This window comes from Lepus europaeus, chromosome 12 (assembly GCF_033115175.1).
Source record: "Lepus europaeus isolate LE1 chromosome 12, mLepTim1.pri, whole genome shotgun sequence".
Taxonomy (NCBI): Eukaryota; Metazoa; Chordata; class Mammalia; order Lagomorpha; family Leporidae; genus Lepus; species Lepus europaeus.
The window spans coordinates 53,203,441-53,347,619 of NC_084838.1; the positions used below are offsets into that span (position 1 = coordinate 53,203,441).

The following is a 144,179-nucleotide window of genomic DNA, read 5'->3' on the forward strand; positions in this document are numbered from 1 at the left end:
AGCCTGTATCTGAAGTCATCAAACAAGCCAGGCTCTACCCAGTGCCACAGAAGGTATCAGGCAATTGTCAAATCCTCCTTCCTCATTTGTAATAGTGCCCTTGGAGAGAAGATGAGAGAGTCCCCTTTTAGAGATATTTGTGCATCTAGTTGGGTTACTCTTCTCCACAATAGCTTTTTTTTTAGATTTATTTATTTATTTCAAAGGAAGAGTTAGAGGGAGAAAGAGAGAGGAGAGAGAGAGAGAGAGAGTGAGAGAGAGTCTTCCATCCACTAGTTCACTTCCCAAATGGCTGCAACTGCCGGAGCTGGACCACTCTGAAGCCGGGAGTTAAGAGCTTCTTTGGGTTCTCCCATGTGGGTGCAGGGGACCAAGTACTTGGGCCATCTTCTGCTGCTTTCCCAGGTGCATTAGCAGAGGGCTAAATCAGAAATGGACTTGAACGGGTGCCTGTATGGGATGCTGAGGTGGGGGGGGCTTTACCCACTATGCTACAGCACCAGCCCCACATAATAGCTTTTTGTAATTTTTTCAAGTCACCCTTTCAATTCATCTACATATCTGCTTTTGTTTGGAAATGTATGTATTTGTGCCCCTACCCTATTCATTTGTTTATTTGAATGGTAAAATCAGCTTTATTAAGAGATCTGAGAGGCAATAAAAAGGATTTACTATTTTACCCATTCCTCCATGCACTTTGGCTTCTTTGAATATTCTTGTGTCAAATTAAATCAATGCAAGAAAGTTGCATGTTTGGATATATTAATATCCTGTACTAGAAGTAGTAAATAAGTACAGAACTATAAACACATTATTGAACTGAGAATAGTTAGATCAGAAAGTCAATATGGGCACGAATAGCAATTTGCAGTCTTAGTTTTTGCACCTGCCAGGACTGACTTCATGGATCATACAACAAACTTAGAAGTGAATGGTGTATAGTTATTGGTATATGTTTTGGCTACTCAGCAGTATAACCATTTTTTTTTATGTTTGGGGAATTCCTCATCTTATAAATGTTCGGTTTGTATGGTAGGGTGGATGATACACTACAGCAGCTAAAAACGACAGATACTTACTTCCTCTTCCTCTTTTGCTGATAGGGCACAGACATGTGGCCTTGGCTATACCAGTTAGAAACTGCCAGATAGGATTTGACTTTAAGCTGTATGAAATGAGGGTTTGAGAGAACACTAGCTCTGCAGGCAAGAGTATCAGTTTCTGTGGCACTGGCGTGAGGAGTTTCAACTACAGACCAATTCCAAAACATGCTTCAGTGCATTTTCCCTGGTGGCTTAGCTGTGAGTCTGCTTTTCTATCCTACGTGGTAGATTCTGTGAACTATTCAAATATCTATTTAGCTGATTTTTTAAATTAACTTGATAGAGACAGCCTCTGTTTTTGCATGCAAAAATTCATAGCTTTTTTTTTTTACACACTTTACCAATGGATTTAATGTGGATTACCCTATTGCCTGATTTCTAATAATGATTTCTAAAATATTTGTCAATTTTTTTTCCATTTCTCTTGGGAGATAGAAAGCTCAGAATCAAATGTGGACTTTGTGCATAAAAGAGAGTAACTTCTACAATTAGCGAAATCAGTTTACTTACCTCCGGGTATTTTTCCCTTGTTTTTAATTTATTTGATTTGTATGATGATGTCATTGGTTGTAGGCAACCTATAAGAAAACTCCACAGATCTTTTCAGATACCTGTGGGCTCCTCATATTCTCATTCCTTCCTGTGGCAAGCCCCTGGGACTCAGTCTTCTTCCCTTGCCCTAGTAATTGCCATCAGCTTTATTTTTTTTTTCCTCCAGACATGTGACAAACTAGGGTGATGGATCCACCCCAGCTCTTCATTTTCTTTTTCTTGACTCCTAATAAAGCTCATTTAAGGGTTTTATAATTAACAACAATAGGAAAAATGATAGCAAAACACAAATAGCCAAGATTCTAAACTGTGTAATATCTTGGGCCTGATACCAATTTTTTTCTGAGTCAAAGTGCTATTAGCATTCTGTGTCCCTTTTGATTTTCAGGCCTCAGTAAACTCCTTCCTATTTTTTAGGCTTAAAATTGTTTAAGTTAGGAAATAGTACAGTTTTTAAAGAAAGCTCAATTCTGTTCAGATTTTTTTAATTGAAATTGCCATTGGGAGGTTTACTTTAAGAACTGTCATCTTGGGGCCGGCGACATGGCTCACTTGGTTAATCCTCCGCCTGTGGCGCTGGCATCCAATATGGGCACCGGGTTCTAGTCCCGGTTCCTCCTCTTCCAGTCTAGCTCTCTGCTGTGGCCTGGGAAGGCAGTGGAGGATGGCCCAAGTGCTTGGTTCCTGCACCCACATGGGAGACCAGGAGGAAGCAGCTGGCTCCTGGCTTCGGATGGGTGCTGCATGACGGCCGTAGTGGCCATTTGGGGGGTGAACCAATGGAAGGAAGACCTTTCTCTCTGTATCTCTCACTGTCTAACTCTGCCTGTCTGAAAAAAAAAAAAAAAAAAGGTCAGTGTGTGTGTGTGTGTTTATTAAAAAAAAAAAAAAAAGAACTGGCATCTTTGTAACACTGAATCTTTTTTTAAAAAACTTTTATCTAGTAGATATAAATTTCCAAAGTACAGTTTATGGATTACAATGGCTTCCCCCCCCATAACTTTCCTCCCACCCGCAACCCTCCTATCTCCCGACTCCTCTCCCATTCCATTCACATCAAGATTCATTTTCAGTTATCTTTATATACAGAAGATCAGTTTAGTATATATTAAGTAAAGATTTCATCAGTTTGCCCCCACACAGAACACAAAGTGTAAAATACTGTTTGAGCACTAGTCATATCATTAATTCACAGTGAACTACACATTAAGGACAGAGATCCTACATGAGGAGTAGGTGCACAGTGACTCCTGTTGTTGACTTAACAAATTGACACTCTTGTTTAAGGCATCAGCAATCTCCCCAGGCTCTAGTCATGAGTTGCCAAGGCCATGGAAGCCTCCTGAGCTTGCCGACTTTGATCATATTTCGACAAGGCCATAGTCAAAGTGGAAGTTCTCTCCTCCCTTCAGAGAAAGGTACCTCCTTCTTTGATGGCCCATTCTTTCCACTGGGATCTCACTCGCAGAGATCTTTCATTTAGGTCATTTTTTTTTTTTCCAGAGTGTCTTGGCTTTCCATGCCTAAAATACTCTCATGGGCTCTCCAGCCAGATCTGAATGCCTTAAGGGCTGATTCTGAGGCCAGAGTGCTGTTTAGGACATCTGCCAACCTATGAGTCTGCTGTGTACCCAGCTTCCCATGTTGGATCATTCTCTCCCTTTTTTATTCTATCAGTTAGTATTAGCAGACACTAGTCTTGTTTGTGAGATCCCTTTGACTCTTAGACCTATCAGTATGATCAGTTGTGAACAGAAATTTATCACTTATACTAGGTAACACTGAATCTTTAAGTCCATGGAGATCACTAGGCTAAATGCCTGCCTAGAAATGCAAATTTTTTATCTTTTATTTAATGAATATAAATTTCCAAAGTATAGCTTATGGATTACAATGGCTTCCCCCCCCCCCATAACTTCCCTCCCACCCGCAACCCTCCCCTTTCCCGCTCGCTCTCCCCTTCCATTCACATCAAGATTCATTTTCAATTCTCTTTATATACAGAAAATCAGTTTAGTATATATAAAGATTTCAACAGTTTGCCCTCACATAGCAACACAAAGTGAAAAAATACTGTTGGAGTACTAGTTATAGCATTGAATAACAGTGTACAGCACATTAATTACAGAGATCCTACATGATATTTCTTTAAAAAATTGATTAATTTTCTATGTAATTTCCAATTTAACACTAAGTTTTTTTTTCATTTTCAATTATCTTTATATACAGAAGATCAATTCAGTGTATACTAAGTAAAGATTTCATCAGTTTGCATCCATCCACACGTAAACACAAAGTGTAAAAATACTGTTTCAGTACTAGCTATATCATTACTTCACATTGGACAACCCATTAAGGACAGATCCCACATGGGATGTAAGTACACAGTGACTCTTGATGTTGATTTAACAATTTAACACTCTTGTTTATGGCATCAGTAATCTCCCTAGGCTCTAGTCATGGGTTGCCGAGGCTATGGAAGTCTTTAGGGTTCGCTGACTTCGATCTTATTCCAACAGGGTCATAGTCAAAGTGGAAGTTCTCTCCTCCCTTCAGAGAAAGGTACCTCCTACCTTGATGGCCCCGTTCTTTCCACTGGGATCACACTCGCTGAGATCCTTCATTTAGGTCTTCTTTTTTTTTTTTTTTTCCCAGAGTGTCTTGGCTTTCCATGGCTACAATACTCTCATGGGCTCTTGAGCCAGATCCGAATGCCTTAAGGGCTGATTCTGAGGCCAGAGTGCTGAAATGCAAATTTTTTAAACTTTTATTTAATGAATATAAATTTCCAAAGTACATCTTATGGATTACAATGGCTCCCCCCCCCCATAACTTCCCTCCCACCATAACCCTCCTCTCTCCCATTCCATTCACATCAAGATTCATTTTCAGTTATCTTTATATACAGAAGATCAATTTAGCATATATAAAATATTAATCTTGTATTCCATTAAACCTGTTGAACTTTCATAATAGCTTTAACAATCAGTTTTCAGAGATAGTTTAAGATTTTCTATTTTTATAGTCATTTTGTCTGTTAACAATGGCTTTGCTTCTTGTTTTTAATCCTCACTATATTGACTGGTTCATTTATTGTGTTTGTTAAGCTCTCGAGGATAATGTTGCATAAAAGAGCTGTCATCAGCCATCATTATTTCATTCCTGACTTTCAGTTGTCTTCTGATATTTATGATAGTGATGGTGTTTACTATTAATGCAAAACAACTTTTATCAAACCAAGAAGTTTTCACTCATTTTTATTTATTATTAGTTTTTAAATTTTTGCTTCCACAAAAAAAGGGAGAACATGCAGTATTTATCTGTGTCTGGCTTAAAAATCACTCAACATGATATTCTTCCAGTGCCACCATTTAGATGCAGATGGTAGAATTTCATTCTTCTTTTAATAGCTAAATAATATTCCAGCATGGCCGGCGCCACGGCTCAATAGGCTAATCCTCCACCTGCGGCGCCAGCACACCGGGTTCTAGTCCCGGTCAGGGTGCCGGATTCTGTCCCAGTTGCTCCTCTTCCAGTCCAGCTCTCTGCTGTGGCCCGGGAGTGCAGTGGAGGATGGCCCAAGTCCTTGGGCCCTGCACCCACATGGGAGACCAGGAGAAGCACCTGGCTCCTGGCTTTGGATCAGCGTGGTGCGCCGGCCACAGTAGCCACTGGGGGTTGAACCAACGGAAAAGGATTATCTTTCTCTCTGTCTCTCTCACTGTCCACTCTGTCAAAAAAAAAAATAATAATATTCCAGCATGTGTGTGTGTATGTGTGTTTGTGTATTACATTTTATGTATACATTCATCTGATTATGGACACATTAGTTGATTCCATATTTTGGCTATTGTGAACAGTGCCGCTCTAAGCTTGATGGTGCAGCTATGTCTTTAATATATTGTGTTTATGTCTTTGGGGTTTAAGTTTAGCAGTGGGATTGCTAGATCATACAGCAAGCCTATTTCTAGCTTTTAAAGAAACAGTCATATTGTTTTCCACAGTGACTGCACTAATTTACATTCCCACCAACATTGGTGTCACCACTTTGTCTACATCTTCACCAGCATCTGTTACTCTGTCTTTAGGATAATGGCCATTCTGACACAGGTGAAGTGATGTATCATTGTGGTTTTAATTCACATTTACCTGATGGCTAGTGATGTTGAGCATTTTTCCATATATTTGTTAACAGTTTGTATTACAATTTGTATTTTTTCTTTTGTGAATTATCTGTTGAAGTTCTTTGCCCATTTTTTAACTGATTGATTTTTTTGTTGTTGAGTTTTTTGAGTTGCTGATATATTCTGGATATTAATACTTCATCATATAGGTAGCTTGCAAATATTTTTTGCCCATTCTATCAGCTGTCTCTTCACTCTATTGATTCTGTCCTTTTCTGTGCAACAACTTCTGAATTTGATACAATCTCATTTGCCTAGTTTTGCTTCTGTTGCCTATGTTGTGGGGGTCCTATCTAAGAAGTCATCACCTATTCCAATGTCTTGAAGTAATTCCTCCACATTTCTTCCAGCAGCTTCACTGTCTTGGGTCTTAAATTTCATTAAGTCTTTGATCTATCTTGTGTTGATTTTTGTATATGGTGATAGGTAGGGATTTACTTTTTTTCTTCTACATAATGCATCCAGTTTTGCCAGCACCATTTATTGAAGATTGTTCTTTCTCCAATGTATATTTTGGGCACTTTTGTCAAAAATCAGTTGACTGTATGTATGTGGATTGATTTCTGGGCTCTGTTCTATTCCATTGATCTCTGTGTTGTTTTTTATACCATTACTATGCCGTTTTAATTACTGCAGCTTTGTAGTACACTTTGATGTCAGGTATTGTGATGCCTCTAACTCGATTTCTTTTACTCAGAACTTCTTTGGCTATTATGGCTCTTTTGTGATTTCTTGTGTATGTTAGGATTACTTTTTCTAATTCTGTAAAGAATTTAACTGGTGTTTTGATAGTGATTGTAGCGATATCTATAGGTAGTTCAGACATTTTAATTTAATTAATTCTTCAATCCATGAACAAGGAATATCTTTTCATTTTCTTGTGTGTTCTTGAGGATTTCTTTTATCAATGTTTTACAATTTTCATTGTAGAGATCTTTAATTTCTTTAGTTAAGTTTATTTCTAAATATTTGATTCTTTTAAAAAATGATTTATTTATATTTATTTATTTGAAAAGTAGAATTAGAGAGAAAAAGAGACAGAGAAGGAGAGAGATTTTTCATTCACTGGTTCACTTTCCAAATGGCTGCAATGGCCAGGTCGAAACCAGGAGCCAGGAGCTTTATCCATGTCTCCCATGTGGTGTAGAGGCTCAACTACTTGTGCCATCTTCCACTGATTTTCCAGGCACATTAGCAGCGCATTGGATTGGAAGTGAAGCATCTGGGATAAGAACTAATGGCTTAACCTACTACACCTCAATGCCAGCCCTAAATATTTGATTTTTTTTTTGGCTTTTGAGATTGGGATTTCTGTTTTGATTTCTCTTTTTGCAAGTTCATCATTAGCATATATAAAAGCTACTTTTTTAATGTTGACATTGCAACCTTCAACTTTAATGAATTGGTTTAGTGAGTCCTTACAGCTTTTTTTCCATGTACAATATCATATTATGTGCAAACATGAATATTTTGGCTTCTTCCTTTCTAGTTGTGATGCCTGATATTTCTTTCTCCTCCCTAATTGCTCTTGTTAATACTTACAATACAATATTGAATAAGAGTAGTGAAAGTGGACATCTTTGCCTTGTTCCAGATCTGAGGGGAAAGTGCTTTCAGCTTTTCCCTGTTCAATGTGATATTGGCTGTTGGTATGTCACCTATAGCCTTTATAGCTTTGAGATATGTTCCTTCTATATCTAGTTTGTGGATGGTTTTTATCATGAAGTGGTGTTGAATCTTATCAAATGCTTTCTCTGCATCTACTGGGATGACTATATGGGTTTTGTTCATCATTCTGTTGATGTAATTTATGGCATTTATTGATTTGGAGATGTTCAATCATGCTTGCATCTCTGGGATAAATCCCACTTGGTTGAGATGTATGATCTTTTTGATATGGCATCAGATTCAGTTTCCTAGTATTTTATGGAAAGTATATGTGCCGGTGTTTTTCAGGATCATCTGTAGTTTTCTTTTCATGTTGTATTTTGTTCTGTTTTAGAATCAGGGTGATACTGGCCTTATAAAATGTGTTTGGCAGAATTCAATCTTGTTCAATATTTTGGAATAGTTTGAATAATATTGAAGTTAGTTCCTCTTTAAATGTTTTGTAGAATTCAGTTGTAAAGCCATCAGGTCCTGGATTTTTCCTTAATGGGAGACTTTTAATTACTGCTTCAATCTGGTTTCTTATGAGTCTGTTTAGATTTTCTGTATCTTCTTGATTTAATCTTTGTAAATTATATGTATCCAGGAATTTATCCATTTCTGCAAGGTTTCCCAATTTGATAGCATATAGTTATTCATAGTAGTTTTTTTATTTTTGTATTTTTTTCTTTGTATTTAAGTGTTGTCAGTTGTAATCTCAGAAGTTTTCCTTTTGTTACTATCTTATCAATAGTTTTTTGTTTAATTTCCTCAAATATATCAATATTTTTCATATTTATTGAGATTGCCATATGAACTTTCCACTTGATCCATAAAAGAAATCTCTTTCAATTTAATCCCCAGGATTGAGCTATTTTTGCATTCCTGCAGTAATGTCTGCTTGCAAAATTCACCTTCCCATAATATCCATGATTACTTTTTCTTTCCCCAAGGCTATATCAGATGATTGGTTCTCAATGTATGATCCCTGGACAATAAGCATCAGAATCACCAGGAAATGTGTTAGAGGTGCAAATTTTTGGGTCCCACCACAGACCTATTGAATTAGAAACTTTTAGGGAGGTGCTTAGGACCTCCAGTTGAGACTGATGCCTGCTCAACCTTGAGAACCATGTATAGGGTAACAATGATATAGAGAACTTTTTCTTGTATATTCTTTGGAACGAATTCACAAAATTGAGAATATGTCTTCCATGAATGTATGGTACAATTTGTTTATAAGCTTCCTGCCTGAATCATGGCAGAGTTTGTTTTGTTTTTGTCTCTTTTTTTTTTTTAAAGATTTGTTTATTTGTTTGAAAGTCAGAGCCAGAGAGGTCTTCTGTCTGCTGGTTCACTCTCCAAATGGCCAAAACAGCTGCAGCTAGGCCAGGCTGAAGTCAGGAGGAGTAAAGAACTTCTTCCTGGTCTCCCATGAAGGTGGCAGGGCCCCAAGAACTTGGGCCATCCTCCACTGCCTTTCCCAGGCCACCAGCAGGGAACTGGATCTGAAGTGGAGCAGCCAGGACTCGAACTGGTCCCCATATGTGATGCCATCCTTGCAGGCAGTGGCGTTATCCATTACATCACAATGCCAGCCCCTGTTTTTGTCTTTTTAAAAGGTGTGAAATAAATACACCAAAGAGAACATAAAATTTATATGTAAGGTATGAATTATAAATATTTATTTATTTATTTTTAAAGATGTATTTTATTTATTTGAAGGGCAAAGTTGCAGAGAGAAGGACAGACAGAGAGAGAGAGAGAGAGAGTGATCCTCCATCTGTTGGCCCACTCTTCAGACAAAATGACCAGGGCAGTGCCAGCTGAAGCCAAGAGCCTGCAACTCTATCTGGATCTTCCACGTGGGTACAGGTGCCCAAGAACTTGGGACATCCTTTGCTGCCTTCCCAAGAGCAACAGTAAGGAGCTGGATCTTAAACAGAGTAGCCAGGAATTCCACTGGTGCCCATTTGAGATGCCGGTATTGCAGGCTGCAGCTCAACCCACTGTGCCACAATAACAGCACCAGAAATAAATGTTTATAAAAGCAAACATCAGTCCAACCATCACTAGACTGAGAGAGAAAGGGTGGGGGGAGAGAGAGAATAACTCTGGTACCCTTAAAAGTTCATAATGAATTCATTTTCTGTCATAACCTCCTCCTTCCTAAACGTTGATGTGATCCTGAATTTTAGATGGTAGTGGTTTTCTTGCTTCTTTATAGTTTCACTGTTTGTAGGTGCATCCCTGAATAATATGTTTTAGTTTTGCCTGTTTGGGGACTTGATATAAAGAGATTCATAGAATGTTTGGGACTGTATGCTTGTGTTTCTTCAAGATTCATAACCCCAATGTGATGGTATTAGGAGGCTGGGATTTTGGGTGTGATTAGGTTTAGATAACATCACGAAGGTGGAGACCTGAGGAGGCAATTCTTGTCCCTATAAGAAGAGAAAGAGTAGAGTAGAGGTCACTGTCTTGGGCATGTGAGGATACAGTGAGAAGTCTATAAACCAATCAGCAGACACCAGTTCTGCAGCGGCCTTATCTTGGACTGCCCAGCATCCAGCACTGTGAGAAAGAAATGTTTACTGTTCAAGCCATCTATTCAATAATATTCTTGTGGTAGCCAGAAGTGACTAAGATATGCAATATGTGCCGTAGTCTCAGCATTGTTTGTAAGGTCCAGTGATATTACTGCATGTAGCTAGCTCTATTCTGTTCATTTTAATAGATGTTATTATTCTGTTATACAAGTATAACCACAGTTTTTTACCCATTCTGAGCATTGTGTTGTGCCCCATTTGAAGTAATTGTAAACAAGGTTTCCATGCATATTCTTATGCATGTATCTGGTGTACTCATAGGGTAAGTATGCCAGTTATCAATTTATTGCTTCTTAGCTTTGAGTGTACCTTTCAATATAGGGTCTACAATGAACTATGAAATTTGTTTTTTAGAAAGCTTTTATTTAATAAATATAAATTTCATAGATACAGCTATAGGGATATAGCAGTTCTTCCTCCCATACCCACCCTCCCAACCCCACTCCTGTCCCACCTCCTACTTCCTCTCCCATCCCATTCTTCATTAAGATTCATTTTTAATTATCTTTATATACAGAAGACCAACTCTATACTAAGTAAAGATTTCAACAATTTGCACTCACACAGGCACACAAAGTATAAAGTACTATTTGAGGATAAGTTTTACTGTTAGTTCTCCTAGTACAACTCATTAAGGACAGAGATCCTACATGGGGACCAAGTGCACAGTGACTCCTGTTGTTGATTTAACAATTGACACTCTTATTTATGACGTCAGTGCTCATCTGAGGCTCTTGTCATGAGCTGCCATGGCTAGAAGCCTTTTGAATCCACAAACTCCGTCATTATTTAGATAGGGCCATGAGCAAAGTGGATGTTCTTTCCACCCTTCAGAGAAAGGTACCTCCTTCTTTGATGGCCCCTTCTTTCCACTGGTGTTTCACTCACAGAGATCCTTCATGTACTTCATTTTTTTTTGCCACAGTGTCATGACTTTCCATGCCTGAAATGCTCTCATGGGCTTTTCAGCCAAATCCGAATGCCTTAAGGGCTGATTCTGAGGCCAGAGTGTTGTTTAGGGCATTTGTTATTCTATGAGTTTGCTGTGTAGCCTGCTTCCCCTGTTGGATCATTCTCTTGTTTTTAATTCTATCTGTTATTAGCAGACACTTGGTCTTATTTATGTGATTCCTTTGACACTTATTCCTATATATATGATCAGTTACACACTTAAAATGATCACTTTAACTAGTAAAATGGCATTAGAATCACCCAGCTTAATGGGATTTGGAGTTCCATGGCAAGTTTTTAGCTTACCCTTAGGGGTAAGTTGTGGGAACATGTACCGAACTGTACACCTCCTCCCTCTCTTATTCCCACTTTTATTTTTTACTGGAATCAATTTTCAATTGGATTTAAACACCTACTAATAATTCTGTGTTAAGTAAAGAGCTCAACCAATGTTATTAAGTAGAAAAAGAAAATAAAAAAATAGAATAATAAGTTGTTCCTTGACAGTCAGGAGAAGGGCTGATTGTCATTGCTTCTCGTAGTGTCAGTTTAACTTCTGCAAGTTTCCTTTTAGGTGCTCAGTTGTCACGGATCAGGAAGAACATATGATATTTGTCCCTTTGGGACTGGATTATTTCACTAAGTATAATGTCTACCAGATTCCTCCATTTTGTGGCAAATGACTGGATTTCATTTTTTTTTTTTACCACTGTGTAGTATTCCATAGGGTACATAGCCCATAATTTCTTTATCCAGTCTTCTGTTGATGGGCATTTAGGTTGATTCCATGTCTTAGCTATTGTGAATTGAGCTGCAATAAACATGGAGGTGCAGACAGCTCTTTTATATGTGATTTAATTTCCCTTGGGTAAATTCCGAGGAATGGGATGGCAGGGTCATATGGTAGGACTATATTCAAATTTCTTAGGTATCTCCAAACTGTCTTCCATAGTGACTTCACCAGTTTGCATTCCCACCAACAGTGGATTAGGGTATCTTTTTTCCCACGTCCTCACCAGCATTTGTTGTTTGTTGATTTCTGTATGAAAGCCATTCTAACTGGGCTGAGGTGAAACCTCATTGTGGTTTTGATTTGCATTTCCCTAAGGCTAGTGATCCTGAACATCTTTTCATGTGTCTGTTGGTCATTGGATTTCTTCTTTTGAAAAATGTCTGTTAAGTCCTTGGCCCTGGTGCATAGGCTCTCAGCTGCTGGAGTCTCGAGCGTGGGCGCCCACGTCCTCCACGTAGGTCCACCATGTCCCTCTAATTTCGGTTGAGTTTCCTCTGCAGTTTTCTCCCTAACTCTTCCTTGAGACGACACTCCCTCCACTTTTTTTAAACTCTCTTCTCCTGGGCTAGAGCAGTAAGCTCCCTCCCTACTGTGCCACCTGGGAACTCACCCACCCTAAAATAATTCTTTGAAGTGATTCACCTTTAAAGTGATCACTATGTTAACTTTTCTCCAGTAAAGGATGTTAGAGGGGCAGGATGAAACTTCCTACAGTTTCTTCAGAGGTGTGGCTATAAGAACACCCAAGTAGGGCCTTCTCCAGCCTGGATCACTCTGCAATATCACAGACTCAGCTTGGTGATAATCTTTCCACAAGTCTCTGGGAGCACGGAAACCAAAGCTCCTGTTTGGCCTACACAGAGCCACCCGTGTGGGTGGCTCCTTCTGTAGGCCTCAGTGTGTGGGTGTGCTCTGGTTTTCTGCCCTGTCTCCAGATTGGCCTTGCACATCCACACCAATGATTGCTGATTGCTGTTTCCCCACCTACACTCTGGAGAGTATTCTATTGTTTGCCTAGCAACTCCAGATCATCTCTGGCCTGGCTAAGTCAGCAAATTTTTCTTTCCAGTGGCTGAACCAACATTTTCTCTAATGAGGTCTAATCTCTTTCAAGTTTGTCTTTACTTGGGTATTCTTTTCTTATATTTTATACTTACTCTTGTATCATAGATAGGAGGTTTCTATTTCCTGCAGTAAACATGTCTTCAACTCTGCTGGGTAATGCCATGTTCTAACATTTTGTGCTCTCACTGGCACTGTATGAGAATTCCTGAGGCTCTACATCATTGTCAAAGCTTGGAGTTGTCAGATTTTTAATTTTTTGTTCCTCTGATGGGATGTAGAGGCATCTCATGGTGGTTTTTGAAATTTTCATTTTATTCATATAGAAACTGCCCCTTTCAGATTTCCTCTTTCGTTGAAATGACTAAGATGTTTGCTCCCTTTTTATTTGGTTGCCTGCTTTTATGTCATTGATTTGTAAAGTTTCTTTGTATATTCTGAATACTAGTCCAGCCTCAGTTATAAGTGTTGCATGTATCTTTTGCTGTCCTATGACTTTTTTTTTTTACCATATTTTCCTTGTTTTCTATTTTGCTAATTTTAATGATATAATGAAAAACTATAATTACATGTGCTTATGGGGTAGAAAGTGGTGTTGTTTTTAAATGCAACATGGAAAGGTTATACCCTTTATTAATTTAATTAATTTTAAAATCAATTCTTGAAATACTAGTTTCATTTTTCTTCTTTTCTAGCAAACACGTTTTAAAATTAAATGCTATAAATGTACCTCTAAATATATTTGCTTGCATCTCACAAATAGTAATCACATTTTCCAATTTCATATTATTTTTTCACACATTTTCAAAGAAGTATATTTTAAAATTTCGCTTTGGCCAGTGCTGTGGCTCACTTGGCTAATCCTCTGCCTGCGGTGCCGGCACCCTGGGTTCTAGTCCCGGTTGGGGCACCAGATTCTGTCCTGTTTGCTCCTCTTCCAGTCCAGTTCTCTGCTGTGGCCTGGGAAGGCAGTAGGCAGTGGAGGATGGCTCAGGTCCTTGGGCCCTGAACCCGCATGGGAGACCGGGAGGAGGCACGTGGCTCCTGGCTTCAGATCGCTAAGGCACAGCGCGCCGGCTGCAGCGCACTGGCCTTAGCGGCCATTTGGGGAGTGAACCAACGGAAAAAGGAAGACCTTTCTCTCTGTCTCTCTCTTTCTCTCTCTCACTATCTAATTCTGCCAGTCAAAAAAAAATTTTTCACTATAAGATTTTTTGTGATTTTTAAGGTTAAATTTTACTTTTCATTATGGTTAAAGGATAAAGTCTCTGATACTTTAACATTTGTTGTGGGGTAGACATTTGGCACAGCAGTTACAATGTTTGGGATGCCTACATTCATATTGGAAAGCATGCATTAAAGTTTTGGCTTCACTTCTGATTCCAGTTTTCTTCTCTAATGTGCACACTAAAATGCAGTAGGTGATAGAACACGTAATTTACTCCTTGCCACCCATGTTGGGAAACCTGGATTGAGTTTTATCCTCTTGAGTTTGACCTGGCCCAGTCCTGACTGTTGAGGGCATTTTAAGAAGTAACACAAGAAAACACGATCACTTTTTGTACATGTACCATGCATTTTTGAAAAGGATGTATATTTTCTAGGTGCTGCATAAAGAATGTCTTTATTTAATAAAATTTGATAATTTTGTTGTTCAAATCTATATCTAAATGTGTTTGCCATATCAGTTACTAAGAAAGAAAATTGAGAAGCTTATTCTGATTGTGGTGTTGAATCTGTAGACCAATTTGAGCAGTATTGCCATCTTCACAAGATCAAGTCTTTCGATCCACAATCCTGAGATGGTTTCCCACTTATTTAGATCTCCTGTAACCCCTTTCAACAATTTACTGTAGTTTTGGCTTTACAGATTTTTAAAAGTTGTTGCAAAAAGCATGATATAAAAGTTATTATCTTAACCATTTTGAGTATGCAGTTTAGAAGTGTTAAGTATATTCACATTGTTGTGCTACGGATTTACAGAGCATCATACAAAATTAAACCTTCATGCTCATTAAACCACTCCCCATTTCCTCTGTTGCAAGCCCCAGCAACCAACATTATACTATCTGTTTACATGAGTTTGATTTCTTTAGATATTTTACATAGGTGTAATCATATAGTATTTTTCTTTTTGTGCCTTTCTTCACTTGGTACATTGTCTTTAAATTTCATGCATGTAGTCTTTCCTTTTTAAGGTTAAATAATATTTCATTGTATGTGTGTACTACATTTGTTGTACAGTGGGTTAAACTGCCACCTGCAATGCCAGCATCCCATATGAGCATCAGTTCAAGTCCTGGCCACTCTGCTTTCTAATTTCCCTCCCTGGTAACATGCCTGGGAAAGCAGCTGAAGCTGACCCAAGTGCTTGGGACCCTGCCATGTACATGATAGATCCAGAGTAAGTTCCAGGCTCCTGGCTTTGGCCTGGCCCACTGCCAGCCCCAGCCATTGCAGCCATTTGAGGAGTGAACCAGCAGGTGGAAGACCCCTCTCTCTGTGTATATGTATGTATATGTGTGTGTCTTCTCTCTGAAACTCTGCCTTTCAAATAAATAAATAAATCTTTAACAGAATTTTGGATTGTTCATTGCAAATGTATACAAATATCATTGATTTTTATATTGTTATTGTATCCTACAACTTTGTTGAACTTTTTTTATTTGTTCTTACTGATATTTTGTGGATTTTATAGGGTTTCCTGTATATACGATTATGCTGTTTGGCAATAGAAACAGTTTTGTTTATTTTTTTCCTGACCTAATTGCCATATCTGAAACATTCAATATAATGTTGAGGAAAAGTGGTAAGAGTGGATACCTTTGCTTTTTCTGTGATTGTAGAGGGAAAGCACCCAGTCTTTCACTATTAAATATGATGCTAGCCATGGGTTTCTAACAGTTAGCATTTATCAGATTGAGGAATTTCCCTGTTTCTAGTTTGTTGAGTTGCTTTACCATGAAAGTGCTTGGTTTTATCAAATGCTTTTTCTTTGTCTGCTGACAAATTCACATAATTTTTGGGTCTCTTTTTATTCTGCTTATTGTTTTTGTTGTTGGTGTTTTTATTTTTTCTGATACTTTATTTTTTCATGTTAATGTCAAATTAATACAAAGAGAACAGATTCAATGTCATTCATAGATGCAATTAATATTCCCTTCCATCCTTTCTCTCCCTCCCACTTCTTCCCTCCCTCCCTCCCTCCCTCCTTCCCTCCCTCCCTCCCATCCTTCCTTCCTTTTTTAATTTTTGAGATAACTTGTCTATAATTAACATTACAGCCAAGTGCTCAATGTTCCATAAGTGCTTTATGTTCCATAAAGAGACCAAGAAATAACAGGAAGACCCTAGTTCAGCAGTAATACAGGCAAGGGCTATACACAATAATCAAATGGAAAGATGACTACTTCACCCTTATACAGTAAATTTTAGAGTAATAAGATAATTAAAACTATAGTAATATAACATTCTTAACCATTAGTTTGACAAGATATAAAACAGTTTGACAAAAATATATTTGCAGCAGTACTGATACAGTCTTACCTTTTTTTAATTTTCTTTTTGTTTCCTGATTTTTTTTTTAGGGAGAACATACAGTACTTGTCATTTTATGTCCAGCTTATTTCACTCAATATGATGTCTTCTAGTTGCATCCATTTTGGTACAAATGGTAGATTCACTTTTTTATAGCTGAATAGTATTTCATTGTATACATATACCACATTTCCTTTATCCATTCATCCAACGATGGACACCTTGATTGATTCAGTATTTCAGCTGTTGTGAAGAGTGCCGCTGTAAACATAGTGGTGCAGGTATCTCTTTGATAAAACGTGTTCATGTCTTGTGGTTATATACCCCATAGTGGGATTGCTGGATCATATGGCAAGTCTATTTCCAGTTTTTTAGGAGATATATTAATTTATTTGAAAGGCAGAGTTACACTGGAGGGAGGGAGGGAGGGAGGGATAGATCTTTCATCCACTGGTTCACTCCACAAATGGCCACAACACTGGAGCTGTGCTAGGCTGAAACCAAGAGCCAGAAATTCTTCTGGGTCTCCCATGTGGGTGGCAGGGGTCCAAGTACTTGGACCATCTTTCACTGCTTTCCCAGGTGCATTAGCAGGGAGCTGTATTGGAAATTGAGCAGTTGGGACCTGAATTGGCACACACATGGAATGCCAACATTGCAGACAATGGCTTAACCCAGTATGATACAATGCAGACCCCTACTTTTAGTTTTTTTTTTTTTTTGACAGGCAGAGTTAGTCACAGAGAGAGAGACAGAGAGAGAGAGACAGAGAGAGACAGAGAGAAAGGTCTTCCTTTTCCGTTGGTTCACCTCCCAAATGGCTGCTACGGCCTGTGCGCTGTGGCCGGTGTGCTTCGCCAATCCAAAGCCAGGAGCCAGGTGCCTCCTCCCGGTCTCCCATGCGGGTTCAGGGCCCAAGGACCTGGGCCATTCTCCACTGCATTCCTGGGCCACAGCAGTTAGCTGGACTGGAAGAGGGGCAACCGGGACAGAATCTGGTGCCCCAACCGGGACTAGAACCCAGGGTGCCGGCGCCGCAGGCAGAGGATTAGCCAAGTGAGCTGTGGCGCCGGCCTATTTTTAGTTTTTTAAGAAGTCTCCATACTGTCTTCCACAGTGGCTGCACTAATTTATGTTCCCATGAATAGTGTGTAAGAGTTTCTCTTTCTTCACATCCTTGCCAGCGTTGTTAGCTTTCTGACTTTCGGATAATAGCCATTTTAACAGGGGCGAGGTGATACCTCATTGTGGTTTTGATTTCTATTTCCCTGATAGCTAGTGATATTCAGCATTTTTTTTTTAGTATATTTGTTGACCATTTGTGTTTTCTTCTTTTGAGAACACTCTGTTGAGGGCATTTGCTCATTTTTTTTTAAACTGGAATTTTTGTTGAGTTTTTTGAGTTGCTGATATATTCTGGTTATTATCCTTTGTTGGATAGATATTTGCAAATATTTTTCCCATTTGGTTGGATGTCATCATTCTATCAATCATTTACTTTGCTATGCAGAAGCTCCTGACTTTGATATAATTTCATTTATTTAGTTTTGCTTTTATTGCCTATGCTTTGGGGGTTTTATCCAAGAAGTCATCCCCTGTACCAGTGTCTTGGAGTGTTTCCCCTGTTTTATCTTCCAGCAATTTGATAGTCTCAGGCCTTAAATTTGGGTGTTTGACCAATCCTGAGTTGATTTTTGTATATGATTAGAGAGGTAGGGAATCTATTTTCATTCTTCTACATATAGACATCCAGTTTTGCCAGCACCACTTATTGAAGAGATTATCCTCACTCCAGTGTACAGTCTGGGCACTTTTGTAAAAAATTAGCTGGTATGTGTATGTGGATTAATTTCTGGGCTCTGTATTCTGTTCCATTGATCCATGTATAGGTTTTTGTCAGTATCATGCTGTTTTAATTAGTGCAACTTTGTAGTGTGCTTTGAAGTCAGGTATTGTGATTCCTCCAGCTTGATTTTTTCCCCCTCAGGGTCCCTTTGGCTACTCATGGTCTTTTGTGATTCTATGTGAATTTTAGGATTGTTTTTTTCTAATTCTATAATGAATATCATTGATATTTTGATAGGAATTGCATTGAATTTGAGATTTGCTTTAGGTAGTATAGACCTTTTTTAAAAATTTTACAATGATATACTCTCAGTTTATTTTATAATCATAAACTTAAGCCTACACTAAGTAAAGTTCAATAAATAGTAAGAAAAAAACACACTGTTCCTCAACAGTAGACAAGGGCTGCAAATTTTGATCAGATCTCCAATTGTCAATTTTACTCATATACATTAGACTTTTTGTACTCTAGTATAGACGTTTTAATGATGTTGATGCTTTGCATCCATAAGCAAGGATTGTCTTTCCATTTTCTTTGTGTCCTTGATTGCTTTCATAAATGTTTTATAATTTTCATTGTAGAGATCTTTCACTTCTTTATTTAAACTTATTCCTAAATATTTGGTTATATTTGTGGCTATTGTAAATGGGATTTCTTTCTTATTTTCATCATTAGTATACTAAAAGCTGATTTTTTAATGTTTATTTTGTAAACAGCAACTTTACTCAGTTGGTTTACCAGTTATAACAGCTTTTTGCAGTGTATTTAGGTTTTTCCAAGTACAACATCATGTCTTCTGCAAACATAACTATTTTGACTTACTTTTTTTTTCCAATTTTGGTGCTCTTTATTTTTTTCTCTTCCCTAATTGCTGTTGCTAATACTTCCAGTAGCATATGGAATAAGAATGATGAAAGTAGATATCCTTGTCTTGCTTCAGATCTGAGGTGAAACAGTTTCAGCTTTTCCCCATTCAGTATGATACTGGCTTTTGGTTTGTCATATATTGCCTTTCAATTTTGATGAATGTTCCTTCTAAATCTAATTTATGGAGAGTTTTTTTTAATCATAAAGTGGGTTGAATCTTATCAAAATTCTTCCTTTGCATCTTTTGAGATGACCATATGTTTCTGTTCTTCATTCTGTTGATGTTACCTATGACATTTATTAATTTGTGAATGTTGAACCACCCTTGCATCTCTGGGGTAAATCCCACTTATCATGATGTATGATCTTTTTGATATGGTTTTGTTATCAGTTTCTAGTATTTTATTGGTAATCCTTGTATGTATGTTCATCTAAGGTATAGGTCTGTAGTTTTTTTTTTTTTTCGTGTTGTGTCTTTATTTGTTTAAGTATCAGAGTGATACTGATCTCATAAAAAGAGTTTTGTAGAGTTCTATCCTATTCAACATTTTGGAATACTTTGGGAAATATTGGAGTTAGTTACTTTTTAATTGTTTTGTAGAATTCTGTAGTAAAATCATCAGGATTTTTCCTTGCTGAAATATTTTTATTACTGCTTCAATCCCATTGTTGTTTTGGGTCTATTTAGATTGCATATATCCTCTTGATTTATTCTTGGTAGATTGTATTTATCCAGTAATTCATCCTTCTCTTCAAGGTTTTTTCAGTCTATTAGTTTATTGTTTCTCATATTAGTTTCTTATGATCCTTTGTATTTCAGTGGTGTTTGTTGTTATGTGTCTTTTTTCATCTCTATTTTTATTATTACTTGAGTTTTTTCTTTTTAGTCTGGCTAAAGGTTTCTCTGTTTTGTTTATCATCTCCAAAAAAAAAAAAAAAAACCACCAACTTTTTGTTTTGTTTATCTCTTGTACTGTTTTCTTAGTTTCAATTTCATTTATTTCAACTCTGATCTTCAATTCTTCTTTCCTCCTGCTGATTTGGGGTTTAGTTTGTTCTTGTTTTTCTGTCTTTGAGATGTACCATTATATCATTTATTTGAAACATTTCCCCTTTTTAATGTAAGCATTTAATACTATAAATTCCTCTCAATACTGCTTTTGCCATATTCCACAGGTTTTCATTTTCAATTTATTTCAAGAAAGTTATTGATTTCCTTTTTAATTTCATTGGAAATTAAAGATTTCAAGGAAATTCATTAATTTGCTTTTTAACCCATTGATCATTCAGTGTCATGTTGTTTAATTTCATGTATTTATGAGTGTCCTTTTGTTCTTATTGTTGACATAGTTTATTCTTTTGTGGTCTGATACATGGTAGGATTTCAATCTTTTTAAATGTACTAAGACTTGATTTGTGGCTTACTATGTGGTCTATCCTAGAAAATGTTCCATGTGCTGATGAGAAGAATATGTGTTCCATAGCCTTTGGGTGGAATATCCTGTAAATGACTATTAGTTCCATTTGGGCAATAGTATGTTTCAACTCTGATGTATCTTTATTGATTTTCTGTCAGATTTGACCATTGATGAAATGGGTGTATTGAAGTCACCTACTATTATTATATTGGAGTCTATCTCTCCCTTTAGATTTAATAATATTTGTTGTATGTATCAGGGAATTCCTGTGTCAGGTACATATATATTTATGATTGTTACATCTTCTTGATGAATTGAATCTTTTATTAAAATATAATGTACTTTTCCTCTTTTTACAGTTTTTGAGTTAAAGTCTGTTTTACTTCCTGTTTTATCTACTTCTTATTGTTTTTGGTTTCCATTTGCTTGGTATATCTTTTTCCAGCTCTTCACTTTCAGTCTATGTATATATTCATGAAGTAAGTTTCTTGTAGGCAGCACATAGTGGGGTGTTGGTTTTGTATCCATTCAGCCAACCCAAGTCTTTTGGCTGGAGAATTTAATCCATTTACATTCAAGGTTAGTATTGACAGATAAGAACTAATGCCTGACTAATCCTTGTCATTTTGTTGATTGGTTACAGATTTATACCTGCTCTGTTAATGAATTTGGTAGTGTCTTGTGGTCTTGTGTTATTATGATGTTTACTTCTTTTTAAAAAATATTTATTTTATTTATTTGAAAGACAGAGTTACAGAGAGAGAGGTCTTCCATCCGCTGGTTCACTCCCCAGATGGCTGCAACGGCCAGAGCTGAGTTGATCCAAAGCCAGGAGCCAGGAGCTTCTGTAGGGGTCCAACGACTTTTGGCCATCTTGTACTTCCTTCTCAGGCCATAGCAGAAAGCTAGATTGAAGAAGAGCAGCTGGGACTAGAACCAGCGCCCATATGGGATGCCAGTGCTTCAGGCCAGGGCTTTAACCCACTGCACCACAGTGCCAGCCCTGATGTTTACTTCTAACGCAGGACTCCTTTCAGAATTTCTCGTAAGGCTGGTCTAGTGGTGGTGAATTCTCTCAAATTTTGCTAATATGGAAAATACCCTTCTTTGCCTTCACTTCTAAAGGATAGCTTCCCTGAATATAATATTCTTCATTGGAAATTCTTTGTTTTAAGACCTTGAAAATACCACCCCATTCTCTTCTGGCCTGTAGGGTGTCTGCTGAGAAGTCTGATGTTAGTCTAATTGGTTTTCCTTTATATGTAACAGTGCTTTTCTCTTACTGTCTTTAGGATTTCTTCTTGTCCTTAACTTTTGACAATTTGACTACAATATGCCTTGGAGAAGCTCTTTTTTGGTTGAGTCTTTTTGGTGTCCTTTGAGTTTCCTATATATGGGTGTCTATGTTTGTTTCAAGACCTGGTATATTTTCAACTATGGTTTCATTTAGCAGATTCTCAATACCTTTTTTTTCTTCTCTTCTCCTTCAGGAATAACTATAATACAAATATTTGATCATTTAATGATATCCCAAATTTCACATAGATTTTCTTCATTATTTTTAATTCTTTTCTCTTTATTTTTGTCTGATCAGGTTACTTTTTTTTTTAAAAGATTTATTTACTTATATGAAAGTCAGAGTTGCACAGAGAGAGAGAGGCAGAGAGCAAGAGAGGTCTTCCATCTGCTGGTTTGCTTCTCAGTTGGCTTCAGTAGCTGGAGCTGTGCTAATTTGAATCCAGGAGCCAGGAGCTTCTTCCCAGTCTCCCATGTGGGTGCAGGGGCCTAAGGGCTTGATCTGTCTTCTACTGCTTTCCCAGGCCTCAGCAGAGAGCTGAATCAGAAGTGGAGCAGCTGGGACTTGAACCAGTGTCCATATGGGATGCCAGCATTACCTGTGGTGGCTTTAACCACTACACCACAGTGCTGGCCCCAGATCAGGTTATTTTTTTGAAAACCCGTCCTCAAGGCCAGAAATTCTTTACTCCACTTGGTGTATTCTGCTGTTAAGACTCTCGATAGTATTTTTATTTCATTGATTGCAGGTTTCTTCTCCAAAATTTCTATTTGGTTCTTCTTAATGATTTCTATCTCCTTAGTAATATTTTCATTCATGTGATTCATTGATTTCCTCATTTCTTTAATCTGTTTTTATGTATTCTCTTCCATCACACTGAGTTTCTTTACAAACATTATTTTGAATTCTATTTCTGGCATTTCATAAATTTCTTTCAGAAAAGATCTAATTCTGGAGAGTTATTCAGTCCTTTTGGAGTTGTCATGCTATGTTGCTTCTTCATGTCTCCTTTGTCCCCATGTTGATGCCTTCATATGTTGTATAATATTCCCATCTTCTTTATGGAGTAGGTTTTATTGGGAAAGAGTTATAGTTGGGATGCAGGGTATTGCTTGGCTTGTTGCTTTGGTTTGATTCTAGGTGAGTCCAGAAGTGTAGCCTCTGAGTGATTTGTTTTGTTTTAGTTAGTTTCAGCTGTGTCTATAAGTGACACAGTGGCCTAGTTTGCTGCAGTTCATAGAGTTAGAAGTGTGACTTTGAGATGAGTGGGTTTCCTAGGGTGTGTATCTTCAGTCCACAGAGAGTTTGATATCAGTCACACTGGGGAGTGTGATAGTCTTGGTTTGCAGAGAGACAAAAGGGGCTGTCCCCTTGTCCAGCTGGCAAGCCTGTGTGATGCTGGGGCTTGTCTCACTAGTTACTGTGACTCTGAGACTGTTTGATATGGCTGGGTACTTACTCAGACCTTGCTAGGAGAGTGCAGCTGGTTCTGCAGCTTATAACATGAACAGCCCTAGTCCTAGGACTAGAAGATGTGAATTGAAACCTGCTCCAGTCTTGCAGGATGACAAAAAAGTATACAAAAGATTTTGCTCTGACAGTTATGAGTCCAGAGAGGTGGAATGCAGCTAGGATCTTCTCTAGGTCCATTGGGATTCCAGTGGGATTGAGAAACTTAGAACTAATTGTTATAGTCCTAGTGTTGCATGGTACAGTGGGGTCATTTTCCAGATCTCCCACTGTGGGAGCAGGTTTTTTTATGGGCTGCGGCTAGTGCTAGTCACCAGAAGCTAAGGAGAGGCCTCCACCCCTACCCCAGCACACATAGACTGAGCATAGCACTGGGGCTAGTGCCCCGAAACTCCAGAGCTGCAGGATGCAGGGATCTGTCCTCTGACTCACAATTGCCCTGACTCAGATTGCCTCTGGTAGCAGAGGTACAGATGGCTTGGTGACTTTTCACAGGAGAGCCAGCACTCTGTAGGGCTAGGGAAGTGGAGGAAGGCAATGTGCCTGCCTTCTCGGAGCTCAGCAATTGTGCAGATTCCAGCGAGCTCCTCAGGCTGAAGTTACAGTCAGTGGGGGACTGTGGGTTCTCCCTCAGGGCAGCTTCTTCCTACATTGACTTGGTGATATGGCGACTTCTAGCCAGCAGCTGGTGGTGCCACACAGCCACATCCACCATGTCTCTGTCTTCTTTCTTCACTGTCCCAATGGTGTCTTTATTCTTTTGGTTGAGTCTGCACTGAAAATTTCTGTCAGCCAGACCCTTGGAAATGTAGGGCCTTTCTTTGTTTTCTTTTTTAATCCTAGCACAGCTTCAGTCACTGTGACTTCACCCTATTCAGCCATCTTGGATCTATCCTGATATTTGTTACAAAAATTCATTGAAAAAATTTAAATCAACTGGACATCCCTGGAATTTTTATTCATGTGTATAATTTCCTTTATATGTTTCTGAATTCAGTTTTGCTAGTTATTTTGGATTAGGAATTGTGCATCCATATTCGTAAGACAGACTGGTCTGTACTTTTCTTTCCTTGTAATGTCTTTGTATGGTCCTGTTATCTGGCTATTATTGGCCTCATGGCATGAGGTAGGACGTGTTCTTTTTTGGAAGAATTTGAGAAAAATTGGTATTAATTTGTAAATTTATTCTTAAATGCTTGCAGAATTAAGTAGTGAAACCCTCTGGGATTGAGCTTTTCTTCATGGGTTAGTGTTTTGTTATAGGTCTATTGTTATACTCTCTCCTTGAGTCAGTTTTATGGTTCTGTGTGTTTTGGAATTTGTCCATGTCATCTAGGCTATCTAATTTGCTGCCATACAGTTGTTTTTGTTTTGTTTTGTTTAGTATTCTTTTATAGTTCTCTTTATTTCTGTAAGATTGGTAGTAGTGTCCTTTTTTGTATCTAATTTTAGTAATTTGAGTCCTTTTTGTCTTGGAAAATCTAGCTACAATTTGTCACTTTTGTTGCTCTTTCCAGAGAACCAGCATACTCTTGTGTGATTTCTAAAGACTTTAAGTGGCTGTTTAGAAATATTTTCACTAGTTTTGCTGGAGAGCAAATCTGCAGAATTCTTCATACTGCCATTTTGGAAGGCAGGATCATATCCATTTATTTCCTCTTCTTGAGATGTGTCCTCTTTAGGATTTCTGTTAGAACTTTTGACACAGTTCATGTTTTCAGTTCCTAGTAATATTTTCCATCTTTTTATTTTAAATTTATTTTAAAGATTGATTTTATTATTTATTTAAAAGGCAGAATGAGAGAGAGAGAGAGAGCGAGCGAGTGAGCACATCTATCTACTGGTAAACTCCCCAAATGGCAGCAACAACCATAGCTGGATCAGGTTAAAGCCAGGAGCCTAGAACTCCATTTGGGTCTCCCATGTGGGTGGAAGGGGCCCAAGCATTTGGGCCGTCAACTTCTGCTTTCTCAGAAGCATTAGCATGGATGTGAATGAGAAGTGGAACAGCTGGTACTCCCACCGGTGCTCATATGGATGCCCATATTGCAGGTGGTGGCTTAATATACTGGGCCAAAATGTCGGTCCCCTACATCATTTCTTTAGTTCATTATCCAGCTCACCAATTTTCTCTTCAGCTCTAATGTTCAGATTAACTTTCTTTTGAATTTCTCATTTTATTAGATTATACCTTAAAGTTTACTCAATCGTATTTATTTCTTTTAAAGTCTGGCTATTATTTAACTTATAGCTGTGTTTTCTTCCTATGGCTTTATTCCTAATCACATATCATATACATATTTCTTATAAATTCTAAGGAATTTCGATTATTTGTTTATTAAGCTTATTTGCCAGGAATGCCTATTAAGTTTAATGGAATTCTCTTTGTATGTTGCTATTAATCCTAATTAAAACATAAAGGCTGCCGTGTCACTTTTCATGTTTAAACAGAGGTAACTTTGCCTAAGGGTATGGAGTGTTTTGCAATTAATATTAACAGTTCGTGGATTCTAATATCAAAGAGAGGTATGTTATTTGCCTCTTCAGGGAAGTATACATCACATCCTCTGAAGTAGCCTTGAAAAAATGAATTTCCCTACACTCAGTTTATTAACTTAGAAGAAATACAGAGAAGTATCTTAACGTATACTTGGAAATGCAGGTGAAGAATCTGGGCTGTATGGAACTCTCAGAACAACTGGATTTCTTAAATAAACTTCATGGAAAGAGATGATAGAGATGGCAGAGGTAGAGGTAGGGGTAGGGGTAGGGGTAGGGGTAGAGGTAGGTAGAGGTATCCATAGAGATGGAGGGAATCAGGGAGGGGGGAGGGAGGGCAGGAGACAGGAACACTAGATTAGAGGGAACAGGAGGGGCAGTGTGTTGGTGCAGTGATTTAAGCTGTTGCTTGTGATGACAGCATTCCATAAGAGTGCTGGCTTGAGTCCCAGCTGCTCTGCTTCCAATCCAGCTTCCTCTTAATGTGCCTGGGAAAAGTATTTCAGTCCTTGTGGGAGGTAGACATGGAATCACTGGCTTTGGCCTGGACAAGCCCTGGCTGTTGCTGGCATTTGGGGAGTAAACTAGCTAATGTAAAACTGTCTTTCTCTGTCACTTTGCCTTACAAATAAGTAAATCTTCAAAAAAAAAGAAAGAAAGAAAGAAAGAAAGAACGAACGAACGGGGCTGGCACTGTGGCGTAGCAGGTAAAGCCAACACCTGCAATGCTGGCATCCTATATGGGTGCTGCTCCACTTCTGATCCAGCTCTCTGCTATGGCCTGGGAAAACAGTAGAAAATGGTCCAAGTCCTTGGGCCCCTGCACCCACGTGGGAGACTCGGAAGAAGCTCCTGGCTCCTGGCTTCCAATAGGTGCAGCTCCAACCATTGTGGTCATCTGGAGAGTGAACCAGTGGATGGAAGACCTCTCTCTCACATACACACTCACTCTCTTCTCTCTCTTCCTGCCTCTCTATAACTCTACCTTTCAAATAAATAAATCTTTAAAATAAATAAACATGAAATACATGTTGAGAATTTGCATTGGTAGACTTTATTTGGATCTTGATTCAAATAAAAATGCATAAAAATGGCATTTGTGAAACATTTGAACTTTGGATATTCACTAAAATATTTGCTGACATTAAGGCATGAAATTTTGATTCTTATAGGGAGGGAATTTGTAAACTAAAGTGAGGCCAAAAAGCAGCTAATGAACATGTCATCACATTCCGATGCATAGACGTTTTAAGACTGAATCATCTGTAAAATTGAGGGCATAGTTTGAAAACACCGACGATTTCCTGTTAATCTTCCCTAATAAAATAATCAATTGTTTTTATTTTTTATCTCCCCCCCCCAAATGCTGTGCAGCAAATACTTATGAAATCAGGCATGTGTCCCTTCTCCAGTTACATGTGGATTTCTGAAATGCTTAAACATTTTGATATTTGTACTTAAAAAAATCATTTCCTTAAGATCTTGTATGAGTGGTATTCAATTTCCGTGGCTGTTCAGTTTACACTGATTGGAGTAAAATGAACAACTTTTCATTGGCTGCTCAGTCCCTTTTGGGCTGTTACAGCATCTCAGCTTGAGTTACTTAAAAACAAACAAAATTTGTACTCATGGTTCTGGAGGCTGGAAAGTCCAAGATCCAGGCACCAGCAGGTTTGGTGTCTGGTGAGAACACACTCCCTGCCTCCCAGGTGGCATCTTCTATTTGTGCTTGTAAATAGTAGAAGGGAAAAGAAATTCCTGTGGGCCTCTTTTATGAGTGCTAACCTCATTCATGAAGCAGGCACCCTCGCAACCTAAATATCTCCCACAGGCCACACCTCTTGATACTATTGCTTGGGGATTAAGTTTCTATAAATGAATTTTGGGAAGATACACTCGGGCCATAGCAGCTGCTCATTAGATGCAGGGCATGTGTCTGGATCTTGGGGGTGGCTTCTAAATCCCTCTGCAATTTACAGAAATCTACAGTCTCTTTGAGAGGACAAATTACATGACAAAATGAACAGAAAGTTGTAAATAACTGTCACTAAAATACATTTTATGGGATTTTTTTTGTGGGGGAGGGCAACTCAAATTCAATACCCAGAATCCCTGTTTCCTCCCATCTTAGGTACTTTTTCAAATGTATCACACCCTGACTAATCTCCACCTCTGCTCAGGTAACAAGAGGGCACAGAGAGGGAAAACAGGGAAGAACAGGAAGAGGGCTCTAGTAACATTAAGGTACCAGCACAGTATCTGTAAACATATTCTTTTGTTGGAAAACATGGACTCTTGGTTTCTGCCAAGACACCACCACCTTTATCATGAATTGAATTACAGAGATCTGGACTCCAGCCTCACATCCACTCATGTGGGTATTATTAGAACTATGGTCAGGGCGGCATTGTGTTACAGTGGGTAAAGCTGCTGCCTGAAACACCACATCCCATATGGGCGCCGGTTTGCATCATGGCTGCTGCACGGCTGATCCAGTTCCCTGCTAATGGCCTGGGAAAAGCAGTGGAAGATGGCCCAAGTATGCTACCCATGCGGGAGACCCTGATGAAGCTTCTGGCTCCTGGTTTCAGCCTAGCCCAGGTCCAGCCGTTACAGCCATCTAGGGAGTGAACCAGTGGATGAAAGATCTCTCTCTCCTCTCCTCTCTCCTTGTAACTCTGACCTTCAAATAAACCAACCAAACAAACAAACAAAACAAACCAACTGTGGTCATAAAACAAATGTAAGGAGGCAAAGCTCTGCTCTATTTGTAATACCTGTTCCCACTCATATTATCTCCTCCAATCCGGAACAGTAAGGGAGAAAAAAGGTGTTAATTTTGCTGTAAACTACATAGACCTTGGAAACAGTTTTATAATTAAGCTTTCTATTTACCACTTTGCTATTAAAGGATGCTCTTTACAAAAGGGGAAAATATACCATACTCTTAATTATCCAGGATGTAGTGCATCAGTGATAAACAAGTAAGGTTGTATATAACAATTTTCTGAGGTTTATATTCATTTTGAAAGGAAGAGTTACAGAGAGGCAGAGGGAAGCAGGAATCAAACCGTTGCCTATACGGGATGATGGTGTCACAGGTGGTGGGTTTACTCTACACCACAATGCCAACCCTTTTGACTTACTTTTAAGATGTTGCTCCTAGAAAATTAAAAATTACATATTGGTCCAGAGGCATGGGGGTGAGAAGAGAGGCTGGAGTAAGCCAAAGCATGAATGACTTTCTAAGCTTTGTGTATTGGAAAGCTGTCCATCCAAAATAGTACTGGCCAGAAGCCTAAGTGTTCAGCTTGATTCTGGTCATTTGAAACATGCATCAGGGAAAACAATTCCTGCACTTATACAGTTTACCTTTTAGTATAGGAGGCAGGACAACAAACAAAACACAAATACTAGAGTAGGTTGAGAGGTATTAACAGCTGTGAGGATTTAAAAAAATATTGAGCCAGGTAAAAATTATGTGGAGCCTTAGGCGTGGCACAGGGTATTCCCACTATTAACATAAGGTGGTTAGGATTGACTCATGAAGGTGATTTTCAAGCAAAGATTTGAAGGAGGTGATGGAATGAGGTTGGGGTACTTAGGGAAAGAAAACCAAGTATAAACCAAATACTGTAGTGTCAAAGGAGGAGAGGGATTGGCATGTTCTAAGGAAAGCAAGGTCACTGGGGCTGGAGCAGTTGAGGGACAGGGTGATGAGAGAAGTCAGAGGAATGCAGGGCAAGTGCAGAACACGTAGGGATTCAAAGGCTATTTGAGCAGAGGATTGACTTAAGTTTTGAAAGAACCATTCTGGCTCCTGAATTGCTGTAGGGAGCAAGAGTAAGGGCAGGAAGACCTGTTAGAAGATCCACGTGAGAGATGCAGGTGGCTTAGACTATGGTGGAGGCAGTTGCTCAGCTGACAAATACTTTCTTGGTATGCTCTGATGGTAGAATGAATAAGTTTCCTTGTTTGAATGTGAGTTTTGAAGTCAAGGATGACGTCAAGTTTTAGCCTGAGGACTGGAATAATGCAACTGCCAGCAATTGATATGTGGGGATAGCAGGTGTAGGGAAGACACGAAGTGATCACCAAGAAGTGAGTTACGCAGGCTAATCCTCCGCCTTGCGGCGCTGGCACACCGGGTTCTAGTCCCGGTTGGGGCGCCGGATTCTGTCCCGGTTGCCCCTCTTCCAGGCCAGATCTCTGCTATGGCCCAGGAAGGCAGTGGAGGATGACCCAAGTGCTTGGGCCCTGCACCCGCATGGGAGACCAGGAGAAGCACCTGGCTCCTGCCATCGGATCAGCGAGATGAGCCGGCCGCAGCGGCCATTGGAGGGTGAACCAACGGCAAAAAGGAAGACCTTTCTCTGTGTCTCTCTCTCTCACTAACCACTCTGCCTGTCCAAAAAAAAAAAAAAGTGAGTTACGATGGAGACGTCCAACCATCGAGCTTCCAGGCAGACAATGTTCAAGAAATAGGAAGGGGGCCAGTGCTGTGGCGTAGAGGGTAAAGCTGCTGCCTGCAGTGCTGGCATCCCACGTGGGCACCGGTTCAAGTCCTGGCTGCTCCACTTCTGATCCAACTCAATGCTATGGCCTGGGAAAGCAATAGAAGATGGCCCAAGTCCTTGGGCCCCTGCACCCACATGGGAGACCGGGAAGAAGCTCTTGGCTCCTGGCTCCTGATTGGTTCAGCTCTAGCTGTTGTAGCCATTTGGGGAGTGAATCAGCAGATGGAAGACCTCTCTCTCTTTCTCTGCCTGTTTGTTCTTTAACTCTGCCTTTCAAATAAATAAATATTTAAAAAAGAAAAAAGAAAGAAAGAAAGAAGGCCAGGAACCAGCCAAAGGAACAACCCTTGAGCCAGGAGGAAAATCAACAGTGTGGAGTCAAGCGAAGAAAGTTCCTCCAGGAGAGAGGGATCCAGTATGTCAAATGCTGCTGATTGCAAAAGAAGGTTCAAGTCTAGCAACTGACCACTGCATTAGTACAGAGGTAGTGCTGGAGTTTCGGTGTTAATACCTGAACAGGAGTGGGCTGAAGAAAGAATGGGGAAAGGAGTTGGAGACAGGGAGAACAGATAACTTCCCAAAGGGTTTAATTTCAGTGACTGGTAAATGAGACATCACACAGGGTTTGCAGCAAGAATTTTAATGGGAAAAATAGAATATATTTGTGTGCTGAGAGAAATGATCCAGTAACTAGGGAAAAACTGATCATGAAAGGGCCACTAATCATTAGGCGGTAAGACACTGGGCTACAGCTTTCCGATTAAGCCCATCAGCCATTGAGGAAACTTTTTTTTCCAACTTTTATTTAATAAATACAAATTTCCAAAGTACAACTTTTGGATTATAGCAGCTCCCCCCCCCCCAAAAGCTCCCTCCCACCCACCACCACCCCATCTCCCATCCCTTCTTCATCAAGATTCATTTTCAATTATATAGAGAAGATCAACTTAGGATATACTAAGTAAAGATTGCAACAGTTTGCACCCACACAGATACACAAAGTATAAAGTATTGTTTGAGTAGTAGTTTTATCATTAATTCTTTTAACACTGACCTTGGTATTTACTTACTTTAGAAGAAAAAAATTTGTGTGGGGCCAGTGTTGTAGCCACTTGTGATGCAGGCATTACATACTGGAGTGCCAGTTTGAGTCTCAGCTGATCCAGTTTCCTGCTAATGCACCTGAGAAGGGCCCTGCCCTGGTTATTGTGGCCATTTGGGAAGGGAACTAGCAGATAAAGATCTCTCCTGTCACTACAACTTTCAAATAAATCTTAAAGAAAAGAAACTGTACAGTATAAGAGCAATGAGAAAGAAGTGCTCCTGGGAGTGAACAATGTCCTCAAGCATGATATATGAGAGAAATTACGTTGGCTTTGTACATGGAATGAATGGGGTCAAAGAAAACAGGAAGTTGCTACAAAAAGCTACTGGATCTGGGGCCGGCTCTGTGGTGTAAGGCTAAGCTTCCGCCTGTGGTACTCGCATCCCATATGTGCACAGGTTTGTGTCCTGGATGCTCCTCTTCCAATTCAGCTCTCTACTATGGCCTGGGAACGTAGTAGAAGATGGCTCAAGTGCTTGGGCCCCTGCACCTGTGTGGGAGACCCAGAAGAAGCTCCAGGCTCCTGGCTTCAGATTGGCCTAGCCCCAGTTGTTGCAGCCATTTGGAGAGTGAACCAGCAGATGGAAGATCTTCTTCTTGGTTTCTCCCTCTGTCTGTAACTCTACCTCTCAAATATATATATATATATTATATATATATATATATAATATATATATATATATATATATTTTAAAAGCTACAGGATCAAGAAAAGTGCATTTGCAAGTTGGAGAGAACTGTTTCCTGAAGGCAACAATAAAAATGTCCACATGTTTTTGCCCTGACATTCTCCAACATCTACTAAGAATGAGGGAAAGTAAGGTATGTCTACATTATAGTCTAGTGAGAATAATCATGGTTGAGTCAGAGAACCTCTGGTTTTAGATCCATTAAGTTCTCCATGGATCCCTATTGTGTAACCAGAATTGAAACTACTGGATCAGGGATTCCAAGAGTCACAGTCACATGTAACTCAAATGGCTCAATATTAATGATGGAGATTAACTGATTTTATTGTTTATAACCAGTAGCTTAGTACTCTGAAGTGAATGTCACAAATACCTTGACTTCACAGAGTCTTTAAAACAAACATCCTCTAACCTGATCCTAAAGTAGGTTGTAACAGACCATAGCAAAAAGAAAACTCAATTCTGAGGTGAAAGATTTCAAGACAGGAAACTTATAAAAAAACAAGAAGCATTCCTATACAATTAACAATGAAAAAAGAATAAGAGGCAAACTTCCACTTTTTTATTAAGAAACAAAAACTGCCAACTCATTTAAAATAATTCATCAACACATAAAAAGGGAGTAGAAATAGAATCAAATAATTTAAAAAATATTTGATACACTAGGTGTATATTTAATCTTTTAAGTAGCTTTAACTTACAGACCTCAGTAGTAAACACACAGCTTTCTCGGGAAGCTGTTGCAAGCCCCAGTATTGTTCTTACTGTAGAGTCATCAGTGATCCTCTTTTTTAAGAGAATAGATGTAACTTCCTGAAACAAAGCTCCTCTTAATGTTACCATCTCAAATTTCACTTTATTATCATCAACAGTGTTTTTAAGAATTGGACTAAGTGCATTTTTATTTTTTACAATTTTATTATTTGATTATACTCACTGTAGAAAACTGTGAAGATACAGAAAGATTCAAAGAAAATAAAAATTACCCAGTATCTCCTCCCCCAAATACAATAAAAGATTTTGTATACTTCTAGTCTTTCTGTACATTAACATGGCATTTTAAAACAAGTACTGTAAAATGCTTACATAGTTTTTTCACTTTATATTACAGAATGGTCATTTCTTTTAGATATCAAATATTATGTGAAAACATGATTTTCAGTTGACTGCTTCACAGTTAAACCACAACTTATTTCCAATTGCTGGGTATTCATACTATTTTGAAAATCAGCTATAACTAATCCTATTAAAATTCTTATTTATATATGTATATAATTTCTGAAAGATAAATTCCTAAGAGAATGCACAAAATAAAATGCCTATATATTTTTTGAGCCTGTTGATACATTTTACCAAACTGCCCTCCAAAGATTGCACCAATTTACAGTCACATCAATAAGTAGCCAGAGTCCCATTTCTTCTTCACCGTCTTTGGCAACGTAGGAAACCAGTTATTATTTCCCAGCCTTTACTGCTGCAAATTTAATAGGCAGAGGGAAGAATGGTATCTTGCTTAATTCTAAAATGTACGATTTTTACCCACATGTGGACGGGGCACTTGCTTTTTCTGCCATGTTGTGAAGTAGTCTAGGTCTTCCAGGAGGAGTCTTGAGCATCTGCAGTGTACTCTCTTTCCTACAGGTGTTTTTCTCTCCCAGGCAAGTGCATGAAAGCTGCATGTCTTTCTCAGGATTTTTTTTTTCCAAGTTAAGCAGCAATTCCCACGATGACAGGAACTAGAAAGTCACCTTTTTTCTAGGCAGCCGTGCTATTTTAATGTCTTGGTAATAAAACAGAAAACTGGGCCATATTCTGAAAAGAAAAAAGCAGGTACAGATGACAAGTACTGTAGGCTAATTACCTGGAGATCCTGTTTAAAACCAGATTTAAAACAAAAACAAAACAGACTTTTGTTTTATGGATTCACTGGACACACACCTTCTTTTTTTTTTTTTTTATTTAAAGATTTTAGTTATTTATTTGAGAGGCAGAGTTACAGACAGAGACAGAGGTCTTCCATCTGCTGGCTCACTACTCAAATGGCTGCAACGGCCGAAGCTGAGCCAATCTGAAGCCAGGAGCCTGGTGCTTCTTCCAGGTCTCCCATGCGGGTACAAGAGCCCAGGCACTTGGGCCATCTTCTACTGCTTTCCCAGGCCACAGCTGAGAGCTGGATTGGAAAAGGAGCAGCTGGGACACAAACTGGAACCCATATGGGATGCCAGTGCTGCAGGAGGGTTAGCTTACTATGCCACAGCATCGGCCCTTGGATACACACTTTCAAGAAATCCTCCAGATAGTTCTCAAATTCACCAACATTCATAAATCACTGGGTGGATGTAGGGCTTCAGGTATAACTCTTCACTCTTTGTTCCTCACTGCCCTCTCCTGTGAAATGAAGAATGCTGATCACGGGGCTGGCGTTCTGTTGTAGTGGATAAAGCCGTTGCCTGTGACAGCATCCCATACAGGCACCAGCCCAGTTCCTGTCCTGACTGCTCCACTTCCAACCCAGCTCCTGCTAATTGCCTGTGAAAAGCAGCAGAAGATGGCCCAAGTGTTTGGGCCCCTGTCATCTACATGGGAGACCTACGTGAAGCTCCTGGCTCCTGGCCTCAGCCTGGCACAACCTGGGCTGTTGTAGCTATCTGGGGAGACATAGGAAGATTTCTTTCTCTGTTTCTCCCTCTCTTTCTGTAACTCTGCCTTTCAAATAATATATATATATATATATATATATATTTTTTTTTTTAAATAAAAGGAGTGGTGATCACAGAGGCTTATTCTGAATCACTACTTCCACCCATAAACAACACTTTATATGCCAAACCCCCAGCCTGGATTATTGTTTATACAACCTCCATCTCTTATCCTTCCTGCATTATAGAAAACACTGGAATTTTAAAATGTCTGCAGCTCCAAACAAAATAGGATCTTCTTCATCACAAGCAGTCTTTATGTATAAAACCATAGCTTGACACACACTAGGCGCTCACTAAATGTTTCTGCACTAATTAATTAGTGCATGAATGAATGACATACACTTCGGTATTTAGAAGACAGAAAATGCTTAGTGCAGAGTAACAGGTTCTTAGGACAGTGATCCCTAATGCTACACAATAGCGAACACAATTCTCAAGTGTGTCAAGTGCAGCAATTCTTCATTTTCTCCCTTAGATCTTATATCCCCCTTTGAAAATCCTATACATATCAACCTCTTTAAAACTCCAAACATGCAAAGCCACACACTTTTATACACAATTTCAGAGACTTCAGGAAAGAAAAGGAGAACACTGGATTCTATCATCCACGCTATTTTACTTAAAATGAAGCCATCCATGCTTTTATATGAAATGAAGCTGAAATTGCTTGAGAGATTCACGTTCAAGAGACTATAGTCAGTTTGGAGACATAAAACAACAACAACAACAACAACAACAACAAAAACCTCTATCACATCTTGGAGGTAACCCTAGCTCAGCAGCAGCAAGAGTGAGTCACATTTCCTGCAAACCCACATGTGACTGTTAATGCTAAAGCCGTGCTGCTTACTGCTTTGTACTCATTATCGTCAGCTCAAAGTAACTGCTTTTACAATGGAACAAAACAGCACCTGTTTCTAATTTAAACTGATATTCCCTAATTCTCAGAATTCATTTCTCTTTTCTTCATAGTTATATTACTATTAAACAGGGCTTCCTGTGCTTTGTCACTCCTAAAGGCTGAGACATCCTAGTTTGAGTGGTGTGCTAGAATCTGCTTATACCAGCTTGCAAGAGCCATTTGTAAGTCACTTCCCGACTTACAAGTGGCTTCCTGCTGGCGGCATTTGTGCCATGTTAATCAGCAAACATTAAGTCATGACTGCCACACTAGTGGTATCAATCACTTATCATCACTTGTCCTCATCACACTAAAATTCCAGAGCTCCTAGGTGGTAATTCTGGTAGAGAATGCTTTAAATCAATCTTTGAAGTCCTCTTTCAATTACTGCCATGAGACTTAAGTGTACAGGTTGTATTCTGGACACATCAAGATATGTTCCTGGGGCATGAAAGTAAAGCCACTGCCTACAGTGCCGGCATCCTATATGAGCGCCGATTCGAGTCCCAGCTGCTCCACTTCTGATCCAGCTCTCTTCTATGGTCTGGGAAAGCAGTAGAAGATGGCCCAAGTTCTTGGGCCCCTGAACAAGCATGGGAGACCTGGAAGAAGTCCTGGCTTCGGATCGGCGCAGTTCCACCCATTGTGGCCAATTGGGGAGTGAACCAGCAGTGGAAAACCTCTCTCTTTGCCTCTCCCTCTCTCTCTGTGTAACTTATTTTCAAATAAATAAATGAATCTTTTTTCAAAAAAGATATGTTCCTCTCTGGATACTAGGGGAATGTAAAATCTGTTCAATTTGAGGTAACTCTTTATCTAATGCGGTTAATCAAGGTGTCACAACCTCACCCATTATGCTTGTCTCACTGCAGAGCAAGACTATGTGAAGAACCTGGTTCACTGGATAATAAAAGTCTCCCCACTGCAACTTCCACTGCTCTTGCATTACCAGCTGCAAAATATGATGACTCAATTTCACAAGTATGATAGTATATGGCATGGAAACTTGCTGAAAGCATCCAGGCTAGCATAAAATACGTGAGCAGATGGACCAAGGCTGCAATGCAAGTAAAAGAAAGAGACAACTGAGGGGTATGAAGTGTTTGCTTGAGAGGACTGATGGTACTCACCTTCAGGTTATGGAGGGTTTCGGACCATTCTGTGGACCCTATCTGAGGTATGGTGGTGAGGAGCAAACTTTTGGCTTTATTGGCATTTTCTTTCAGGATCTTTAAGACCCGGTCCACTGAAACCTAGAGAAATAACAGTACAGGATGTTACTGCAATTTACAGTTTTGCTGCTTTTCAGAGAATTCTTCTGAGTTCCAACCTCGCCATGGTCTGAATGTTTGTGTCCTCCTTTCATCCCAATTCAAATCAGTGTTGAACACCAATCCCCAAGGGGAGGGTACATGGAGAAGGAACATTTTGGAGGTGATCAGATTTTGAAGACAGAAGACCTCATGAATGGAATTAGGGCCCTAAGAAGAGGGGTTCTAGAGAGAACCTCACCCCTTCCCTGTGTGAGGCTCCAGTGGGCCCTCACTTGACAGTCAATGGACAAGCACCTTGATCTTGGACTTCCCAGCCAACCTCCAGAACCATGCAGTAAACTTGTATTGCCTCAAAGCTACCACATCTGTGGATATTCTGTTAATGAAGATGGTCTTATTTCTAAAGGAAGGGCTTACAGAAATCCAATGACATCTCAGAAAAGCATTGAAGGATTTCACTATAGTGTGTGAGAAAATAACTCAGATATATAAAGAGTTAGCAAAGTCTAAAACATGTAGCTGTTTTCTTTGTGTTCGTAGAATAGATTCTAGGCTTCAAAACTGTTGCTACACTGGAAAACCTAACAAAAGTACATTTCTCTTTAGAATAGTATTTTAGTTAATAAAAAAAATTTTCAGATTCAAAGTATCATCATATTTTACAGCTCTAAATGAATTAATGGGCTGGCTGCTAACATGACAAACTAAACAACCAAGCAAACAAAAAACACACTACCCATTATGTGCACTTCCTGGTAGAAAAACAAAATACTACATTTTACACCTGAATTTGATCAAATCTCTAGGTCTGGCTACCAACAGAGGACACAGAAACCTGTTAAACTAAGGATATTATTTCAGTCATGTAGAGCATGGGAAACGCAACAGGACAATGAATTGGCTTAAAAGAAAACTTCCGAGGACAGGAGCCACTGCAGGACATTTAACTAGAAACCTGAATTCTGCCTGGGTATATTAAGCAATCACTATTGGAGTATGATTGTGACAATGTGGTTATATTAGACACCTCCTGAAGCATTTAGGTATAAAATCATTGATGAAAATATAGACAAAATAAGATTGGTCATAGCAGTTGATGTGATAGGTATTGAAGCTGGATGTTGGATATGTGGAAACTCATACAATTATCTAATTTCATGTATGACTGAAATCACTTCAAAAGGAAAAGCTGAAAGAGCTGTGAATATAAAATTGGTCATCAGAGTATTTGTCATACTTAGGAGAAATTCAAGATTCAGAGAGATAATTAAACTTTTTTTCCTACTCCCCTAGGAAGTCCAAATCCGTCCCACAAACACTGAGATGTGTTTGGGAAAAACAATGAGCACCACAGGACAGGGAGGTTCCCACTGGGAACACAAAGCTGTGAGCAGCTGACTCTCTGCCAGGGCCATGTAAAGGCAGGTTGAAAGCTGAGTCACTCAATGCACAGGGATGGGACAGCCGAGACAGCCACCTTATATTTATTTACTCATTTCCTTACAGTTTTCCTGGGATGATAAATCTATGTAGACTCTGACCTTTTTTTTCTCCCCGACCTCTCTTTTCCTTGTCCCTACTGCTGATCTTCACCCACAGTATCTTTCTCTGTGTTCAAGGTCCACTTCAAATCACACAAGATATATCTTCTTTGCAAACTCTTCCCAATACTGCTCTCCTCCAACTCCATCGTAGCACCCTGGGATGACCACCCTCACAGGAGCCAGCACTGTGAGTGTCCTCATCACATCATTTGGTTAAATTCTCCCTGTAATCTTGCAAGGTCAGAATCACAAACAACCCAAGGCCCACCTCTAATCCATGGTTTCATCTTACAGAAGAGTAAACAGGCCTACGATCACAAGTAAGTGGAGCAACTCAAATCTGAAGGTGGGTTTAGGCGATTCTAAAACCCTGCCACGCCAGGCTGCATGTCTGGTTTAAAGCACAAAGACACACATAGTTGACTGAGATGCTGCCCTCTTTATCTGTGCCTTCCTTAGGGCATTTAACATTACTTGTCTTTATGTCTTAACATGGCTGCTCTGCTTTTTATAAACTAGCTCTGACTGACTGCTTTCCAGATCTCATTTGGCCCAGGAGAATGAGCAGTTCTGCAGAGGAGGAGACATGTTTCTAGACTGAGCAGAAAGCCACCAGCAGGAAGCAAACAACTTTCAGGGAGTGGCCGGGCTGGAGTTTCCCATTAATTGGAAGCAGACTGTCAACATCATGAGGCTGAGCTGTTCTTCAGGTTCGCAAAGCTGCTGAACCAGGTATTACGTTGTGATAAAGGCAGGATTTGCAAGTCTCTCAGAGAAAAGGTATCCTACTATGTAGCAACAGTTTATTAAAATGAGAAGTTAGGATAAGATCTCATAAAAAAAAACAAAACTGTATTCATTCATGACCCAAATCACGATACACATGGAGACAGCAAGAATATCTAACAAGTTTTACATGAAATTGGATGGTGAAACAAACAATTCTCAGGCATGCTGGTAAGGGCCTCTTTGGCGATGCTCCCTACCCTAAGTTCTTCCTTGCTTTAAAATTCTATAACTGGGGTTCTGTCCCTTTCACTATTTTAAAATCAGATGAATGGCACAACAGATGATCTGGTTTCTTCAAGTAGAACATAAGGAATGAAAGGGGAGAGAGGGGAATGTCAGACTAATTTAAGAGGCATATCAATAAAATACAATGTGTGTGGGAGCAGGTGTTTAGCATAGTGGTTAAGGCACCCACATCCTACATCGGAGTACTTGGGTTTGATTCCCAGCTCTTGCTCCTGATTCCAGCTTTCTGCTAATGTGGACCCTGGGAGGCAGCAGTGATGCCTCAAAGAATTGGGTTCCTGCAACCAACATGGGATAGGTGGATCAAGTTCCTGGCTCCCAGCTTCAGCCCTAGGCTTTGTGGGCTTTTGGTGAGTGAACCAGTGGATAGGAGTGCTCTTGTATGCTCCCTCTTTCTCACTCAAAATCCATCTATGCCTCCTAAATAAGTAAATAGATAAATAAAGAAAATATAATGCATGGATTGGTAAGGAATTTGAGACCGGGTGGGTGTTGAATTCAGCAGTTAAGCTGCTGTTTGGGACATCCACATCCTATAACTGAGTGCCAGTTTGATACCTGGCTCCTCTGCTTCCAATTCAGCTTCTTGCTAATACATCCTGGGAAGACAGTGGTTGATAGCCCAAGTACTTGAATCCCTGCCACCCATTTGCGAAACCCTGATGGAGTTCCAGGTTCCTGGCTTCAGCCTGGCCCAGTCCTGGCTGTTGAGGGCATTTGAACAGGAAGATGGAAACTGTCTTTCTGTCTGTCCCTCTCTGTCTGTCACTCTTTCAAATCAAGCAGTCTTTTAAAAAAAAAAACAAAATTATGAGACCAGAGAAATATGTGGGTAGTATGGATATTTGATTCTATTAAGAAACTAATATCAGCATTTTTTTCTAATAGTGTTGTAGGTATTTTAAAAAATTAAAATAAAAGGGATTTAAGAAAAATATTTACTTCAAAATGAGGGCAGGGGAGAGAGAAGTGGGTAGAGCTATAAATGCGTATGTGACACATGACTGGCCATGGCTGATAACAGTGGAAGTTGAGTTATGGGTATCTGGGGTTCATTTTACTGTCTACTTCTGTAGATGCTTAAAGTTTTCCATAATAAAAATATTTGTTCTGGAAGTTTGACGCCACTATTTCAGGGTCCTCAAATTCCAGCTGGACCTTGCTGTCTTCCATGCCTAAACCTTAGCCTCACTGACGTCCCCTCTGAAATCCTTACCATTGGTCTATATGGCCCTGTGGTGCCTCATCTCTCTCTCCACGCTGTGAGTAATGTCCTTCTTTCCCAACACACTTACACAGGGAAGGCTTCTCAATGATCACATATTTGGTTCAGGCTACTGGATAGGTTCTCCTGTGTCTAATGACAGCACTTTTTTTTTTTTTTTTTTTTTAAATTACCCACAGCTTTCTCACACTGGCTTGCTTAATCTTTACCTCCCCAAACAGAATGTAGGCCCCTTAAGGCCTTGTCTGTTTGTTAACATTCCTATGTCAAGCACAGTATCCCAAGGTGGGTTAAATGAATGGATACAAATTGTCCTTACTTACCAGGAAGAGAGCTTTTTTCCTTGAAAACAAAATATAATAAATAGTACCATAGCACAAGGAAATTACAATTAAAATATATATGAAATAAGGCCCAAGTCTCAATAGGAATCCCAACACCTACATGTCTACAGTGTTGATCCTTAGATGATAGTACTTTTTTCTTTCCTATGAAGATCTTTGTTCTTACATTCCAAGAGGAACTATGGAAAATATCTGATAATACCTAACTTTAAAACCTTATAGAAAGGTACTTTCTGAAACTAACAGAACAGTTAAGACATTCTCTTAATGGTTCATGGCACCCAGAAACCCACACCCTACATGCTGAAAAGAGAATTCCACCTACTGCTTCCTCGTGCTCCTTCCAGCAATCATAATCTGTTGCCATGGCAATACTTGCATAGCAAATTCCAGCCTCTTTGGCAAGAACCACCTCTGGAACAGTGGTCATATTGATAACATCCGCTCCCCAGGTGCGGAACATGAAGCTTTCTGCCCGGGAGCTAAATCGAGGTCCTTCAATTGTGACCATTGTCCCCTTTGAGTGGCACCGGAGTCCAAGCTTCTTAGCAGTCTCTATGAGGACCTGGAAAAGAAAGAACCATAAACTCAAAACACAGACATATGTACAACTTAATATTTTATTCATTCCTGATGTGTAACAATTCTTAAAAGTTTTCATTATTAAGTGACTTGTCCCTCAGTGAGAACCTACAGAAGAGCATTTCCTAGACCCTTACCCATTTATGTGATTCTGCTCTCCCAGCCCTTGCACCTTTAGCTCACAGCTACAAGAGCAAACGCTGAGGTTTTCCCAGGCACCAGGCATTGGAATCTCATTTACTTCTTGCCCACTTCAGGAGACTAAGCTGGACTCTTAACCCCTCAGGCTAAGCTCATATGCCTCTCATCACTCAGATCATCCAGAGGTGTGCTAAGTTCTGTTACCAAGATCCTGTGAAGGTAATGAGTACTGAATTTTTTTTCCATCTCTAAAATCTCAAAGCTTGTTTTGTTTAGTAAGTGATTTCTCGGCCGGCGCCACGGCTCACTAGGCTAATCCTCCGCCTTGCGGCGCTGGCACACCGGGTTCTAATCCCGGTTGGGGCGCCGGATTCTGTCCCGGTTGCCCCTTTTCCAGGCCAGCTCTCTGCTGTGGCCAGGGAGTGCAGTCGAGGATGGCCCAAGTCCTTGGGCCCTGCACCCCATGGGAGACCAGGAAAAGCACCTGGCTCCTGCCATCGGATCAGCGCGGTGTGCCGGCCCGCAGCGCGCCAGCCGCGGTGGCCATTGGAGGGTGAACCAACGGCAAAGGAAGACCTTTCTCTCTGTCTCTCTCTCTCTCTCTCACTGTCCACTCTGCCTGTCAAAAAGTTAAAAAAAAAAAAAAAAAAAAAAACGTGATTTCTCTTTTGCCTGTTACTTTTTCACGGACATGTGATGAAAAGAGATTGGGGCTGTGCTGATTTTCTCTGTCCAGTAATAAACATCTAGCAAATCCTTTAGTGGAAAGCCCATGTCTTTTAGAAACATTATTTAAAAGTCTGATCAGTTTACCCAGTATTTTAATTAATACTACACATCTAATCTCCAAGTTTTTACTTTTTTTTTTCCTAAGCCTATGCTTCAATATCCCTTTTAATTAAAAATAGTATTTTCAACTTAACTGTTAACCTATTGAGGTACTGTTGCAAAGTCTGTTTCCTCTGTATGCCTTTTCTCATTTTTAAAAAAGATTTATTTTATTTGAAAGGCAGAGTTACACAGAGAGGCAGAGAAAAAGACAGAGAGACCTCTCATGTGCTGGTTTACTCCCTAAATGGCCCCAATGGCCAGGGCTGGCCATGCCTTAAAGCCTGGACCTCCATATGGATGTCCAACATGGGTGGCGGGGACCCAATTACATGGGCCATCTTCCGCTGCTTTCCCAGGTGCATTAGCAGGAAGCTGGATCGGAAGTGGATACCCCATCTTGCCAGTCCCAAATTTTCTCATCTTCAAAATGGTAATAACAACACTGGATAACACAGATATTTGTGAGGATTAAATAAGCAAAGTATATTCAAGCACAGAATTATATCAGGGACTATAAACACTATATAAATGCTATATTGGTCTTCTAAAGATTATTAATACTGGTGGCTTTTACATATATCTGCAAAGTAATTGGCAAAGGTTCCTGGGATACTATATTTAAAATGAGTGGCTCAAATCAAGAAAAGGCCCCAATGTAGGCCAAGTTTTATCTGCACATGTATTAACCACATAAATAAGCAAATTAAAATATTTCCTTAAAAATAGCTATACTATGCCAAGGAAAATGGGAAGAACTTTTTTTTTTTTAAAAGGTTTATTTATTTTATTTGAAAGGCAGAGTTCCAGAGAGGCAGAGAGAGAGAGAGAGAGAGAGAGAGAGAGAGAGATGTTCTTCATCTGTTGGTTCACTACCCAAAAGGTCACAATGGCCGGAGCTGGGCCAATCCGAAGCCAGGATCCTCCTCTGGGTCTCCCAGTTGGGTGTAAGGGCCTGCTTTCCCAGGCACATCAGCAGGGTGCTGGCTTGGAACTGAAGCAGCCAGGGCTCGAACTGGGGCCCACAGGGGATGCAAAGTTAGAACCATGGCAAGCTATGGACAATGAACAGTTGATGCATGTCATTTTTACCTTATAAATGGTAGCAATAAGATCAAACTTAATCAAAACTGTTTCCTAGAGTACAGGTTTATACATCCAAATCCCCATTTCTCTGTCCTCTCACCCCTGCTGCTCCCCACAGTTAAGACATAATCAGCCTAGTCATGCTGCTTCATTAAATGTCTTTAAAGTTACTGAATAACCAGGCTGCATGCCTTGGCTGCAGTTCAGTGGTGCTTCTAGAGATGTGTGAAGGAAGATCAGCACTGGGTGCCAGCAGGGGTGACAATGTGAAGTCCTCCCCTGGGAGGTCAGTGCTGTGATGCTGAGGAGGACTGAGGATGTGTGTGACTGCTAGTGACAGGCCTTGGGGGCCTTCCCACCTGAACCAGCACTTAGCACTCCCATGTGAACAGATAACACCACCTTAAGGTAGCTGAAAATACAAACTGCAGGGTCAAGCGCCAGCTTAGAGGCTAAGATGATTTCATTTCCTTATCTTGAGTAATCACAATGGAACTACTGAAACCACCACAATTTTCACAAAGGGAGTAGCAACATTAGATCACCAGGTTAAATATATGCAATGTGTCAGGATTTCATGAGTTTCAGATTACCTCTTAAAATGACTAGACGTGACACCATTTTTATGTTACACCATTGTTAAAACAAGTAATATCCATACATGACACAGAACCGAAAGAGTGCAAAGGGGTATTATTCTGGAGAAGAATTTCTGCCCCTCTTTGGTTCTAAGAACTCAGTTTGGGGCCAGCACTGTGGCACTGCAGGTTAAGCCAGACTGCAATGCCAGCATCCCATATGGGCACCAGTTTGGGTCCCAGATGCTCCACTTTCAATCCAGCGCCCTGCAAATGTGCCTGGGAAAGTAGCAGAAGATGGCCCAAATCCCTGGGCCCCTGCACCCACATGGGGGACCTGGAAGAAGTTCCTGGCATCGGCCTGGGAAAGCCCTGGCAGTTGCAGCCATTTGGGGGGTACGTCAGCAGATGGAAAATCTCTCTGTCTCATCTTCTCTCTCTAACTCTACCTTTCAAATCAGTAAGTCTTAAACAAACAAACAAAAAAGATACAGCATTTTCCTTACTGAGATACTGCTCAGTTTTTTGTTGGAAAAAAAAAGCTCAGTTCATCTCCCTCAGGGAAATCACTACTACCAGTTTTTTGGTTACTTTCTAGAATACTCTATTTGCATATAAACATTTACATACTCTTCACTTTATATCCAGGCAGACTTTAACCCAAGTGGTAGGATATGGTACAACTGCTGGGTGTGTTGCTCGCCACCTGACAAGCTTTCCTCATCAGCACATTTGAAAGACCACATGGATGCTCAAAGTACAAGTGATAATTACCAAGTGGCAGCACCATCCGCTCTTTACAGTTCTGGACAAGTGGGCAAGAACAAAGTAATGTTCTGAAGGCTTATTGTGGCCATTTGCTTCCAACTTCCTTTCCCAGCATTTTGTCTTTTTGTGGGCTTATTTGGCTAACACTACTTTGGTTTCAAGGAAGACTAAATTATATTATTGGAAATACCCCAGGGCCACACTACCGTGTGTTCTGTATAGATACTGCTTCCTCACTCACCTCTGCTTCTAGTCCCCTAAGTCTCTGTACTCCGCCCAGCACCAGATCTCAATTACATGCTGACGTGTGTATTCTCTCCTTAGTCTATTTCTTCCCAAGCTGACCCCATTTTGGAACAGAGAATTTTATCCACATTTCATTTTGCCCTGGATAGCATGTTTATCACCTGGACAGATCTGTGTTTCAGAGGCAAAACTTAGTATCCTGATACATTCTATCCATAAATATCTGGGAATATTCACTATATATATTCACAAACAAACTTAACTTGCCATCGTTTTGAGGAGTGAAATGTGTACTCGCACAGAAATCAGAGAATCAGTGTGCAGTGGTGTACCTGAAATGGCTCTCTACAAACTGCAGTTCTGGATTCTAGATTTTTGTCTGAGATGACTATGAGGTTAAGGTGTTAGCTTGAGGACACTGGTTTTCCCTGATTACACAGGACTGTATGTAAAGGTTAAAAGAAATCATCTACTTTCTACATGTAGATGTCAAAATTATCTGACTAACAAGTTTAGGTATTTATGTGTATTCTGACATCTCAAACCTGTGATTAGGATGAAAACTCCACAGCATGTATGGGCCAACCAATGGACCTTTGATTTCCAGTGGCCATTTTTATTCCTTGGGAGCTAAGATTGGGATTTAATACCTCTTAGCCCCGTCAGACCTTGTGGGCCTGTTCCCCATAATTCTGAGATTTAACCATAATATAGAAGAGGCTGGACAGTAATGGCCAAACTGAGCTCAAAGGCAAAAGAAGCCAATCTGAACATTTGGAGGTTGTCAAATAATAATTTAATTCATTAAAGCAGTGACCAGTCATTGGATGTTCCATATCGGACATGGTTCAAAGCACTTTAAGTATTAACTCTTTTATCCCTCATACAGTTCTTTAAGGTATACATTATCATCATCTTTATTCAAATAGCACCACTGAAGCCCAGAGATGTTAAACAATTTGTCCAATAATACAAAGCTATGAAGCTACAGAGCAGGGATCTGGTCCTAAGTAATCTAGCTCCAGCTTGTAGACTCGACTAATACTCCATTGTACACTGAATTATAAGTATCCTGACAGCAACATTAAAGCAGGCTGCAACTTTGAAGCTTCTGCTTAGATGACTGAGAGTAGCAAAAGCATGACTAGCAAGGGAAATGATTCTTCAGAAAACCTTGAACTTGGGGTGATGAGGGACTACCAGCTCAGCCAACAAATCTAACCTTCAAGCTGCCACAAACCCCTTGTGACTTTTTCTAGCACACCTTCCAGAAAGACTACAAACCTCTCTTGTTTTGGGGCAAAATGGCTCAGCCATTGGAATATGGCATACTCCTCTGGCACAGGAATGACTTCCATCATAGAAGGTCTGAGGCCTTGTCATGGTCCTGTAAAATAAAGTGAAAAGGTTGTTTGCTTTTAAAAATATATTTATTTTCATTTTATATGAAAGGCGGACACACACACACACAGAGGGAAAGAGATCTTCCATCTGCTGGTTTACCTGCCAACAGCCAGGGCCAGGCCAGGCAGAAGTCAGAAGCTGACTTCTCAATCTGGTCTACCACATGCATGGCAGGGACACAAGTGCATGAGCCATCTCCCGGGGTGCACATTATCAGGAAGCTGATAGAAAGTGGAGCAGCTGCAACTCAAACCAGGCACTCCAATCTAGGATGTGGGCATCTTAACTGCTGTGCCAAACGCCTGCCCCAAGGTCGTCTTCTTGTTTGCTTCTTTAAGCCGCCTTTCCATCCTCTGAGGGCTGGGGAACCAACCTTATCTAGAGCAACAACTCCAGGACAGCTGAAGGCAATTGTTTATAAAAAGCAGCTTCAGAATGGCATTAGGTTTTTCTGGCTTTGGGCTGCTGGCATCATGCTACTCAATGGGATTAAAGTGTCTGTGGTCTGGCAGCTGTGGCAGGTTAACCAGTTGGGATTGTAGTAGAACTCAGCTGTGGGCTCAGGGAGGCCGGGTAAAACACTTAAGTCAATGTGGAAATTTTTCTGTAGACACAGAAGAGCATAGCAGGGTACTGTAAAAAGCTCACGGAATAACCAAATTAAAGAATAAATTTATGTAGTGCAAAAAACTTGAAATCCATGCATAGTTTTTTCGTTATATGCATTTTCTGTGAATGTTCTGAAGACCCCTCATATATACAATTTTAAATATTTTACACCAAGTAAACATATTGAATTCCATCTTCCTCAGACTTTTTTTTTTGAAAGTAAAAGTTAGACAGTGAGAGAGAGAGAGACAGAGAGAAAGGTCTTCCTTCCGTTGGTTCACCCTCCAAAAGGCCGCTACGGCCACCACGCTGTGCCGAGCCAAAGCCAGGAGCCAGGTGCCTCCTCCTGGTCTCCCATGCGGGTGCGGGGCCCAAACACTTGGGCCATCCTCCACTGCCTTCCCGGGTCACAGCAGAGAGCTGGACTGGAAGAGGAGCAACCGGGACAGAATCCGGCGCCCTGACTGGAACTAGAACCTGGGATGCCGGGAGGATTAGCCCAGTGAGCTGCGGCGCCAGCCTCTTAGACTTTTTGAAGAATCCTTGTATAGTGAACTTCCTTTGCCCATCACCTAGATTCAACAATTTCCACAATTTTGCCAGACTTGTGTTACTGGTTAGCTTTTCTATGGTTACAAATCCCAGGCTTTGACTTGGAATTTGTAAATTCCCCTGATGCCTAAAATGATATATTTGTAAAACAGTTGCTTTATTAGTTTCAGGGTCCAAATAAGGATGCTTGCTTGCATTTGACTGCCATGTTTCTAAATTAAGAATAACTCCTGCCTTCAACCTCACTCCCTGCACTACTGAAGAAAGCACCCATCTGTTTTGGGAATCTGTCTCTGCCACCTTGTCTTACTTGCTCCTTTTTGGGCTGTGATTAGCTCTAAAGTATATTCGTTCAGGTTTTTGGTAAAACATTTTTTACAGCACATACACAAACACACACACACACACAGCTAAAAAGATCAATCCAGGGCCAAGTCACCCAGGAATTTTCTTGCTGGAAGTTTTTAGAACAAATCACTTCTATGTGCACAAGTGTTCTAAACTTGAATTCATGAGTGACTCAGGAAACTACTTGGGGTTGTAGGTACAACTCCACTGTGGGCTCAGGAGGCTGGGTGAAACATGTCAGAAGTCAATAGGGAAACGTTTCAGCATCATTTTTTCTACAGAACGGAGAAGGGGAAGGAACAGGGAAAAACCAGTGGGGGAAAGGAAATAACCTGATTTTCTCTTCCAGAGGTGGGAGAGTGGGGACAGCACTGGGAAAATTTTACTGGTCCCACTTTCACAGCTGCATGGCTGCCACCAAAACCAGCCTGCTACTTCTACTCCATCATATACTAAACAGTGACACCAGCTGGCACAGAAGCCAGTTGCTCAGAAATGAGGCCTCAGCACTCAAGGAAGGAAAACCCTGGCCACATTCTTCCAAAAGGCTGTTAACCCCAAAGCAGTTCCAGCTGGGTTGAAAAACAGGTCAAATGACTGCTATGGTTGGTATAAACAGAGGCTTTTCTCTTTTTGAAAGACTGACCAATAAAATGGTGCCACGTGCTTAACCCCAGCTCTGACTTGGTTTCAGCTTTCCATGACTCAAGTATTAGCAACAGCCCGGTTACAATTGTGATTACAAAAGTAAGGCCACAAAAAAATCTCCAGCGGTTATACCACAACAAAAATCAGTAACACCCCCAATTACCTGTCTCTGTCCCTCTCTCCTCAATCTCCATCCCTTTGCCTTGGTACTCCTTCGTTTTTGAATTTTTTTACTTTAAAACAAAGCAAACATTATATTAAGCTTTATGTTACATTATATACACAAGGTATTTATTGACTTAAATTTTTAAAATTTTTTCAAGATGCAGAGAGAGAGAAAGGGACAGTATGTGAGCAGTCACATCTAGTTCATGTCCAAAATGTCCACAACAGCCTCCTCCTGGCTCCAAAGCCAGGGACCAGGACTTAATCCAGGTCTCCTAAATGGGTGGCAGGGACCCATCAATGCTGCCTCCCAGGGTCCACGCGGGCAAGGAACAGGAATCAGGAGCCAGAGCCAGGAATCAAATCCAGGTACCTTAACCACTAGGCCAAATGCCCATTGCTGACTACAGGCATACTTCCCCCTCTTAAGTGGAACATCTTAAAGCTCCCTAATTTCTGGTTCTATGACTTATAGCAAATTGCATATCTTTCTGATTCTCCATTTTCTAATCATCAAACAGTGTTTGCCTGACCATGTATGAAGATACGGAAGAGGATTAAGTCACCCAGGTTTTCTAGATAACCTACAGCAGCTCAGAAGTGGGGTCTAGACTAAGATAGAACTGGTAATAGGCACCATGCTAGGACCTCAGAACATTCAACCTTGTATGAGCAAAGTGAAGAGGGTGGCCCTAGGAAGGCAGTGACAGCTTCAAAATCCTCAAGATACTGAGCCAGCTTATCCTGTGAAGATACCAGAAAGGTGCAGATATGAAGTGCCTCTCTGGGCTGGCACTGTGGCACAATGGGTTAAGCTGCTACTTGTGAAGCTGTATCTTGTATCAGAATGCTAAAGTCTCAGATGCTCTGCTTCTATCCAGCTCTCTGCTAATGTGCCTGGGAAAGCAGCAGAACATAGTCCAAGTACTTGGACCCCTGCAGCCACATGGGAAACCAGAATGGAGTTCCTGCCTCCTGGCTTTGACTTGGTCCAGCCCAAACTATCATGGCTATTTGGGAAGTGAACCAATGGATGGAAGATCTCTTTGTCTCTGCCTCTGTCATTCTACCTTTCAAATAAATTAAAGTAAATCTTAAAAAAAAAAGGAAATAAAAGAAATGCTTCTTCAAGGCCTGCCTACCTGCCAGGATACTTCCAAAGGTTCATGAAAGATATGTATTTATTTCAAAAAAATTATGCATGGATTTCATGAGCATAGTCTTCATGATTGGGATTGCTGCCCCAAGAGGTCCACATGTTAATCTCTAGAACCTGCAAATATGTTGCCTTACTTGTCTACCATAAAATAGAAAGATTATTCTGGATTAACTGGGTGGGAGAAATGCCATCTCAAGAGTCCTTTCATGTGGTGGAGGAAGGTAGAAGTGTCAGTGTCATAGTGATGAGATGTAATTCAGACTCAATCCACTATTGCTGGCTTTGAAGGTTGATGAGGGCCAGGAGCCAAGGAATGTCGGTGGCCAAGGGCAAAGTCTAAGCCTGAAAATGGAATGCAGCTGCTCAGACTCTTTTTTTAAACCCCACTGAGACCCATGTTAGACTCCTAATCTACACAACTGTAAGATAATAAAATTGTGTTAAGTCACTATGTTTGTGATAATTTGTTTCAACAGCAATACACGTAACACACATACTTTGGTGGTTTGAGATGTGGTTAACTTGGCTATGGTTTCTACAGTAATAAAGAACTTATGCTGAAGGTCCATCCCTTACTTTTGGGGAGACACTTTTTTATTTCAAAGAGATCCTTATTGTCAAAATTCATTTTCAAAACAGTTATCCTACTGGTTTCTCCCTCTCCGAACCAGCCCTGAAGAGCCCACACCAAATGACAGTACACTGTAAGTGAACACATTGCAGGATGTACACTTTACAGACCTCATGGAGACCTCACCAAAAGTGGGGAGTGGGTAGGAGAAGAAACTTGGAAAGACCAGCGCACCACCAGCCCAGACTGCACAGAGCTCTCACAGCCAAATGAGCCTGCCTTCTAGTTTTGCTTCAATTAGTAAAACCTCCTCGCTGGGCAAGGACACCAATTTTACCTCCTTTTAGCTTTGGATCTTACTGGGAAGCAAAGACTTCAGGGGACCGACTGATCTGGCTGGTTTTACACTCACCAGCTGTGGGCCTCTGGGAAAGTCCCTCTGCCCTCTGCTGCTCCGAATCAGCTTCCTCATATTTGAAACGGGAATAATACAGTGCATGTGGGACTGAAATGAGAGAACATGAAGCACGTGCTTGGCCAGAGTATTATGCAAGCTGTTGCTGTGCCTCACATGATGTACCCTGATGGGCCTCAACTCAAGGGCCCCTGAAAACTGGCCAAGGTTGTCAAGCAGGGAATATGCTGAGAATAGTGCATTAAAGAACAAGAGACTCCCAGGGAGGAGTGAAGGAGACAAAGGTATATTGTGCAACGGCAAGACGTGTAACAGAAAAAGAAAAGCCCAGAGGAAGTCTGCCTGGTTGGTTGTTTCTTGAATCCAGACTCTTGAATCGGCTTGAAGACAGCCATTTATTAATATTTTTCCCTTTCAAACAAACTGAGGGAAAACACCTGTCCTCCAAAGGAAACAACACAGTCACACACCTCTGCAGTGGTTTCAAAACATGGTCCATGACTATAACAAGCCCCAACATGCAGGAATGCCAAGGCAACTGCTTTCCTGGCAGCACTTAAATGGCCAAAACAAAGGAGAGTGGTTTTTGGGGAAGTGATTCTACCAATGCCATTTACAAGATTCTCAGTCTAGCAAGAATGTACATGGATGGAGATGAGAGAGAGAGGGGAAATTCTGACATGAACAGCGATGGAGAAGGAGTGGGGATGAATCTGTCCATCAACCAGAAGGAAGTAATGAGTTGAAAATCTTGACGCACTTCATTCCTACCCTCCCACTGCTCTGGTCTCACAAATGTCCGTCACTGCTATGGCAGCATATGAAAGGGGGAAACACCAGTGGATGCTTAAATCCCAGTAAGGTGAGACTGCTCGATAAACAAGATTACACAGCTTCCCCATTCTCTTTTCTATTGATTTTCATGAAGTCTTGTTAAAAGCAGTGCAAGAACAACAACAACAACAAAATCCTAGCTATAATACAGGTGTTGATGAGGATCCCTTTGGGCTTCAATTTTCTCTTCTGTGAAAGGAGATAAAAAGGTATGTAGAGGATGCTTCCTATTGCTGGCATAATTAGCAATGTCAAAAGCAAAGTAAGGGCTATAAAAGTAGTTTTACTAAGCATCTTCACAAGTATTGCGGCCATGTCTCCAGATCAACGGATCTAGCTTCATCAAATCGATTCACAATTTCACGACATCTCACAGGATGGCTGTTCAAATGACTGCCTTAGGCTGCTCATGTGGTAAACAATATGCACACATCTTAGTAGACACATCTCCAAAATGCACCATTCGCTGCTTTTATTTTTGGGTTTGCAAAATGCAACAGGCTGGTTGGAAAGGCATGCATATATGCTTGAATAATGCATCAGACTGACTTAGAAAAGGGTCCTGGGGCCGGCGCTATGCCATATGTAGCAGGTAAAGCCACAGCCTGCAGTGCTAGCATCCCATATGGACGCCAGTTCAAGTCCCAGCTGCTCTATTTCCGATCCAGCTCTCTGCTACGGCCTGGAAAAGCAGTATTAGATGGCCCAAGTCCTTGGGCCCCTGCACCCGCGTGGGAGACCCGGAATAAGCTCCTGGCTCCTGGCTTTGGATCAGCCCAGCTCTAGCTGCTTTGGCCATTTGGGGAGTGAAACAGTGGATTGAATACTTCACTCTCTTCTCTGCCTCTACCTGTCACTCTGCCTTTCAAATAAAATAAATCTTAAAAGAGTTCAAATATCTCCTCTAACAGTGGTTATATGAGTTGTTACCAGGGCCTAACAACATTTCAGGAGGTTTCAGAACATAGTTCATGTCCACAACAAGCCCTAACAGGCAGGAACGTGAGTCAGTTAATTCACTGGCAGAATGGAACGGCCGCACACAAAGGAGGATGGTTTTGGGGAAGTGGTTCTACTAGCGTCATTTGAAAGACATTCAGGGTGTCCAGCAGTAAAGTACATGGGCAGAAATGAGACAGAGGAAATTTTAACATGGAAAGAAAAGGAGCAACAAGTAGGACAAGTCTGTCCCATTAATCAGAAGGAGCTAAGAGTTCAATATTTTTACTTTGGAATTGTCCAGAGATGATGTGATTTTACTTTCAAAAGACCACAGTGGCCAGACAGTAAACATTAATATTTTATTGGCAAGGGAGAAATGAACAATCAACTGGGGTTAAGTACAAAAGTCCTAGAAGAAATTACCACTAAGGTGACAAGACATTTTAAAACATATGTTAAACACCTTTAACATCAGAGATGAAAGAAACTAGGAAAAACTCACATCCAACTACAGGAAGAGTTGAGTCTTCTATATAACAACTTGTTAGGGCTTCACTTCTCCCTGGGAAAGGCTGGATATGAACTGGTGCTGATGGCTGCTTGGTCTCAACCCTGAGGATCAGGTCAGATTCTAGGGCAAGCCCCTCAAAGGGTAGCAGGTGCTTGGTTTCCAGCACTTTTGTAACGGTCTCTTGCTTTATATTTTCACCAGGAGGAGCATGGAAACCAGCTTTGAGGTCAAGTTGGAGAGGAGGAATGGGATGGGAAAAACTGATACCAGTAAGAATAGTGCAGACCGTAGAGACAGGGTGGGTTCAAAACCTGCACATGTGACAAAATGGCACAGTTTAGACTGACTAGATGACAGATCTGTGCAATAACCACTGAGTGGAAGGCCATGCCACAGTGTTACCAACTTACCAAGGACAGAGGTGGCATTCACAGAAGTGGGAGTGGGAGGGCACTGACAATCATGGGAGATACTTCAAAATTTTTTTTATTGGAAGGCTTTTAATAAATATAAATTTCATAGGTACAACTTTTGGATTATAGCGGTTTCAAATTTTGTCATTCAAGATTTAGTCATCTCTGAGACCTCACCCTGTATCTGACAGCCAGTACTATCAGTGGGAGAATAGGAGCTGCAGGGTTATAGATGAGGCTAGTTGAGGTAGCTGGCTTGGGAGACTAACCTGAGTTCAGTTCCCACAGGTCCCACTGACAGGCATTTCTGGGCTTAACTGTCCTCACCTACAGACTGCAGAGATGATCACTGTACACAGCCAATGGGACTGACTGCGGGCAGCACTTAGCAGGAACTCAAACACTGGTAGCTTGGCATTTTTTATAACAGGATGCATAATAATGAGGTAATAACACAGCTAGGCTATGGAGTCGAACGTGAGAATGAACCTCGTACAGGCAGGTGGGTGGCCCCACTTCCAGGACAGCTGTAGCAGGAAGCTGATAAAGAAAGGGATGCAAGTAACTAGAGGGAGGGAGATTGGGAGTGTATGCCTGATGGCTTGGGTTTCCTCTATCAGACTGGAGGTGACGTTCTCTGTTAAAAGGGAGGGAGATGGTCAGGAAGCTTTGAGAATGTGAGGGTCACTAACAGCTGCTGACAGGATAGCAGGAAGAGTAAAGCCCAGGCCCTCTGTGGAATTCTCCACCAGGAGCCATTTCTGGTCATCAGAACTGCTCCCTGTCCCCCTTACCCCCTCCCCTCCCACAGGTAGTTAGTGCAGTGGTTAAGTTGCTGCTTGGGATGCCTGCATCTCAGGGTAGCTGGGTTCCAGTCTCAGATCTGTTTCAATTCCAGCTTCTTGCTCATGTGCACCCTGGGAGGCAGTGGATGATGCTCAAGTACTTGGGTTCCTGCCATTCACATGAAAGACCTGGACTGAGTTCCGGGCTCCTGGTTTCAGCCTGGCTCAGCCCTGACTGTTGAGGGCATTTAAGGAGTGAATCAGAGATAAAAGATCTGTCTCTCTCTTTTCCTTTGTCATTCAAGTAAATAAAAAGCAAAGAACCCACTCCCTGGCGGAAGAGATGGAGAGACTGGGGAGAGACTCGATATCAGAGCACACTCCCGCCATGGGGCCAGTGCTTTACAGGATGACGTCATGGGGGAAGCCCAAGACAGGGCTGTCTCTTTGGGAGGGGGAAATAAACGGACATAACTGATCCCTCAGCACTGTGTTTACAGCGGGACTTTCCTGATGAGTAAGACTGCATCACAAAAATGCACCAAGACCTCTCCCAATTCTTCTAGCAAGAAAATAAGTTACAGAAAAATAATCTGAAGAGGGAGGACACCAGAATCCTCAGGAGTCAATCCAACTCCCTCATTTAGCAAATGAGGACACCAAGGGACAAAGGAATTTGGGGGCAGAGCCAGGCAAGAATTCTGGATGTCCTCACTTCCAGGCTGGGGCTTCCTGCACTGCATTCTTTAAGCAGAACCTAACCAGGGGCCGCCCGCGCAAAGAGGCCAACGTGCTAACCGCATTTTACAGAAACCGCCTGCGCTAGGATTCGTACCCTGCTCGCAACAATCTTCATTCTTTGGTTGCATTTTTCCCATTGGAGAAAAAAAAAAGGTCCTACCTGCAAAATATTCCTCATACAGCCCACTTTTTTTTTTTTTTTAAATAGAAGGCTTTTATTTAATAAATATAAATTCCATAAGTGGAGCTTTTGGATTATAGCTGTTCTTCCCTCCATACCTGTCCTCCCACCCCCACTCCTGCCCACCACCTCCTACTCACTTTCCCATCCCATTCTTCATTAAGATTCATTTTTAATTATCTTTATATACAAAATATCAACTCTATACTAAGTAAAGATTTCAACAGTTTACACCCACAAAAATACACTAAGTATAAAGTACTGTTTGAAGACTAGTTTTTTTTTTTTTTAAAAGAGTCTCAAATTTATTTATTTTGACAGGCAGAGTAGACAGTGAGAGAGAGAGACAGAGAGAAAGGTCTTTCTTTTTGCCGTTGGTTCACCCTCCAATGGCCGCTGCAGCTGGTGCATCTCGCTGATCCGAAGCCAGGAGCCAGGTGCTTCTCCTGGTCTCCCATGCGGGTGCAGGGCCCAAGCACTTGGGCCATCCTCCACTGCCTTCCTGGGCCATAGCAGAGAGCTGACCTGGAAGAGGGGCAACCGGGGTAGAATCCGGCACCCCAACCGGGACTAGAACCCAGTGTGCCGGCGCCGCAAGGCAGAGGATTAGCCTGTTAAGCCACGGCGCTGGCCTGAAGACTAGTTTTATCATTAATTCTCATAGTACAACACATTAAGGACAGAGATCCTACATGGGGAGTAAGTGCACAGTGACTCCTGTTGTTGATTTAACAATTGACACTCTTATTTATGATGTCAGTGATCACTCGAGGATAAAGCACACTATTAAAAAGAAATTTCATCTGGGGCTGGCATTGTGGCATAGCAGATAAAGCTGCTGCCTGCAGCACCAGCATCCTATATGGGTACCTGTTTGAATCCCAGCTGCTCCCGTTTCTATCCAGCTCCGGCTAATGGCCAGGGAAAAGCAGTGGAAGATGGCCCAGGTACTTGAGCCCCTGCCACCCATATGGGAGACCTGGAAGAAGCTCCTGGTTCCTGGCTTCAGATAGGCCCAATGTTGGCTGTTGAGGCCATCTGAGAAGTGAACCAGCAGATAGACGATGTCTCTACTTCTGTCACTCCCTCTGTGTAACTCTGACTTTCAAATAAATAAATAAATTATACAAATTTTTTAAAAGAAATCTCATCTTTTTCCTTACTGGGATGTTCAGTTTCACCTTGAGATACTTCTGAGAGTGACACAAACATTGTAGTAGATACTAACGGTTTATTTATTTATTTGAAAGGCAAAATTACACAGAGGGGGAAATATCTCCTCTCAGCTGGTCCACTCCCCAAACCTGCAACAGCTGGTACTGGGCTAGGCCAAAGCCAGGATCCTGAAACTCCATCTGGGTCTCCAACATGGGTGGCGGGGACTCAAGACTGCCTTCCTAGGTGCAAAGTGGAGCAGCCAGGACTCAAACCAGCACGTTGATATGAAATGCTGTGTTACAAGTGATGAGTTAGCCCACTGCACTAAGACATCTGCCCCAGGTCTTTCTTGTTTTAGACTTAATATAACATCATGTGGGCATCTTTAAAACAGTTTACAGATATAGGCATTCCTGTTTATACTTGTATCATAACTATGGTGAACTGAATCCCTATAATAATGAGGACAGATGGCAAAGAGGAATTCTACAGAAACTGCTGGTATTGCCTACCTATGTGCCCTGCACAGCATGGAGAGTTAGTACTTTGGGGTGAAAGAAAGGCCACATCATCAGTTCTCCCACCCAAATAAGTGTGTAGAAATATCTGGTAAAAACCAGGTTAGGAAATAGAGGGCCCATGTACACAAGGAAAACAGGAAGAGACAACAAAATGCTTCATGCAAAATTCTTCATGTGAAGAAAACAAGTAGTGGGGGAAATGGTCTTGCTTTCCTCCAGTGGCAAAAATTCTTTTTAGAAATCATCCCTAAGCATCACTTTCTAATGCATCATTCACGTCAAACTTTAAAAGGTAGGTGAGTGTGGGGATTAGAAAGGGGTCAGGCCTTGAGCTGCAAGGCTGACAGGAAAAACCAGAACAAAGGCCAGGCAAATACACAGCCATCCTTCTGAATTCATCTAAGTTTTACCTTAGGATTTGGTTAGGATTCCTCACGGCTCTTGCTAAGCCAGACAGGAGAAAGTGTGACAAATACTGGGCTGCTTAAAATATCCATTGCAGATCCTGCTAGGCCTAAAGGACATTGCAGCTTGAAAGCCTTTTGTAGAAATGAGTCACCACTGAGAGAGGAGGTAACCATAGAACCAATCAGCAAGTAATTTGAAAGGTGGTTCCCCTAGCTGCTCCCTGGACACTAGCAAATAGACACAGAAGGCCCGGAGATGTCAGGGTGAAAACACATTCTTACAGTTTGGGTACCTGTCTCCCTTGTGTTCACCGTGCTATGAGAGTGAAAGCTTCACCCAACTAGAATATTCAGAGGTGAGGCCTTTGGAAAGTGATTAGATTGGGTTAGGTTGTTAGGGAGGAGCCCCCAGGATTGAATCCTGGTGGTTTTAGGACAGACGGATCGCAGGCATGCATGCTCCCTGGCGCCTGCTCTGTGATGTTGTTACACAGAGGCACTGTCAGCAAGGCCATCACCAGATGGGGCCCAAGACCTTGCCCCTCCAAGAACTGTGAGCCAAAATGAACCTCCTGTCTTTACAAACTCAGTCTGCCTTAATTATGTAAATACAGTAATAAAAAGCTGACTAATACAGAAATGTGAAGCTTAATGGAGAAACTAAAAACCTTACCTGGAACCATGAGAGTAGCTGAGCTTTCAGAATGCTGTCACTATTACACATGGCAAAGCCAGATTCTGAGAATGGGAATCTACTTTGACTTCCTTGAGTTCATTTCTTCTCCCCTCACTTACAAAACATCTTGGTTTAATTCATTAAAGGGAACATAGTAAGCCAGGTATGCCCTGTGCATACAAGGTTAGAGACCATAGAAAAGAAACCCCAAAATTATGAATCTTGTATAAATAGCATGGGAACTTTCATAGCACAGTTAACAGGTCAAATTCTGTTACCTGTTTAAAGGGATTATTTAATGACTGCCACAAAGTAGAACAAATTCTACTCCCAATTATGTTCTATCCTCAGAGGTCAAATGCATTATGGCTCTGACAATGGGGACCTTATTTTACATATATGTATTTATTTTGAAGCTTTATTTATTTATATTAAAGTCACAGTTACAGAGAAAGCAGAGACAGAGAGATCTTCCTTCCACCCACTGGTATACTCCCCAGATGGCTGCAACGGCCAGAACTGGGCCAGGCCAAAGTCATAAGCCAGGAGCTTCATCTGGGTCTCCCACAGGCATGGCAGGTGTCCAATGTGTGGGCCATCTTCTGCTGCTGTTCCTAGGCCATTAGCAGGGAGCTAAATTGGAGTGGAGCAGCTGGGATACAAACCAGCACCCATACTGGATGCTGGCATCACAGATGGTGGCTTTATCCACTACGCCAGCCCCAACAATGGAAACCTTCTGGAAGGGCAATGATGGATTTTCCAAATCCAGCAGAGCAGGAGGCATAAGGCACTAACGACACCTACTGTGGATAAGCTCCCCGTGAGTTCTTGGTATTAATTCCTATTTTCCTACCTTTAGTGCTTGGTTTGTAAACAACATCACACAAAGAGCTCAAGAGTTGGGAAACCTGCTACAAAAATGGGAGAATGTGGCATTTCAGTTCTAGATCAAGAAATATTTTGCTTTCCATAGCAGCCTTAACCACAAATGAAAAAATGATTATCTTTACTTCAAATGTCTAGTATGTTTTCTTGCATGTTTGAGAGACAGACACAAGGACTGACCACAAACACCAAACATTCTTGGAACTACTGCTCTAGCCACTTGGTGTGCTGCCCTGCTTTCTCTAGGACAGCTGCACTCATGACTCCCCTTTTCTCATTCCTAGACTTTTCAGTCTTGACAAGTTGGAATGCAGTGTGAAAGAGCAAAAAAAAAAAAAAAAGTTTTTTAGAAAAGAATGGCTCTATTTTCTTTCTTTTTAAAAAAATTTAATTAAATTTCTTTTTCATTCATTTTGAGACAGAGAGAGCTCCACTCCCCAAATGCCCACAAAAGTCAGGGCTTGAGCCAAGCATTCTAATGTGGGATGTGAACGTTCCAAGTGCCCCTTAACCCATGAGCCAAATGCCCACCTCTAACTTTATTTATTTATTTTTTAAAGATTTGAAAGGCAGAGTAAGTGAGTGAAAGAGAGGAAGAGATAGAGAAGGAGAGAGAGAATGACTGAGTTGCCATCTGCTGGTTCACTCTCCAGATGGCACAGGGCTTGGGTTAGTCCAGGCAGAAACCAGAGCCTGGAAATCCAACTGGGTCTCCCATGTGGGTGGAAGAGACCCAAGTATTCTGCTGCCTTCCCAGGCATATTGACAGGGAGCTGGAGTTGGATCTGAAGTGGAATATCCAGGACTTGAACTGATGGTCCAACATAGGATGCTGGTATCACAAGTAACAGTTTAACCTGTGGCACCATAATGCTGGCCCCAACCCTATTTTCTTAAAAGAACTTCCAGGGCCAGCGCCATGGCTCACTTGGTTAATCCTCCGCTTGCGGCGCCTGCATCCCATATGGGCGCCAGTTCTAGTCCCGGTTGCTCCTCTTTCAGTCCAGCTCTCTGCTGTGGCCCGGGAGGGCAGTGGAGGATGGCCCAAGTGCTTGGATCCCTGCACCCGCGGGGGAGACCAGGAAGAAGCACCTGACTCCTGGCTTCTGATCAGCACAGCACCGGTCGTGGCGGCCATTTGGGGAGTGAACCAACGGAAGGAAGACCTTTCTCTCTCTCTCTCTCTCTCACTGTCTATAACTCTACCTGTCAAATAAAAAATAAAAAAAAGGAACTTCCAGCCTTCTTAGATTCCTTCTAGAGTATATTTAATTGAGTAGAAATTTAATGTTTCTATAAAGAACCCCAAAGAGCAGAGCCACCTTTCATTCCTAAGCCTTAATGATCTCTCAGGTATGCAGAGCATGGCTGACACTACAGGCTGGGCCCCCACCCCACCCACGCTGGGCACAGTGAGAACCGAAAGCAGTGTGCTTTCCTTCCGCCATATTATTCTGTTCCAATTCTGCCAAGCTTCTCACATACAGATTCAAAGAATCCCTGTAAGCTTTAGAAGACCTCTTTAGGATGAGATCTTTTTTCTGGGACAATGTGCTGGCAAAATTATAGCTACAGGCCAATGTGTTTCTAGGTCAGCCCTGCAGAAGGCACACAGGCAGTGCAGGGAAAAGGGCCCTGAGAGATGGTGCAGTTCATTCAACCCTCATTCTCAAGCAGGGACTGAAAGCCAGGTAGGTGAAGGCATCTGCCCAAGACCAGAGCCAGGACGAGACCTCCTCAGTGACTGCCCCTGCCTGTGCCCTGAAGCTCTCAAGTCCACCAGGCAGCTTTGTAGAATATTATAATTGCGGCAAACAATTTGAGGATGTGGGTATGGCTCTGGCAACTTCCGGTTACACACAGAACAGCTTCTAGTCCACCACTCATGCCTTATGACAGCACCAAATGGAGGTATCAGGCAACTGCCCCAACACATGCCAAGATTCATGTCATTAGGAAATGTGGGGGCTGGCATTGCAGCACAGTGGGTAAAGCTGCCGCTTGCAATGTTGGCATCCCATATGGGCCCCTGTTAGTGTCCTGGTTGATCCACTTCCAATCCAGTTACATGGATTTCCCAGTGGCCTAGGAAAAGCAGAAGAGGACAGCCCAAGTCCAAGACCACAATGAAGTTCCTGGCTCCTGGCTTCAGCCAGTTCCAGTCCTAGCCCTGCCCCAGCTGTTGTGGCCATCTGGGGAACAAACCAGCAGATGGGAGATCTCTCTCACTCTTTCAAATAAATAAATACATAAAAGAAAAAAAAGTAATGTGCTGTCAGCACCATATGTACAGGGCATTACCCACGAGGTGAAAAAGTTCTAATTCTCTTCCTACGAGAATTCAAACACACCTTTGTCAATCTTACACATGCCCAGCCTCGTTAACATAAAGCCATGGAGCTCAGTCAAGGGAAAGATAACCTGGAAGATGCTATTCAAGGGGGCAGCGCTGTGGTGTAGCAGGTAAAGCTGCCGCCTGCAGTGCAGGCATCCTATATGGGCGCTGGTTTGAGTCCTGGCTGTTCCACTTCTGATCCAGCTCTCTGCTATGGCCTGGTAAAGCAGTAGAATATGGCCCAAGTTCTTGGGCCCCTGTACCCAAGTGGGAGACCTGGAGGAAACTCCTGGCTCCTAGCTTCGGATAGACACAGCTCCAGCTGTTGCAGCCATCTGTGGTGTGAAACAGCAGATGGAAGACCTCTCTTTCTCTCTCTCTCTCTGCCTCACCTATCTCTGTGTAAGTCTGACTTTCAAATAAATAAATAAATCTTAAAAAAAAAAATGCCATCTAATAGCAAAATGACAGGAGCCACATACATAATTTTAAAATTCCTAGTGGCCACATTAAAAAGATAGAAGAGCAACAGGTAAAATGATCTTTAAAATCTTATGTAACCTAATGTTTCTACAATGTTATCACTGAAATATGGGATTCATACAAAAATTGAGATTTCACCCTGAATTCCACACCAGGAGGGATCTTCCTTTCGGTAGATCTTTGCTTATACAGCCACTGTGCCCATACTCTTGGTAACGGTACCTAGCTATTGAGCAGGTAACACGCTGGATCTAAGAAAAGGCTTTCATGAGGAGGCAGATTATCCTCATGGCTCACAGAAAGAAAACAGGCACCAGAGGATCTTAAAGCTACATGGCTAAGAGGTGCCAAGTCAGAATGAAACTAGATCTGATAGCAACACCAGTTCTTTTCTGAGCTTCTGGGCCTAACTATGTTCTTAAAAGTGGCAGTGTATGAAGTATCTGTATTTACCACTGGAGAAAAGTTTTAGGAAAGGCAACAATGTACAGTTCTACCACGTAAGTAACAAATTAATCCCAGACTCTGTACCCAAGATAGACTTTTCTTTCCAGTATCATCTTAGTATCTTATAAATCTGGACCATTCTGAATGTGGAGTTTTATATTCTGCTTTATAAAGCAGTCAGATTACAATCATTTTCTTAAGTCATTACCTCTAAACACATGGACTTGGACAGCCATAGAGATTTCAATCAAAACATTTCCTAACCAAACTCCTGCCTGTCCCTCTCTTCAAACGACTATGTTCAATGGTTCAAAAACCACTGTTGTGGGTGTTGGGGAGAAACTGCAAATACACCCTCACATGGCTTCTATTCTAGAGGAAAAGACAGATAACAAATAGATAAAAGGTAGAGTGAGAGGTATGTGATGACTTTAATCTCTTTTTATTTATCAGAAGGAATCACATGAAAATACCAGTGCTCAACCATGACTGACCTACAGAATGGGCAATTTCATATAGTTTGACCTAACAGTTTCATTTAGTCAGCAGTCAAAAATGCTTCTGGGGGCCAGCGCTGTGGCGTAGGTGAAGTCTCTGCCTGAAGCACTGGCATCCCATGTGGGTGCCAGTTCAAGTCTTGGCTGCTCCACTTCTGATCCAGTTCCCTGCTAATGCGCCTAGGAAAGCAGATGTTGGGCCCCTGCACCCACATAGGAGACCCAGAAGAAGCTCCTGGCTTTGAATCGGCTCAGCTCCAGCTGTTGTGGCCACTTGGGGAGTAAAGCAGCCGATGGAAGACCTCTCCCTCTCTTTGGAAGGCAGAACACACAGAACTGGATTGAACACAGAACCAGACTGCATAGTTTCCTCTCCTACGGCAGCACAGGCAGGACAGCCTCCTGGGTGGGAGGAGCAGGATGGACCAAGGTGACAGGGTAACAGGACGGGGGTTGTGGTGGAGGCAAATGGCTTGCTTGTGCTACTCCTCCCTTCTGGTCCAAGAGGCTCAGTCTCCACCAACAGCACCCTGGGAAGTGGTTATTTCTACCAGGAATGGGGGAAGGGGTGGTCCTAATATTTCCTTTGTGATTTCTTAAACTACTTCTAAGTGCCAAAAAAAAAAAAAAGAAAAGAAAAGAAAAGAAAAGCCCAGGAACCTGGCTGTCCATTATTATTCGATTTTTTTGGGAGAATAAGTTCTTTGTATAACAAAACACTCCTAGCACCTGAAACACCCACTTAATGTTAAAGTTGTGAAGAAACAACTGGATATGAAGTATTTCCTGATATAATGAAGAAAGAGAATTCTCGCTAAGAATTCAAACCCGATTCTCAGGCCCCCAGAGCTAACTGCCAGTCTAAAGCAAGCATGAGGGACAGGGTAAGACACTGGGACAGTTAAGGATATAACCAGTAAAATCCAGAATGTAGGGAGAAGCTACAGGACAAGAAGAAAGCAAAGGAAAGAGGGTGGAAACCTTTGGACTCTCAGGGTTATTAAGTATGCATGTGAACAAGTTTGCAACAAGTTGCACTTTCCTTGCACCTTTGTCTGAATAGTCAACTATAATAAAACAAAGTCTGCAAGACAATAGAGAAAATGAGAGTACTATCTAGATATTCACATCTAATACTAAGGAGATATTAATTTTTTTAAAAAAAAGATTTCTTTAAAGTTACAGACTGCAATGAATTGATAAATATTGAAGCTGGGAATCTGGCATATGACAGTTCTTGATTATTTTTCCATTGTGTATATATTTAAAAACTTCCACAATATGAAAAGACAACCTACAGACTGGGAGAAAATATTTACAAACTGTATATCTGTTAAGGGGTTAATATCCAAAATATATAAGGAATTCAAACAACTTAGTGGCAAGGAAAAAAAATAACCCAATTAAAAACTGGGCAAAGAACCTGGATAGACACTTCTCAAAAGATGACCTACAAATGGCCAATAACTATGTAGAACAAAAATGCTCAACATAATGAATTACCAGAGAAATGTAAATTTATTAAAAAGATGAGAGAGAACAAAGATGCAGAAACAGTATATACTGTTAGTTGGAATGTAGTCATTTTTGGAAAACAGAATGCAGGTTCACAAAAACAGATTTATCATGTGATCTGACAATCATACTATGAAGTTCATATCCAGTGGAATTGAAATAAGTACGCTGAAGAGATGTACATTCTCAGGTTCACTGCCATACTTGTCACAATAGTCAAGATATAGAATCAAACTAAGTGTCCATCACGGGATGAACGGATAATCAAAAAGTGGTACTATCCACCATGGAACACTATTCACCCACAAAAAAGAAGAAAAGTCTTTCACTGGTGACAGCACAGATGAAATCAGAGGACACAATGCTAAATGCAATAAAGCAGATACAGAAAGATAAACGGTGCATGACCTCATTGACCTGTGTACTAATATAAAAGACTAGCTTACAGAAGTAGAGAGTTAAACAGCAGTTATCTGAGGCTGGGGGATGGGGACATCAGGGATGTTTGTCAAAGGAGAAAAAATTTCAGTAGGACAAGAGGAGTAATTTTCTTAGTTATATTCTGTACAGCATGGTGTTTATAGTGAATAGGAAAGTAGAAATCAAGTGTTCTCACCACCAAAAAATGATAATATGTAGTGATATGTTCACTAGTGATTTATCATTATTCAATGTGTACATATACCAAATATCACTTTACCCCAGAAATATGTAAAATTATTATTTGTCAATTAAAAAGAAATAAAACAGAAACTCCCACAAGAAAAAATTTTAAGCCAGTCTGTGGCCCTGCCCTCCCTTTCTTCTTCCAGTTCTCACATATCATCCATTTGAGCTGGGAACGAGCAACCAGACCCTGAAGTGTTTCACAAGGTTGCTCACCTGTCGATGAACTGATCAATAATGACGATATCGCCGGGCTGAATCTCCTCCCTCAAGGAGCCACAAGCTGTGGTCACTATGACATGTGTACAACCCTCCTCTTTCAAAGCCCAGATGTTTGCCTGGTAGTTGACTTTGGAAGGCATGATGGTGTGCTGCCTCCCATGCCTAAGAGAGAAAAGGGAAAAGGATAGACAAGGGCATTTGAACCGTTAAGAAAGGAAATTCATTTACAGCAGTGTTTTCCAGCTCTTTCCACCAAAGTGCTTTTACTGGCAGAGGGCGAGTGAGAAACCACTGGGTAACAGACAACTGTAAACCCCAACTATTTGGTTGTAAAGTGCAGGCCATCTTTACATCCTTTATATTTATTTTTCCAAGTGTGGGTAATAACTTAGAATTCATGCTCCAGGAAGGTATATTCCCCATCTACCCTGAGGGATACAAACACCCCAGAGTGAGCATCTGGTCTCACGTGTACCATTTCATAGAAAACAGGGGCACCAGTGAAGACAACAATACAACAGAAACAAAGTTTAAGTTCCCAGTTGCATCTCTCCATTCCCTTTTCTCTTATCACCCAAATAAGTTAATGAAAACATTTAAAATATTTTAATTCTCAATTGTTTAGCATGACATTGCCAGGTTTTGTGCAAGAAAGGATCACCTCACTCTTGGCTCCTGTTATGTGCTGAATTGGGTCCCACCAAAATTCTGACATGGAAGGGCTAACCCCTCCATTCCTCAGAATGTGGCCATATTCAAAATGAAGTACTTTAAAGAGACAACCAGGCAAAACAAGGTCATCAGGGTGGGGCCTCTTCCAATGTGAGAGGTGTTGTAAGAAGAAATCTGGACCCAATCATGCACAGAGGGAAAAGGACACGAAGACACAGGGAGAAGAAGGTCACCCACAAGCCAAAGAGGGGCCTGGAAGAGAGCCTTCCCTCCCAGTTCTCTGAAGAAACCAATCACTCCAGCACCCTGATCTCAGACTTCTAGCCCCAAAACTTTGAGGAAATAAACTTGTGTTATCTAAGCCACCCACCTGCTTTGCTGTTATGACAGCCTGAGCAGACTCACACACCCACCCACCCATGACTTACTTCCTACTTCAAATAAAACCCAAACACCATTCCCTGAACCCAGCCTACCAAGGCAACCCCAGCTCTACCTTCACCCATCTCCTCACTTAGCTTGGGCTCACTGCTAAGTGAGCTTTCGGCTGCTCATCCGCATCACTCCTGCTCAGACCTCTGCTCCACAGTGATGTCCTCGGGGAGGAACTTCCTAGGATCACTGCCTCTGGCTCACTTCCCTGGCCCCTAAACTGAGTTTCCTTCTAGCATCCTTCGGCATCTCCAGCAGTGCACTGTCCTGCAGTGCGCATAGTTCTCGCTACAATCAGCCTAAGGGTGATGCCCCGGTCTGTCTTCCTTGTTGGCCCCTAGACCAGGATCTGCCGTGTGAGCAGTTTAATCTGTCAGATGAAAGAATGTGTTTGGGCATTGGGAACATGTAAGCATGCACACACACACACACCCCTAAAGGAACGCTGGTAAACAGCCAGGAAAGGGAACCCAATTTCTAAAATTATTTTTAAAAAATTTACATGTATAACATGACATCTGTGTAGGCAGTCTTTCTTAGAAACCTAAAATTACTCTGGGTTCCTTGAAAAACTACAATAACCATGTAAGATTCTACCACAGAAAGACAGTGTTCACAGTCAAGTCTTTTATATGTGGTAATGCAGAAAAATAAAAAATCGTATTTTGTATCATGATGATTAAGAGCTTTTTTTTTTTTTTAAATTCCTCATACACCTGTTTTTCATGTGGTAAGAACACAAAAACTGCAATTTTCAGTCTAAGTATGTGAAGCTAAAAAAAGCAATGTGAACTGGGTCTTTTGTCATTTGCTTAAAAATGTGAATGTGTTTTGTGCATTTAAAAAAACTTCACTTCTTAATTCTGACAACAGTGAAAATTGTATACAGCATAATTATAGTAATAAACATACATGTATATTTACATATGCACACATGTTTAGTATTAACACTTCAACATACACTTAGGAAAAAAAGACTGGAGCCCAATTTTCTTTAATCTGTAAAACGGACAGTTCAGTAATGTTCTACAAGGGGTTGTTATTAAATATCTCTAGCTATCATCCTGTGTTCATATTTTAAAGGAAACTTTAATGTCTCTTCTGATGACCAAAACATAATTGCTAGAAACATCTTAACTGCAGATAAACAGAGCCTATCAGAGTTGCCACCCAAGTTTATGGATGGGGACGATGAGCACCCAGGAAGTGTGTTTCTCTGAGGCTGCTCTCTAAAAGGCTAATTACATTTGCAAAAGAAATCTGCAGGTCAGAGTTGTTAGGGCCAAACACATTTTAGTTCCAAAGTCAAAAACTCTTGCCACAGGGCCACACTACCAAACATCTCTTCCTAAAGCCTGGAAACAGTTGAGTGATTCTCCAGGAATGACCAAAGACCAACAAAAGAGGCTGCCCAAAATCCTCCCAGGTAGCTGCTTAAAACTACACTTCCATTTCTCTGGATTCTGAGTGGATATTTCCATTTTGCAAATGTAGAATGGCAGACAGACTATAGTACATTCCCCGTTTTCGTGTCCTGTACAATCGCCTCCCCAGCTGTGGTGGACCTGTGACTTGCTTCTAACCATCAGAACACAGCAGAGGGGATGGAAGTCACTGGCACAATTGGGCTGCACCCTGCTAACAGGCACTCAGAGAGGGCCACGGGGCACAGAGTGTGGACCATCTCAGGAGCCGAAGTCCTCAATCCTACTGCTAATGAGGAAGTGAATTCTGCCAACAAGCACGGAAGCCTGAACACAGACCTCAAGCTCCACAACACAGCCATGAACACACCTTGTGTGAAAACCCAGCTAAGCTGTGCCAGTCTCCTGACTCAAAGAAGCTGAGATAACATGTGTTCTTTTAAGCTGTTAAATTGTGGCACAGAAGACTAAAACTTGTAGTTTGATTTTCAACTGTGTGATCAAAAAGATTTGCCTCCTCTATAGCATGGGACAACACTAACTTTGTCAAGGAAATGAAGATGTGGACACCACGAGTGACCCACTTCAGGGGCCTAAGCCCACTCCCCAGAGGGACAACCTCTGCTACCTAAGGGGTCACGAGTGGAGTATTCACTGCTTATCTTCATAACTAAAAGGAAAAGAAACAGCTAGAAATGAAACCAGAATTCTAGTTTTAGTCAAAAGATCCACTGTCCAACCTAATGGGGTGGCATGTGCGAGATGAGTAATCCCAAAATGAGCGTAACTGACTCCTAGACCAAATGCGGTAAATGAAGGTGACTATGATGCTTGGACTCCACTAACAGCTGGAAATGCACACCTGCTTTGTTACTCCTTCCAGATTTTAAGTTCATACTGTCATTTAGTAGTGACACTCAAACAGCTTAAAATATCTTACCTGGCAAGGAGGACGCAATCAACATTTTTTATTTTCCCCAAAATTAAGGCATCGGATGGCTGCATGAAAGGACAACATTAGAAGTCAGTGAGTGTAAAATGTATTGAAACAATTAAAAATACTACTGTTTGAACTATTCAATCACAGCGGGACTTACAGAAACCTGCAGCTTGATTCTATTGCTTAAAAAAGTCTAGTGTTGATTGATAACATCTTTCTGTTTCCTGAGCCCTCTACAAGGCATAGAGATTCACAGGACTCTTGGACTCTGCACACAGTCTAGGGTGTCTGTGCAGTGCCATTTAGTAAAATCTATGTGTAGCACGTGTCCCAGGGGACTCTGATGGGAGAGTGGTCAAATTCTGATGTGGCAGGTGCACCAACAGGTGTACCAACAGGTGTGAGTGAAAGGCAGAAAGGAGAGAGGCCACTGTCCTGGCACTCACTGGAGCTTTCTGCTTGTGTTGAGCAAGCCTGAGATGGCCAAGGAATGGCCGGAGGTAATAAAAGGAAAGGCCCTTAGGATCTAAGGGGTTAAGAAAACACAAAGCTAAGCAGTGTACCAAGATGATGGTAAGACATGGAAGACGAGAGGCCAGTCTAAGAGCTTAGCTAAAGAGGGTTTGGTCGGGACGCTCAGATGTGGAGGTGGTCACAGGAGGATGAGAGAGACTACAGCATTTGGGAGCAGTCCCATGGAATCAGGAGACGATAGACCCCCTTACCCCCGCCTTGGCTGGGGACACACTGGCTCAGAGAACAAGCAGCCTCTCCAGAAAAGGACGGGTATTTTACTCCCAGTGCAGTCAAGCATTCAACTGTCAGCGGTTTCTGGATCCCCAAGGCAATCCTCCTTTGGGACAGGGCTCGCTCACAGATGCTGCTGAGACCTCATCCTATTAGTCATCAGCTTGTCCCCTAAATCAGTGTGGTGTGACCTACCGGCCCCAAATGAGAGGCTGATTTGAATGCACAGTTGCTATGTCTGAAGTGAGTGCTTGCCTTCAAGCAACACAAATTGAGCAACACACTGAAAAGCCACGCTCTCAGAAGCGAAGTCTGAGGCGTCCTGATGGACACCATCTGAGCTGGCGCAACCCAAGTTCATGGCTCCTGGCTCCCCTTCTGGGCTTTCTCTTGCAGCAGCAAGCCCTGGGCTTCTAAGACAAAAGGATTTTTTTTTTTTTTTGACTGAAAAATGAAGCCAGCAAGAAGTGGAAAAGCTAACATGGCTCCACTAAGTGGGCACTGACCTTGCCAAATGGAGTATCCACATATTTTTCAGTTCTTCCTTCTAAAATTTCTGGATCATCCAGGCCTGTTCCACCAATTATTCCAATCTAAGGGAGAAAAAGAGGGAAAGAAAAAAAGGATGATCATATTTGGTCACTTTTCATTAGAAAGAAAATCATTATTTTTTTAAAAAATATTTTATTTATTTATTTAAAAATCAGAGTTGCATAGAGAGAGAGGAGAGGCAGACGGAGAGAGGTCTTCCATCCGCTGGTTCACTCCCTAGTTGCCCGCAATGGCTGGAGCTGAGCCAATCCAAAGCCAGGAGCCAGGAGCTTCTTCCAGGTCTCCCATGGGGTGCAGGGGCCCAAGGACCAGGGCCATCTTTTATTGCTTTCCCAGGCCACAGCAGAGAGCTGGATTGGGAGTGGAGCAGCCAGGACTTGAACCGGCGCCCATATGGGATGCGGCACTGCACGTAGCAGCTTAACCCACTATAACACAGCACTGGCCCCAGAAAAATAATTATTTTAAGCATATATTTACTTACATTTACTAATATTTTATTAAAATAATTACTAAAAATATTTACTAATATCTTGTGTATCCTCCATTCCTGCTAAGCCCTAGGTGGTTTAAAAATCTGAAAAATAGTGGGGAAAATAAAACCCAACAACCATTTAAAAGTCATCAGTATTACAGAAATAAAATACAGGTCATGTTTTTTAGACAATAGTGCATTTATTTACGTTTAAATTACAAATAGTCACAGAAAGGTACTTGAACTAGCTTAAGTTAGAAAATCAAACCTAAAAGTAAGCAAACATGGTTGTAGGAAAGCATTTTCTGATTTTAAAATGGACTACAGAAGAGAGAATGTTCATAGGACCTGTGGCATATAAAATATTAGGTAAATCCATATAGTTATGGTTTCTTCTCATTTCTCCATCTAATAAAAACACAAGAGGGCCGGCGCCGTGACTCAACAGGCTAATCCTCTGCCTAGCGGCACCGGCACACTGGGTTCTAGTCCCGGTCGGGGCTCCGGATTCTGTCCCAGTTGCCCCTCTTCCAGGCCAGCTCTCTGCTATGGTCCGGGAAGGCAGTGGAGGATGGCCCAAGTGTTTGGGCCCTGCACCCGCATGGGAGACCAGGAGAAGCACCTGGCTCCTGCCTTCGGATCAGCGCAGTGCACCGGCCACAGCGCGCTGGCCGTGGTGGCCATTGGAGGGTGAACCAACGGCAAAGGAAGACCTTTCTCTCTGTCTCTCTCTCTCACTGTCCACTCTGCCTGTCAAAAACAAAAAAACAAAAACAAACAAACAAACAAACAAAAACCCACAAAAGATTCCCTTTCATGTGCCACAAGAACCAGAGAACATAGAACTGGAAGAATATGCAGGCAGAAGACACTGGAAGTTAGCTTCATGTAAATTTACCAAATTAAGCCATCATTCATATATATTCGTAACTTCATATTTATATACAGTAAATATATAGAGCAAACAGAAAATTCATATATTTATATTATGTAAACATAAGGAATTCAAAAGTAGTTCTAAATTTATTTCAAGTTCAAGTATAGATAGAGGTCATCTTCAAAGTCCTGTCCTCAGACAAGGTAAGAATTCCAGTACTACCCTCTAAGGGCTAATCTAATTGGATGACTAGGGAACACAAACAAGAGCAATTACAAAGATAAATACTAGCTCAACTGTGAAAACTAAAAACTAAGTAGCTGAAGTCACAATGAAAATCTCCCTAGGCTGCTATTACCTAAAGGAGGAAAAGTGTTAGAACAGTCAGCTGCCAGCTGAAGATACTATATTGTACTGAAAACCCAACAAAAAGTGACCACAGCACTTTTTTTCATTGCAATGACTGCAAATCTATTGTCACTTAAGTAAAATTTCTAGAAAGTATATGTGGAGGGGCTGGCGTTGTGCGTAGAGGGAAAAGCTGCCACCTGCAGTGCCCGCATACCATATGAGTGCCGGTTTGAGTCCCGGCTGCTCCATTTCCAACCCAGCTCTCTGCTATGGCCTGGGAAAGCAGCAAAGGATGGCCCAAGTGCTTGGGCCCCTGCACCCACATGGGAGACCTAGAAGAAGCTACAGGCTCCTGGCTCCAGATTAGCCTAGCTCCAGCTCTTGAGGCCATTTAGGGAGTGAACCAGTGGATGCAAGATCTCTCTCTCTGCCTCTGCCTCTCTGTAACTCTGCCTTTCAATTTTTTTTTTTTAAAGAAAAATATGTGCCTTATTGAGGAAAAAATGTCAGAGGTTAAATAATGTATCAAACAACATATTTGCTATAAATACACATTGGTTTGTATCAGCATGTTAAAAATGGTTACCTCCCTGGCCATCAGTTTTATGATTAAAGAAAAAAATCAACAAAATAAGAAAATAACGGCACCTTGGTGAGGTTTTATTGAAGAAATCTGCTAGTTTCCCTCAGCATTGTCTTGTGACAAATGCAATTTTTGTCATTAGTGCCACCTTGTGGTACATTACTGAAACCACAACAAGCAACATATTTTACGTCTACTTAACTTTACAGGTAAAGACTAACCAATATTTGTTTCCAAATCAACAGTTCACTCACATCAATATGTTTAAATCATGCTAGTTTGACACAAATTTCCAAAAATTTCACACTATTTTTATACAGTGCAAACCCTTCCTCTACCCTGGTTTATCCATTTTTTTCTTTCCTTTTATGTATGTCGTAGGCATCAGAGATCATGGCCCATGTCCTGACCCCGGGCCAAAGAAATGAACTGAGGCTTCTGAAATGGCTGTCAGCCTATCCTCTGGGGAATTCAGCTATTCATAAAAACTTTGGTTTCTGGATTATTACCACAGTGACCTGACTGTGTCTGGACGTTCTCCAGGGCAGATTCTAGACCTCAGGGTCAAACAAGACCACTTCAAAAGCTCATGGAAAAACAGAATTAAAAGACAAGTTTATTCTGGTGCAAAAAAAATGAAATCCATACATAATTTTTTGGTAATGGGTGTCTTCCATGAACTCTTTGAAGATCCTTTGTTTACAGACTGCAGATTTTTTTTTTTTACATGAAAGTAAACTTTTTAAAAACACTTTTGGGGCTAGCGCCTTGGCTCACTAGGCTAATCCTCCACCTGCAGCATCGGCACCCTGGGTTCTAGTACTGATTGGGGCACTGGTTCTGTCCCGGTTGCCCCTCTTCCAGTCCAGCTCTCTGCTGTGGCCCGGGAGTGCAGTGGAGGATGGCCCAGGTCCTTGGGCCCTGCACCCACATGGGAGACCAGGAGGAATCACCTGGCTCCTGGCTTTGGATCAGCACAGCGCATCGGCTGCAAGGCGTCGGCCATAGCGGCCACTTGGGGGGTGAACCAACAGAAAAAGGAAGACTTTTCTCTCTGTCTCTCTCTCACTGTCTAACTCTGCCTGTCAAAAAAAAAAAAAAAAACTTTTAAATTTTATTTATTTGAAAAGAATGACAGAAAGAGAGGCAGAGAGAGGTCTTCCTTCTGCTGCTTCACTCTCCAAATGTCCACAACAGCCAGGGCAGGTCCTGACAGCAGCCGGGTCTCCATCTAGGTCTCTGTGTGGGCAGTAGGGACCCAAGTACTTGAGCCATCAGTGTTGCCTCCCAGGGGACACAGTCGCAGGAGCTGGATCAGAAGCAGAGGCAGGATTTGAATACAAGCCCTCTGATATGGGATTCCGGTAACCCAAGAGGCAGCTTAATCGCTGTGCCATAATAGCTGCCCCATATACCTATCCTTTTTTTTTTTTTTAAAGGGAAAGGGTTTATTGGGGAAAACCCAGCAGACTGGAGGGAAGGGGTGAGGAAGGAGAAGAGAGAGGAGAGTGTAAGAGAAAGAGAGGAGAGGAGCTAGTGAGGAGAGAAGAGAGAGAGCAGAGAGAAGAGAGAGCGAGCAGGAGAAAGAACAGAGAAGAGATAGGAGCAGAAACGAGAGAGACCAGAGGAGGAGGCTAGAGAGAGCCACGTGTTCAGGAACAAGTCCTTTTAAAGCTTTGCTGGAGGGCGGGCAGGGAAGCAGGAGCAGCGAATCCCATTGGGATGGGGGTGGAGCTTGACACCGGCATACACCTATCCTTTAAATCCATTTTCCAAATGTTTTATTTAAGTACTCTCATATACACAAAGTAAACCTTTGTTTTGCAATACCCACTCCCTTACATGAGCTAGTGCAGCATGGCAGCAGTACTTAATTAATCCTAACCAGGGTCCTGTTGAAATTCCATCCCTGGGTTCACCTGCAGAAGCCCTAAGCTTCAGTTCACATTAAGCTGGGTGCATGATGACTCTATATTAGGTGGCTGGCATCTTGGCATTCAAAAAACAATGTATAGTATCAGCCATGAGAGCAAGACAAGAGAGCTACCCAGGCCAGGATCTGTTTCTGGCACAGGAATGATCTGCAGGCAAGTCCATCCAGTCACCCAGCTGTGTCTAGTTGTTTATGGAAACACATCTTGCAAGGGACACAAACAAAGCAATTAAGCACTGCCATACCAGGGACCTCTAAGATGGAGGCCAGTAGTGCCAAGATATGGCCAATGTCTCCACCTGCTGGCCCTACAGCAAAGTACAATTGGAATGCAGCACCCAAACTTTAAGTCTAAATTACAGGTTCTGTGCTCAGTGCTTTTGTAGCAGTACTTCATTTGAACATCACAACCACCCTGTAAGACAAGCCCTGTGGTATTATACCTACTTTACAAATGAATTAAGAGATCAAACATTAAGAAACTTATCCAAGATCAAATCACAGGCAGCAGGGCTGTGATAGGCTCTCAGGTGTTTGAGGCCTAACGACCATGATGTGCTTTATCCTGATAGCCCCTAGAGTCCTTCGCGACATCTTATTAGAAAAGCCTTATTCCCTCCATGTTATGAGGAAATTGATGTTCAGAGAGATCAAGTTCTTGACCAAAGTGACAGAGAAAGTCTTGACAGGGTCTCTGAGTATCTGAGTGATCCATCGCAGAGTGGAGGGAGACTCTAAACTGACAACCTCATTTAGGAAACAATGACAAGACCTTGTCGACATCAGTCCTAGGCCACATCAGTCCCTGACTGCCTAGGAAGAGTGCTCAAGGCCCAGGGGGGAATTACTGCTCAGCTAGGACTTCTTCATTACACAGGAGAAAATTCTTGTTTTTTAAAGATGTATTTTCTTATGTGAAAGGCAGAGTGACAGGGGTCGGCGCCATGGCGCAGTAGGTTAACCCTCCGCCTGCAGTGCCAGCATCCCAAATGGGCACCAGTTCTAGTCCCAGTTGCTCCTCTTCCAATCCAGCTCTCTGCTGTGGCCTGGAAAAGCAGTAAATGGCTCAGGTGCTTGGGCCCCTGCACCCACGTGGGAGACCTGGAAGAAGCTCCTGGCTCCTGGCTTCAGATTGGCGCAGCTCCGGCCATTGTGGCCAACTGGGGAGTGAACCAGCAGATGGAAGACCTTTCTCTCTGTCTCTCCCTCTCACTGTCTATAACTCTACCTTTCAAATAAATAAATAAAATCTTAAAAAAAAAAAAAAAAGGCAGAGTGACAGGGAGGGAGAGAAGGGACACAGAAGGAGAGATCTTCCTTCCATTGGTTCATTCCCAAATGCCTGCAATGGCCGGGGCTGGGCCAGGTTGAATCCAGGAGCCAACAACTCCATCCAGGTCTCCCAAAAACTTAAGCCATATTCTGCTGTGTTCCCAGGTGCATTAGTAGGGAGCTGAATTGGAAGTGAAGCAGCCAGGACTTGAACTAGTGCTCCAATGTGAGATGTAGGCATTGCAGGTGGCATCTTGCTATACCCCAATGCCTGCCCCAAGAAACTTCTGAAATGGGGACCTCCAGGTCCATCGAGGCCATTGCAACATCTTAAAAGCTAGTGGTTCATCCCACATTCCTCCATGATCAGACCACCAAGCTCACTTCCTTAATAAGATCAAAGGGTTTGATTTCCTCTCTGGGACAGTGATTTTATCCAAAGGTTGGCTTACCTGGCCAGAGTAGTTTCTTCTTACGAGGCTGAAATGGCATCCACTAACCTTACCCCACGTCGCTTTGTCCTGGTACCTGGCTCCAAGAGACTTCGTCAACCCTATTTAATCTCAGGAACTATTCAGCATCTCTTTAAGGCACACACTGCCTTAAGGAACCCAGCACTCCCAACACTGTAAGCCTGAGCAGCTGAGGACAGCTCACACAAAGAGAAGAGCTGCCTTTCATCGTTTCCAGCTTAGAACTAGGTCAGAGCCAGAAATGGAGCGGTCACCGTCCCTGATCTGAGAAAGGCTGTCCTTCAGCTCTGGCTGCCCCTAGTAAGTCTGGCGAGAGCAGCAGATGGAACCTGTCTTTTGGGAGCAACGGGGCTCTGAGGTTTCCCAGGGCCTTGCCAAATCCCAGAAGCACAGCTACATGGGAAGAGAGTGGCCACATGTCTCAGCCTGGGAGGCCTGTCTGACACCTACCGTGGAATCCACAAGGACAGCTGGTGGCTCTTCTCTGAAGACACCCCTCTCTATAAGTCACCCTATTAAGTCAAGGTCATGGGCTAGACTGTGTTCCCCCTGAAATCCCATGCTGAAATCTCAGCATGTGACTGTCTCTGGAGGCAGGGTCTTATTTAATGGAGCAAAGCTGAAGGATGAAGGAGATCACTGGGACAGGCGTAATCCAGTGTACCTGGTGTTCTCAAGAGATGGAGCGCAGAGGGAAGACCGTGGGAAGATGCATGGGGAACACAGCTGTGGATGAACCACGGGGCGATGGCTCAGAAGAAACCAACCCTGATGGAATCTCAGCCCCGGGCTGCTTGGACTGTTGCTTGAGGCAGCCGCTGTCAACTCACCCTCGATGCTCTATGTCCTCAGACAGGCCTGCAGGACTGGGGGCTTGGAACACCCATGGCTTTTGTTTGACTATTTAGTCTAATGCAAGGGTGGGGAACGTCTGGCCCATGAAATCATTTGGTCTGGCCCTGCCAAGGCAGCCACAGGCTGGACTGGAAATTCAATAATTTATAGCAGGCTCATTTTGAAGTTGGTAATTTTGTAGGTCCATAAGTGATGTTATAAATATCCAAATGGCTTTTAGCAGAAAAAAAAGGTCCCCCACCCTTGGATGGGTAGATATTCCCTTTAAGATACATTTCACCTGCTCAAATGGCCAATGATTTTGGGGAGGTTTTCTGCAGAGGGTACAGCAGGACCTGCCGCTGAGATCCTCCTGAGTCAGCTGAAGTTCCTGAGAAGTTTCTGATCCCAAAGCCAGGTCTCAGATGATGAACTGGGCAAGGCCCAGCTTGTTTACAAAGCTCTTCAAGGGGTTCTCTGGGCAACCAGAATATAGCACTCTGCTCTTGGGCCCAAGCCACAGATTTCAAAATATGCGCCAGCTGAGTGTGGCCGATGGAATTCTACTCCCGAGAGATTCATCTAAGTCCTCGTTCCCAGACCTGTGAACATTATCTTCATGTGCTCAAGGCTCCTGAGGTGGGGATATTACTCTGGATTATCTTGAATGGGCACTAAATGTCATCAGAGGTCCTTACAAAGGGGAGGCAAGGAGGTCAATGAGGAAGGGGATATGCCTGCTGAGGGAGGTGGAGGGAAGAGGGGGATGTGATTTGGGGCTGGGAGCCCAGGAACGCTGGTGCCTTCAGAGGCCGAAACAGGGAAGCAGATGGATCCTTCAGATGCTCCAAGAGGAATCAAGTCCAGGGACACCATGGTTTTGGCCTCTAAGACTCACTTTGGATTACTATTCTCCAGAACTATGGAAAAACACATTGTGGGGCTGGCACGGTATAGTGTGGTTAAGCACCACCTGAGATGCCGGCATCTCATATCAGAGTGCCAGTTGGAGTCCCAGCAGCTCCACTTCTGATCCAGTTCCCTGTAGTAAAAGGTGGCCCAAGTGCTTGGGCCCTTGCCACCCACATGGGAGACCCAGATGGAGTTCCAGGCTCCTGGTTTCTGCCTGGCCCAGCTTCAGCCCTTGGGGGAGTGAACCAGCCGATGGAAGGTCTTTCTCTCTCCATCTATCCTCTTCTCTGTCACTGTGTCTTTCAAGTAAATGAAATGCATAAATGAATCTTAAAAAAAAAAAAGGAAACACATCTGTGTATAGTCACTCAGTATGTGCCAATAGGAAACTAACACAGAGCGTGTTAAAGGCCCATTCCCCAACGAAATCAGCAAACAAAAGGGTTATCTGCACCATCCTGTTTATTACAGCTCAATTCACAATAGCTAAGATATGTAATCAACCTAAATGTCCGTCAATTGAAGACTTGATAAAGAAATTATGGGATATGTACTCTATGGAATACTACACAGTGGCCAAAAAAAAAAAAAAAGGATGAAGCTGGAGAACATCATACTTGAAATAAGCCAGTCCCAAAGGGACAACCTGAAGAGCTGTTCAACAAGAAGATCCCCCGCCCCCCTTTCAGAAGCTCCCAGGCCACTGACTGTCAGATATTCAGTGGGCATCCGAGGAGCCTCAGGCTTATGAAAGCCCAAATTCCTGGGCCCCATGCCCAGTTTCTGATCTCTAAAATGTGCATTTCTGACAAATTACCAGGCGATGCCCACTGGAGGACCCCTGCTATGGATGGTGCAGACACAGAACACTGTGACTAGTTACAGTAAGGACCCAGGGTCCACTGCATACATTTCCCTTCCCTGTTTCCCCATCCTCCCTACCTGTGAGGGTAGGGCTTTTGTTTAGTCCACTGAATTCTCATGAGAACCAAATGAAATCACGAGGTCAGTTCCTGTTTAGGTACACCCTGCCAGCCCCAACAAAAACACACAAAATCAAAATAAGCTTTTCCAAAGCAGCAAAAAAAAAGCCCTTATTTCCTTGTTTTCCTTTGCTGGTGAGGACACAGGCCTGCATGCGCCTCCCTCCCCTCCTCACATGGTGTCTCTCTCAGGGACTAGCCCTCCTGGGGGTGTCTGGAACAGGAGCGCTTTCTGGCTGTCACTGCACTGTGTTAGGGCACCCATGGGGAGGGGCTGCACATGCATTCTTTCTGCCACAACGAGCAGCACAGCCCTTGAAAACGAAGCACTGTCCAAAATGCCACTGTGTACCTAGGTAAAAAATGAAGGCTTAAGTCTAGCACTACAGTGTAGCGGGTCAAACCACTGCCTGTGATGCCAGCATCCCATGGGGGCACCTGTTTGTGTCCCTGCTGCTCCACTTCAGATCCAGCTCCCTGCTAATGGCCTGGAAAAAGCAGCAGAGGATGGCTGAGGTGCCTGCGCCCATGCTACCCTTGTGGGAGACCCAGAGGAAGCTCTTGGCTCTGGGCTCTGGCCTGGCCCAGCTCTGACCATTGCAATCAACTGGGGAGTTAATCAGCAAATGCAAGCTTTCTCTTTCTGTCTCTCCCTCTCTGTAACACTTTCAAATGAATAAATAAACCTTTAAAAAAGAATGCAGGCTTGTAGTTCAATTGATTCTCAACTGAGGCCTGTGGGTTGTGCCCCAGTTTCAGAGGAACAGAGAAGGACTTCAGTCTGAACGCCTTTGCTGGCCACTCTCACAACAACCAAAAGGAGAGTGTTAAAGGGCCATTCCCCAACAAAATCAGCAAATAAAAGTTATCTGCACCGTCACGTTTATTACAGCTCAATTCACAACAGCTAAGACGTGTAATCAACCTAAATGTGCGTCATTTGAAGACTTGATAAAGAAATTATAGGATATGTACTCAATGAAATATTACACAGTGGCAAAAAAAAAAAAAAAAAAGAAATCTAGTCATTTGCACAAAATGGATGAATTTGGGAAACATCATACTTAGTGAAATAAGCCAGTCCCAAAGGGACAAATACTATATGTTCTCCCTGATCTGTGATAACTAACAGAGCGCCTAAAAGGAAATATGTAGAAGTGAAATTGACACTGAGAAGCAATTACTTGAGAAGCAATGACTTGAACAGCTCTGGTCTTGACTATTGAGGAACTGTTTTTTTTTTTTTTTTTTTTTTCCTTTCCCCTTCTTAATACCATCGGTTGAACTCTTTAGTTAACACAGAATTAATCATATGTGTATAAAGTCAATTGAAAATAGATCCCAGTAAAAAATAAAAATGGGAATAAGAGGGAGGAGCTGTATAGTTCTGCATACATCCCTACAGACTTACTTCTAACAATACAGCTAAAAACTTGCCATGGGACTCCAAATCCCATTAAGCAGGGTGGTAAAAATGCCATCTTAAGTGTTAAAATGACCATATTAAGTGTTAGAGTGAACATATAGATAGGGTTAAGTGTTAAAGGATCAAGTGTCTGGTAATAATATTATAATTATTATATTATTATAATATAATATTATATATACTATATAATATATTATAAATATTATAATTATTATAACTATAAATAGGATCAAGTGTCTGGTAATAATAATAGAATTAAAAAAGAGAGGATGTTCCAACATGGGAAGCAGTCTACAAAGAAGACTCAGAATGACAATTGCTCTAAATAGCACTCTGACCTCAGAATCAGCCCTTAAGGCATTCTGGTCTGGCTGAAAAGCCCACGAGAGCATTCCAGGCATGGAAATCTAAGACTCTGTGGGAAAAAATGGCCTACATGAAGGATCCCTGTGAGAGACCTCCCAGTGGAAAGAAAGGGCCATCAAAGAAGGATGTACTTTTCTCTGAAGGGAGGAGAGAACTTCCACTTTGCTTATGGCTGTGTCCAAATACTGATGGAGACTGTGGACTCAAAAGGCTTCCATAGCCTTGGCAGCTTATGTCAAGAGCCTCGGATGATCACTAACGTCATAAAAGTGTTAATTGTTAAATTAACAACAAGAGTCACTGTGCACTTACTCCCCATGCAGGAACTCTGTCCTCAATGAGTTGTACTATGACAGTTAACTGTAAAACTTGTTCTCAAAGTTTTTTATATTTTTGTGTGTGCAAATTGTTGAAATCTTTACTTACTATAGAGTTGGTCTTCCGGGTATAAAGTTAATTGAAAATGAATCTTAATGGAGAATGGGACTAGGAATGGGATAGAGAAGAGGAGTGGGGGTGGGAGGAGGGGGTGGGAAGAATCACTACATTCCTAAAGTTGTACTTATGCTTATTCCCCACAATGCAGACAATTTAACCTGCCCTCTTCCCTTAGTGCTACTGTTTATAACCTGCTACCCACACCACAATGAGACTCTCTCCCCTCCTTGTCACAGCTACCTTGATTAACAAGAGCTGTTATTTAAAAACATCTCCCTGGGGCCAGTGCTAAAGCATAGCAGGTGAGGCCATTGCCTACAGTGCCAGCATCCCATATGGGCGACAGACAGTTCGAGACCTGGCCACTCCACTTCTGATCTAGCTCTCTGCTACGGTCTGGGAAAGCAGCGGAAGATGGCCCAAATCCTTGGGCCCCTGCATCCATGTGGGAGACCAGAAGAAACTCCTGGCTTCCAATGAGCTCAGCTCCAGCTGTTGTGGCCATCTGGGGAGTGAACCAGCAGATGGAAGACCTTTCTCTCTGTGTCTCTACCTCTCCCTATAACTCTTTCAAATAAATAAAAATAAATCTTTTTTAAAAAGATTAATTATTTTCTTTTTTTAAAAAAGATTTATTTATTTGAAAATCAGATTTACACAAAGAGAGGAGAGGCAGAGAGAGAGAGAGAGAGAGGTCTTCCATCCCATGGAAGACCACAATGGCTGGGCTGCACCGATCCGAAGCCAGGAGCCAGGAGCTTCCTCCGGGTCTCCCACACGGGTGAGGGGGCCCAATGACTTGGGCCATCTTCTACTGCTATCCCAGGCCACAGCAGAGAGCTGGATCAGAAGAGGAGTAGCCGGGACTAGAACTGGCGCCCATATGGGATGCCAGCGCTTTAGGCCAGGGTGTTAACCCGCTGAGCCACAGCGCCGGCCCCCTAAAAATAACTCTTAAAAAAAAAAAAAATGAAAACATCTCCCAGAGTAAAAGGTGGGTAGCTTTCTGGGGGAGCCACCATCCATTGAGAAGCTCTCCAGAATGCTCTCCATCTGGATGCCAAGACCTATTTGATTTTCCATGTGGCTGAGAACATCACATGCCCATGGCTGAGGCTGGTGGATGGCTGAGGTCCTCCCACACAATGGCAGGTGTTAACCCCACAGCCTCTAGCTCCCTCCATGGCTGCCCCACATGTGGTATCCTCATACCCTGCCCGGACCACCTCTCACAGGGAACCACAAAAGACTGCTTCAATTACTCTTCTTTTTTTTCTAAATTGGAGGAGGGGAGAGAGAGAGAGAGGAGAGGGAAGAGATGAGATAGCTGGAGAGAAGGGCAGGGAGAGATGAAGAGGGAGAGGAAGGAAAAAGAGTATATCCATCTGTTGGTATATTCCCCAAAGTTCAAAAGAGCTGGGGCTGGGCCAGGCCAAAGCCAAGAATTCAACCTGGGTCTCCCATGTGAGTGGCAGAGATCCAACTACTTGAGCCAATACCTGCTGTCTCCCAGGAATGCACATTAGCAGGATGCTGGAATTGGGAGCAGGGCCAGGTACTCAAACTCAAGACATTCTGATATAGGATGTGCCCTAAGTGGTGCCTTAACCACTGTGCCACGTCAGCTCCTCAATTACTCTTACCTGAGGTAGTTTCTTCCCTCCTCCAACCTGCCACACTGCACTGTGCCAGTAAGAGGTCTCCCCATCTGATGCCCCTGGCCTCCTAACCAGAGGTATATTAGAGGAATGAATCCTACAGTTGACCCTCCTTAGCTCCTCCTTGGTCCCTCAGCTCCTAGTTTGAAATGATTCACCAGCAGCACAACCAGCTTCTGGGCTCTCCAGTTAGAGCCAGAAATAGCCCTTGGGGCCAGTGCTGTGGCATAGCAGTGCCATCATCCATACGAGCGCCAGTTTGAGTCCCGGCTGCTCCACTTCTGATCCAGCTCTCTGGTATGGCCTGAGAAAGCAGTGGAAATGGCTCAAGTCCTTGGACCCTGGCATCTGTGTGGGAAACCTGGAAGAAACAGCTGGCTCCAGATCGGTGAGGCTCCAGCTGTTGTGGCCATCTGGGGAGTAAACCAGCAGATGGAAGACCTTTCTCTCTCTCTCTCTCTCTCTTCTGTGTAACTCTGCCTTTCAAATAAATAAATCAAAAAAAGAAGAAAGAGCCCCCTTCCTCTTCCTGCACTCCCCACATCTCACCCAGCTCTCTGCTCTACCTGCAAGTTCTCACTACTTCCATGGCTACCACCTTAGACGTGGGCACTGGTACCATGGCTTCTGGCCAGATCTAGCTCTTCCCCTACACAGGCTATTTTATAAACAGCAGCCAAGGAATCATTTAAAAAACGTTACATAGAAGCCACTTCTCTGCTCAGAACTCTTGGATGGCTTCCAAAACATTTAGAATAAAACGCACATTCTTTACCATGGTCTACAAGGGAGGTCTTATGGGTCACAGTCCCCCAATTCTCAGGGGGTATCAGCACCCAGACTTCTATTCCTATGACACAGAGCTCATGTTCTAGCTATCCTGACTCCTTTTGCTTCCCTTAATTTTCCTGTGTCTCATTACCTCATTTCAGCTACCTGCTTTTCTTTGTCTGGCCTGCTAAAACAAATACCACAGATTGGGTGGCCTTTAAGCACAGACATTTATTTCTCAGTCTGTAGGCTGGGAAGTCCAACATCAAGGCAAATTCAGCACCTGGTTTTGGTTCACAGTTGCCGCCGTCTCACATGGTGGAGGGTCAAGGAGGTCACCAATCCCATTCAGGAGGACTCTATCCTCATGACCTAACCCTCTGCAAAGGCCCCACTTCCTAATAGCACATGGTGACTGGCTTCCAGCTTGGGGGAAGAGACCATCGCATAGCTTAAAATCACCTGCCCCAAGGTCTTTTCTGACCCCCAACCCTCACAGGCTCTCTCACTGCTTCACTTTCACGTTGGCTGGCCATCTACCCTCACTCAAATATAAGCTGGAAGAGAAGAGTGAGCTTGTCTTGCTCCAAGCTGCATCCTCAGTGTCTGGCACATATTCAATAAATACTTTTGGATAAGATTCTGCCAGCAGAGTGCCAGATGTGAATGATGTTCCAAACATTACCCTGCCAACCTCAAATCCGATGGTGTTTTTCATCAGAATTCTCAGGTGAGAAAAAAAGGAGAATGAATTCAAACTCTAAGCCCTGGTAGTAACAGAATTTTAAAAATGGAGGTACTGGGGCTGTCATTAACAGAGTGCCTGGAACTAGGCTGAGTGTGTTACACGGTACGGCATTACAGCCAAGCTCTGCAAGCAGGTGTGATGAGTGCTCAGCTCACAACAGATCACGGTAACCCTCCAGGCGTCGGCTGCTGCTGAGGACGAGGCGTGCTGGGATAGTGGGGAGAGCAGGCTGGCTCCACAGCTCTTTCCTCCCTTCACCTCTTTCATTGGAGCAGCAGTAGGCAGTCCTAGCGCCATTTGTGCCTCTTAATTTTATAGGCAGCAGCTTGCCAAGACCAAAAACATACATCATTCAATATTTACATCAGGGCTGTTAGTCACATTGCCCACTCTCCACTTAAATGCACTGCATTAATTTTACAGGGAACTGTGTGGCAGGGAGAACACTAACCAGACCAAAGTGAGCTTGTTTAAAATACCGCCCCTCTCCCTTTCTAACTCAAATGTAACAGAAAGAAAAGGCTGTGACTTAACATAATTTAATTGTTGGAGAAAGGAGCATTTAAAATGAATTTTAGATTCCCCACTTCGAAGCACTATCATTTAATACCATTTAACTACGTGGCAACATAGACCACATCTAACTCTAACCCTACCAGCAAATTCTGCAGTGAAATTCCCTCAGCATAACTAGGCATCTAAGCAAACATACTTTGCTCATGAGTTTCATGAAAACCTTTTGCCTTGCTCTCTCCAACTGGCATGGGAGAAGCTTTCTATAAATACTGGAGGTCTTCTAAAATTTTTGCTGAAGCCAAGATTCTTTTCAAAATGGCAAAATTTCCTAGCTAGGTTTGACTGCAACCTCCCTCCACTCCTCTCCCAAGTGGCTTAGCAACAGCTGCCCGGTTCTAGCGCTCCTCCCTGTGGCTGATTCCACACGGACTGCAGAGGCTGCCTAATTCCTGGAGAAGCGCACTCAAACGCAGGGACTCCAGAGATGCTGGGAGAAGACTGTGGACCTTCCTATCCCAGGGCCCAAATCCCTGCAAGTCAAGAACAGTTAACTGGGTTCTTGGCCAATTATAAACAGCCTAGAAAAGCTCTAAAATTTTATCATCAAATCTTCCTTATTGCTTTCTAATTCTACTCTCCAACAACCAAAAAAGCAGTGTTTTGTTTTTCTTATTTTTTTTTTTTTAAGCCTTTAGGGCTCTGAGGGCATAGGGCACAGGGAAACTGAGCTGTAACTTTCCAGGTGGCGAACAAAGCACTTTCAAGGCAGGGGCCCCCAGACAGGCAGCAGCCCTAAGGGAAGGGCGCCTGCGCTCCTTTAGGTGCTCAAAACCGCTCAGAACCCCCAGAGCACTGCGCTGCAGGGGAAAACTTCAGAGCAAGGACAAGGCCTAAGTTTGGTGAAAAAAGCAGCCGGAAGCTTGCCAAAGAGCGAGCACGCAGTTCTCCCACGTGGGCCGCAGTTAGCGGAGACAGGGCGGAAGCATGAGTCCCGGAGGGCGCGAGTCTATGATCTAGCTGCTCGAGCTGCTCCCGGCGCCCTGCCACCCCGGCCACCTGCTAGCTGCAGCCCGCGTGGGCGCAGTACCTGTGCACCCGCCGCCCCCCAACCTAAGGACTTGCCCACTCCGGGCGGGGTGCAGAGATGCGGGTGCAGAAGACCCCACAGGTTGGGAGGTTCGTCGGCCTAGGTCCCCTTTGCCCCCGGGACCCCTCGGTCGCGGCGCCGCGCCCAGCCTTTCCCCACCCACCGCAGCGGAGGCACAGGGCCAGGGCGCACGGCCCAAGGCGCGGTCCCCCGGGCAGCGGCGAGAGGGCACCGGGCAGGGCGGGCCGCAGACGCCGGGACGGCGCTCCTCACCTTCACGGCGGCGGTGGTGGCGGCACCCGAGGCCATGTCTGCGCGGGACAGGAGACTGCGGCGGGCGCTCGCGCCGGGCCGCGAGCAGGCGGAGTGCGCGGCGCGGAGTCCCGCGGCCGCCTGGCTCCGCCTCTTCCTCCCCGGCACCGCTGGATTGGCTGCCGGCTCCCTCGGGCCACCCCCTCCTCAAGTCCACTTTCCCGCGACCCGGCCGGGGGCTGACCTTCGCGGTTCTGCGAAGTTTCAGGCTTTTCGCCCCCGGTTATAACAAACGGGCTCATGATAGCGGTGACGGTGGAGATCGTTCAGCCAGCGATAGTACTGCTCCACACCCTTGGTGCGCACTTCACTGAGCTCACTTAACTTTCACAAAACCCCGACCTTGATCAGCGGTGTGCCCCGCCCCGGCCGGCGTGAGCCGCGGTCCAGGGGGCCGGCTGCATTCCAGAGGTTCTCGCGGGAGGGCGACTTCTCGCCCGGAGGCGGGGGCGAGGCCCTGGAGGGGCGGGGCCCTGGAGGGGCGGGGCCGGGTGGGCCCTGGAGGGGCGGGGCTTGCCCTTCCCACAACCGCAAACCAACCAGGGCTTTGCTCATTTCGCTTAACTGCTGCAGGGGGGAGCCTGGGTGAAGTTGCCCCCAGACTCTGGGGTGGCAAAGGAGAAATCCACAGAGTAACCTCTGTGATTTGCTCACCTCCTATTTGAGGGGTGGCTTTTATGGAGATAGAACTCAACTCCCATCCTGGCTCTACCAGGCCAAGACCATCTTTAACCCTTCCTACGCTGGAGAAGCATCCAACAATACACCTGGATTCAAAAATCCAGATTCGTGTCTGCACCATTCGGCACGGGCAGGATCCCAACTCCACACACACACACACACACACACACACCCTACCTGCCCTCCACTCGGGTAATTCCTCATCTCAAAGCCCCTATCCTCCCTTCCTGGGATAATTCAAATTACCCTTTAATGGATGCTCTGAGGGAGGAGAAAGAAGGGTGGGAGTATGGGTGGGAGGGAGGTGGGGGGGGAGAATCCTCATGTTCCCAAATCTGTATATGTTAAATGCATGAAGTTGAATTCCTTAAACAAAATAAAATAATTAAAAATAAAACACTGGGTGGCGGCAGCCTTAAGGGTGACCCCTGAGATATGGATATGCTACAAATTATCCTGGGGTGGGAAGAGTGCCGAGGACGGAGAGCAGTAAAACGTGGAGAAAAAGCATGATCACAATTTCATTAAAAGAAAAAAAAAAAAAAAAACCACTGGCTTTCTTTAGCTGCCATGCTGCTCATTTAACCTGTTTAACGAAACAGTGTAGACGTTCACTTCCTCGTTATTGCTTGCCTTAGGACTAAACTTTCTCAAAATATAGTTGTTGCTTTTTTCTTTCTGCCACCGTTATGTTTCTTTTAAGTGGTAGAATGAAGTGGAAGAGGGGGAATAGCAGGTCAGGGTGCTACTTTGAAAGAGCAGGGGCTCCGAGTCTCCGCGTCTTTCTGCTGATTGCTGTACTGGAGAGCAGGAAGCCCAGCACTCCCAGGGGGCTGGTACTCAGGTGCCTGGGGGTCTGTAGCTGCCACAGAAGTAGGGGATCTTGGCCAACTTCTGTGCTTTGACATGTCCAGCAAGTCCAGCTTGTACTCAGCACTGCCTGTCTGCCAAAAGTTAGACACCGTGAGTAAGCATAAAAGACCCTTGGGCAGCATGAGCTTGAAACTTGAAGGGGCTACATTGGACTTCTGGACTTTTCCACTGTATCTTGCAGATCAGGGCTCAAGCATTTGATCTTGAACATGTGATGACTGTAAGGAGAAAACTGTCCCTCATTTGGTCTGGTTTTCAGAGTGATGTAATTCACAAGCCATTTCTGGGAAGAAATTAGCATTTCTAGATCAAATGTAAGCAATTTTCTGGCCTCTGCTAAGAAACCAGGACCAATCAGCTGATTGTTAGACACTGTTTTGTTCTTGAGTATGGAAACATGTAGTTCAAGAAAAATTAGTCTACTCGCAAAGGGGACTCCATCAATTTTAATACATTTTGAGGAAAAAAAATCATACGTGCTTAGAAACATGGGAACTATCAGTTATAGGGGATTTGAAATTATAGTGGTCATTGCAAGATTCTTGTAACAAAGTAATCTGCTTTAGAATATGTATGTTAAAATACATTTTTCAAAAAGTTAAGAGCATAACATTCAAACACGTGTATAGTCAGTGTCAGAGATGCATTTAATTCAGTGGTAAAGGAATCAGCTGGATGAAAAAGCTTTCAGAGGAAAATATAATAAGCTACATCAGTAAACAGAAAGGGGCATGCTAGAATAAGACTGAAAAGCCAGGTTCAAGATTGACATATTTTATAAGGCAACACAACTGTGGCTTATTCTATATGAATAGATACTATTTGCATCTCTAAGGGAAACATTTGTGGTTTATCTTGCACAACACCTAACATAAGAGTCTAAATGCTGGGGCGGGGCGCTGTGGGGCAGTGGGTTAATGCCCCGGCCTGAAGTGCTGGCGTCCCATATGGGCTCTGGTTCTAGTCCCAGCTGCTCCTCTTCAATCCAGCTCTCTGCTATGGCCTGGGTAGGCAGTGGAAGATGGCCCAAAGTCCTTGGGCATCTGCACCCTCGTGGGAGACCTGGAAGAAGCTCCTGGCTCCTGGCTTCAGATCAGCGCAGCTCTGGTCATTGTGGCCAATTGGGGAGTGAACCAGTAGATGGAAGACCTCTCTCTCTCTGCCTCTCCTCTCTCTGTGTGTAACTCTGACTTTCAAATAAATATTTTTTTTAAAAGAGTCTGAATGCTTATAATTGAGAAACAATAAAATAAAATCTCATCCGTTAGGAAAAGGGTTTGCAAACCTTTACAACAAAGAGATGAACGTTGAGAAGTGTATAGAGCTCAAAAGCTCAGACAATACTAATGGAATGAACATGGCTGTATTCCAACAAAACTTTGTTTATGGAACAATAAAATCTGGATTTCATACAAATACTCACATAGGACAAAATATTCTCATTGATTTCCAGCCACTTAAGATTGTAAAAATTATTCTTAGCTTGTGCTAGACAAAAACGGGAGAAACTGGTCTGGCTGAGGTTTTGGGTCATTGTCTGCCACTCAGCAGAGTACTTGAATCAGATAAACCTGCCTGGGCGACCCTTGGGCTGGCTTGATGGGCAGTGCCTTAGTGCAGCATAATCTTTGAAAAAGGCCATAATATTTTAGCCATGTTTTGGATCTTTGTTTCTTAACAAGCTTAGCATAAAAGGAGGATAAAACTAGTCAGTGGTCTCCTGTTTTGATTGATAAGGTGAATCCTTAACAAGAGGAGATTCTTAAGGATCTGTCAATGAAAGTAGTATTTTGCCCCATCCTCTGTTCTTATCCTATAAATTCCCTTTTTTCAACCTGTACCTTTTTTTTCCCCCAAGGGTTATTTTTAAGAAGAACCAAGGCTACCTTAGGACAATTCTGACTGTGAAACTCTACAAGTATATTTCGAGGACTTTACCCTTTTTGGGTAATCCTTCCTAGATGCTTCCTCCACTTTCAGTTTCAGCCAGTAAGGGACTGAAATGATGTCACCAGTAGCTGTCTATATCAGGCCTTGGTCAATGGGCCCTCAATATCTCACAATTCCCTTATAGGGGAAGAATCTACAATAACTTATAAATCTTTAAGCATGACTAAATTGTTGTTTTTGAAGACTTCTCCAAGCCGTTCCAGGACCATCAAATATTCAAGAAGAAGTATTTACACAAAGGCAGGAGCTGTACCACTTCAGCCAATTGTATCAGGTTTCTCACTGAGCCCTTACATCTCGGCCCTGGACCAGTGTGTCCATGCTGGGTGGCTACCACAAAAAGAGTGCAAGCTGGCTGCCATTTCCCTCATCTGGAGCCATGAAAGCTGGCAAGTTGTCATGGCTAAAGCAGCTCTCCTAACTCGCCACCTCCTCATAGGTATCTGAGTGACTTGACTCTACAGTACTCCTGTGCCACAGATACAAAGGATAGGGACATTTTGGCCACCATTTTTGTTAGTGGATTAGGATCTGGCATTGGAAGCTTTAGTGAAAAAAGGTAACGTTCTGTTAGAAAGTAGCCACTGTAGATATAGCAGAAATAGTCAAAATATTTTAAGGAGACAATAAAAAAACTGAACAGTAATAACAACAATTATAAATTTTAAAAATTGCTGCATATGCAAATTTCCCACCAGGCAAGCCCATGCCAGCATAAAGACTGCAGCGATGTCTGGACCGGTGTAAATTCAAGTTCAAAAATCCTAATGTTATTATTACATGAAATGTAGTATTGGGAAAAAAATCAATCCGGAAGACAGACTACAACCTTCATAAAATGGTACCTAGAGAAAATTTTTCACAGGCAATTCTCAAACGGTGTCTCCTCTATCTGGGAAGGTGAGGGGTGGGGTGGGTGGGTAAATGTACTTAAAAGGAAATAGTGGGGCCGGCGTTGTTAAAGTTGCTGCCTGCAGTGCCGACATCCCATATGGGTGTTGGTTCGAGGCCCAGCTGCTCCACTTCCAAACCAGCTCTCTGCTATGGCTTGGGAAAGCAGTGGAAGACAGCCCAAGTCCTTGGGCCCTGCACCCACGTGGGAGACCTGGAAGAAGCTCCTGGCTCCTGGCTTTGGATTGGCAAAGCTCTGGCCATTTTAGCCAGCTGGGGAGTGAACCAGCAGGTGGAAGAATCTCTCTCTCCCTCTCTCTCTCTCTCTCTCTCTTTCTCTCTCTGTGCCTCTCCTCTCTTTGTGTAACTCTGACTTTCAAATAAAGAAACAAATCTTAAAAAAAAAAAAGGAAATAGTGGCTGCAAAAGATAGGTAAATATATACCAAACCGTCCTTAAGGTAACATTCTGTTAAGAAGTGAAATACTAACTTCCCGAAAATTTGTATAGCACACTTAAAGTGGCAATTCCTTATAATGAGTTTCAATAAAAAATGGAGTGTTCAATAACAAAATATTCCTTGGCTTCTTTACTTTGTTTGAAGGAAGAACCACATGCTTTGACATGCAATAATCAGGGTCCATTTGGACAGCTTACTATAAGAGGGTGTGCTCCAGATAGTTGAATTTTTTCCTATTTAATTGTTTTGCTTCACTTCAAACAATTCCACTCCTTTACTCATCTTCTTCCCTTCCTTCTGTTCTAAGTTCATTTGACCCTAGAAATAGCTTTCATTCCAAATCACCTTGACTCTTCCTCCAAGTTCACTTCAAAGGGTGTTTATCCTGTTATTTCTATTACAGATGACTTAAATTATATATAATTTGGATTTATTAAAGTTGTGCCATTTTTCCACTTTTCCTAGAATAATGCTACACACTAAGAACATATTCTGGACAGAATGGCCATCTGTTTTGATATCCATCCTGGAATCCCAGAATCCTTGCATCCTGTAAGTAGATTTTATTGTTTCTGTTATAAGCAAAGTGCAAGCCCTAAACCTGACATCTCCCTTGGTGATGGAGAGAGTTTATTAAGTCTGGCTCTGAAGAGACATGATTCTCACTTCCTGTGCTCTGTTTCAAAAAGGATTGAGAAGTTGTAGGTTCTGAGGTACATTTTGATGTCTGATTGCAACAAAATCTGCCCTCCAAGCTGTCAGGATCGGAGCTAAGAGGACAGACCCGGATGATGAGTCCTAGAGTGGCTCCTGCTCTTCATTTGTCTTGGAGAATTTAAGGCACACCGCATGCAATGAAGAAAAATGAAAACATAGGAAGTAACTCTAAGAGCATTACTTTCTTTCAGCACCAAATCCATGTGCTGTCCAGAAACCAAAAATCCAAAAATAAATAAAATAAAATAAATTGAGAAAGAAGCCATTTGTATTTTCTGAGCATATGCAAGAGCAGTAACAATGGCTGGTAGTTATTGGGATCTGTGAATTTTTCATTTAGTCTTCACATATATTGATGCAGGAGCTGTTATAATCCCTGGTTTGTAGTCTCTTCTACTGATTTGCCTCTTCCAAAGCTCCCTTGTCTGTTTGGGTCCTGCAGGTCTTCTCTCTCCTCCTGTCATTCTTGTTTAGTTTGAAATGTCCAAAAGTGGTTTAATGTGTTACCTTACCCAGGGATCTGTGAATTTTACAGAAGTGAAGCCCTAAACAAAGATAACAAAGTTCTAGGTAGAATGTGATGTTGTAGAAACACAAGGGTAGTATTACCACTATCATCATACGAGGAACGTGAGCCTCAGCGCGTTTACGATGTCTTCTCAAGTTTATTTAACTAGGGTAATTGAAATTCAGACCTAAATCTGTCTTAACTGCAAAATCTAAACTCTTAATTGCTATAATATTCTTCCCACCATGTGCTGTGGCTTAAACTTGTGATCTATAAACCGTCAGTCCCTAAGAAACTACTGATCTGGGGAGAAGAGTCAGAAATAAAAGTCAGATATTATAAAACAAAGTGGTAAAAGTGAAGTTAGAGACAGAAGGCACAGAGCACTGCACTGTTTGAGGTCTTCCTAGAGAAAATGACACCTGAGTTGAGCCGAGGGGTGTGTGCGTGTGTGTGTGTGTGTGTGTGTGAGAGAGAGAGAGAGAGAGAGAGGGAAAGAGAGAGGGAGGGAAGGGATGGAGAGGGAATGACTATGAAAGGAATTGAACGGAATAGAGATGCTGGTGACAGTCATTCAAGTAATTAACCATTTGGTTCACTAGGATTAGCAATGAAAATAATTACTGATAAAATTTGATCATTAGGAGGTTGTTGACCTTTATCATTCACGCAAAAACTTGTTTCAAAGACAGAAAAAAAAGTATAAAGGAAATGCCACAGCCAATGAGATAGTATTAAAATGAATTCAGAGTTGTGGCCACTTAGAAACATTAAAAGGAACTCATGATGTAGTGATAGATAACTATCCAAATCAGGCAGCATAATGGAGTAAGAAAGAACTATCAAAGAGCATACCTTGAAATTGTGAGATATATTACAGCATGGCTATGAAATACACAACCTCTAAGTTTCTGCTGGACATAACAGTTATAAAAAGATCTCAGTGGTCCACAGGGGACAAAAAGAATCGTTCAGGAGCAATTAATTCTCAAGGCCTATATCCTGCTCTAGATCTCTAACCAATATAGCTGTATTATGATCATGAATACTCGACACAGGGTGTTCTGCTCACTCAGATTGTAAATGGATCCCTGTACTTACTCAGGTATGGAGTAACTATCAGTCTGCTTTGACTGGGACAGCTCTGGTTTATCTCTGAAAAGTACCAATTAACAAGGGAGTGCAGACATATCTCTCATGATTGCCTTTTCTTTCGATTCTCCTCTAGGGTTGGGAATCCTGGATCATATAGTGATTTTATATTTATATATATATATATATATTTGAAGAATCTCTGTATTATTTTTCCAAATAGCTGTATATTAACACCAACAATGTGCAAGGATTTCCTTCTATTCATTTTCTTGCCAACGTTTGTTCTTTCGTCTTTTTTATATCTATTTTTCTAATAGGTATGAGATGATATTTTATTATGATTTTAATTTGTATTTCCCAGATAATTGGTGATACTGAACATTTTTTCATATGTTGCTTGACCATTTGTATGTCGTATTTTGAGAAATGTCTATTCAGATTCTTTGACTGCTTTTTAAATTGTTTTTTTTTTTTCTTGCTTTTGAGTTGTTTCAGCTTCTTTTATATTTTGAGTATAAATCCCTTATGAGATCCAAGGCTTGTTGGCATATTCTCCCAACTGGTGGGTTGTCTCTTTATTCTGTTAATTGTTTCCCTTTGTGTGTGAAACCTTTTTAGTTTGATGCAACCCCATTTGGTCATTTTTTATTTTGTTGCCTGTGCTTTTGGGGTCATATCAAAGAAATCATTTTCTGGATCAATGCTTGAAGCTTTTCCTCTGTGTTTTCTTCTAGTAGTTTTGCAATTAGTCTTAATATTATTCTTTAATCCATTTTGGGTCAATATTTGTATATGGTGTGAGGTGAAAGTATAATTTCATCCTTCTGTATGTGGATATCTAGTTTTCCCCAGCATTTATTAAGGAGGTCTTCTTTTTTGCCATTGTGTATTCTTGGCAACTTTGTCAAAAATCTGTTTACTACAAATGCATGAGTTTAATCTGGGCTTTCTATCCTGTCCCATTAAGCTATGTTTCTATATTAAGTGAATACTATGATGTTTTTATTACTATAATTTTGTTGCATATTTTGAAGTCAGGTAGTGTGATACCTCCAGTTTTATTCGTTTTCTTCAAGACTTTTTTTTGGCTATTCAGGATCTTTTATGGTTTCATATAAATTTTAGGATTTTAAAAATCTGTTTCCATGAAGAATGCTACTAGAATTTTTATAGAGATTGCATTGGATTTGTAAATTACTTTGAGTAGTATGGATATTTTAGTGATATTAACCCTTCTAATCTATGAACACAGGATATTTTCTATTTATTTGTGTCATCTTAAATTTACTTAATCAAATTTGATAACTTTCAATATATAAATCTTTCATCTTCTTGGTAATATTTATGCTTAAAGGTTTTTCTGAGTGCTATTAGAAATAGGAAATTGTTTTCTCAATTTCTTTTTCAAATAGTTTGCTTCAGTGTATAGAAATGCTCCTTATTGATTTTTGTATTAATTTTGTATCCTGCAACATTACAGAATTTGATTATTAGTACTAATGTTTTTTTGGTGGAAACTTCAGTGTTTTTATGTATAAAATTATGTACCCAGAAAACATCAACAACTTTGCTTCTTCCTTTTATGTTTGAATGCTTTCTATATCTTTATTCCTGTCCAATTGCTCTAGTTAGAACTCCCAGTATTATGTTGTATAGAAGTGGTGAGGGTCAGCATCCTTGTCTTAATCTTGATCTTAAAGGAAAGACTTTCAAATTTGTACTGTTGTGGTCATATTAACTATGAGCTTCTTATATGTGGTCTTTATTGTATTGAAAAACATTCCTTCTGTATGCAATTTAATAGGTTTTTATCATTACTTAAAAGATTTATTTATTTAAAAAGGGTTATTTAAAAGATTTCTAAAACCTTTTCTACACCTTTGAGATGATGATATGGGTTTTGTCTTCCATTCTGTGAATATGATATCTCACATACTAGCAAACAGAATTTAATATCACATTAAAAAGATCATTGTGATCAAATGAGATTTATTTCTGGGATGCAAGGATGGTTCAACATGTACAAATAAATAACTGTGTTTAGCCAAATGATCAGAAGAGGGAATCTCAATCAATCAGTATTTTGGGGAGAACCAAGGAAAACTTCTCTCAGGAAGTAATATGTGTTTGGGATCCCGAAGACCAGTTCTTGTAAAGTGGGCATGGAGAAGAGCAGAAGAGGTAAGTGGCAAATTTAAAGACAATGAATGTATTTCGTGGAGATATGATGCTTCTGTGGTATTGCCACCTGTTTCAAGTAGCTGGATTTTTTTAGTAGCTATGGAGTATCCATGAGCACTGGCGAAGCTGTGACCCAACAGTGAAAATATCTCTTGCAGGCCAAATTGGGCAGAGGTGAGAGAAGGGAAACATGGCATTTCTCAGGGATTCAGGAGCCTCCCCAGGGACCTTGTACTAGATGCAACATTTTGTTACAAACCATCTGGTAGGCTGGCGCCGTGGCTCAACAGGCTAATCCTCCACCTTGCGGCGCCGGCACACAGGGTTCTAGTCCCGGTCGGGGCACCGGATTCTGTCCTGGTCGCCCCTCTTCCAGGCCAGCTCTCTGCTGTGGCCCGGGAGTGCAGTGGAGGATGGCCCAAGTGCTTGGACCCTGCACCCGCATGGGAGACCAGGAGAAGCAACTGGCTCCTGGCTTCGGATCAGCGCGGTGCGCCTGCCGCGGCGGCCATTGGAGGGTGAACCAACGGCAAAGGAAGACCTTTCTCTCTGTCTCTCTCTCTCACTGTCCACTCTGCCTGCCAAAAATTTAAAAAAAAAAAAACACAAAAAACCATCTGGTAATAATTGCCCCAATTAAGTGAAAATATTAGGCACAAATTTTGCTCCTAAAGAACATACTCCTATTAACCTTGTCCAGCTCTTTAAAGACTTTATCCTTCAATGTACGTAAAGAGGAAACAACAAGCTGTCCTCTCTGTGCTGTAGTGACTGGATTACATCATGTGCACTGAGCCAACCCGCCTTCTTCTTCTCTTGCCTCTCCTTGTCTGTCCTCACCCCATCCTCCTTCCCTTCCCCTTTATTCTCTCTCTCTCTCTCTCTCTCTCTCTCTCTCCCCCGTGGGCCATTATTAAGGCATCACAGTTTTGGTACAGCCAAACTAATGTACTCTAGCAACAGATTAAAGCAGATTTTCTGAATCTTAATGAAGAATGGGATGGGAGAGGGAGTAGGAGGTGGGATGGTTTGGGGGTGGGAGGGCGGGTAGAGGAGGAAGAACTGCTATAATCCAAAAGTTGTACTTATGAAATTTATATTTATTAAATAAAAGATTTCTATAAAAAGCATATTTTCATATGATTTTGTCTGGAAATTAATTTTTTCTTTCGTGTCACATTGATCACAATATTGTAACCTAGTGAACTTGGCTAGACCACGGACCATAGGTGCGTGGTATGGTATATGTGCATTCATTGAATGAATAACTGAGTGAATGACCAGAGGAATGAAGAACAGACACACTAATTAATTTATAATGTTTCTGATTTTTAGCAAGAGAAAGTGAAAACACACAAGAAAGCTAAGAAACTTAAACAGCAGGGGGCAGTAAAAGTTTGCTTTTTTTTTCAAACTTGCAGGACAACAATGTCTGATGCTTGAGTCCTATTGGCTTCAGATGAGAAAGAGAGAGAGAAGTGCAAAGAAATTATCCTTCAAAGGTCAATTCTAAAGTGGTAAGTAAGTTCCTGCTGAGTTCTCTTCAATTGCTCCTAGAACATCGCACATGACTTCACGGCCCTTTTCTGAAGAAGCCACCACTGTTCGTGCAGCATTGTATACCAACGTCCACCAGATGGTAGTACTTCTCATGAGTCAGGAATACAGAACTAGATTTTGGGGGAAAAATAAAGCACACGTAGAGGATAAATATCTTAATTTAAAAACTACAGAAGTAAAATCAATATTAAGTAGAGGATTAAACCTGCTATATCTCAAGTATCTTAATGAAAGAAAGGAAGATTTTAACCATGGGCACACTGGTCGGTCTGAAGCAAGGTAATAACTAAAGTGTTTTTAAATGTCAAGTGTAAGACTTACAAAAGGTGAGGTGTAATTGATGGAAACCATTTGGATTTCACTGTGTACTTTCAGAATGTTCCTTTATCAGATTTTTCAATGATCGATTATTTCACACATGTTAGCCAAGGGAAAGACAATCACACACAAACACAATGCTTTTAGATTACTGATTAATCGCATTAAATTATTTCCCCCGTTGTCCTTGGCTACATTATTTAAGTGTCAACAAAGGACCTCAGAGTTTCTTCTGTATTATCAGCTCTTCACCTTTTCCAAACACTTAGCTACTTTTGTTGGATATTTATAATCAGATAACAACAGGAACAATGTCTGCAGAGTACTTGTAGTGTAAAGGAAAATGCAGACTCACTGGTTTTCGAGATGACAGCACTTGACCCGAAACTTCAAACACGCCTGTGAAACTTCCATCTGGGTGAAGGAGCAGAAGCCAGTCTAGTACTCAGTTTCCTTTCAGCTCTTTCATTCCTTAGTCATGCAGATAAGTAATAACTGCTTGAACGGGAATAAAAAGCATTCCGCTGTATTCCTGTGTATAACAAAAGTTCCCCTGTCTTGGCTCTTTGATTTCCCACATGAAGCCCAACTTGGATTTTACTACAATAACAAAGAGCACCAGAAAAAAAAAAAAAAAACCCACAAAAGGGCATATTTGTTTAAATTGCTTTTTTCACCAAAAGAAACTGCTTAATGGGGTTATCACTGGGTCAGACTGCACTCTGTTTTTTTACCAAGGCTGAAACAAGGGAAGATGAATTCAGGAGAGCTAGGTGATGTGAGAGTCTTTGAACACCATTATTTTCAGAAAATTCTTGGGAAAACTATCTCTGAGCCTTTCTATTTGATTAGCAACTGAAAGATATATAAGAAAGGGATTGAAAACATTGAGAAGTGGTAAGCTACTAAGAATTGTCCCTAAGATTTAATGTTATTTTCACAGAACAACATTACTCCTTATGCTAGAAAATATGATTTAGAGGCTGGTGCCGCGGCTCACTAGGCTAATCCTTCGCCTGCGGTGATGGCAACCCGGGTTCTAGTCCCAGCTGGGGTGCTGGATTCTGTCCTGGTTGCCCCTCTTCCAGTCCAGCTCTCTGCTGTGGCCCAGGAGTGCAGTGGAGGATGGCCCAAGTGCTTGGGCCCTGCACCCGCATGGGAGACCAGGAGGAGGCACCTGGCTCCTGGCTTCAGATTGGCGCAGTGCGCTGGCCGTAGCGGACGTTTAGGGGGTGAACCACCGGAAGGAAGACCTTTCTCTCTGTCTCTCTCTCTCTCACCGTCTAACTCTGCCAGTCAAAAAAAAAAAAGAAAGAAAAGAAAAGAAAATATGGTTTAGAAACATGTATCTGACTCTGGGCTATTCGGTGTTGAATCTTGTTATTCTCTGTGCTTCAGTTTCTTCATCTCTAAATTAGAATGATTATAAAGGGTTGGTGTAAGAGTTTAAGTTAATACTTGTAAAACACTTGAGTCATGAGAAGTACCATATGTGATGATGATGATAATGATGATGACAACAGAGTACTAGGTACTGCATTAAGTGCTGAGAATAAAGAGATTGATAAGATACCGCCCCTGCCTCTGGGGAGCTTAAAGTCTCTTAGGAAGAATCAGGTGAAGAAACAGAGCAAACTATTAGAGATACAATAGGAAGGTTTTATAGAGTTTGGGGGTGGGGGTGTCCAGGTGAGTTTGGTCTGGGTATGTGTGAAGAATGCCTTGAAGATGAGGTGTTGAGCTGATTCATGTTATATGACCATGTGTTAGGAGATAAGAAAAGGGGCAGCTAGGGGCCTTCAAACATGTGGCTGAAGGTCAGACAGGGGACCACAAGACTAAAGGCACAAAAGTGAGAATCACTGTGGTAAATTTATTGAGCTGCCATTATTAGAATATGATCAGATTATGGGGTTTGTCTTTAAGGAGGCAGAGTGAGATGAAGAACTACAGTTGGAGGTCAGAGTCCAGCATCGCAAAGAGAGATCCATGGAATAAATTGGAAATTAGATAGGCTTCTTTAGGCTCATTCAGCATATTTTAAGAAAATTGAACATTTAAAATTTAAGATATTTTTCTTGGAAAACTGTGGATTCCCAGGATTCCTAGAAAATGTGCAGTGTCTGGCAAAAAAATGGTTCTCTAATTCCAGCACAGTATCAGTGGGTGACATCTGCACTGCTGGCCTGTCCCATACCTCTTCCCTTCCTATTCAACCCTTACCTTCCCTCTCAACACAGTAGTGAACATTGGAGTTGCTGATCTTTAACTATCATTCTGAAGCATTCTTATTTTATTCTACAGGGCATGCAGAGCATGGAAGTGCTTTAAGCAAGAGATTCCACTATGATCTAATTGCATTTTTGTATAGAGGATAGATGTAAGAACAGGATGATAAATCATTTTCTACTTTTAAGGAAAACAATGACTGGGCACATTCAACGGCAATTGAGTATCACTGCATTTTCCTCTTAGAATTTATTAGAAAACAGAATTTAACATTGTAAGATTTAATATAACAAAATTAATGTTATAAAAAAGTGATTGGTCTTCTAGTCAACACTTTGTTATTTTTAAAAGTATGCAAAAAGTCTAAAGTTTTAGAGGAAAACTCACCCTAATTTAAAGCAACTCCTTTACATTTCATAGCCCCCTTAGAATCAATAATGAAGAAATAATGGGAGACAGGGCTGTTTCAAAACAACAGTTACTGAGAGGCAGCCAAGTATTTTAAGTAGAGTGCATTTTGCTATCTGAAACTAGTTCTTACTAGTAGAGACAACCTCTCATCTCTAGATAACATGATTTTCTGGAGAAATGGCATATAACTTAAGTTGAAGTGATAGCTAAAAATAAACCCAGGGCTTTTCTGGCATGTAGTTCAGACTTCTGGAGGTTGGTGGAGGAAGAGCAGAAGCAGCTGTGCTCAGACAAGAATGCAGAATGATACAGATGTTCATGAAGCATCTCACAAGCACTTCCTTTTGGTCTAGGGAGTGGGGGTCAGGTAAGGTAACCATGAAAACAGAGATGAACTAATCATATAGTTATGTTCTGGCTTTTTATTTAAAACAAATGGATTGGTTCCTAGCTGGAGATTTATGCCAGATGTATTAGTCAGGATTCTCCTGAAAAACAGAACCAATACCTATGTGTATTGGTGTCTATACACACATACATACACACACACACACACACACATATATATATATTTAACCATAGAGTTGCAGGGAGATTTGTCTGAAATTTGTGGGGCAAGTCGGAAGTCTGGGGAAGAACTTATTGTGCAATGTTGAGTCTAAAGGCAGTATGAAACAGAATTCTTTTGAGAAGCAGTTACAGCAGGGAGATGGAGAGACGGAGAGCTCTACTCCCCACATGGCTGCAACGGTCAGAGCTGAGCACATCTGAAGCCAGGAGCCAGGAGCTTTTTCCAGGTCTCCCACGTGGGTGCAGGGGCCTAAGCATTTGGGCCATCTTCCACTACTTTCCCAGGCTATAGCAAAGAGCTGGATTGGAAGTGGAGCAGTGGGTAAACAAACTGGCACCCATACAGGATGCTGGCGCTGCAGGCAGAAGCTTAGTCTACTACATCACAGCACTGGCCCCAGAATTCCTTTTTCTTAAGGGACTTCAGTCTTCTCTTAAGTCTTAAACTGATTGTATGATATTCACATTATGAAAGTGATCTGCACTATTCAAATTCTAAAGATTCAAATGTTAATCACATCTCTAAAATGGACATTTGCAATAATCTATGCTAGTGTTTGACCAAATTACTGGACACCATATCCTAGTCAACATAAAATATGAAATTAAGTATCACGTAAGGTCACAGGCTGGTTGGCATGATATAGATTGGAGAGGAGAGGAAGTTACTGCCTCTGAGCTATCCTCATCTCTTAAGAAGCCAAATTTCAACTTGTGCATTCTAATATTCATTTAACAAACGGAGAGTACCAGCTTTGTGCAAAGTTCTTAGCCAATTCTCTGCCTTAGGGGTTTATTGCTATTGTAAGTCCTTGGAGGAGGTGCACAGATGCAGAAAGAATCCCTGGGAGGCAGCTGAGTATGGTGGAAAGGGCACTGGGTGTGGAGCCAAGAGCACTGGTTTGCGATGTTGGCCTTAGGCAAGGCTTCATCCTTCAAGACATTCATACATCATGTTGAGTCTATTTTACCAAAAACCACAAACTCTCTGAGCCTTATTACATTTATCTATAATATGAGCATGGTAATAATAACTGCCCAGCATCTAATGATAAAAATCATGTAACATTATGAATAACTGTTCTTTTTCTTCTTTTACCCAATCAAACTGCTGAGTAAGTGAACTATGAGAAACTGTATTAGAGGCAGAAAGAGACATAGGGCACCTGGCATGAGCACTTGGTACAGCCCACTGGCAGCATGACAAACTGGCCGTAGAAGCCAGATCTGTGAAGCAGATGAGGCTTCATATTTATCTATGGGTTGGTGATAATGAGGAGCTGTGCCTGAGATCTAGAATCATTATAGAATGCTATAAAAGGATTGACTGATTGTCATGTTTTTTAGTTTCTTAGGTTATGCTTACCATTTACTGTTTTAAGCCTTGAATTTTAAGCAGTATACTTACATTGCAAAATTCTACTCAGAAAACCCCAGTTGTTCTGTGTTTCACAGCAAAATAGCCACTGGGTTCTAATATTAGACAAGTTAAAATATATGCACTTCAATATATACTTTATGTAACTTCTCTGAATTTTGTTATTTGAGAACAGAAAACTCAAAGCTGCTTGTATTCCTATTGTGGTCTCCTAGCTCACTTGCTGAAAATGACAGGCTATCATTTGCCAATAGGTTCTCATAGCAATTTGTGGGTTGGGTTGATATATTACTTTTCTCACATTGCATTCACTGACATGTGTGTATTCTAAAGAATACCTTTGTTAGATCTACAAATGCCCAGTAAAAATAAAAAGAAAAGTTGAGTTTTAAAGTCTTATTAACATAAAATATGAACACAACAGATTTTGTGGTCTCTGGAAGGGGAGAACAATGGAAAGGTGATTGAATAAGTTATCTGACTTCTTGAAAGGTGAATTTTTGTCCACCAAATGAGTTCATTGAGATAAGTCATTATTTTCTTAAATTGACAGTAAGTTGCTGGTGAGTGGTATCACACACATTGTCACTAAAAATTATTGATAGGAGAGAAAAGCAGAAAATTGGATACTGGAATAGTTAAGCAAAACAAAATTCTAGCCCCAAGAAAATCTTCACTTATCCTCAGAGAAACCAAAATAATGAGACCGAAGGTCATGATTAAAGAACAATTATGATAATTTTCCTCATGGGCATTGTCTACCTTAGAAAAACTACTACAGAACATCCCTGTGACTATAGACTTGTAGTTCAGGCCACCGAAGATTAGAGATGGGACTTGGGCACTCCCTTGACTTGCATCCTCTGGTCTGCTTTAACACAAACCAGGAGGAAAAGAAAGCTAGGCATCAGAAGCAATGGGTGGCAGGCCTATTAATGGCTGATCTGTACAGTGATCTGCCTTCAAGGAGACCCAACAGGCCAGTCCACTGCAGTGGCTTTCAATGTGGTAAGCCTGGGCTTCAGCAGAAGTCAGCTTGTGAAGAGCCCTGGCAGCTCTGCCAAGAGTTGGATCACTGGCAATGGACCTGCCCTGGAGTCGAAGGATGCCCAGGTCAGAGCCACAGATCTTATTGGCTCTAAGCTGAAAAGCCCTTCACTCAGCCCAACTTCCAAAGTGACCACTGCAGCTGAGGGGATGGCCACGTAGGGTCAGCAACATTGCAGGCAGAACTGTAAATTTTTTGTTAGAGATGCCACCTGCCTTTACCTGGCCAGCTCTCCTCCCAGGCCAGCTAAGTAATGAAAGTCAACAGAGTGCCTTCCCCTAGGAGGTTCACACCTTCCTTAGGATGTACCCCATGTGAAGAGATAGATAGGTCTGGGCCTCTTAACTTACAAGGCCTAAAGCCCAACAGATTATTATCAAGCCCCTTCTATCAGGTTCTATTTGCCTCTCAATCAGAAAACTTAATTGTAGCTTAGACAGCCCCTTTCTTAGCTCCTCTAATAATGACTCTGTCCTTTGTTCTAGACCCTGTCTAGCGTACTTGGGCCTCATTCCTTTGTAATCATAACTTCTACTCTACCACCAATGGCTCTACTCCCAACCTGTGTGTACTGATGGTCCTCTTCCCCACTTAATGCTGTATAGTTGTTCAGACCTGGTTAATGCCACTCTTGGGATCATTGGTTACTATCCTCACCCTGTCTTTTATAACCTTGTCTAAATATGATCAGAGTCGGCGAACTTGGAAGGCTTCCATAGCCTTGGCAACTCATGACGACAGCCTAGGGTGGTTACTGGCGCCATAAACTAGAGTGTCAATTTGTTGGGTCAACAACAGGAGTCACTGTGCACTTGCTCCTCATGTGGGATCTCTGTCCTTAATGTGCTGTACATTTTGATTTAATGCTATAACTAGAACTCAAACAGTATGTTTCACTTTGTGTTTCTATGTGGGTGCAAACTGTTGAAATCTTTACTTAATATATACTAAATTGATCTTCTGTATATAAAGAGAATTTCAAATGAATCTTGATGTGAATGGAAGGGGAGAGGGAGTGGGAGAGGGGAGGGTTGTGGGTGGGAGGGAAGTTATGGGAGGGGGAAGCCATTGTAATCCATAAGCTGTACATTGGAAATTTATATTCATTAAATAAAAGTTAAAAAAAAGAACAATTATGAAGACATCACATCTTGAATATAGGGTTAGTTCAGCTGGCTGCTCATAACTATGGGTGCATATCATCCCCACAAATGCACGGCTCATTAAACCAGCATTTTACTCTTATCAGAGCTGTGCCAATCTGGAGGACATTTCCAAACACAGCCATAGGAATTCAACTCAAGGAAATCAAGATTGTGTAAATATCACTTTGGCAAACATGAGAAATAGAGACTTCAAAATGAATTACTGAGGATGGGCACTGGAAAAAACTAGAAGGAGACAAAGACAGAGATACAGTAATGAGTAAAGTTTTTTTAAAAAAAGGTTTCTTGGCACATGTGTCTTTTTTTAACTTTTATTTAATGAATATAAATTTCCAAAGTACAGCTTATGGATTAAAATGGCTCCCCGCCCCCATAACTTCCCTCCCACCTGCACCTCTCCTCTCTCCTGTTCCCTCTCCCCTTCCATTCACATCAAGATTCATTTTCAATTCTTTTTATATATAGAAGATCAATTTAGCATATATTAAGTAAAGGTTTCAACAGTTTGCACCCACACAGAAACACAAAGTGTAAAATACTGTTTCAGTACTAGTTATAGCATTACTTTACAATGTACAGCACATTTAGGACAGAGATCCTACATGAGGAGTAAGTGCACAGTGACTCCTGTTGTTGACTTAACAAATTGACACTCTTGTTTATGGTGTCAGTAATCACCCTAGGCTCTTGTCATGAGTTGCCAAAGCTATGGAGGCCTTTTGAGTTCGCTGACTCTGATCATATTTAGACAAGGTCATAGTCAAAGTGGAAGTTCTCTCCTCCCTTCAGAGAAAGCTACCTCCTTCTTTGATGACCTGTTCTTTCCACTGGGATCTCACTTGCAGAGATCTTTCATTTAGGTTTTTTTTTTTTTTTTTTTTTTTTTTTTGCCACAGTGTCTTGGCATTCCATTCCTGAAATACTCTCATGGGCTTTTCAGCCAGATCCGAATGCCTTAAGGGTTGATTCTGAGGCCAGAGTGCTGTTTAGGACATCTGCCATTCTATGAGTCTGCTGTGTATCCCGCTTTCCATGTTGGATCATTCTCTCCCTTTTTTATTCTATCAGTTAGTATTAGCAGACACTAGTCTTGTTTATGTGATCTCTTTGACTCTTAGACCTATCAGAGCCATCAACTGTGAACAGAAATTGTGGCATTGGTACCTGCCACCTTGATGGGATTGAATTGGAATCCCCTGGCACGTTTCTAACTCCACCATTTAGGGCAATTCCAATTGAGCATGTCCTAAACTGTACATCACCTCCCTCTCTTATTCCCACTCTTATATTTAGCAGGGATCACTTTTCAGGTAAGTTTCAACACTTAAGAATAATTGTGTATTAATTACAGAGTTCAACCAATAGTATTAAGTAGAACAAAAAAATACTAAAAGGGATAAAGTATTAAGTTGTTCATCAACAGGCACTTGTGTCTCTTGAGCATACGAGAAGGTCCTCTATAAATTCTTACCAAATGAGTGAGATGAAACCTATCTGCCCATCATCAAAATAAAACAGGAAGACAAAGTCCATAAAGCTCTAAAAGCAATTCCTAAGGAAAATAGAAAGAAAGACAAGCTATAGAAGTTCAAGTGGGAGGGGAAATAAGATTTGAAAGAAAAGGAAAAAATTGGAAGAAAAGCAAGAGATTTGGTTCAATTGCTGTACATAATATGATGCATAGTTAATCACATCTTACAAATTCATGCAATTCTCAAAGTGGTGTGAGATGGGTACTCATATTGTGTCCGTTGTACAGATGAAGAAACTGTGGGTTAGAGGGAATAAGCAGCAAGCCTAAGGTCAAATAGGTGACTGCTGCCAGACTCAAGTTTGAATCCAGTCTGTCTGAGGCTAAGGTTGTACTCGTACCTAAACTATGCCTTCTACTGAGCACAGCCCAAGTTGCTTGGTCCAATCAATATTTATACATATTATTCTGGGATATTTATTAAACCACAGTTTTTGCTTTCAAAATTGTCAAAGGCTGGACAATAAATCATTTATCACCCTAGCTATGGGTATACTTGAATGACAAAAAAAAAAAAGATTTTTGGCCTTCAAGGAGCTTACAGTCTAATAGAGGAAATCAACTCATGAACAAATCATTGTGGTACTAAGCAGAATGACATGGAATATACTTAGAGGGTAGGGTGAGGAGCTTACAGCCCAAAGAAGGGATTAATTCTGGGCTGTAGGTGGTTTCAAACAACCAGTCTTTGGAATGATGGAAGTGAAAGTTTAGTTTTCTCCCAAATTTTCTGTGAGAATACCTTAGAAACAATTCCTGAAAATGAATCTTAAGGCTGGACAGGATCAACCAGAGGTAGATATTCTAACCTTCCATCTTACATAGAAATTAAATTCTAGCAAAACTTCCATCACTTTAAAGAACTGATTTCCAATTTCCATGCCAGCCGGCAGAAGCTTCCCAATCATTTCCTTTCATGATCTTTTTAAATCAAACCAAAAACACTACCTGGAAAAAAATGCATGCATTTTAAACTTTTAAAACTGAGAACTACAACATTTTCCTAAACCTTTGTTCAAATGAAGTGTTATCAATTTTATGAGGAATCATTTTATTTACAAAATACCTCATGTCTCAGTGGAATCTTTATATCCTTTCCAAGTAGGGAAAAATCAATTTAAGACAATGTGAGTTTTTTTTAAGAAAATTTAAACTCTCAGCGACACAATTTATCTATACTAATAAATAACATATAACATCATGTATACATAAAATTTCTTGCTCAAATATATATATTGTATTTATCCTATGGTAAATTATATATATTGACATATATGTATATATGATTGCCTTTAAAATAGCATTAAAGCTAGCTCATTGAATTTAGTGTTTTGCATTTTGTGGAAGAAAAATCCCATTAGGAGAATTCAAAATATTTTATAAGTATTCCATGAGGTGGAGTAGGTTTTATTTTTAATTTTATTATTATTATTTTTAAAGATTTATTTATTTGTTTTGAAAGTTGGATTTATAGAGAGAGAAAGAGAGAGGGAGAGACAGAAACAGGTCTTCCATCCTCTGGTTCACTCCCCAGATAGTTGCAATGTCTAAGGTTGGACCTGGCTGAAGCCAGGAGCCAGGAGATTCATCTGGGTCTCGCACATGGATGGCAAGGTCCCAAATACTTGGGCCATCTTCTGAGCTTTTCCCAGGCCCTTAGCTGAGAGCTTGATTGAAAGTTAGAGCAGACAGGACATGAACCAGTGCCCAGATGGGATGTCAGTGTTGCCAGTCCCTGCAGTAGATTTATTTTTTTTTTTAAAGATTTTATTTATTTATTTGAGAAGTAGAGTTTCAAACCGTGAGAGGGAGAGACAGAGAGAAAGGTCTTCCGTCCATTGCTTCACTCTCCAAATGGCTGCAATGGCTGGAGCTGTGCCGATCCAAAGCCAGGAGCCAGGTGCTTCTTCCTGGTCTCCCATGCGGGTGCAGGGCCCAAGGACTTGAGCCATCTTCTACTGCTTTCCTAGGCCACAGCAGAGAGCTGGATTGGAAGAGGAGCAGCCGGGACTAGAACTGGCGCCCATATGGGATGCCGACACCACAGGCAGAGTATTAACCTACTGCGCCAGGGCGCCAGCCCCCTGCAGTAGATTTTAATCATTGCCCTTCCTCTCATCTGATCACTAACAGAAAGTAAGACTGAGGGTTAACTTATGAAAAGTTAAGAAGCAGTAGTGAAGTTTAGTTCTGCCTTTGGTTGCTGACATCTCATTTGACTCCAGAAGCATCCTTGTCTTTGCTGGTCAGGCATGAAGAAGCCGTTTCTAGGGTAGTTGGTACGGAGGATAAATTCGTGACTTCCTCCTACCTACTGAACAACTTTCCTGACCATTTTGTACATGATGCAAGTACTGTTGTAAAATCTAGGGGAAGAAATTAGCAAAGTCCAAACAGTTGTTACTACTCCCAGAGAACAAAAGCAGTTTCTAATCAAAAGGTAATTCAGGGGACTTATCTTAGGTGGAAATGAGTTCTGTGTGTGTGTTGTTTCCTTCTTCCATCTCAGGTCTCGTTCATGATTGTTGAAGGCTTGTAGGAAAAGTTCCTGAAATATTTACGTCAACATATTGATTTTTAAAAAAGAATATTGATTTTTAGGAATGAAATAAAGAAGAGAGCTAATTTGGAGTGATGGATTGACACTTGTGGTTCATTGAAAATGTCACCACAGTCTGGTGGTCTCACACTATTCAAGAGAAACCAGTGGATTTTTTTCTTTAAAAGGAATCTAAACTGAGCATAGGTATAGGAGGACACTCAGGTTTACCTTTGTTCCTGAATGAAGGTGAAAGGGATTGGTATGTCATCTGGTAAGGATGCTCAAGAATGAATTTCTTGAAGGCTAATATTTATGAAAGGGATAGGGGCCGGCACCGTGGCACTTGGCTGGTTCTCCACCGGTGGCGCCAGCATCCCATATGGGCGCTGGGTTCTAGTACCGGTTGCTCCTCTTCCAATCCAGCTCTCTGCTGTGGCCCGGGAAGGCAGTGGAGGATGGCCCAAGGGCTTGGGCCCCTGCACCCGCATGGGAGACCAGGAAGAAGCACCTGGCTCCTGGCTTTGGATCAGTGCAGCGCCGGCTGTGGCAGCCATTTGGGGAGTGAACTGGCGGAAGGAGGACCTGTCTCTCTGTCTCTCTCACTGTCTGTGACTCTACCTGTCAAATAAAAAAAGAAAAAAAAAAAAAAGGAATAAAAAACATAATTGTTGTAGCACATTTTTTTTTTTTTCTGAATCTGCTCCTTTACAATCAAGGAAAACCATATTTTCTGTGACCTGCTTGTAGTTCTTTCTGCAGTGTGGGATGTTCTCCTGTGGTAGATTGTAGTGTGTTTATCAGATACATGAACGACAGGACTATGATCTTTATCCCAGAAGGAAGATAGAGCTGATTGTTCCAGAGAGTTGCTTAGATAACTGTCAATCGAGAGAGAGTGATACCAGGAGTGGAGTGCTAATCTTTGTTTCCAAAGCAGTTTTTTAAAATTAAAAAATATTTGAAGTTACAGAAAGCACTACAGAGTTGTACTTTCCACATTTAGCTTTTTTCTGAGTGGAGAATATTACAGAGCATTCCTTCTTTTTAATTTAATTTAAGTGACATCTTGGCCATAATAAGAGATGATTTGAAAAAAGAAGAGTAATCCAAGTTCTAACATAATGAAGCTAAATGGATTTGAATTTTACATGTGCTTCCTCATAGCTGAGTGACCTTGAAAAAACTTTTCAAGCCACTTTATGCTAATTTCCTCCCTTATAAGGAGATACTAATAAAATGAGTGTCTAAGAAGGTTGAAGACTACATTAGGTTAAATATGCAAAGCACATATGACAAGGATTGGCTCCTAGTAAGCACTGAGTATATATGGTTCTTGAGGCTGGTGTTGTGGTATAGCAGGTTAAGCCTCCACCTGCACCCATCCCATATGGGTGCCAGTTCAAGAACCCACTGCTCCACTTCTGATCCAGCTCTCTGCTAGTGTACGAGGGAAAGCAATGGAGGATGGCCCAAGTGTTTGGGTCCTTGCACCTACATGGAAGACCTGGAAGAAGCTCTGAGCTTTCGGCTTTTGGCTTGATCCCAGCCCTGGCCACTGTGGACATTTGGGGAATAAACCAGCAGATGGAAGATATTCTCTCTCTCTCTTTCTCTTTTTCCTCCTCCTCTTCCTCTACCTCCTCTTCCTTCTCTCTCTGTAACTCTGCCTTTGAAATAAAGAAATAAAATCTTTAAAAAAATGTAGTTCTTTTTTTTTTTCTAAAAGATGTATTTCTTTATTTGAAAGGCAGAGCTACAGAGAGGCAGAGGCATAGAGAGAGAGAGAAAGGCCTTCTGTCTGCTCATTCATTCCCCAAATGGCTGCAACAGCCAGAGCTGGGTTGATCTGAAGCCAGGAGCCAGGAGATTCTTCCAGGTCTCCCACACAGGTGCGCGGACCCAAGGACTTGGGCCATCTTCTTCTATTGCTTTCCTGGGCCATAGCAGAGAGCTTGATTGGAAATGGAGCAGCCAGTTCTCAAACCGGCACTCATAAGGCACCCCAGGCGGCAGCTTTACCTGCTATGCCACAGCAACGGCCCCAAAATGTAGTTCTTTTTAATCTCAGTCCAGATTCATATATTTTTATTGGTATAATATCCATGTAATACAATTTAAACTTGTTTCATTTATCTGCATAAATACCTTTTTATGTGAATATATAGATTCTATATTTTTATTTTTAAAGATTATTAATTAATTTATTTGAAAGGCGGAAAGAGAGGGAGAATCTTTCATTTGTTGGTTTTCTCTCCATGTGCTTGCAACAGCCAGAGCTGGATTCAGGAATTTGAACTCCTTCCAGTCTTCATGTGAATGGTAGGGACCCAGGTACTTGAGCCAGCACCTGCTGCCTCCCAGGGTACGCATTGGCAGGAAACTAGATTGGAAATGGAGACGAGGTGGCTCAAATCTAGAGACTCCAATGTGGGATGTTGGCATCCCAAGCAATTTTTTAACTACTTTGCCAAATGCCCACCCCAAATGTTACTTTTAATAGCTCCATGAAGTTGTTCCATTGTTATTTGGACTACACTAGTCCAAAATGCCATACCTTTCAAAGTAGTGTAACTATCCCTTTGCTGTAATTTATATAGTTGTACCTATTATTATTTTACAAGTATAAAAAACCCACAATGAACATTTTAGAAATTTTTTGATTCATGTTATCAATTTTTTTTGTTTAGGAAATAGAATTTCTAAAGATAAAATGTGAACTTTAAAATAAAGACTTTTCAACATAATTTCTCAAGAGTTACAATATCACAAGTATTGTGTTATTATTTTGCAGCACATTCTTATCAGCATTTTTATTGTTTTGTTAGATGTAAGCTTATGCTTGTTTTTCTGTCATCTTTCTATTTACAATTCAGATCTCTTCTTGTTTGAAGTATTTATTCATATCATTTAACCTCTTACCTAATTGGAATTAACTTCTTATACACTTCAATATAGATATTAACTTTTTATCACATTTGATAAAAGTAGTTTTTCCTGTCTGTAATAGTTTTGTGATTTACATATTTGCAATTTTGTAAGTTTTTGTGTATTTGAATATTTTGCTTTGAGACTAAAAAAATACAGCTGGGCTGCATTTCAGGTAAGATTATCTTGTTTTTCTATTTTTATTATGAATAAATTCTTAACAGAGGGTTTATTTTCTAAATAATATGATTGTGGGGCCTGCGCTGTGGCACAGCAGGTTAATTGACCTTTTGATACAAAATGACCTATTAAATTTGCAAAATGTGGTTCTTGGTGTTGGGGTCCATGGGACAAGCTACGAAGTCTTCAAACCCTGAGCTGAACTCCACGAGCAGTTATTTGGCTTTTGAATCGGTTTCATGTCTAAGAGGTAGTAGCAGCAACAGCGCCCACCTTCTGGGCAGCTTATTTCTTGGCATGGTGAACTTGTAAAACTGCCGAAGCTTCATCCACCTTGGAGCGGAGAAACTCGGGACACTCCAGCATGTGCAGCAGCTCCGAGTTGTCCATCTCCAGCAGCATTCCCGTAATCTTGCCCGCCAGGTTTGAGTGCATTGTTTGGATGATCAGGAACAGTCGTTCTCCAAGCATCCGTTTCTGTTCCTGGGGGGATACTGGGCTCGCTTCTGAAGCGCCGGCATCCCATATGGGCGCTGGTTCGAGACCCGGCTGCTGCACTTCCAATTCAGCCCTCTGCTATGGCCTGGGAAAGCAGTGGAAGATGTCCCAAGTCCTTGGACCCCTGCACCCATGTGGGAGACCCGGAAGCAGCTCCTGGCTCCTGGCTTCCGATTGGCGCAGCTCTGGCCATTGTGGCCAATTGGGGAGTGAACCAGTGGATGGAAGACCTCTCTCTCTCTCTCTCTCTCTGCCTCTCCTCTCTCTGTGTAACTACGACTTTCAAATAAATAAATAAATCTTTAAAAAATAATAATAATATGATTGTAGGGCTGGTGTTTTGACTTAACAGGTAAAGCCACTGCCTGAGATGCCAGTATCCCATACATGCACTGGTTCATGTCTCTGCTGCTCCACTTCCAATCCAGCTCCCAGCTAATGGCCTGCGAAGGGCAGCAGAAGATGGTCAAAGTTCTTGGGGCCTTGCCACCTTGACATGGGACACCCAGATGAAGCAGACAGAAGCAGACAGAAGGCCTGGCTCAGCCCTGGCCATTGTGGCCACTTGAGGAGTGAATCAGTGGATAGAAGATCTCTTTCTCTCTCTCTTCCTCTCTCATTCTCTCTCTCTCCCTCTCTCCCTCTCTCCTTCCCTTCTCTCTGTAACTCTGGATGTCAAATAAATAAATAAGATCTTCCAAAAATATGATTGTAAACCATCATCATAAACATCTATTGTTTGGTGTTTTGAGATAATAATTATAAGTAAAGGAGAAATACAATCCTGCACAATTAAGTGCACATTTCTACTTAAAATACAATAAGAAACTGGAAGAAGATGGCAAATTCTTTGAGGAAAGAGTCTATTTTCCACTTTGCATTACATTGCCTTGATTCCAAACAATAAACTCCAAGGAAAGAAAAATTTTGTGCCCAAATAAAGCAGAAAGTTGACAACTAAAGACAATGCTGAAGTCTTATTGTCTCCTTGGGTTAGCAGATATAATTTATCTTTTCTTTTCATGAAATTAATCTTTGGCATATACACTGTGCCTAATGTGCTTAGAGAGAGCTAGAAATATTGATTTCTTATTGTAACACTTAAACACATAGATTATTCCATCAATTCCTGGCAGAAGCGATTTTGATTTAATTCTTTAAGCCAGTAAAATTCAAAGTGCTGCTTGTGGTCAGAAATGTGAGTATACTTAGCTATTGTTCCACCCTAGTAAGATTACAACCCAGAAATATTCATGGGCTGGCGCCATGGCTCACTTGGTTAATCCTCCGCCTGCAGCGCTGGCATCCCATATGGGCGCTGGGTTATAGTCTCGGTTGCTCCTCTTCCAGTCCAGCTCTCTGCTGTGGCCCAGGAAGGCAGTGGAGGATGGCCCAAGGGTTTGGGCTCCTGCACCTGCATGGGAGACCAAGAAGAAGCACCTGGCTCCTGGCTTTGGATCTGTGCAGCACTGGCTTGTAGCGGCCATTTGGGGAGTGAACCAATGGAATGAAGACCTTTCTCCCTGTCTCTCTTTCTCACTGTCTAGAACTCTACTTGTCAAATAAAAAAAAAAAGAAATATTCATAAATTTTTTTGTTTCATTGGGTTATTTCATTCTAGAACAACAAAACCTTGTCATTGGCTTTTTAACCAGATGATTTCAGTGCATCCGTACTTACTAACCACCTACAGAATACTACACAGTGTATTAGGTAGTAAAAAGATAAATAAAGAAGGTTTTTGGTAGGGGCTACTGAAAGCCTGGCTGCAGGCAGACATGGGAACAGATTGACTGCAACATAATTGGGTAAGTCCTGAGGTTCAGACCCCTTGACTGTTTGCGTCAGAGGTTTTAAAGGAGGCTCGGAGTTTACAGTTAATTGTAGCAGGACCGTTATTCCACGTTATGCCTTTGATGCTGCCCTCAGCCCAGCTAAAAGAGCTTCAAAACTCTACAGACCTCCATCCCACCACCCCACCCACCCAGTTCCCCCACTGCTTCATCCCCACATGCTACCCCAGCACCCTATCCCAGGAAGGAAGTTGCATTTAGAATTGATTTTTCCACCTGTGCCTGGGAGCTGTAGGACTAATCATGATGTCTCATTTTCTCATTGATCTGTTAGGCTTGAACAGGAAAATCTCTTTTGCTGTCAACCTCGTATTTGAAAGGTACCTTTACCTTCTTGCTCCATGCCCTGGCTCTCACCACTAGCCCAGCCCACACCCCAATCTCCTTTGGTCCTTTCAAATGGTGGCTGTTTCTGCTTCCACGCCCCACATTTCCAGGTCCTGGGTGTGGGAATACAAATTCTCCTTGTTTCTCATCACCATTTCTCTCTCAGAAATCCCAGGGCCCCTGGGATTATTTCAGACAGCTTTCCTATCTTAACCTCCCTATTACTCCATATCAGGATGGACGATTTCAGCAGCTATCTCACTCCACTGTTCCTGTCATCATATCTGGTGACTTCAGCATCATTGATTCTCAAATGTGACTGCGCGTTAGAATCTCCTAGGGACTTTAAAAAATTTACCTGCGTTCAACCAGTCTCTCAAGCCCCAGGAGTGTGTGTGTGTGCGTGGGGTGGGGGAATGATTTAATTAGTCAAGGTTAAAAACTACTATGATTTGAACGTGCAGGCAGGATTTGGAATTACTGATTAGAACCTCAGTTTTGGCCGGCGCCGTGGCTTAACAGGCTAATCCTCTGCCTTGTGGCACCGGCACCCCGGGTTCTAGTCCCAATTGGGGCACCGGATTCTGTCCCGGTTGCCCCTCTTCCAGGCCAGCTCTCTGCTATGGCCCCGGAAGGCAGTGGAGGATGGCCCAAGTACTTGGACCCTGCACCCTCATGGGAGACCAGGAGAAGCAGCTGGCTCCTGGCTTCAGATCAGCGAGATGCGCCAGCCACAGCGGCCATTGGAGGGTGAACCAATGGCAAAAAGGAAGACCTTTCTCTCTGTCTCTCTCTCACTATCCACTCTGCCTGTCAAAAAAGAAAAAAAAAAAAAAAAAAAAAAAAAAAGAACCTCAGTTTCAAAGTGAGCATCTCAATTCCTTGGCCATCCTTTTCCCAGATCTTTTCCACCTCTTCCTACCTGGAAACTTCACTTTCACCTACACCCACAGTCACAACCCAGATCTGGACATCATCAGTAACCTCCAGTGTCTTGCTTTCTGGAGTCATCTCATTTTCTTTATCCACAGCATCTCTTCCTGCTTCCTCACTCAAGCACACCACGCCAGGATCCATAGACCACCCCGTAACCCTTCCCCTGACCATTTCTTCCTTTCTGGTCTTTCCTTACTCAGCTCAGATTCTAGAGTTTGTTACCACAGCTTCCTTGCTACACCACTAACTACGCCCTCTTCTCTCGTTGTGTTTCCCTGGCAAACCCAGACTCTGCCTAATCACTATCTGCATTCCAGCAGCTGCACAGGGTGGGAGGAAAATGCATTCGCTTTTCACTACAGCCACAGATCTCCAGTGGGTCCTGAGCACAGTAGGACTATGTTGCTAGAATTCTCTGCGATGATGGTTTTACATCGTCCCTCTTTTGAACCCTCCCGCATTCTCTTCCAGTTCTTTCTCTCAGCCAATGGGCTTGGTTTTTATTACCATTAAGAAAATAGAAGCAAATGTAAGAGAACTGCTTTTTTCCCCCTTTATCAAATCTGCCATCCTCCTTGCTGCATGCCCACAGTCACATTAATTTCCTAAAGTCTTCCTATTTCTGTTCTGATATCCTCTCAGTAAATTCCCTACACAGCATCAGTTTACATTTTAAAAATATGAATTTGTCCAGTCAACCAGGCTTACCCCATGTCCATGGCTTGTTACTGTGCTGGGAACAAGGTAAGTCATATTAAAGCTTACAAGTCCCTCTGACTTGGCTCCTGAATCACCTTTCTGAACTGAACTTTGGCAACCTTCCCTTGCTCAGTCTACCCAAGCCAAATCAGCTGGTTTTGCTCCCTGGGATGCATTAACCTTGGGCCTTCTTTTAGCTCAGTGTACATCCTGCCAAGAATGCCACTCCTCAGACCTTTACAAGCTCATTCCCTTATTTCATAGAATGGATTTGTGTATTATTTGTCTTGCCAGTGTAGACTCCTCCTCTTGATTATTGTGGCATCTCCAATGCCTACCTAGGAGATTCTCAATAAACAAATGTTTAATGAATGAATAAAATGTCATATCTAAAACTGTTGATAGTGTTACTGTAACATAGTTATGTTGTTGATATTACTTCCTTACTCATTAAGAGTAAACACATAAAAACCAACTTTGTCTCTCCTTGAATACTGCTATAGGAGTATTATCATTATTCTCCACCCAGTGAACTGTGTGATCTCTGCTGACCCTAACTGGTTCAATCAGGCACAGATACCAGGCCAAAGGATAACTACTTATAGTTTGATCACTGACCAACCAGTTAGCCTGTTTTGAAAATATAAACTAAATGAAATTTACAACTGAGATAAGATAAAGTTTGCCTCTGGGTAGGATGAAGTCCTAATAGCAAACATCATTATTGTCTTACTTGCAATATTACAAGTTAAAAAAAAAAAACTTGAATGCTCAACATTAGAAGACTGGGTAACTGCATAGTGTTGGATGCTGTCAAATAATGAAAATAAAAACTTTTGAAAGATATGCTTACTATATAAACTGTAGGTGTTCATGCAGTACAATTTTAATTTTGTTCTTTCTTCCTCTTTCCCTACGCTCTCTCTCTCACACACACACACACACACACAAATGTATACATACAATTTTCTCAAGATAAAAAATATATAGAAAATTTAATAGAATTAATTTTTTCCTGGATGATGCTAGTGAGGATTGTGGAAACATTTCAGTTCTCGGTGGTTTTATTTTTTCTTTACAGTTTTATATTTTTCAAATTAAATGAATATAATTACAATTAAAATCATGTTTAGAAGCCTTTCCACAAAAAGAACACCCTAAAATTTTATCTAGTGTTTGAAATTACACTTCTACATTGGCATTGTATGTGCATTGTAAATGAAAATATAAGCAGAAATGCTATATTAATAGTTATTGATTACATACACATTTGTGTCAAGTAACAGTTATAAATACAGAGTACATTATGACCACTCATACACATATGCATAACTTTGAAGATCATTGACTTCCTTGGGAGCATTTGAATTGCTACTTCAGCTCAGATTCTGAAGTGTGATTTTATGGCAATCTTTTTAAATAATCGCCAAACATCGGCTTTTTACTCTAAAGAAAGAACAATAAAGAAAAGTCAAAATGCAATTACAACATTTTCAGGGAATTAAGAAGTCAAAACTAAATTGTTTCAAGATCAAACTTGGGAATGATGGGATCCTCATTTTAACATTATAATTAATTTTATAAATTCAAATATATCCCTTATTATATTATAATAGCCTCCTCTTTAATCCTCAAATCCTGCATGCATGCAAAGGAGAAACTTCAGCAACTACACAGTTATATTTATAAGAATAACTTATGAAATTGAAATATTAAGGCCTTTGAATTATAATTATAGGAAATTACAGCTTAAATATGATATGTATGATTAATAAAAATTCATTTGAGGTAATAATTAAAGATATTGGGCTAAGTTTGTATTTAAGTAGGGACTGCTACAATTAGTTTAAAATTCATGTTTAGTCATAATTATCTTATTCAATTATTTGATGAATATTTATAAAGTATCTGCTATGCCAAATATTAAGAATACAATGATGAAAAAAAGAGAAAATGCTACCATCTAAAAACAATCTGTTAGTAAAGTAATTACATAATTTATCAGTAAATTAAAATTATATACAGGGAAGTTGAAGTGGGATTGACATAAATTCTGAGGTTAGGGATAGATAGAGATATTTTATCCTTCTATCTTTTTTTTTTTTTTTTGACAGGCAGAGTGGATAGTGAGAGAGAAAGACAGAGAGAAAGGTCTTTCTTTTTGCCGTTGGTTCACCCTCCAATGGCTGCTGCAGCCGGCGCACCACGCTGATCTGAAGCCAGGAGCCAGGTGCTTCTCCTGGTCTCCCATGAGGGTGCAGGGCCCAAGGACTTGGGCCATCCTCCACTGCCTTCCCTGGCCACAGCAGAGAGCTGGCCTGGAAGAGGGGCAACCGGGACAGGATCCGGCTCCCCAGCCGGGACTAGAACCTGGTGTGCTGGCACCGCAAGGCGGAGGATTAGCCTGTTAAGCCACAGCGCCTGCCTATCCTTCTATCTTAAGGAATACTTAAGGTTCCAGACACCATTGATTTAAAACACCCTGCCAGGAGTGGCATCTCTTTATAGCATTGCTGGAAAATGATTGCAGAGACAGACATGCTTGAAATCCCAGGCTTAAATTTCCCCCAAATATACCATGGAGCATTGAGTTACAGAAAAGGAATGAGAGCAAAGCTAAAGACTTGCCAACCTCTGGAAAGTTCTCCAGCTGATGTGCTCTTGACACTTCTCAACATCAAGGCCCAAAATTATCCATGATAATTATCCACTGATCATTGCGAATGAACAAATAAAAATTTTTCTCTGTGCAATGGTAAGTGAAATGACGTGAAAGGGGGGAGAGACTGAGTTCTAATTATAGAAATGAGTTCTCATTTTTTTACTTATATTATATGCCAGAAGTATTGTGTTATGTCCAATGCGTTATCGCTAATCTTTCTAAGAACATTGCAGCAGATATTATCATAGTTTAAAGAAGAGGATACAAGCCAAGAAACACTGGAGGACTTTCTCAAGGTTGCTTACAAGTGCACGACAGATCTGTGATTAAAATCCAGGTCTTTCAAACTCTAGACTTAACATAATTTTTATGTACCTCAGTGCTAGTAGCAGAGTGTCTACATAGGTGTAGCATGATTAGAGTAGCTATGAAGAATAATCCAGGAATATATTATGAGTATACTAAAAATGCAAAATTTAAGGGTGCTAGCAAATAAAACCATCTAATGTCAACAAAATTTGGAGCTTCCTCACTTGATTTAGTGCTGGGAACTTCGACATTCCAAAGCAATTTTGTTTTCTTTGCTTTCTTCCACTCTGCTCCCCCTAGGAATTGGCTCACATGGAAGCTCAACCTATCCTATGGATATGGGCCATTATGGTAGATTGAATTCTTGGTCGCAAGTTTTCATGATCCCATGATAGATTTCTACATTTCTATCACTTCCACTCTGGCCTTGCTCTTATATGAATGAATTACATTTTTGTTGCTCTTTGTGCTTGGACATGTAACTTGCTTTGGCCATTGGGAAGTTGGTGATGCAAACAGAAAACAGAAATGTGCTTGAATGTTTCTCTTGTCCTCTTGTGCTCAGGATCTCAGCATGAGAAGAACACATCCAATCGCTGTTTTCCCCTCAGCTTAGGCCCACACCAGAAACACTGGAATGGACGTAAAGTGAATCTATAGCCAGGAGCCATGGCCAGCCAACTTATATAGCCTGAAAGAGTCTAGGTTAGCAAACCACCTCGCCTACACATCCTCAAGTGATAGGAGTTTTCAAAAACGTAGTGGAAAATGCATCTTATGAAAACACCATGCATGGAGTAAAATTTTTTGGCACAAAGCCAAACATCTTTTAACTTGATTTCCCATGAACTTTTTGAAGCCTCCTTGTATAAGAATAAAGGTTTATTACATAAAAACACTTTTGGAGATTGCTTGTTATGCAGCATAATTGTGCCTTTGTCACTGATACAGCCATGATGTGCACAGAAAGCATTGGAGTTACTTAGGAAGGAAAATATTGTTCCTGGCCTTTATTCTTTCTGAGTTATTCAAGACAAGAAATCAGGAATGAAAGCCCGTGAAAAAAGAACTTGAATACCTAGCCTAAATGTATTGCTAGACAAGGTGAGCTTAAGGTGCTTAAGTTTAGGGTTCCACCAGTGAGCTGTTCCCAATCCAGTCTCCTAAGCTTAGTCCAAGGAGCCAACTGAATGCTGCCTGCCAATGAAATGAGATAAAGAACAAAGGATTAAGGCAATGGTTGCCTTGGCTCTCTGCTCTGCAGCCTTTCAGATGAAATTAATAACCTGCTAAACATAGTTTTTATGTTAGTAGTTGACTTCATTTCATTTCCCTATAAAATGGCATCTGCAGCCAAATAGGGCTTAGGTTTCATTAGATATATTAGTATATACTCTGCTTATGAAGTAAGCTATAGATTAAAGTTTCTGGAACCAGGTACTAAAATGAAGGTGCTTGAGGCAATGTTAGTCTCAGTCTAGATCATTGCCCAGAAAGATTTACCACAGAAAAATATTATTCAGAGTTATGCAGGTGAGGATTTACTGTAATATTTAATAAAAACACATATGGGGCTTATCATGAAATATGCTTGTGTCTGATAGCCTTAAGGAGTTTGGCACTAACACTAATATGAGGACAAAGACATTAATATGAGTTGACTTCCTTCAATAGAACTATCTGATTTCTACAGTAGATAGCAGAAAATGACACTTTAGCTCAGAGAAAAACATCTGTGGTGCTGTTCTCAGTTTTTGGATAGATTTAAAGAATTTTTGATAAACTTCACTTGGCTAATCTTCTTTTATTGACTTTTTAAATTTAGTCTGTAGACTTTTTAGATGGAAAATCATACTGGAGCCGGGGGGGATTATTTTGTCATAAAGTATGTGAAATATTGATGCTGTCATGGTGAGAAGAGGAAGGGTGCTCAATAAAAAATCCTTTATTATGTACTCGTCAATTTTCTAGCTTTTAAACTCATAGGCTATATTACTGTATGTATAGTAAAGCCATGTATAGTCAAGAAGAGAGTGGAAGAAATAATACGGCCATCAAAAACCCTCAGAATCTTCATTTTATTGCTCCTTTCTTAGTCCAAACTATGCATTTGTATGTTGAAGTATTTATAACAAATACTTGCATATTATTATAATTAACTTTCTTTAGCTGAGATTCAAAGTTTCTCACCCAAAATTCAGGAGTATGTGAGCACCTGTTCATTTCCTATACTGTTGTCACAAATCACGGTAACAGAGTGGCTTGAAACAATGCCGATTTACCTTCCGTTTTGTAGGTCAGAAACCTGATACAGGTTCAATTTTACTAAAACCAAAGTGTTGGCAGGGCTGCATTCTTCCTGGAGAATGTAGGGCAGAATCCGTTTTCCTCCCTTTCTTCAGCTTCTAGAGATCGCCCAATTATTTGGCTGTGGCTTCCTTCCATCTTTAAAGTCAGAAATCACCAGTAAACCTTTGTTACACTGCATCACTCTGATACTGAATGTTCTACCTCCCTCCTCTACATTTAAAAAATCTTGTGATTACCTTGGGACAACTCAGATAATCCAGGAGGATCTCTCTGATTAGCTGCTTCATTTGCATCTGCTACCTTAATTCCTCTTTGCTGTATAACATAACATAGTCACAGATTTAAGAAATTAGGATGTGAATTTTTTTAAGAGCATTATTCTGCCTACCACACTTTCCTTCTGTGTTTCCTTGGTTGTTTTAAGAATTAAAAATAAGACAATGCAAGATTTGGCCCATAACAAATGCTCAATAAACATGAGGCAATATTATTATTGTTATTTTGTAAAGATAGAATTTAGCTGTGTTACCACAGATTGAGTACTCACCAGCCACAGATATGAGTACTATCATCCTTCCACTCAGAAAAATATTCATGGAATTTAGATTTTGATTCATGGAGTTTAGATTTCCAAAATCTTAAAGAGACTCTGATGCTAGGCATTTGGGATGTGAATTTCAGTCTGGTGCATAAAGAATGAAACCAGGCAATTTCCTGTGATTTGCAAGACTTAAACTTCATTGACAGGATGATCATCCAGGCATGCAGTTCACTTTTTAGTGCCCTACATCATCAAAAAATAAAATGGTACTCTATTGAGTGTGGTATTTGATAGCCATGGGAGACAGATAAATGTTTCAAGTTAGTATTCTGGCTCCGAATGGCCTACTTGTTTTGGATCGGGGTTCTTATCAGTAGATGAAGAAGGAAGATGCCATGCATAATGCAAAGTACCTTCTTGACTGTGATCCAGCCAACGGCAACTCCAGGCCTGACTGGGCAAAGAGAATATACTGTAGGAAACTAAAATATAGATCCAGTGCTGAAGAATAGAGCATACAAGTAGTTGTTGAACAAAAGCAGCATCCTGGTGAGATCATCTTGGTACAGTGACAGTATTTAGGGAAACAAAACTAGTTTTGGGTTGAATAGATGGAAAGATCTGAAGCTAAAAATACTGCTTTTTGAGAGACATGTTCAAACCATAATATCAACTAATGTTAAACTTCAGGCAGTTGGTATGGACTTGCTGATGGCAGTATTTTAGTGACCATAACTGTCCAAATCTGGGGGAGAACAATTAGTAATATGACATTACAGTAATCTAATAGTTTGTCATTAGTCAATGCTATGGTCTAAATGTGTCTTTCAGAAAGCATCTGAAAGAAACTTAATCCCCAATGCACCAGTATTAGGGGATGAGGCCTAAAGAGAAAGAGAATGAGAGGTAATTAGGTCATGAGGGCTCTGCCATTATGAATGGATTTTTTTTTTTTTTTGACAGGCAGAGTGGACAGTGAGAGAGAGAGAGAGAGACAGAGAGAAAGGTCTTCCTTTACCGTTGGTTCACCCCCCAATGGCCGCTGCGGCCAAAGTGCTGCGGTTGGCGCACTGCGCTAATCCGAAGCCACGAGCCAGGTGCTTCTCCTGGTCTCCCATGGGGTGCAGGGCCCAAGGACTTGGGCCATCCTCCACTGCACTCCCTGGCCACAGCAGAGAGCTGGACTGGAAGAGGGGCAACTGGGACAGAATCTGGCGCCCCGACTGGGACTAGAACCCGGGGTGCCGGCACCGCAGGCGGAGGATTAACCTATTGAGCCGCAGCGCTGGCCATTATGAATGGATTTTTAAAAAAATTTTATTTTTAGATTTTTAAAAAATTTTAAGTTATATAATTTCATATACTTCGTATATACAGATTTAGGAACACAGTGATACTTTCCACCCTGCCCTCCCTCCCGCCCATACTCCTCCAATCCTTCTTCCTCTTCCTTCTTCCATTTCCAATCTTAATTTCTACAAAGATCTACTTTCAGTTTACTTAACTAAAAGTTAACCCTACAATAATTAATAGAGTTCATTGTTCCTCAACAGAAGAGACAAATATGAATGGATTAATGCTGTTGTCACAGGAGTGGATTTGTTATAAAGGGATGAGTTTGATTCGCTTCTCTTGTTCTCTCTCACCTGCTGCCATGGCAGGATGCAGCATGCTGGACTTGCCAGGTACTGGCACCTTGATATTGGACTCCCCGCCTTCAGCCTGGTGAGACGTAAGTTTCCTTTCTTCATTAGTTACCAGATCTCTTGTACTCTTTTATAGCAGAAAATGGACTGACAGTCATTTTATTTTTAACATTTTATTTCAGAATAGTTTTAAGTTTACAAACCAAGAATTGTGACGTAGTAATACAAAGAGTACCCATCTAATTCTCACCTCATTTTCCCTATTACCATCTCATATTAGTATCTTTGTCACAATTGATGAACTGCACCCATATTCCTCTATTTTTAATCCAAAACACTTTTATCCCTTTATCCCTGCCATCTCTCCCAGTCTCTAGTAATAACATTCTGTATTCAGACTGAGGTTTTTTTTTTTTTTTTTTTTTTTCAGTTTCTGTGTATAAAAGAGAACATATGGTATTTGTCTTTCTTTCTTTTTCTGGCTTATTTCACACAACATTATGTCCTCTAGTTCATCCATTTTGCTGCATATGATAGGGTTTCATTCTTTTTTTTTATAGCTGAATAGTATTTCATTGTGTTTATGAGCCACATTATTTTATCCATTCATCTGATAGATAGATACCATTGGTTGATTCTGTATTTTGGCTACTGTGAACAGAACTGTTATAAACATGGTGGAGCAGGTATATCTTTGATACAATGAGTTCAATGTATTTTGGGTATCTACCCAGAAATGGGATTGCTGGATCACATGGCAGTTTCCTTTCTGGTTTCTAAAGAAATCTCCATACTGTTTTTCACAGGGGCTACACTAATCTACATTCCCACTGACAATGTATAAGGGTTCCCCTTTTCCCACATCCTCACCAGCATTTGTTACTCTCTGTCTTTTTTATAATAGCCATTCTGATGGGGGATGAGGTGATATCTCTTGTGGTTTTGAGTTGTATTTTCCTAATGGCTAGTCATATTGAGCATTTTTTCATAGATTGTTAGCCATTTGTATTTCTCCTTTTGAGAACTGTCTAATGAGCTCATTGCCTATTTCTTAACTGGATTTTTTTTTTTCTTGCTGAGTTTTTTGACTTGCTGATATATTTGGGATATTAATCCTTTGTCAGACGAGTAGCTTGCAAATATTTTCTCCCACTCTGTCAGATGTCTCTTCATTCTAATGATTGTTTCCTCTGCTGCACAGAAGATCCTGAGTTTGATTTAATCACATATGTCTGTAGTTTTGCTTTTGTTATCTGTGCTTGTGGTATCTTATCTAGGGACTTATCACATGCATTGATGACTTGAAGGGTTTCTTCTAGCAATTTAAAAGTTCCATGTTTTACATTTAAATTTTTTGTCTCTCTTGAGTTGATTTTTCTATACACAGATTATGAGGATTAAAACAACCTAATATGCTACAGTACCCAGGATGGCCTAGTATGTAGTAGTCAATAAATGATAGACATATGCAAATTTAGCAGCAGAGGATACTTTTTTTTTTTTCACTCTGCAACTACATTAACCAGGAACCAAGAGCTAAGTGCTCATGGAGAGTAGAACTCTCTCTGCAGAGCTAACCACAAACTTTAGCAAGGGAACCTCCAATTGTACCTCAACTCAAAATACAAAATTTATAACTATCCTGCTCAGAATTTATTGAGCTTCCTGATACTTGGACTATATTTTTTAATCAAAGCTGAAAATCACTTCAGCAAAAATGTCTGGACCCATTTAATAGTTACACTTCTACCCATTATCTTTTTTCTCTACTGAAACTCCAATTATACACATTATATTGCTTTGTACTACCATCCTGTAGATCATTGAAACTTTGTTAGTTTTTCTCAACCTTTTAAGATAACTCTGTGTTTAAATTTGACCATTTTGTTAACTGTCTCCTCACTCATTAATCCTTTTATTCTGTTCATATAATTTTTTTTTTTTTTGACAGGCAGAGTGGACAGTGAGAGAGAGACAGAGAGAAAGGTCTTCCTTTTCCGTTGGTTCACCCCCCAATGGTCGCTGTGGCCAGAGCGCTGCGGCCAGCGCACTACGTTGATTCGAAGCCAGGAGCCAGGTGTTTCTCCTGGTCTCCCATGTGGGTGCAGGGCCCAAGGACTTGGGCCATTTTGCACTTCACTCCTGGGCCACAGCAGAGAGCTAGCCTGGAAGAGGGGCGACCAGGACAGAATCCGGCGCCCCCATCAGGACTAGAACCTGGTGTGCCGGCGCCGCAGGCGGAGGATTAGCCTATTGAGCCACGGCGCCGACCTATTCTGTTCATATAATTTACTGATAATCTCATCCTATGATTTTTGTATTACAGATATTAAATTTTCAATTCTAGCATTTCCATTTGTTTTGCTGTTATTGTTGTTTTCAATGTACAAATCTCTCCTATAGTTTTTTCTCTCTTTACCAACTGAGACAGTATTTGAAATATTTATCATGACTATTTTAAGGTTCTTTAATGGACCATCTTTGTGGGTATATTTCTGTTAACTGACTTTTCTCTTACTTTGGGTCACATTTACCAGTTTATATTATCAGTGATTTTAATGATATATAGGATATCATAGATGATACATTGCAGGCACTCTGGATTATGCTAAATATAATGCTACATATATTATCTATATATAATTTAAAGCATGCATTGGAAAATAGTTTCCATAAAGAAATAGATGGCGAATGTTTTAGACTTTGTGGGCCACCTATATTGTTATTTCTTCTCCCACCCTCTCCTCTCCTTTTCCATCTCTTCTTCCTCCTTCTCCATCAGCTTCCTTCTTTCATCATAAAGAATGTAAACACCATTTTTATCATGTGGATCATACAAAAACAGGCCATAAGCTATAGTTTGTTAACTCTCTCGAGTTAAATTTTGTTCTGGCAGATAGTTAAATTATAGGGAAATCATCTTAAACTTAACAGGGTTTGGTTTTGCAATTTGCTAAATCAGGCCTATTCTAGCTTTGTCTTTAGTTCAGGAGGGAATCTCTTAGTTCTGGAATGTAGTCTTATTTTCTATGAGTAACCTTTCTGGAATATCAATGACAAGCTCCAAATGTTTACCAAGACCCCTAACTTGGTTGAACGTGAATTACAACCTTTCTCTGCAGCCAGTGGCAGCTGAAATATTGGATTAGTTCTTTCATTTTTAACCTTTCAGCTGTTGTTTTCTTCTGGCTTCCTTGGAATTCTCTCACACACTTGCAGTGGAGGAGTTAGCCAGGGTTTTGAGGGGATATTAATAGGCGACTTCTGAGAACTTTTCCTTCTGTGTCTTCATCCTTTTTTTTAAAAAAAAATAATTTATTTAATTAAAAGGCAGAGTTACAGGGAGACAGGGAGAGAGAGAGATCTTCCATCTACTGGTTTACTGCTCAAGTGGCCACATTGGCCGGTAGTGAGCCAGGTCAAAGTTAGGAGTCAGGAGCTTCATATGGGACTCCCACATGGGTGGCAGGGACCCAAGTGCTTGGGCCATCTTCTGCTGCTTTTCCCAGGCTGTTATCAGGGTACTGGATTGGAAGGAGAGCAGGTGGGACTTGAACTGGCACCCATATAGTTTGCTGGTGTCTCAAGTGGAGGCTTAACCCACTATGCCACAGCACTGGCCCCTCTTAATCTTTTGTAACACACATCATTTGATTAGATTAGTCTGATAGAAAATGTTGGTGTGTGGCTATTTTCCATATATTTTTCTCATCAAAATTTTTTGTATTTATAGAATATGTGGCACACATTTTAATGATGTACATATACACACTGATGATGATGTCATTCACAGTTTAATATTCTATGTCCTTTTAGTCACGCTTTGAAATCTAGCTATGAGAATCTATTTTTCTTTGTTTTAATTATTTCTACACACAAATATATTAACTCTTCATATTTCTTAGAAATACATGTTGAATGGAAGATACATTTTATTGATATTCAATTCTAACTACTTTGCACTCAAATTTTTCTCAATCTGCTTTCTCAAACTTATGTAAGTACTTTAGTATTTACACAATGATCTTGTATGAGTATTAAACACATTAATCTTGGATTTCTTCCCACATGTGTGAGTGGCTAACTGAAGACTGAATTAAGATGGTTGTTTCACAAATAGTTCTATCTTACAGCTAGAAGTGATGCAAAGAATCAAATGGCCCCTCAACACGGAATGACTAGTAGATATTTATAGAACCATTGGAAAAGTCTCTGAATCACATAACCTATTTTTTAGTCTCTGGTAAAAGCAGAGTCCTATGTTTAGATTTCTGGAATCATATTTTGAACACAGTATGAAACTCACTTTCAAGCAATCATCTTGATTCCCCCATATCTACTTCCAAACCTCTTCCTTCTTACCTCTTTGCCTTAAATCAATCAAACTGATTTTCTTTTTTTAAAAAAACTTTTATTTAATGAATATAAATTTCCAAAGTACAGCTTATGGATTACAATGCCCCCCCCCCATAACAACCCTCCCCTTTCCCGCTCCCTCTCCCCTTCCATTCACATCAAGATTCATTTTCAATTATCTTTATATACAGAAGATCAGTTTAGTATATATTAAGTAAAGATTTCAACAGTTTGCCATCACATAGCAACACCAAGTGAAAAATACTGTTTGAGTACTAGTTATAGCATAAAATCACAATGTACAGCTCATTAAGGACAGAGATCCTACATGATATTTTTTAAAAATTGATTAATTTTCTATGCAATTTCCAATTTAACACCAAGTTTTTTTTTCATTTTCAATTATCTTTATATACAGAAGATCGATTCAGTATATACTAAGTAAAGATTTCATCAGTTTGCACCCACACAGAAACACAAAGTGTAAAAATATTGTTTCAATACTAGTTATAGCATTACTTCACATTGGACAACACATTAAGGACAGATCCCACATGAGACGAAAGTACACAGTGACTCCTGTTGTTGATTTAACAATTTGACACTCTTGTTTATGGCATCAGTAATCTCCCTAGGCTCTAGTCATGAGTTGGTGAGGCTATGGAAGCCTTTAGAGTTTGCCGACTTCGATCTTATTCCGATAGGGTCATAGTCAAAGTGGAAGTTCTCTCCTCCCTTCAGAGAAAGGTACCTCCTACTTTGATGGCCCCGTTCTTTCCACTGGGATTTCACACGCAGAGATCTTTTATTTAGGTGTTTTTTTTTTTTTCCACAGAGTGTCTTGGTTTTCCATGTCTACAATACTCTCATGGGCTCTTGAGCCAGATCTGAATGCCTTAAGGGCTGATTCTGAGGCCAGAGTGTTATTTAGGACATCTACCATTCTATGAGTCTGCTGTGTATCCCACTTCCCATGTTGGATCGTTCTCTCCCTTTTTGGTTCTATCAGTTAGTATTAGCAGACACTAGTCTTGTTTGTGTGATCCCTTTGACTCTTAGACCTATCAGTGTGATCAATTGTGAACAGAAATTGATCAAATGGACTAGTGAGATGGCATTGGTACATGCCACCTTGATGGGATTGTATTGGAATCCCCTGGCATGTTTCTAACTCCACCATTTGGGGCAAGTCCGATTGAGCATGCCCCAAATTGTACATCTCCTCCTTCTCTTTTTCCCACTGTTATATTTAACAGGGATCACTTTTCAGTTAAAATTTAAACAATTAAGAATAATTGTATGTTAATCACAGAGTTCAACCACTAGTACTAGAACAAAAAAGATACTAAAATGGACAAAGATTTACATTGTACATCAACAGTCACGACAAGAGCTGATCAAGTCACTGTTTCTTATAGTGTCCATTTCACTTCAACAGGTTTCCCCTTTGGTGCTCAGTTAGTTGTCGTTGATCAGGGAAAACAAATGATATTTGTCTCTTTGGGACTGGCTTAATTCACTCAGCATGATGTTTTCCAGATTCCTCCATCTTATTGCAAATGACCAGGTTTCATTGTTTTTGACTGCTGTATAGTATTCTATAGAGTACATGTCCCATAATTTCTTTATCTAGTCTACTGTTGATGGGCATTTGGGTTGGTTTCAGGTCTTAGCTATTGTGAATTGAGCTGCAATAAACATTAAGGTGCAGACAGCTTTTTTGTTTGCCAAATTAATTTCCTTTGGGTAAATTCCAAGGAGTGGGATGGCTGGGTTGTATGGTAGGGTTATATGCAGGTTTCTGAGGAATCTCCAGACTGACTTCCATAGTGGCTTAACCAGTTTGCATTCCCACCAACAGTGGGTTAGTGTCCCTTTTTCCCCACATCCTCTCCAGCATCTATTGTTGGTAGATTTCTGAATGTGAGCCATTCTCACCGGGATGAGGTGAAACCTCATTGTGGTTTTGAATTTCATTTCCCTGATTGCTAATGATCTTGAACATTTTTTCATGTGTCTGTTGGCCATTTGGATTTCCTCTTTCGAAAAATATCTATTGAGGTCCTTGGCCCATCTCTTAAGTGGGTTGTTTGTTTTGATGTTGTGGAGTTTCTTGGACACATATAACTTACCTAAATTGAACCAGGAAGACATAGAAAACCTAAACAGACCCATAACTGAGACAGAAATTGGAACAGTAATAAAGGCCCTCCCAACAAAGAAAAGCCCAGGACCAGATGGATTCACTATTGAATTCTACCAGACATTTAAAGAAGAACTAACTCCAATTCTTCTCAAACTATTCAGAACAATAAAAAAAGAGGGTATCCTCCTAAATTCTTTCTATGAAGCCAGCATCACCTTAATTCCTAAGCCAGAAAAAGATGCAGTATTGAAAGAGAATTACAGACCAATATCCCTGATGAACATAAATGCAAAAAGCCTCAATAAAATTCTGGCCAATAGAATGCAACAACACATCAGAAAGATCATCCACTCAGACCAAGTGAGATTTATCCCTGGTATGCAGGGATGGTTCAATGTTCGCAAAACAATCAACGTGATACACCACATTAACAGACTGCAGAAGAAAAACCATATGATTCTCTCAATAGACGCAGTGAAAGCATTTGATAAAATACAACACCCTTTCATGATAAAAACCCTAAGCAAACTGGGTATGGAAGGAACATTCCTCAATACAATCAAAGCAATTTATGAAAAACCCACGGCCAGTATCCTATTGAATGGGGAAAAATTCAAAGCGTTTCCACTGAGATCTGGTACCAGACAGGGATGTCCACTCTCACCGCTGCTATTCAATATAGTTCTGGAAGTTTTAGCCAGAGCTATTAGGCAAGAAAAAGAAATTAAAGGGATACAAATTGGGAAGGAAGAACTCAAACTATCCCTCTTTGCAGATGATATGATTCTTTATTTAGGGGATCCAAAGAACTCTACTAAGAGACTATTGGAACTCATAGAAGAGTTTGGAAAAGTAGCAGGATATAAAATCAATGCACAAAAATCAACAGCCTTTGTATACACAGGCAATGCCACGGCTGAGGAAGAACTTCTAAGTTCAATCCCATTCTCAATAGCTACAAAAACAATCAAATACCTTGGAATAAACTTAACCAAGTATGTTAAAGATCTCTATGATGAGAATTACAAAATCTTAAAGAAAGAAATAGAAGAGGATACCAAAAAATGGAAAAATCTTCTATGCTCATGGATTGGAAGAATGAATATCATCAAAATGTCCATTCTCCCAAAAGCAAGATACAGATTCAATGCAATACCAATCAAAATACCAAACATTCTTCTCAGATCTGGAAAAAATGATGCTGAAATTCATATGGAGACACAGGAGACCTCGAATAGCCAAAGCAATCTTGTACAACAAAAACAAAGCCGGAGGCATCACAATACCAGATTTCAGGACATACTACAGGGCAGTAGTTATCAAAACAGCATGGTACTGGTACAGAAACAGATGGATAGACCAATGGAACAGAATAGAAACACCAGAAATCAATCCAAACATCTACAGCCAACTTATATTTAATCAAGGATCCAAAACCAACCCCTGGAGTAAGGTCAGTCTATTCAATAAATGATGCTGGGAAAACTGGATTTCCACGTGCAGAATCATGAAGCAAGATCCCTACCTTTCACCTTACACAAAAATTCACTCAACATGGATTAAAGACTTAAATCTATGACCTGACACCATCAAATTATTAGAGAGCATTGGAGAAATCCTGCAAGATATAGGTACTGGCGAAGACTTCTTGGAAAATACCCCAGAAGCACAGGCAGTCAAAGCCAAAATTAACTCTTGGGATTGCATCAAATTGAGAAGTTTCTGTACTTCAAAAGAAACAGTCAGGAAAGTGAAAAGGCAACCGACAGAATGGGAAAAAAATATTTGCAAACTATGCAACAGATAAAGGGTTGATAACCAGAATCTACAAAGAAATCACACTGATTTTCTTAAAATCTCTTACTCTAGCCATTTCTGTCTTTCTCTTCTGCCACTATTCTAGTTCAAATCAGCAGTATCTTTCATTGCACCTTATCAGGTATCCTTACATTCTAACTTGTTCCATTGTTGCCAGCGACATCCTTTCTAAAATAAGAGGTCCTTCAATGGCTTTTGATTTTTCTTAGGGAAAAACATTTACAAATTCTTTAACATGATTTGAAATTTTCTTCTCAGCCTGACCCCTGGGTTTCAGATTCATGTTGTGCCACTGCTCTCTTTCCCTTTGAAATCCAGTCTTTCTGAATTTCTCTTGGTTCTGTGTTTCCACTATATCCTCACTTGCAAAACAAATGAATGCTTCAGTGAGCACTGCAAACCTCCTTCTAAATCTACCCCTTATTTTCTCTGGCTAACTTCAACTCACACTCACGTCAGGTACCTTTTATCTTCAGGCTTCAGATTGAGGCACATCTTCCAGAAAACATTTCCTTCCTTCCTTTTTTTTTTCTTTTTCTCCTTCCTTCCTTCCTTCCTTCCTTCCTTCCTTCCTTCCTTCCTTCCTTCCTTCCTCTTTCTTTCCTTCCTCCTTTCTTTCTTTCTTTCTCTTTCTCTTTTAGATTTATTTATTTTATAGGCAGAATGAGAAAGAGAGAGAGAGGAGAGAGAGAGAGAGAGAGGTTTTCCATTGGCTGCTTCACTCTCCCAATGGCTGTAACAGCCATGGCTGAGCTAGCCTGAAGCCAGGAGCCAAGAACTCCATCCAGGTATCCCATATAGGTGGAAGGGACCCAAGTACCTGATCCATCCTTTGATGCCTTCCCAGGCACATTAGCAGGGAGCTGGATAGGAAGTGGAGCAGCTAGAACTTGAATTGGAACTCTGATATTGGAGGACAGCTTATGAAGTTGTGGTTTAAACTGCTATGCCACAATGCCAGTCCTCAGAAGACATTTTCCTTTTTTTGTTTTTGACAGTCACGCATGAATTTTATTGAAAATGAGAGGCAAATGAGAGGCAAGGCAACTGATCGGGTCAACACTCCTTACCAGAGTGTGGCCCCCAACAGCAAGTCACACAGCTTTTTATAGTATTCTGTCCACTAGGGCTCACAATTTTGAACTGGACCCCTGGTATGCAGTGAACAATAAAAAGAAAACCAGAATATGGTCTTAAGATAACAATTAACAACAACAAGCCTAGTAACAGATCCAAGATAACAGTGAGGGACACATTTCTGTCAACCTAGTTCTTGGGAATTTAGGCCCACAAAGTTTCAGAAGATACACCCTTAGCCATTAGCAAGCAAAGCTAATATGTACAGAGGCAAGAGATCTGCAATTAGCTTTTAGCCACACTCACTCCACTTTGATCCTGATTCTACATTTCCCCCTTTTCTAGACACTAATCGAACCTTTGATTCATCTTCTTCAGCACTTTTTAAGGATTCATAATTTGCTTTCAGGACCATTAACTTCACTGTGCTAATTCTTTCTCTAACATATCTAGTCACAGTTTATCAGGCCTATAACAGGGCTAGGAAAATCAGAATTACAGGACCAGCCAGTGCCAACAGTAGAGTAGTAAGCAATGGCGAGCTGGCAAACCAACCCTGGAGCCTTATTTATCCTGAGAATAGCTTAGGCCAATGATGTCCTAGTCTACAGTCAGCCTCTTAGGACTGCTTCTGAAAAAAAGCTCAGGTAGCTGCCAGACAGTTCCCAAAGGTAATTGTGGACACCAATCCAAGGACAAGAAGTCCACTGGAATGGAGGTCAGAAGACCTGATTTTCCTATCTGACTTGCTCATGATAAAACAAACAAGTCTTCAGAGGGTTGAATACCTAATTTGTTTATCAGTAAATAAAGAGTTATTCTTATAGTAAAACTGGAACAGGGGAGGGAGGAGCAAATACCAGTTGGAGGACAAGGGCTGGAAGATGAAAGCCTGGAGATGGCCTTTCCCAAACTTACTAGAGGATTATTGATAAGACGGGGGGAGTAGAGCCATTGATCTAAGAGTAGAGGCTATGATTACAAAGGAATGGGGCCCCAAGTAGGCTAGACAGAGTCTAGAACAAAGGACAGAGTCTTTATTAGAGGAAAAGAAAGGTGTTAAGCCAAATAGAAACTGACAGAAGGGGCCTGATAATAATTTGGTGGACTTTAAGGTCTTGCCAGTTATGAGACCCAGACCTACCTATATCTTCACATGGGGTACATCCTAAGAGAGGTGTGAACCTCCTTGGGAAGGCACCCTGTTGATTTCCATTACCTAGCTAGCCTGGGAGGAGAGCTGGCCAGGTAAAGGCAGGTGGCATTTCTAACAGGAAATTTACAGTTCTGCCTGCAATGTTGCTGTCTCTACTTGGTCATCCCACCGGCAGCAGTGGTTACTTGGAAGCCAGGCCTAGTGAAGAGTTTTTCAGCTTAGAGTCAGCAACATTTGTGGCTCTGACCTGGGCATCCTTTGACTCTGGGGCAGTTCCATTTCCAGTGATCCAACTCTTGGCTGGCAGAGAAGGCATTTTTCAGAAGGCATTTTCTAGGCTTTTTCTGACACTAGAGTATACTTAATTTCCTCTGTCATAATGTAACATAAAACTTGTCATGACATCTTTAATTAGCTGCCTTTATTCCATATAGTAAATTCCATGGGAACTGGGGCAGTGTCTACCAATAACCACCAATCACAGTTGTCTGATATTTAATAGATTCTCAATAACTATCTGTAAACAAATTGTCCTCTTTGTTCAAAATCCTCTCAAATGGAGAAAACAAGCTATTTATTAGTCTATTGTATCTAAAGTCTTAAAGTCAGGAGTTAGACTGCTAGGTTTAACTTAAAATCCTATTTGTACTTATTTTAACCTTTCTTAATGCACCTGACTTTAGTGGAACAAGAAAGGCATTCTGGCGTCTCACTATCATCTGTGTTAATGATATCTAAATGGACTTAAAAACTTGGGAGAAAGTTTGCCAAGTAAGTTGGAGTATGTAGACTATTTTGCTCATCCAATAGTCAATCAGAATTTTTCAGAAATCTCCAATGATGACCACAAACTAGTTAAAAGACAAATCGTGGTAAAGTAGACTGAGATCTGCACCGAAGATGTGTATTTAGTGGAACTCAGAAACAATGCCACTTGGAATTGAACCTGAGGGCAAAGTTGAGGACAACAGCTTAAAGAGAGCAGGGTTTGTTCAATCTGAAAGATAAAATGGTGTCTCAACACTTCCACTCATGGTGATTCAGGCAAGGAGGGTAGAAGATTTAATATTGGTCTATAAATGCGTTGTTACACCTCTATTTCTTGCAATAGATACTTATAGAAGAGCAATGAAGAACAGAAATAGAAATAGCCAGAGTCATAGGAATATAGTTGATGAAATTTGCATGACTCAAATGGAAAGTCTGCTTTTGCGGCTCTGAATTTAGAATAATTGCAAAGGGAACAAAAACTCTCCACCTTGAGTATTACCAGGAAGTAATTAGACAAACATGGAATAATATGAGGTGTTGGAAATATCAGCAAGAGTTAGAAATACAAATTCAGTACACAAGGGAGAGGCAAATCTAGACAGATCTCAACTCTGCCCAAAACTGCTTAAGAGCATCACCTATGTCCTGGTGAGGAAGAATTGGGAGTTAACATCAGAGCTTACTGCAATTTTATTTTTATAATCTGTTGCACGTTTGTATGCTTGAGAGAATCGTCAAATGGCTCAAAAACTCTACCAAAAGTTTCCCAACTGTATGGAAGAAAACTGAAAACTCCAGTCAGTCATCGAGTAATTATATTCAGTGCGTCCAGATAGTTCTGAAATCTTCTGAGATTGACAGACTGTTTCAGTTTTCTACAGATGCTTGTATTTAAATCGATGGTCTTTCAAGTATTTAGCATAGGTGATATGTTTAGTATCTGCACTCTGAATCCATTGCCAGTAAAATGATTGTAAGAGAACTTGAAAACCAATGTGGAAACAAAAGTTTAAAGCAATAGCCATAGTTTCCACATTCCCTTTCCCTCTTGTCACTACTATCCCTTCATTCATTATCCATCTCCCTGATAGGTGGTGGTAAATGGAATCAAAGGTAGAAATTCTGAAAATTGGAGACGGCATCATGGTGTAGCAGGTTAAACTGCTTCCTGCAAAAACCGGTGTCCCCTATGAGTGCCAGTTCGTGTCCCTACTGCTCCTTCTGGTCCAAATCCCTGCCGATGTGCCTGGGAATTCAGCAGAGGATGGCTCAAGAGCTGGGGCCCCTGCGTCCATGTGGGAGACCTGGAGGAAGCTCCTGGTTCATGGCTTTGGCTTGTCTCAGCCCTGGCCATTGTGGCTATTTGGAGAGTGAACCAGCAGATGAAAGATCTCTCTCTCTCTGTCTCTCCCCCTCTTTCTCTTTGTAACTCTGAATTTCAAATAAATAAATAAACCTTTGAAACACTTAGAAAATTTAAAGGATATTTCCATTTTATTCACAGCATTCTTGTTAGTCAAGAAAGTTAGACCTGAAAATAATTAGGGTGCTGTGTGGCCATGTTTTCAACTGATGAACATATTATTTATTGAGACATAAAAAGCCAAAAATATTTTTGGGAAATGCTCCATAAACAATATAAATACTTGTAAATTGTTTGTTAGTGAGACCTCCCCTCCAGAAGTTTGTTTCTTCTCATAGGTGGACATAATATGATTATTGCTCTGTAAAAGCAAATGCTAACATATTTATCTATATCTATATCTATATCTATATCTATATCTATATCTATATACATATATAGTATTTTATTGAAAACCTTTTAAGTTAGTGGAAAAAGATGACTATATGTTTGGGAAAACATCATTTAGGAAACTGATCTTTTTTAATAAAAAATAGAATCTTGTCTTAGGGAGTTTATTACAATCTCAGGAATGGTGACAGTTGACAGCTTGATCTGAGGCAATTATCCGTGTGAGTTTGTACTGAGGTGACATCCAGCCTCAAGTCCCTGGAGTGCAAACAAATTACTTTCAGAGTTGGAGATTAGTGCAGAAGGAAGTCCGGTGGCTAGAAATGAATGCACTCTGTCAGTGTCTTACATTTAGGGAACACTTGTTCCACTTTCTTGTTTTCCACATATTTCCTTTAACCATGGAGACAATCTTGATAGGGAGTAGCTGAAGGCATGTGAATTAATGGGAGAGGAACGGTTAACTTTGACGTTCATGTGAACTTCTTTAAGGTGAGCTTCCTTATGCTTGTTTTAGTCCCCTCAAAGCTGATAAAAAATATTTTGACAATCATTGGTTGTAACAGAGGATTTTTTAAAGCCATCAAGTCTTATACAATTTTTTGTTTCATTTTAGTAGTTCTCCTAAAGAAAGGTATAAAATTTGGCTATTACCTCAATATAGCTTGGTACACAAAGGGAAAACAACTATCCAAAGAAACAGTTAGAAAGGGATAAACATCTATGCTCCATTTATTGATGTTCATCAATTTTCTGATAAGCAGACTCCAGAGATTCATCACATTTGACTTGTGAGCTTTGGATTCCCCAATAGAAATCTGATGGAGCATTTTAAAACCATGTTTGGATTATAAATCCCTTTTGAGAGGTTGATAAATGTCACGGACCCTCCACAAAATATATACACACATACGTACCCACACACCCACACTCTTAATACATCTCATGGTGACTCTTTTTTATTTATTTATTTTTTAAAGATTTATTTATTTATTTGAAAGTCAGAGTTACACACAGAGAGAAGGAGAGGCAGAGAGAGAGAGAGAGAATGGTCTTCCATCCGATGGTTCACTCTCCAATTAACCACAATGGCCAGAGCTGCGCCAATCTGAAACCAGGAACCAGGAGCTTCTTCCAGGTTTCCCACGTGGATGCAGGGGCCCAAGGACTTGGGCCATCTCCTACTACTTTCCCAGGCCATAGCAGAGAGCTGGATCAGAAATGGAGCAGCGGGGACTTGAACTGGTACCCCTATGGGATGCTGGCACTGCAGGCAACGGCTTTACCTGCTACACCACAGCGCCAGCCCTATGGTGACCCTTTAAAATTCACTGGTGAAGCCCAACAGAAATCTACTCAATTAACTGTAATGGAAATAAAATAATGCAGTTAGATCTGATAGCATTGCTTTTCTTCAGTTTGGCTAGTCAAGGGCAATACTTGAGCAAATATGAGCTGCTGTATTAATTTGCTGGGGCAAACAGAATAAAATCCCATAGAGTGAGTGACTTAAACAACAGATATTTATTTTCTCACAGTTCCAGAAGTTGAAGAGTCCAAGACTAAGGTGCCAGCCTGGTCAGGATCTGGTGATGGCCCTCTTCCTGTCTTCCAGCAGGTGCCTTCTTATGTCCTCATATGGAATGGAGGTAGGGGGCAAGAGAGAGAGATTTTCATCATGAAGGCCCTGTCCTCGTGACCTATCTAAACCTAATTACCTCACAATGGCCCTATTTCTAAATATTACAGTAAGGGCTAGAGCTCCAACACATGGCCCTGGAGGCTCAGGATGGGAGAACAGACAGAATTCAGTCTGCAGCAGCTTCCTCTAGAGGTTCTGGATGCACTAAGAACTACATGCTCTCTGAAGCTCAGAAGAGTTTACAGGGAGTGACTAACAATATCAGATATAAAGTGCCTCAGTCATAAAAGCACACGTCATTGATATTTAAAGGTGGTGTTATGGTGCTGCAAACAAATGTTTTTGGTGATTCTTGCAGCAAAAAGTATTTAAAATATTTCTGTCTTTGTTACAGGTCAGTGAAAATATAAATCATTCAAACTTCAAAGCAAATAAAAGAGAAAGATGAGGGATGGAGAAGGGAAGAAAGGGGTGGGTGAAGAGAACAGAAGTGGAGAGGAGAGATTTGTTCTACTGGTTCACTCTTCAAATGACCCCAACAGCTGAAGCTGGGGCAGACTGAAGCCAGGGGCCAGGAATTCCAGCCAGGTCTCCCATGTGGAGCCATCATCTATTGCCTCCCAGAGTACACATCAGTAGGAAGCTAAATTGGAAGTGGAGGTGGGACTCAAACCCAGGTACTTGGATATGGAATGTGGCAACCCAAGCATTGTCCCTACCTGCTACATCCAATTCCCTCCCTGGAAATGTATCCTTTAGAGTTCACTGAATGTAAGAGTAAGTGGTAAATAATTTTGGGAGGTTTACTTATAATTTAAATATTTTCTCATTTTTGCGAACCTCTTTGTTACCATCAAAATGTTACAAATTAATGAATGATGAAAGCATTCATATAAGCACCCTAAGATTAGGTAGGCCATAGGGCCAGTGCTGTGGCCTAATAGGCTATAGCCTCTACCTTTGGTGCTGGCATCTCAAACTGGCACTAGTTCGTCTCCCGTCTGCTCACCTTCCAATCCATGGCCTGAGAAAAGTGGCCTGAGAAAGTGGTAGATGACCCATGTGCTTGGATTCCTGTACCCAGGTGGGAGACCCTGAATAAGCTTCTGACTTTGGATCAGCCCAGTGCTTGCCATTGCAGCCCTTTGGAGAGTGAATCAACAGATGGACTATCTCTCTCTCTCTCTGTCTCTCTCTCTGTAACTCTGCCTCTCAAATAAATAAATACAATGTTTAAAAAAGAAGTCTAATTTCTGGGTTTGCTTCAGGTTTCATGCAGAGAACTGGGCTCCTCTTCTTGGCTCTCCTTCTCCCCCTCCTCCACCCTCTCCCTCTCCTCCTTTCTCTCTTCCAGTGTTCAATTCTTGACCCCACAGTCACTCTCATTAGGACGAATCCATATATATATAGGCTTCTCAGGTTAACACAGGGATGAGCACTCCTGACAATGAAAATGGATCCAACATGTTTTAGCAATCCTGTACCTGCAACAAAACTGTAAACCTTTTGCAGAAAGTAGGTACTGACACAAAGCTTTTTGGGGATTAAGTAGATTTTAGTCATCAAGCTTGAAATATTTTCTTTATGTCAGATGCTGTATGTCCTTTAAGTACAACTATTTTTTTTCTAGGTCAGATATTTTGCTGAAAATTCATAGGCAAACTAGACCATCACTGACTCCATTCATTCATTCCCTGGTCTACTACATCCAAACTATGACTGTGCCAGTCTCTGTAAAGAGCTTACAGGCTAGTTGCTGAGACACACAGCAAGTTACTACCATATAATGTGGGATATGCTGATTAAGTGCAGTGGGACCCCACAGAAAGAATGCCTCACTAGTATATTTGAGGAAGACGGCATGGAGACTCTCTAGATTGAATGGGATCTGAGTTGTCCTGGTGGAGGAAAAGTCCTTAGAAGGTGAAGGACTTTAAGGAGGAAGCTGAGGAAGCCTTGGAGTTGGGGTGAAGGGTGTATACAATTAATATTAACGGTATTCAATGGGTTACAGTGACAAGTGTGAATTAGTCTAGATAGCTGGAAAGTAGTGAGAGCTAGAAATTGTTGAAAGATTGTTCTTTGAAACCATGCTCTTCAGTACAGTTTCAACATACTGTCAAGGAGACACATGTATACATGTGCGTGCTTCCTTGCCCTACATGTAAACATTTGTATGGATGGGCCAAAGCTAGACTCAACCATTGAGGACCCCAAATCACATTCCTTCATTAAGATCAGCTACATCCAAGAGAAATATTACAAGCCATAAATGCGAGCTACATATGTAATTCAAAACTTTCTACCAGTCACATTAAAAAAGAAACAGGTAAGCTTAACTTTAACAAGCTACATTAACTCAGGATATCAAAATATCAACTTAGCATGTGATTAACATGTTATTTGAGGGGCTGACACTGTAGCTTAGCGGGTAAAGCCACCACCTGCAGTGCGGGCATCCCATATGGATGCTGGTTTGAGTCCAGCTCTCTGCTATGACCTGGGAAACAGTAGAAGATGGCCCAAGTCCTTGGGCCCCTGCACCCACATGGGAGACTCGTAAGGAGCTCCTGGCTCCTGGCTTCAGATTGGCACATATCTGGCCATTGTGGCCACTTGGGGAGTGAACCAGCAGATGGAAGATTCTCTCTCTCTCTCTGCCTCTCCTCTCTGTGTGTAATTCTGACTTTCAAATAAATAAATAAATCTTTAAAAATGTTATTTGAGATGTTTTGCATCTTTATACTAAGTCTCCTAAATCCAATGTGGAGTTTACACTCATACAACTCAATTTACCTTATGTACATTTCAGATACACAATAGCTACATGTGACTGGTGGCTACAGATCAATTAGAGTTACTTAGATCACTCCCAGGAGGACAATGAGGTTGGAATCTTCACCGCTTATGGGTGCTAACTAAGTATAATGTCCCAGAAAACAATTCTCTATTCACTCATTTATCCATTCATTCCCTTGTTCTTTGAATAAGCACATGTTAAGCACCTATTATGTGTGAAGGACTACAATGAGGAGAATGGCCATGATATGATGACTATGAAGATGAATAATACTATTCAGTATCAGAGGTGGAAACACATATTCACAAATTGCTATCACAACAGCAAGAAATAACTGGAGCAGTGATATGCCATGGAATCAAGAGTGGATATACCAGAATTTATGATAGGATCAGATTGAGGCAGGGGAATTTCTGGTATTTCAGAATACACTGAAGCCCTGGGATTTCAACTCCATGGGAAAGAATCATTTACCCCCTCCCTCCTTGCTTATTCTCATGCAGAATCCCGCCGAATCAGCAATACCAATAAGATAATGCAAGATTACAGGATGTGGATGTACAAAAAAAGGTTGAGGGGCATAGAATTAGTAGGATATTGCCATGGAGAACTGAATGGATTCTGGGGGACTTCATTGAAAAAGTGATATTTTTGCTGCATTTTGAGAGATCAGAAGCTTGTCAGAAAGGCATCCTAGGTGAAGGATACAAGTAATACAATGTGTAGTGGCATGAAGACAACGAGCAAATGTGTCATATTTAGGAAATACCAAAGATTCGAATAATTGCCCCCTAGGGTGTGTGTGTATGTGTGTGTGTGTGGGTGTGGGTGTGTGTATAAAGTGAACTGGACATGGTTGATGTTTGGGATTACATTTTGATGAACAATGTGTACTACACTGAAAAGTTTTCACTTTTTTCTTTAAAATTAACTTTGATTGTCTCCACAATCAACTCCATAATCAAATTCAAAGTTCACTAATGAATTACATTAGAAAATTCTCTCTCTCTCATTCTGATTTCCTATTTCCAAGACAGCTGAATTTTTAGATGTTAATATAAACCACTGGCTGAAAAAAAAATTCATCTGTCAACTAGTTTATCTTGTTATTGACATGAATAATCAAATTCAGTTGGATTAAACAAGCTGTAACACACTGTCAAAATCCATTAGCAATATAAGAGCCTCAAACCATAAAGAATCCTTTTTGTATACTTAGAGTTTTCCTCTTGAAAGGAAAACTCAAATTAAAGGAAACAATGTGTTTCATTTACAAATTGTGAGTCCTCTAGGGTCTTCTCATCAGCTCTGTGGTTTGACTTTTTTATTTTTCCTTTCCTTTTCTTTTTCTGGAAATTAGGAGCAGGACTTTCTCCTTGAAAATCTCGCAAGTAATATACAATGCCTTCTTAGCAGGATTAAAAAATAGATACATTAAACTTTGCAGATTGTCCAGATTTTGAAAAGAAATAAATGATGAGGTATAATAAAAAACAGGGAGATGGGACCTGATACTTCTTTCTGTTTTTTGAGAGACAATTTTATTCATTATGTGAAGTCACCATTGTATTTTCCCTGACCAGATGGTACCATACATCTCTTAAATTCACACATTTGCCAATTTTTATCAGATTCACAGGTAGGGAGGTTGGCTGCTGCAATTGGCAAGATGCCAGGGACTCAGGAGACTGTCAGGAATAGAGAATATTGGCAAAGCTACCTCAAACTGTAAATGAGCTTGCATTTAAACATCTTGCTGACACCTTCACCTGTCTTCTTAAAAAATAATTTTGCTGGTTAAAGCAATATGTGATGCTTTCTATTTAATAATTTTACTAAAATGCCAAGAAAATAGAGATCATTTATGCCTGCTGATATATTTTCCAATATACATGCTGATCCTGCAAATGATCAATCAAGCCAGATACACAAAATGAAACATAAACCCCTAACACTATTATCTCTTCCCTTTTGTTCCAAATCATCTCAGTCACATAGTGATCCTGGGTTGAAGCAAATATAATGAAAACAGAAAAAAATATAGGAGTCTGTTTAAATGCCTCCCATGGTTTCATTTTCACAAAGTGCTAGATAGCAATATTCTCATCTGCATATCAGGTACCTTCTTTCCACCGTCTCTGACTGATTGTCTCTGTTGTGAAGCTTAGGCAGCAGGAGGTGAGCTCAAGTCTAAACTGCATCCTCTTGTATTAGAGATTCAGTTAAATCCTTCAAGTTTCATCTTGACCTCTGTTTAGAAAATGAATGATGGGTCTCCACCAGTAAGCTCCAAGAGTTCAGTTTGCAAGGAATGTTGCCAAAATCCTCAAACATTACTCATGTATTTCTTGTGAAAAGATGCCTTAAAGCATTACTTGAAGTACAGAAGTAAGTTTCTGGTTAGCCTTATTTTTTTTTCAATATTTATTTATTTATTTACTTGGAAGGCAGAGTTACAGAGAGGCGAGGTGGGAGAGGGGCAGTCTTCCATCCACTGGTTCACTCCCCAGTGAACAACCAGTGCAATGACCAGAGCTTGGTGGATCCGAAGCCAGGAGCTTCTTCACTTCTGGGTCTCCCACGTGGGTATAGGGCCCCCAACACTTGAGCCATCTTATACTGCTTTCCCAGGCAGAGGCAGAGAGAGAGATCTTCCATCTGCTGGTTTACTTCCTAAATCGCCTCAAGAGCTGGAGATAGGCTAATCTGGATCCAGGAGCCTGTATCTTCTTCCAAGTCTCCCACGTGGGTGCAGGGGCCTAAGCACCTGGGCCATCCTTTGCTGCTTTCCCAGGCCATAGCAAAGAGCTGGATCAGAAGTGGAGCAGCCGGGACTCAAACCAGTGCCCACGTGGGATGCCAGCACTGCAGATGGTGACTTTATCTGCTATGCCACAGCACTGGCCCCCTGGTTAGCCTTCTTATTTCAAGCTGTGTTATTGGGAGTAAACCCATACAGAAGCAAGGCTCACCTACATGGCTTTATTTATCTGTTCCATACCCTTGGGTCCCAGAATATTAATTGCAACCATCAGTTAAGATTTCCCTGACTTGGATTTTTGATACATAGAGATGTCTCTCTCTCTTCAACAAACTCTCTGAATAAAATCAAGGGGCAGATGAAATAATTGAAACTATACTTTTAAATGGAAACTACATAGCGTTTACAGTACTTTAAGCCCTAAATAAAAATCTGTAGATTTCTGTCAAAATTTCTCTTTATAAATTAAAAAAAAAGTATTTATTTGAAAGTGTGGGGAGAGAGAGAGATCTCTTGTTTACCAGTTCACTGTCCAGGTTCCCACAGCTAGGATTAAATCAGGAACCAGGAACTCAGTTCAGGTCTCCAATGTAGGTGGCAGAAACCCAACTCCTTGAGCCATCATCTGT

At 41.2% G+C, this 144,179-nt stretch overlaps 1 protein-coding gene across 1 annotated transcript; it reads right to left on the reverse strand.

The window, feature by feature from the left end:
* Window positions 1-32,688: 32,688 nt before the first annotated feature.
* Window positions 32,689-86,341, reverse strand: MTAP (methylthioadenosine phosphorylase). The gene is made up of 8 exons (XM_062208131.1): window positions 86,237-86,341; window positions 70,215-70,301; window positions 68,962-69,020; window positions 65,488-65,655; window positions 46,685-46,787; window positions 41,497-41,736; window positions 36,880-37,002; window positions 32,689-33,958 (listed from the first exon to the last, which is right to left on the reverse strand). Exons 1-8 carry the CDS (start codon window positions 86,270-86,272, stop codon window positions 33,920-33,922), a joined length of 855 nt encoding a protein of 284 aa, XP_062064115.1. The 5' UTR covers window positions 86,273-86,341; the 3' UTR covers window positions 32,689-33,919.
* Between the last annotated feature and the right edge of the window lie 57,838 nt (window positions 86,342-144,179).

Excerpts from the sequence above, each read along its gene's own strand:
- MTAP (XM_062208131.1), bottom strand. The coding sequence starts at position 86,272 with ATGGCCTCGGGTGCCGCCACCACCGCCGCCGTGAAG. Across the intron at positions 70,302-86,236 it reads CCACCACCGCCGCCGTGAAG|ATTGGAATAATTGGTGGAAC; the intron begins GTGAGGAGCGCC and ends TTTCTCCCTTAG. Across the intron at positions 41,737-46,684 it reads TTTGCCCCAAAACAAGAGAG|GTCCTCATAGAGACTGCTAA; the intron begins GTTTGTAGTCTT and ends TTTCTTTTCCAG.